At 36.3% G+C, this 143,808-nt stretch overlaps 4 protein-coding genes across 12 annotated transcripts in view; 1 reads left to right on the top strand and 3 right to left on the bottom strand.

Moving 5' to 3' along the window:
- The window catches only part of LOC134839372 (trimethylamine monooxygenase-like), a gene marked incomplete in the record, with an annotated part of 48,380 nt that extends 32,327 nt beyond the window's left edge, over positions 1 to 16,053 (bottom strand). Inside the window, 3 exon segments of the mRNA XM_063854900.1 lie at positions 1 to 193; positions 1,421 to 1,642; positions 15,975 to 16,053. Of these exon segments, the coding sequence (XP_063710970.1) occupies positions 1 to 193; positions 1,421 to 1,617 (390 nt within the window).
- Positions 16,054 to 32,423: 16,370 nt separating this feature from the next.
- LOC134839235 (uncharacterized) lies at positions 32,424 to 35,887 on the bottom strand. Its single transcript, XM_063854719.1, has 2 exons — positions 34,102 to 35,887; positions 32,424 to 33,243 (listed from the first exon to the last, which is right to left on the bottom strand). The coding sequence occupies exons 1-2, from the start codon at positions 35,639 to 35,641 to the stop codon at positions 32,621 to 32,623; spliced, it is 2,163 nt and encodes a 720-aa protein (XP_063710789.1). The 5' UTR covers positions 35,642 to 35,887; the 3' UTR covers positions 32,424 to 32,620.
- A 19,362-nt stretch (positions 35,888 to 55,249) lies between these two features.
- Positions 55,250 to 93,358, bottom strand: LOC134840545 (uncharacterized). Of its 9 annotated transcripts, none has more exons than XM_063856431.1 (21): positions 93,124 to 93,358; positions 86,990 to 88,126; positions 78,580 to 78,603; positions 76,703 to 76,763; positions 76,131 to 76,353; positions 75,267 to 75,579; positions 74,623 to 75,087; positions 74,396 to 74,446; positions 71,626 to 71,721; positions 68,838 to 69,119; positions 68,364 to 68,546; positions 67,907 to 67,957; positions 65,974 to 66,125; positions 65,641 to 65,652; positions 65,110 to 65,133; positions 62,834 to 63,036; positions 62,173 to 62,373; positions 61,130 to 61,159; positions 57,331 to 57,565; positions 56,792 to 56,912; positions 55,250 to 56,385 (listed from the first exon to the last, which is right to left on the bottom strand). In XM_063856431.1, the coding sequence occupies exons 2-21, from the start codon at positions 87,087 to 87,089 to the stop codon at positions 56,057 to 56,059; spliced, it is 3,156 nt and encodes a 1,051-aa protein (XP_063712501.1). In that variant the 5' UTR covers positions 87,090 to 88,126; positions 93,124 to 93,358; the 3' UTR covers positions 55,250 to 56,056. The 9 variants fall into 9 exon arrangements, with proteins under 9 accessions (XP_063712501.1, XP_063712500.1, XP_063712505.1 ...); XM_063856430.1 differs by lacking the exon at positions 93,124 to 93,358 and adding an exon at positions 88,321 to 88,550; XM_063856435.1 differs by lacking the exons at positions 65,110 to 65,133; positions 93,124 to 93,358 and adding an exon at positions 88,321 to 88,550.
- A 26,053-nt stretch (positions 93,359 to 119,411) lies between these two features.
- Positions 119,412 to 128,065, top strand: LOC134839978 (uncharacterized). Its single transcript, XM_063855607.1, has 7 exons — positions 119,412 to 119,475; positions 119,667 to 119,872; positions 124,552 to 124,753; positions 125,731 to 125,885; positions 127,377 to 127,575; positions 127,826 to 127,971; positions 128,039 to 128,065. Exons 1-7 carry the CDS (start codon positions 119,412 to 119,414, stop codon positions 128,063 to 128,065), a joined length of 999 nt encoding a protein of 332 aa, XP_063711677.1.
- Positions 128,066 to 143,808: the final 15,743 nt, after the last annotated feature.

The raw sequence follows: 143,808 nt of genomic DNA, 5'->3' as shown, positions 1-143,808 counted from the left end.
GTCTCGTAGACCGAAGTGATTTGTGAATTTGTTCAGATAAGCTAAGTTGTTTTGCCATGTAGGGTAATCTTCGACTCTTTCTTCGAAGGGGAATTCGGGACACTCTTCAAGCCACTTGGACGAGTTCACTTTTAATTCATGGTAAGCAGCAGAATGAGGTTCCATGCCATCTTCATCAAGTCCTTCGACCGCCCTAAAGAAATATCGGATCAAGCTAACATCCCCCCCCCCCCCCCCCCCCCCCCCTAATAGACCAAGTTAAGATCCTCCACCCCGGCGCTTATTTTAAATTAAATTTGCTAAGCGCTGCGTGCAAAATGCTTTGATCTGATTGGCTGAAAAATTGAGCTAAGAACCAAGTTAACATCCTCCCCCCTAAAGGCATTTGGGGGGGGGGGGGGGGGCGATGTTAACTTGGTCCGAAATATCATTTCAGAAAGTAAAATACTACTGACTAACTTGAACAACCAGTGATGATTAAACTAATGGGTCAAAATAACCGAAACTCATTATAACTGGAATCTTTATCACCCATGATTTTTTAGACCAGCAAGAAACAAAGTTCGAATAATCAGTAAAAAATATTCAAGTTTTTTGCTGAAAATAAGTTATTCTTTGACTTTGACACAAAAAGCTGATTAAGTCGCACAAAAAATGATAACGTCTTCAGCTAAAACTTCATTTTACTCAATTGCAAGCTTTCTTTGCTCTTGAAGTTCTGGCTCGGATCTTTAAACCCCCAAAATTTAATGAAAAAAATTTAAAAGTGTTGCAATTAATTTTGCAAATGTTAGAGATTATAATCCATTATAGTCATTTCAAACGGATTTTAAATGGATTATAACGGAGTTCACTGGATTGTGTTTTTACGGAAATAATTAATTATTATGACACTAAAATTGATTTTATGCTCTAACTTTGCAACAATAGTGGATTGATTATATTGACAACATTTTTCCATTATAATCAGTTTTTGTTCATGAATATTCGGTGCGTGTTTCTATTGAAACTTTCAAGTGTCTCTAGTTTTTCGATTGCAAGTAAAACTGCAGGTACGAAATGTTACATTGGTCACAAACACTCCGCGAGATTTTACTCAATCGATCGGTTTAAAGTGTTTTAAATCAATCAAACATTAATTGCCCTACCGGGTCGCTCAACTAGTTTTCTGACTTTCAAAGTCACATCAATGTTAGTGCCGCGACCAAAAACTCAGTCTGGAAGGGCTAGTTTGGATTCAGATGCTTCGATCTTAGTTATTAGTCTTTGGCCGTGCCGATCGCTTTTTTTTGTTTGCGGAGGTTTATTTCGGTCTCTTAGATCTGCAACTTCTGAAAAAAATGTTGGTCGCGGCGATCTGCAAATATCCAATTTAAATTTTTAAAATTTTTAAATTGTAAAAATTAATTATTTGTCTAACCGGAAGTTCCATATGCCTCCAATTTCCGAATGCCTTTCATAACAGATGATTTCAAACTTGTTCACATCTAGACTCTGCAATGCTCTCAAGGTCATCAGCCCTGAAGGACCTGCTCCAATAACACATATGCGAACTTTTCCGACCCCTTTTGACGCCTCTGGATTTCCGTTGAGTTGCTGCACTTTTTCAGTGGCCATTTGAAGAGAGTTTTGTTGGCTTGAGCTAATAATAATATTATGATCAAAGAATAAAATTAAACTCAAGCTTTGCGTTTTGTATTCAAAAGAACGTTTCTGATAGTAAAGGTACGCAAATAAAATCTTCAGATCACAAAGTATTTTCAAAGTGAGTTTGCTCAAGTATTTGCAAAAACTAGATTTGATCAGCAATGACGTGAAACAAAATGAGCCTTCATATTTTTCTACCATTGATTTAAATTCACGGCTCTCTAGGTTTTAAGCCCTCCCCCTCTCACAATTAAATTGCAAAAATATCTTTCGATTAGCGCAAACGAAACTGCGTGGGTCAAAATTTTAAAATCTGAAATAAGTTAAAGAGAACAAGACGGCTCGTACCATGGCAAAACCCTGAACGTTCCGACTTTCTTTTGAATCTGTGGAATAGTTTTAAAATCTGTTGAAATTAAAAAAAAAACAATGAATAAACAATTTTTTTTTCGAAAAGCATCAACCCACACGCAATGTAAGTAGACAAAAAATAAGCAGTAACTCAATTTGGATCAATTCTTATGACCGATTAAATTTCGGCTGACGATTTAATAGAACAAAATGTATCACGCGTTGTTTATCCAAAATTGGCCAAATTGGCGAAGTCTAAACACCCATAGCTTTACAAAAAAAGATCACAGAAAAAATAAGTTTCAAATTTGAGCTCAGGGCAATAATATTTTTCAGCTGATTTTTACAAAACTCCGTCAAAAATGGCTAGTTAAAAATGTCGAAAATTGTCGGGAGAAAAAATATACTGAGCACAATTATTATGCCACTCCTTTCGAAATTCAGAAAAATTAACCAAGATCGGCGCAACCGAAAAAAAAATCATCTTTTGAGACTGAATTTTTAATTTTAGTAGCGACACTAACAGCACCCAAATTCAAGCGTTAATAATTGATGTTGATATGATTTTAGCAGCAGTTTTACTAAAATTGAGAAAAAAAAACGATTTTAATCAATTAATAATCGATTTAAAAAAATTTTAAAACCGTAATTTGGGGAGGTAGTTTGGGGGTCTGAGGTTGTCTGATTAGGGCTAGAGTTCGAGTGAGCCAAGAGTTTATCTGAAAATGGTGAAAATTTTGCAATAAAAGACAGAAAATATAATCTATTTATGCATTATAAACTATTATATTGTAGTTTAAATGGTTTATTATCCATTTTTTTATTTTAATCGATTTTAAAGGATTATCTTTTATTTGGAAATAATCGATTATAATGAAAGTATAATCAATTTTTTGGTTTTTAATTTAAAACGAAATTTTTTTTCATTATAAACAATTTTTATCCGTGGGATGCAGCGCGGGTTTAGTTTTAGCTAATTTTTTTTTGACGAAAAACATGACCAACTGATCTTTCTTAAAAATATAGTTAGTTTTTTGCTACTCAAATTTAGAACGCGCGAAGTTTCTTCTCACGTTTTTGTTTACAAAACTGAATCATAGGCAGTTTTTTTATTCAATAAATTAAAATTTCCAAGAAAAAATACATAAAAATAATTCCACTAAAAATTTAGTCTTTGTATATAATTTAATAAAGATAAGAAAGTTGTATAAGCATACAATTATAGCTAAACTTAAATGACGAAAAAAGGATGTTTTAGCTTTTTCTTTTTGTTTTCCACGCAAAATCAGGTACTACAAATAATCATCGGGCTGGGTTGAGTGATAAAATCATACTAAATCCCTTTCAGTCTAGTTATTATAAGTCAAAATTTATAGTTTTTCGTCCTAATTCGAGCGATAGAAGCGAGCGAGCAGACTTACAGCAGCTGAATATTATGCTCAATCTAAGACCTATCAGTCAAAATTTATAGTTTTTCGTCCTAATTCGAGCGATAGAAGCGAGCGCGCAGACTTACAGCAGCTGAATATTATGCTCAATCTAAGACCTTAAAACTTAATTTTAAGAAAGTAAACACTCATCAGACCTTTTTATTACTCCAGCAATCAGAACCTTATTATTTACGACAGTACCGTGAAGAAAACATATTTTCTGCAGATAAAATGTGCTACTTTTAAACTCGAAAAGTTTCATCATTTCAAATGAACAGCTTTTTTCCAATAGGGATCAGGAAGTTGCTATAATTCTTTTTAACTTTTGTGAATTGTACAACCAGTTCATCAAAAAATATGGAAGGGTGGTTACAAAACCGCCCTGCATCAAAATGATTGTACCAAGATTCCGTTAAAAACCATTTAAGGAAAAGTAACATTTTTCCCACAAAAACAAGTTTGAGTGTTTGGAAAGAGTAAAAAATTTTTCGGATGTCAATTTCGAACCTAGAGCTCAAATATTTGAGAAATTTGACCTATACTATTTGGTGGTTGTTCGTTTATCTAAACGATTTTGGTTCTTTTAACATTTTTTTGGGAATTTCTAGGCCATTTTTGAAAAAAAAGTTGATGCTTTTAGATAAAAAAAACTTAAAAGAATATTTAATCTACACTCGTTTTGCTTAAGATATGCGGAACAGAAAGATTGAATTAGGCTTATTTTCCAAGTACTTTTAGAGTAGGTGACAAAATATTTATCAGAAGTCACTCCAGTTTCAACTGATGTGACTAACTGCTCTATTAACTCCGATTTTAGGCGCGTTAACCTCCTTACAAGAAAAATGGCTATCATACAATTACCTACACAGAGTAAATGAAAAGACTGTTTATGTTACTTTTTTCATAGAATAACAATGTATAACAAGCTGTTTTTCAATCAAAAGTTTTTTTTCGAGGGTTTTTTTTTAAGTTTTAGTTACTTGTGAGCAACTTTGGCTTCCATAAATTTTTTTTCAAGCAAAAAAAAATGCATATCACACAATTTCATTTATGAAATTTGTGCGAGATTCATTCTTCCATAGAAAAAAAAATTGAGGTAAAAACTCATTTATCTACTTTTTGGTTGCAAACTTGCTTCTGTGCTTGAAAATACTTTTAACGAAAAAAAGTTTGAATGCCAAATTTGAATTAACTTGTCTATAACGTAGTCTAAGTTGAGTTTTTAACCCCCAAAAATCAGAAAATCACAAACCACTGTTTTTTGTTAACAAATTTTTTTCGTTTTCATATTTTGGGACAAACCTAAACTTAGCCTCTTTTCCCAATCACCGATTTTTGTTAGTGAAATTTGTTTTAGCCATATACTAAAATTATGTTTTTGGAACATAAATATGTGGGAAGATGTTAATATCAACTTAAATGACTAATATCCTAAACGAACTTTATCTGCGTGGTTACTGCCAGTTACACTCTGGGTTTTCTTATGACAGAAAAATTTTTTTTTAGTGTGTTTGGTATGAAAACAAAATTTTGAAACAAAAATTTTTGTATTTTTACTTATGGTAAAAATGGTTATCTGAGATTTTCATAGTATGAGGAAGAAGGTTGCCAAAAAATCTCCTAGTATAAAAGTATGCTTTTGCAACTTTTATTAAGTTTTTCTGATAAAAAGTATGCAAAGAAGCTTGTTATTCAATTCCAAAACTTGGAAAAATTGCTTTCATATAAAGTTTCATGTTATCAAAAAAATCTTATCATACTATTTTCATAATTTTTTTTCGTCTCTGGATAAATTGAAATAGCACGGCTTTTTTTCATATTGTGAAAGTGTTTGATAGGCATGTTTCGTCAACTCGGGTATACAATTTAAGTGCTAATTATAATGTGTGGCGCCAAAAATTTTGCATCAGCAGTTGCTTTAAAAAACTTAAAGTGTTATATGCGTTTTTTTTTAAAAACGTTTCTTCGAATTTCGTTATTGAAGATCTGCTCTCTCGCTCTCTCTTAGTCAAGATCGCAAATCGTTGATTTATAATAACATATTCATTTTTGATTGCATAAATTACGTTTAATTTTGACCTGTACTCACTGGAGACACAAGTGGTACCAAGCAAGCAGTTGCTCAATTACTCAGTGGCTCAATTGCTCAGTTGCTCAGTTGCTCAGTTGCTGCTGTAGTTGAACAGCTCATTTATTGGTTGGCACTTCTTTTGATAAATTAGTTTTAGTTAAGAATAAAAAAAGCCGTGAAAAAGAAAACGCAAAGGTTCACAAATCATTATCATAGATTTCCATAGTATGGGGAAGAAGTTTGTCAAAAAGTCTCCTAGTACAAAAGTATGCTTTTGCCACTTTTATAAAGTTTTTCTGATAAAAGTATGCAAAGAAGCTTGTTATTTAATTCCAAAACGTGGAAAATTGCTTTCATATAAAGTTTCATATTATCAAAAAAGCTTATCATAATTTTTTTGGTCTCTGAAATAAGTTGAAATATGGCTCGGAAATTAGTTCAAACTAATTAATTCTAACAAGCAGATGCAAAAAATTGAATCAAATTGTTTACAACTTTTGTTAAAACAAATCTTTTGGAGAATGACGCTTTGCAATACAAAAACTATTTGTTTTGGGTGATAAAATTCAATATTCTTCTTTCTTTTCGAAATTTTTTTCTTCATAATTCTACTTTATTGACAACCTTTTACTCAGAACTTCAAACGTTTTTTGACGAGAACCAGTCTCATTGTATAATTGATTGATTTTTCTCGCAAACTCAACACTACCCGAGTGTCTTTAAATAAGTCAGGCAACAATTTTTTTAAATTCAGAAATTTTCCAAATTTAGCTTTGACAAAATAAAAAAAAGTTGCAGTTTTCAACTAAAAATGTAACTTTCATATCAATCGTGTTTTGAAATCAATAGCTTCATTTAGTCTCTAAAACTTGAAAAAGCTAGGCTTCGATAAACTTAGCAATTTTTTGCACAAATATGAAAATAAAAATAGCAAAAAGTAGATAATCAATTTTTTAAACACTTTGAAGGTGTAGATAAAAAATTTTTAAAACACTTTTAAGCTGCTTTAAAATAAATACAAACGGAGAAAAAAATGATTTCCATTTTCACAGGTACCAATTTGACATTTTCTTTGATTGTATTTCAATTTTTTTTTGGGTTGCGAGAGCAGCAAACAATCTGCTCAATTTACAACTGCTCCCAAATTTCAATCACTGTCTTGATCAGAGTTTCATATTTTCTTTGTCAAAAGACACGTACTGCAAAAACTGACTAGTTATTAACGACTATTAAAAATCGAGGAGCAGTCGAGCAATTAAAAAATTATATTCCTCGGACCAGTGCAAAGCCTTAATACTTAGTTTTACTGTGTGTGAAGTAACTTTTGAGTGGGAAAAAGTTTTTGAAAAAATTCTCCCAAACAGAAGTTCAAACGCAGAAAAATGCATTTTGCCACTTAAAGCCTCCTAATTAGAAAAAAATTTTGTTGGAAAAAAATTGAACCTTTGACCTCAATGGAATACATTTTCACAATTTAAGGGCAATTTTGACTTTTGAGTTTTTTCTATGCTGAATTGGCGCACAATGCGTGCAGGTCACTTGAATCCAGAGAAAAATTTTTAAACATGTTGTTTTTTCAGAACAATCAAAAGAAACACGAGATTACAGTAAGATTCAATAGAGCAGTTTTTTTCAGAACCCGCCCATTTTTCACGAAGTAAAAGCTTTGGCCTCGTAATGTTTTACACCATCTACAATCAGAAAATTACTGATGCCCTGAGCCCCAGAACGAAACAATACTTCACCTGCGACATTTTTTCGTGAGTTTTTAGGGGTCTTCTTATTACTGTTTTGCCAGTTTCAGCCCAAACACCTCTCTAAAAACTATGAAAAGAGCTTGATTTTTGTGATTTTTGCCTTGAAATACGATAATATTATTCTTGCGTTATTCGGAATTCATATTCCATTATTGTTTTTGAAAGTCGGATCAGAAAGCCAACGTTTGCAAATGATCAGATGACTTTACCATCACTAAAGAAAAAACGCAGTGCATTATCAAAACTTAAGTTCAGCAAGTCCGTTTTTGAGAGATCAGCTGAAATATATGATTGAGACGACTTTTGTATGTTAAAGAGTGCAAACATTTGCACTCAAAATAACAAATGTTTCTACTGCTAACATGATTTTATTGCTAACTTATTTTTTAAAAATTATTTAATTTCATTTTGGCCAATATAGAGAACTTATGTTGTTCTCATAGTTTTGCAAATTGATCTATCGCCAAATTGACTTTGGGCAACTACTTGACCTAACAAATGGTATTGTGTTACAAATCTCAAGAGGGGAAAACAAAAACTTTTTGAAAAATATCAAGAATTTTATGGTTTTAAAAAATAGCCTGCTAACACTGTCAATCTGAAACGTTTATGTAAACTTGAACAAAAAGTCACCAAACCCGTTACCTTAATTTGCCTTTTTGCTAGTTCAAGAAAAAGTAATAAAGCATGATGCTATAACATTTTTTTAGAAAAGATATTATCAGGCTTGCAGCAAACCATCAGGCTGATTAAGCTTGTCATTATTTTAGAAGCATGAGAAGAAAAATTTTGATTGCTTGTTGATTTTTGTCTTTTAGATTATCGTAATTTAAAAAACTTGTTGGAAAAAACGAACCTTTGAGCTCAATACGATACAGTACAATAATGGGAAACACGATATCAAAGAGATATAAACACAATATCATGATATAAGAGAGCTTTTTTTGCAGAAACCGCCTACTTTTCATAAAGTAAACGTTTTGACCTCGTAATGTTTTACACATCTGTCAATCAGAAAGTTATTGATGCCATGAGCCCCAAACCAAACGATACTTCACCTGCGACCTTTTTTGTGAGATTTTGAGGGTCTTCTAATTACTGTTTTGCCAATTTGAACCCAAAAACCTCTCTGTTTCTTAGCTAAAAATGGGTAGCACATTCAAAAACAATTTAAAAAATAGCTTGATTTTTGTGACTTTTGCCATGATATACGATAAAATTATTTTTGCTTGATTTTTTAGAAAGAGTATTCCGTAATTGTTTTCAGAAGTCGGACCAAAAAGCCAACGTTAGCAAATGATGAGATTACTTTACTATCACTGAAAAAAAACGCATTGCATCATAAAAACTTCCTTCCCAGTTTTAGTTTTCGCACTTCGATTTTATTTCTGAAACAAACACCCACAATCCAGATTATTGAGCCGCAATCTTCAAAATGAGTTCAGAATGTCCGTTTTTGAGTAATCAGCTGAGCTGAAGTATATGATTTAGGCGATTTTTTTTTGCGTTTAATAGCGCAAACATTTGGATTCAGAATGACAAAAGTTTCAACTGCTAACATGATTTATTAACTTTTAAAAAATATTTATTTTCCATTTGACCATTTTGAGGAACGTAGGTTGTTCTCATAGTTTTGCAAATTGATCCACCTCCAAATAGTGCTTGGGCAACTACTTGATCTAATACTGGCAGTGTGTCGAAAAACCCAGGAGGGAAAACAAAAAACAATTTCGTCATTTCTGAAAAAAATCATGAATTTTATGGTTGTAAAATTTAGCCTACTAACACCGTCAATTTTTTTGAAAACTTGATCAAAATCTCACTAAACCCATTTACGTATTTTGGTTTAATGTTAGTTCAAGGAAAAGTAATAAAGCATGATGAAACAACATTTTTTTGAAAAGATATTATGACGCTTGCAACAAACCAATATGCTGAATAATCTTGTCATTATTTTAGAAGCATGGGAAGAGAAATTTTGATTGCTGATTAATTGATTTTTCTGCAAAACTTAATTAAAATGATAAAACAAAGAAATTGATAAAACAAATTGAAATAATAAAACAAAGAAAACAAACGAAACAGAATAATACTTGATCTATGCCCTATAGACCAAATCACAAAAACAAAGTTAAGAAATTGCTAAAAATGAAACTGAACAAAAATTTCTTCCAACAACACAACTTAAATTTTAAAACCTATGTAAAGCTGATATAACAAGCATTTTCTCTAATAAATATTGAACGTTTCAAACAAAATTGCTTTCAAACACCAGATGTTGTTTCTCGACCAAAATTCCACTTCTTAAGTTACAAGCCTACAGTGGAGCTGAAAATTGATACATACAGGCAAGCATTCGTTTTGATCAAAATGCTAGTCGCACTTTTTTTTCAAAAATCTAAAATGCTAAACATACAATTTTCATGCAATTCTGTAAGATCAGAAAATTACTTGAAAGGTCTATGATTGGTGATTTTTCAAATAAGGAAGTATAACAACTAGAATTTTTCTGTTAATAAAAAAGTCATTTTTTTTTTCAAATTATCTCAGTTTTTATTTTGTTTTTCTAACCGTGGTTACTCATAGCTGGATTCGTCAAAAATCTAAATTCATCGAAACATGAAGACGAGCAAAACTAGCGTTAATAACTTTTGTCCAAATATAGTCTTCTTAGTCCGAAAATGTCGAGCTAAATCTTGCTTGGTCAAATTTATCTGCCTAGGTTAGCACAACTTAAAATGTAATTTAAAAATGAGACAGCTTGCACTATTCAACTTTGCTGAATATTTTGGGTATGGTTTTTAGTTTTGAAAATTAATTTTGAAAAAATCAAGATTGATCATTTGTAAATAAAGAAACAATTGATATTGATTCTGACTTTCCGCCTCTCGCCTCTTATATGATCTTCTGAAAGATAAAATTGCATTTAATTGGACCAAAAACTTAGCCTTCATTCAACTAAGAATAATTTTCTAGTCAGATTAAGACGCTACTGTATAAAAAAGCTGCGAAAACGCTGCGAAAAAAGCTGCGAAAACTGCCAAACTCCTTTGTTCGACTTCGCCTGTTTTATTGGTAAAAACATTCGAGGAGAACTACCGATTTTATATCGATCTAAGGGCATCGCATTGGTTTATTAACTGATTTTATGGCCGTTTGCTTAATGATCATGATATCATAGTTGAATCCCAGATCGTGAGGTGGTTCTTACCACTTCACAAATTGGAAAACAACCATGGTGTTTATCGTGTTTAAATTGTTTTTCCAATGCTAATGTAATTTAAGTAGAAAAAAAACTCTTGGATAATTTTGGTATCTTATTAAAAACTTTTTGCTTGTTTTTCAGATCTCGAAAAAAAATCAAACATTTTCTTCTGCCTTGATCAATTATTCAAATTTTCAAATCAACTTGGTGAAACTGAAGTTGAGTCAAAGTTAGAAATTGCAAGAAAATTGTTGAGAAATGTTGAATTAAAGGTGAGTTTTTCAATTTGTTTTGGATCTGAAACTGAATAAATCAGTTTTTATTGTTAGAAAAAATAAGCGTTAGAACCAGTAATTTTTTGAATCGGAAACTACTAAAAATTATTGTTATGAACAAAAAAAACTGTGAAAATTTATCCTATTTGGTTCTCTGTAGATATGCGACATTTGAACATGGGAGATTGACTTTAATAGTACCGTCTCTCAAAAATTTAACCCAAAAAACTATTTCACCAAAAATAATTTAAAATACATGATCCTAATAATAACTTTTTCTCCAATTTCTGACTCACTTTTTATCCAATCATCTAATTTTGAAAATAACATATCATATCAGCACTAAACAAATTCAATACGATAATTCAGACAGTTTTTCCTTATCTAGTGTTAAACGGTTGAATAATTCAATGTCTGAGAATGAACTCAACAGGATAAGGAGGAACTGAAAAAAAACCGAAGAAGACACGGAGCAAAGTAATCACTTTTTTCGACACTTTTTTAAAAAAGATTTTATAAAAAAAAAAATTTTTCTACGGCAAGATAGAAACGCATAATCTGTCCCAGAGCAATTTCTAATAAAAGCATGTCCTATGAGACGCTGAAGAAGAGAAGCTAAATAAAGAATTGCCTAGTGTCCTTGATTAACTTTTCAATCGAAATGAAAGATTTTCGACTAGAACTTCCGAAACGGAAAGAAGCGGAAAGAAGATGTTTCAACTGCGATAAAAGCAGGTCCACTCCCAAAAAATTGGGTAAGGGTCCGGCAAGGAACCGGACTTTCAATTCCTGCAAGATGACCGGTCACTAAGAGAGTACTTGGCAATGGCGAAAAACTGCAGACAGAGGCCGCTTGGGCCTTTTCCACGGGGATGATATCTCAAGTGATCTTTCACCGGAGCTTAAAGGCATATCGTCCTAAAGTGAAAAAGGCAGAGGGATGGTAAATGATTGCCAGGGAGGATCGCACAGCTGGGATTTAGTTGGCTGAAACAACTATATCCTCATATCGAGTTGTAGGTAGCGGGGGCAAACCCAAGAGTGTAACGATAGTGAGTAGCCGTTTTCGAAGTTTACTATCGGGGAGTTCAACTATATTTTGGAAATGCAGATTCAAAAGCTGACGCCGATTGGTCAGGAGGACGACCAAGTCAGGGTTTATGAAAAAAATCCCCTGAAACTAATGAGGAAGATGAAATTGACACTGTACACAAAAGGATCTACGACAGATGAGGTCATCGACGACATCGGTGGTTGTCAACTATCGATTATCGAACGGGCCTGTGAATCAGGCATCCGTGGGGAAGTGATGAACATTCAAGGTCAACCGATTCAAGAGGAGCAAGAAGCAAGTAGCGGCATGGAGAAGCCTCTGGTTGGCTGACAGGAACACTTTAAAAAAACAATTTCATAATTTTTTTTATTTTACACGTGGAACGAATACGTAACTATAAGGTTCAAGCGGAGATATTTGAGAACCTAACTCCGGTGCAACAAAATATCGGGCAAGCGCCTATCACCATTCTGGACAATGTTGAAATCAAAAATGATGAATTGCTAAAGCAAGGCCTTATCGAGAAATTAGAAGAATGATCGAATAATTTTTTGTATCGCTGTTCTTTTTAACGCTTAGGAAGGACGCCTCGCAAAACCAGCATTGAAATCTGATGACAAAAGTACAGGTTTTACACAAGTACGCAAAGAGTAAAACCAAAATGCGATTTTTTTAAATCAGAAAGTTGAAAATTGATTAAGCTAATCACAAAACTAATGAAAAACTGATTAGTCAAGTACAAAAAAAAACTAAAACCGAATTACGAACTTGTAAGAACTAATGGATTTTGTCGGGCAAACAAATGGCGAACAAAAAGCAGGAGAGAGTCTTTCACTACTATGAATCTTACGTATGAATCCGGACACTAGTAAGCATCGCAATTTCTCTCAAAAAGGGGGAACATCTACAGGTACTCATTTATTGAGAATCGTTTTCTACAGTACGGCTACGCTGCTTTCGGAATTCTAAGGGCTCTTGGATTCTAGAAAAAGCAAAATTCCAGGAGTGCATGCATTTAAACGCGAAATTTTAGCAATGTCATGGAGTAGAGATTTTGAAAATATCGCAATGGTGAAAAAAATACTACAGAAACTCGATCGTGAAAAATGGTTTGAAATTGCAGAAAAACAGTTCCACAAAAAAGGAATCAAATGACTCTCGTTAGAAAAACAGAACCAATAGATAAAACAAATCTGCCGAAATTGCTGTCAAACTGATATCTTCTTGGGCTCAATGCACAGTCTCTATAAAAACCGACCGGCGCTCGCAAAATAGTCGGCGCTCTTTAAAGCTCTGCTTAGCAAGAAAAGCAAACTTTAATGGATAACGGAATGTGAAATAGCGTTCCAAAGCCTCAAAAATCAGGGCGCATTTATAGTCAAATAGAAACATTTTGACGAACACCATTGGCTTGGGGCGGTGATGGAGCAACTTAGCACCCAGGCTTAGACACCAATCCCATTCGCATTCCTGTTTTTTTTGTGAATCAACTAGAAATGTTAGCCGTGGGAGAGAATATTTCAGCCACTGCATAATTCGGAAGATATTTAACGGTTATAACTGATCATAAGGCGCTGGTAACCTGGATGAAAAAACAAAGAGGATAACACAAGGTTTAGCCATTTGACATGGTGGGTGAATTATTCTCATTAAGCAAATACAAGGCAAAACTGCTGTCGCAAGAGGGTAATTTTATAGGCGCTAAAACGTCGACCAGTCAGAAAGCATATCAGCATATCAGCATGCCAGTATCGGTAAGGCAAAAAACAGTTGGTCACTTTATTGAGTGAGTGTTTTAAGTAGTTCAATTTAATCCACAGTCAGCTCAAATTCGGCCATTGTTTTTTAAACTTAAGTATCAAATCAAAAAATCTCTTAGTTATTCTCTCGAAATCCAAATATTAAGAATGGAAGCACCTCATCAATCAAAGTCGTGGACGCAAAACTGGAGGCGATGACGAGTGAGACAGCCAGTGTAAAAAACGCCTGAGTATCGACACCGTCAGTGTTCAAAGGTGAACTCTTTGGGCTGGTGTTCACCAACAACATTGTAGTGACTATCGTCCCGTGAGACAGTGAAACAGTGAAGAAAATCGACTGTTTTTCCGCGAGTTTTAACTCGAAGTTGATCGAAACTAAACCCAAGGCCGGCATACAGCCTGAGACATTCAGGCACATAATCGTGACAAAAGATCAAAAATCTGGAGGAGAAGGTGCAATCTATGTGGGCGTACCTGGGGCAATCACAACATGATGTTTTTCAAGGTTAGAAAAAACAGCCTGCTGATGGATGAGCCGCTGGTGTTTCAAATCTACTGAGGAGCGCGGTAGTTACCAGAGTTCATAGCTTCCTTCATTGGAAAACGAAAACTATTGACGCGGCGGGTGCGGGAAGAATGGCTCCCCAACATCCACAAGAGTTTGGTGGCTATCACATAAGACTATCAGGTATGTAATGCGCTGGATAAAAACTTAAAGTCAATGTGCACCAAATCTAATATTGGAACAGTGCAAGAACCTAGCTAGGGAGCCAAACGAATGTCTAAAACCGAATTTTTGGGACATATTGTTTACTTAAAATAATCCGAAAATTTTTTCCTGGTACCGATAGAAACTTTTTCGCGCTGGTCACTTTGCAACAAAGTCGGAAAAAAGACCCCAAATTTTACAACTCAAACAACGGAGCAGAAAAATTTTATGGACCAAGGTTCCAGTTTCTCATCAAAGGCGGGAAAATCGAACTTAATGGCAAAAGCATTGGAATTGCCACCCATTTTGATACGACAGCCAATTTGATGGAATAAGACTAAAAAAATTGAAAAACCCTGCATCGAAAACGCCAAAAAAATATTCGAAAAAGCGGTAAATTATGTTTCAATGATAAGTTATTTGTGCTATTTTGAGAGAGCTCAGAAACTCAACTGTTTTCTGCCTAAAAACTTCAAATAAAGTTTCGCGAATTGCTCGAAAGTAAAATCTAATTTACTTGTTGTCATTTTCGTGAAAATCAAAGTTCACTGACCACACTGAAATTTCGTCGATAATAATTGAATATAATTTTCTATCACGTTCAATAGCTTCGAATTACAAAATTATTATGGAACAAAATTAACAACAAGTACCAGCTATAGGCTCCTTAAAAGTGATGTCGAAAAAGAATTCAAGTATTGAAGTATTTTTTAAGAACGACGGAAGAAATTTTGAGAAGGAATTGCGAAGGAAACTGGGGACATAGAAGCCTACTACACACGCGGTTAGATTTAGCACCCACGTTACTGCGACGTGGATTGGAGACAACGGAGAAAGCGAAGGAGCCTGGTTATTCAAGCCAAGATTCACAAGACTCAAGCCAATACGAAACGGGATCAAGGAAGAGTTTGCGAAGTTAGAGGGCTCACGATCGAACATTTATCCCGAAGGGAAACGAGGGAGAAACGGGTAAGTATACGGAATGCGAAGAAGGAACTAAAAGCCGCGATATACTCATCAAAAAGTACATCAAACAAAATGCCCAGGGAGAGGGTTGACCAAAGGTCTAAAACTCTAAAAGATTTTAGTTTCAGACAACTTTAGATTATGATTGAGAGTTTATGAGCGGAGCGAAATGTGATGTATAGATAAATTAGTGTCAATTAGTTTGGAGTTTAAGTTTTGTTCATTGTCGGCCTTGGAGCTGTGCGTCACTTCGCCGCCAGTTTTGATTAGTACCTGCCAGTCATCCAGCGAGCAAATTGGAGTGCTAAATCAGTGTTGTTGGTTTCAATTTGGATTAAAGTTGGTGGACAAATTATATTAAGAAATTACCGTATTGAATCCGGCGTTTTTTGTCAATTCCAGCTTGACCCTTGATGAACTTTTGGCCCGTGGTAGTGTACCTTGCGAGGATCACAAATCACAAAAAGATGGCAATCAAGGTCGTGGAGAAAAAAAGTTCGTGGTAATTTTTTTTCATTTTTATAGCGCTTTCAAAACTTCGCTTGCCATTTTTTTTAATCCAGTGGTAAAATTTACGACTGGAGCTCCGGAGAAAGGGGTTTGAATTCCGGTCGGGGACACAAAAACCACTAAGAGCATAAATACTACGTCACAAGTGAAAGATTTGGGCAAAATCTTTTTATAGCTGTGTCAATTGATTATTCTTAGGCTTCAAAAACGAAGCCAATAATCAGAATTCAATTACTCACCAGCTTTTAAGTTCTGGGCAAAATATCAACTGGTTTGTTACATCCTAGAGTTACCTGCTGTCTCACTCGATTCAGGTTCGAGACAAAACATGTTATATTTTTCAGGTGAAAATGTCATTAACTTACGCTCAATTAGGCAAAAACTATTGGGAAAGGGCAGAAAACGCAGGTGATTGGTATTATGAGCAATTGTCAGGGGCATTGGAAGGTGAAATTGGGATTGCTGCTATAATCGAGATTATTGTTGACAAGCAAGAAAATCTGAGGGAAAGAGATCTTCACGTGATGGCATTGTGGATTGTGGTTAGCCTAATTTTCCGATGAAAATAACCTTCTTAGATTTGCAAATTATTTGAGGCAGCAAAAATATCGGGGTGGGGAAGGCCTACTTTATTTTTTTTACTCTTTGACTATCCAGAGGGTCTTACGACATTCATTTTGGTGAACCAAAACTAAAGTTTTTTGAAAGCGTTTTCGAAAAGCGTCAAAGAAATTCCAAAAGAGCATTGAAATCTTTTTCGTTTAAAGTGTAATAATGGTACCATTTTTTTCTTATGGCACTTAAGAGAGCTGGAAAACTTATTTTCGACCTAGCGTGGAACATCATATATGTGCGTTTTCATGAACTTTGCGTGCAGTGTAAAATCAATTAAACTGAGACCAAAAACTGATTGTAATTGGTTATGATGAGCTCAGTACGGAAATATTTGATAAAAAACATTTAAAACCAATTATTTATTTTAACGAACCTTTTAAAAAGCTCAAAGCTCTTTTTTGGGTAGCTTTAATTGGTTCTCCGAGATAGTGTACTGTTTTGGCAAAAACTATTCGAGCAAAGAAACTGCACGAGAATCAAAGAAACTGCTTTTTAAGAGGATTATGATAGCTTCGATCGATGTGCAAAAACTTCATAGTTTTCCAGAAAACTAATCAAATGAAGAAACATTGAACGAAATCAACCTATTTTTTGATAGCGCGGATTGCTTGATTGCTTCGCCGCAAAAAAAAATATAAAATATTCGAGAAAACAATTGTTCCATGAATGAGTTTCAATCTGGAAATATTTGCCAGTTTTTGCCAGTTTTTTTGAATTCTTATTCAAAAAACAATTAATCGTTGTTTCAAAAGATCAAACATTTAATTCAAGCTAGCTGTTTGGAACCAAATGTGGAAGTTTTCCAGCTGATTTTGGTAATTGTAATTGATTCGCAAAGTTTCAGCTAGCTTTTCTGTAATCAAATCGAAATTCATTTTGAAATTATCAGTTTAAATCAAAAATTAAAAACTTTGTACGCTATTTCGGGAATCTGTAATATTTCTGCTCGGGTGGGCTTTTGTTGACAAAATTTTTTATTTCATTCGATGGGTATTGTTGTCATGGGTTTAAGTTTGATAAGATATTTCACCTGTGATCTATTTTCATAAAGTTATGGGGGCTTAAAGATAACTGTATTGGCCAATTTGGGACAATTAATGCGCGATTGCGCGCTATTAACGCTTAAGCGGAGATTTAATACGTCTTAGAAATTGTTCCAAAGCTTATTTGCCATAAATAATTTGTTATTAGGAGAGAAATCTATCACTTCTTACTTCATTTGGCGTGTGGGGGGATGAGTTTCGCAAAAATTTTTAACTGAAAAGATTTTTTTTTTCATTTAATTTTTCATAATATTATTTTTTTAAATTTGTTTTTTCACATTATTACTGCTCCATAGACCTTAAAAGGCACTCGGGACATTCAGGGCCCAAAGTCTTGGTGAAATATATTTTATACAGAAACTGCGACGATTCAAAATCGAATAACTCGGATGTTTTGATTGCTCACAAGCATTTGAAAAAAATCAAATCATCTAATTAAACAATTAAGGATTAATTGAATTCGTATTTTTGGTTACTTTGATACGGTTTCTGAAAGTCTTTTAAGCTAGCATTTTGCAGAATGAAGGATAGACAACTTTCAAATACATTTGATAGCTTCAATGTATTACAATATACTCAAATAATACTGCTCGCATATCAGGGAAAAGCCTTGAATGTTTCGACTGTCTTTTAACTGTTCTCGCGTAGTTTTCAATTGGAATTTTGAAAAACTAATTTTTTTGGACTGCTGATAAAAAGTGTTAAAATTTGATCGAATTAATATGATCAAATATTTTGTGCCAATTTTGGAACAGTTTTGATTGCGATATAACTCAACGTGAATATGCAAAGCGAAAATAAATGAAGCTTGCCAGTAATTATGTTCTTGTGAGCAAATTGAATTAAGTTTTTTTTCAGAGTGTTCAGAATTGTTTAACAGCTTCAAAAACTGTCAATCAGCAAATTCCTCAAATATTGAATTTTTCTCTTCTGAGAGTTTGAAAGCACCTGCAAACTTGACGAAAAATTTATTCGTCCAGTTTATGTCTATTTGTTATGGTTTGTTTCATTGTAGACATAAACTAGTTGACATAAAAAACCGTTACAAATAGAAATAAATTTGATAAATGAAACCTTTCTGTCCAGTTCGGCAGCTACATCAATTTCTCGACAGAACAAAACTCAACCAAGTTATATGAATGGACAGTTTCTGAACCAGGGGCGGATTTAGGGGGGGGGGCGGGGGGGGGGGGCGGATGCCCTCCCCCTCCCTCAGGGATTCGACCCCCTGCCAACCCAAAGGGTCCCCCTTTGATACTTTTTCAGAAATCCATTTCTGGCCAACCGACCCTTAAATTTTTCTAAAGGTGCCTTCGGCGCCAATATATACTAACTTGTAGGGGAGCGCGCGCCAAAAAAAACACGATTTTTTTGTCAAAATTTTTCAAAAAGTGCCCAAAAACGGCTTTTTTGACTGTTTTTTTAAAAATTTGCCTGCGGCGCAGAAAATTAAGCCAAAATAGGGGCAAAACAGTGCTCTGGGAGAGCTCGAAAAATCAATTTAGTCGACCTAAAAAAAAAAAAAAGGTCGTCAAATTTTGGAAAATTTTTTTAAAATCCGACCCCCCCCCCCCCCCCCCCCCCCTCGAGAAAATCCTAGATCCGCCCCTGATCTGAACCTTTTTTTTATTCTAACCGAAAAAATTGTTTAAAAGTCAGACTTTGAATTAATGAAGTTTATAACTTTCCAGCAATTTTTCTAGAGGCGAAAAACTCAAAAATTAGCATAAAATAATGTTCGGGTGCTGGAAAAGGTTTTTTTTTGTAATTTGTAACCGTTCTCAATTAGACACAACTGATTTTAAATTTACATTTTCTAAGAAACCTTTCTGCACATTTTTGCAGCCATAAAACTTTTTATCTATCAAAAAAGTATTTTCACGCTTATTTTCTAGCGGTAAGCTACAAAACAAAAGCCTCAAACGATGTCAGGGATATAAGTTTGAAGCCGGTTTTGATTTTACGGTAATTTAAGACTATCAAACTTTTAAAATCCATCACGGAATCGCATTTTGATCGATCTGTTTCTTTGTGCACGGAGCATAATTTGCCCCTGTGAGATCACATTGTGGGTGGGCCTAATTTTATACATTTTATATCAAACTTAATAGCCAGAAATGTTTTCATTGCCATTAAAGCGCATTTGAAACGTTAAGGGTTGCGAACTGTAAAAGCAGTCTTGTGTTTTTTATTCAAACCTAACAAACTGGCCCCTTGGGACGTTAAACAACTTTTTTCTTTTCTAAAACTGATGAAAAAGACAATCATTTGCATGGAAAGTTCAAGGAAATTATTTTAAAAAGTTATGATTATACACTGAAAGTTTTATCGGTTTGGATTCCCGTTTTCATAATTCAGCTTGGAATCTTTCGGCATGATGACCAACTCCTATGGAAGCTCATTACTACGATTCAAACTTTTAAAACCGAATGATTTGCAAAAACGCGACAGTTTTCAGCTCCATAAAAAAAACGAAAACAATCAAAAGAAAAAAAAACGGTTTTTATGCAAAAAATTAAATTCTAATTAAGAAACAATTGAACTTTTTATGATAGTTTCTCAAACTGCTAAATTGTGTTCTGAATTGAAATCAGAAACACAACTATTAATCTTTTACCATATGTTCTGACTTGAAATCAGAAACATAAATTCTTAAACTTTTACCATATGTTCTGACTTGAAATAATGTGTTTGCTCGGTTGATAAAATATCACCAAAAGCAAACATTACAGCATGTGTTGTTTCTTTCTGATTGGTTTAACCAACAGATGGAATGTTGAAAATATCAAAATCTATGGTATATAAGCCAAGCGAAAATATACCAAATATCACTTCATCACTTTCTCAAAATCTCAAATCTCACAACCACTCTCATACTGAGACCCCCAACCATCCTAATAACCAAAATCTCAAATCTCTATCTCGATAACTATCAATCCATACCCCAATGTCTCTTGAAATAAAATTGATGTGTGTCCTCTATATTTGAAATATTATACCTATTTACGAGTGAACGAAACTTTGTCTGTTGAATAAGAATAGGAAAGTCTTAGCAACATTCAGAAAGACCCCTTGTTCTAACTAGCTGCGATTTGGTCGATCGCATAAGTTAAGTCAATTTAGTTTGGAATAATTGGTGCGCCCAGTGAGGCACACAAGTTTCAAAAATTGACTCAAATTTCAAAATCTCAAAAAACTGAGATTATCAAAATTTCAAAAATTGAAAATTTCAAAAGTTGAAATTATCAAAATTTCAAAAAGTTGAAAAGTTCGAAAATTGAGATTATCAAAATTTCAAAAGGTTGAAAATTTCAAAAGTTTAAAATTATCAAATTTCAAAAAGTTGAAATTATCAAAACTCAAAAATTGAACTTATCAAAATTCCAAAAAATTGAAAATTTCAAAAGTTGAAATTATCAATATTCAAAAAGTTGAAATTATCAAAAACTCAAAAATTGAAATTCTTAAAGTTTCAAAAAGTTGAAAATTTCAAAAACCGAAATTATCAAATTTCAAAAAGGTGAAATTATCAAATTTCAAAAGTTGAAATTATCAAAATGTCAAATTTTTAAACTTTCATTAAGTTGAAATTATCAAAAATTCAAAAATGAAATTATCAAAATTTCAAATTTTTAAACTTTCATAAAGCTGAAATTATCAAATTTCAATTTTTCAGAACCTTAAATTGGATATCTTAACTTGAAAAAAGTAAGATGGCCGATCACCCAATCACCCATCCTAACTTGTCTTTTGTATCATTCTCAGGAAATGATTCAGACCTAAACGCAAAAGCCTTTTGGACTTCAGTTGAAAAAAAAATTGTGTTCTCACTAGGGCAACGACCCACAGACGCTGGCGCTCAGCCTAACTATGATCACAGACAAAAGAGTTTTTTAGGATCTCTATTAACAGAAACAGCTCTTGATTGGTATACTGATGAAGTAACTAATGCTACTACTTGGGCTGAACTGAAAGATTTCTTCCTAAAAAGAATCACTGATGGTCGAGATCGATTCAAGCATCGATTCAAGCATCGTCTTAAATTGCAAATAAGAGCCCCACCAACGGCCGTAGACACGTGCCAGTAAAAACAAATACGGCACAGTATAGTATATCAATTATAACTGAACAGCCGGCTTTGCTAAAACCTGTCTTAAACAAATAAATTTTATCAGAATCTGATCTATATAAACCAGCAAAAATAAGCCCAGAATCATTGTTTCAAAAACTTCTCAACCTCCAAAACCTTCCTCTGATACTTCTCAGCAATTGCAAAAATCAATAAATTTCAAAAATAATGTCTAAGATCAGCGATCTCGAAGAAGGTGAAATAATGGACCTTGATCAATCAACGGACCAAATAATCTATGATTTGCTGAGAGTAAGTATAATTTCTATTTTCCGCCGCCGCCAAAAATTGAAACTTTTCTGGTTAGCTATATACGCTCTTTTAATATTTCCCCAACAAATCTGCGCTTTTAATCCAGAGGACAACCTCTTCGCTAATACAGCAAAAGATCTAAAATTTACGCATTTTGATTGTCAACTAATGACATCGAATAAAATGTTCTCACTTAATAAAGTAGCTCCCTGCAAAATACAACCTGAAAATATCGAAAACACAACTGCCGAGGTTACTCTTTACCAACGGAATTATAGCACAAAAATTAACGCGACAATGTGTCGTATAAAACACCAATCTATCCGATGGTTTTGTGATTCTTTCGATTCAAGCGGAATAGTCGCTCGCCAAAATATAATCACAACTGATATACACAATTCCCCTGATACTTGTAAGCACGCCGCCGAACGGGGACATGTTAACTTAGGATACTCAAAAATATTCCTTTTCGCTTCGACGAAAAAATCGTAACAAAAACAAATAGAGGCAAAGTTGATGGCGAATACCACAACGAATGCAGCGATCGTTTTTGGATCCATTTGGATACTTTCGAATCATACATGCAAAATATTTCCTTAACTGTCAATCTAAAAGATGGCACCGTTAATAACTGGCAAAACATTCCATTACCTTGTCCTGTATATGAAAACGGATGTGAAACAACATCACTCGACCCTTTTGCATATACTTGGAACGAGCCAGAAAACTGCATTTTTTCGGTTCTCAATAAATTCGAAGCAAAAATGATTCGAAATGAAGAAAATTATTATATTGTAAAAGACTCTTTTACTAAAATATCCAACCACCATACTCGAGGTAGAGACACTCAACAATTTATGCTAAAAATTCTAAATAAACCACAATGTTTATGTAGACACCCAAAAATAGTCTACCCAACCCAATACGAATCATTGTTCATAGCATACCAAAACGGTTTTAATATGGATACTAGTTTACAAATAAACCCGAGTGCTGATACAGGAATTATTCATTCGGAGCCAATTTTGACTTACGTAAAATACGCAAAAGATGAAAATTATCCCTTTGCACCGGGACAAATAGACTACGAAGCTCATCTAGGAACAAAACTAGATTATATTCTTTTTTGAAGCTTTTACAAGCTTCGAACTGCCGAATTGGCACTTTTAACGAATCAATGTGAGTTAGAACGCTCCATGATTCTCAATACTTTAATGCTCTCTATCGAAAGCCCGCGTTTAGCCGGCTATATTTTGACCCGAAATAGGTCTATGTTTTTAGAGAACAATAGCAATTATGCCTGGCTCTACCACTGCCCAAAATTTTATTCTCCATTACAAATAATGGATGCATGCTATAATCGGATACCAATTATGTATCGCGAAAAAATTTATTTCGTCGACCCAATCACTCGACAAACTTTTAAATCGGCAGATCAACAAGACTGCTCCGATAAGCATTTAAATCTTTATCAACTAGATGTTGATAACGATAATTCTTGGATCGAACTCACACCCTCTATTACTAGAGTAAAAGGTCCAGATCTTTTTAAGCCGAAAGAAATTAAACGGCAAGTAAAACACTCTCTTGCATCTAGTTATGATGCTTCTATTTACACTTATGCACAAATGCAAAAATTTTGGAGCATGATTACCGATCACTCTGAAATGAAGGGTATTTTACAAAAAGTATCCCAAACTTTTCTTAATGCAAGAAAACACTTCTATCCGGACTCAAGTAGTCAATACGGATCTACGTAAAACATATACTTAGACTATCTCATCTCGCCTGATTTTTGGAAGAACGAGTACACTCGTGTTTTTGTGGCAAAACAGTACTATTTAGAAAGATGCGGAATAATATTCGCCTCTTTCCTTTTCGTCAAGTTTATACTCGACGCTCTTGTATTTGTAATAAAAGTTTTACACATACACAAACAAACTTCGGAAAAATTATGTTAGCCGCCTTTTACAATATACCTTTCACTTCTATCGTGACTTCAATATTTGCTCAAAATGAAAACGATCAAAATATTGAGCTTGATCATAAGCCTCAGGCACCTCAACAAGAGGATTCTGATAACGAAAATCAGGATAAAATTTATCCTAGACTCCAACTAGTCGATTACAATAATCGACCCGCAGTACCAGTCTAATTTATTTTATGTTTTAGGATATGCCCACTGATCTTCTTCACACTCCACTTGAAGAAGACTTGTTCGATTTCGAAAACCTTCTGTCTCTAAATGACCCTATGGAAATGCCATCCAAAATAATCAACCCGATTAATCAACCAAAATTGAATACCATTTTTAAAATTCCAAAAGTGAAAAATTCTAACTGCATTCAAAAGAGAAAAGCAATTGTCCGACCTTTCAAAATTCTCCCCTCTTCTTCAACTAGGCAAAACCTAGATTCTGACACTGTAATATTTCACCAATCCACAAACTCTCTAGAACTTGAATCAAAAATTGCGATTCAAGTCAAAAAGGAACAAAACCTCAACCCCAGGAAACCACCAAATTTTGACACTAGCTTAAATTATGCACTCTCTCCCTTTATTAACAGATTTAAGATAGACACCTATCACCCTTACCAAAACGGTAAAGGTGCATACCGTCTGGTTAATCCACAACTCCCCCATCAACATATTTGTGTTCCTGCAGCCTTTATAACTGCCCAAATGCAGACTCCAATCCTTGACTCCTACACGGATCAAGTGCAAAAAAATTACATAAACGACCTAAATCACATCAACCAAATGCAGAAAACCATAACAGTGCTCCGGGAAAAAAAATAAGGATCTCAGCAATAAATATCTGAGCCTAAAAACCCAGGTGGAAGGAAACTATTAGTTTCAAGATTCACTATTAACCTCTGTCTTTTTATTTTTTAACTCCAACTGTGATTTGGCCGCCGCCACTTTACAAAGTATGTATGCTTCTACAATTATAGTCCAGTATTACCGATAAGTAGATTCGCTCAATCAAATTTGAAAAACTGTAATTTAAGCTATATTTCTCAAATGTATCCAGCTGTGATTTGGCCGCCGCCACACTTCTCGCAGCTTTTCTTCAAGCAGCTTTTCTTCAACCGACTACAAGCAGCTTTTCTTCAACCGACTACAAGCAGCTTTTCTTCAACCGACTACAAGCAGCTTTTCTTCAACCGACTACAAGCAGCCATTCATCAACCGACTACACTACAAGCCACCACTTTACGAACAAACTATCAAAATCAGAAATAAAAACTTTACGCAAACTCTATTAAAATTTTTTTGATGCTTTGTAAATTATATTATGCTTTTAGATTTGTTGTCAATGGGTATCACCGTTTAACAATCACCCTATAAGATGGTTGGATGTTCTGAATTGAAATCAGAAACACAATTATTAATCTTTTACCATATGTTCTGACTTGAAGTCAGAAACATAAATTCTTAAACTTTTACCATATGTTCTAACTTGAAATAATGTGTTTGCTCGGTTGATAAAATATCGCCAAAAGCAAACATTACAGCATGTGTTGTTTCTTTCTGATTGGTTTAACCAACAGATGGAATGTTGAAAATATCAAAATCTATGGTGTATAAGCCAAGCGAAAATATACCAAATATCACTTCATCACTTTCTCAAAATCTCAAATCTCACAACCACTCTCATACTGAGACCCCCAACCATCCTAATAACCAAAATCTCAAATCTCTATCTCGATAACTATCAATCCATACCCCAATGTCTCTTGAAATAAAATTGATGTGTGTCCTCTATATTTGAAATAATATACCTATTTACGAGTGAACGAAACTTTGTCTGTTGAATAAGAGTAGGAAAGTCTTAGCAACATTCAGAAAGACCCCTTGTTCTAACTAGCTGCGATTTGGTCGATCGCATAAGTTAAGTCGAGTTAGTTTGGAATAATTGTATCTAAAGTTAAATTTTCCTTGAATTGAATTCTCAGATTTAGAAATTTTACAGATGACGACAGCTTTCGTTTCGAGCATTCTGAGTGTGTATCTATTTTTCGTCTTCATTTTCTCCTCAGAAGTGAGATCGCAGCAGAACTTCCCAATATTCCTAACAAATTTTGTGGATTTGGTAGCCGTAGGACCCGGTTTGCTCGGAAGCTTTCTGGTAACCCAGACTATTCAGCAGCACGACCCCCATAGACAGGAAGCTTTTACGGGCAACTCATTTTCGAGGTATACACAATTGCGCAACAAAGTACGAAAAATATTATGGGAGCAAATAGTATACAAAGTTAACTTTTTCTGGTGGCGTTGTTTGCCTCCATGTCTGAAAATGAGAGTGAACGAATACGGTCTCGGTATATGCGCTCTCATCATTGCTTACGAACGATACGTGAATGTATGTCAACCAACTAAAACCGGTGATCTTCTTTCTTATCGGAACCGACTTTTGAGAAACGCGCTGGCCGTTGGAGTTATATTTCTGCTAACTTTTGTGGACGCTTTTCACAGATATAACCAAGGTGACTGGAAATGCGACAAGGCCCCGGTTTTTGGCTCGGTGCAAGATAACTGGCAAAGACTCGCAAATAGTTGCATTACAGGCATTATTTTCTCTTGCATTCCGACAATTTGGTCAATGTACTACTATGCAAAAATTATCAAAGTTCTCATTGAACGTCCCAAGCGAATCGGTCGAAATCTCAACTTGATAATGGCGTTCGGAGTTTCTTCTTTGATCTTTGGGCTGTCATTTCTGGTGAAGTTTGGACACGTCGTTTTTTCCTTGTATTTCGAAAACTACGTGTCTGTTCGCAATCACGGTAATTACCCTCTTCACGCAAACCAATTCAGCAAAGAATTTTTGGGCGCTGTACCCACTGTCGTTTCAATCACTAATCCGTTTATTTTTCTGCTTGTGGTGAAAAGCTATCGTAAGCCCTTCATGAAAGCCTTCAGCAAAAAGACGAACAAAAATGAGGCTTGAGCAATCGAATCCTGGAGTAGTATACTGGTTTCCCTTTTCCTGCAGTTTGCACTATACACTTTTTGGAACTAAAACATCATTATGACGCCAACCTCGGTTTTTATAACTAAGTACATATTTGTCCCGGGTTACCTGTCCATGGTTTGCAGGGATTGCCCTGGACTTCGTGGAGAAATCTAAAATTCCAGGCCTGAGCTTCCATGTTTTTTGGTTGAATATTCAAATTTTTCAAATTTGCAATTATTTTAGATTCTACCCGAAAACAAAGCAAACCTAAGAATACTATCAATATGAAAACCCATAAGTTATTTGGCAGTATTTCGTAGTAGCTGCTTTAGTAGATTCACGTTTGATGCAAAGTTTGAAATTTTAACAGATTTATCAAAACAAAATATTTTATGTGGCTAGATGGCTTCTACCTCGAAAAAAAACGGTCTTTGAAACATTTTCTAAGATGCTTTTGAAAACAACAAATAATATAATCATGGCTTCACTCAAAATATTTATTTTTATTTTTGTTTCTTTTGTGTGAAAAATTGAGGTTGGATCACGCCATACACCAAAAATTTTAGGTTCTGAAAAAATTGTGAACCTAAAAGTGGCTTTGCGTTGACTAAGAAGTTAACGAAAATTTTTGTAGAAAAAAAGATTTCCTGAATTTCTTAGACGAGTGCCTGGCAAGTGTTCAGGTCTGTTTTTCAAAGATTTTTTTTTCGTACATCTCTTGGCAGGGTTCCTGGATGGCCCGGGGTTCAGGTCTTTAAATTCCTCGCAAGAAGTTCAAGGTTTTCCCCTGCTTATGTAACCTGGCGTGCTTTGACGCGTCTGGATTACACGGATACATCTTTTGCGTGTTTAGGGAAGTATGTGAGTGAACTCCACAATCAATTGATCCCTTTACAAAATGCCAACAAGTTATTTCTTTTCGTGGATTCCGGAGAAAAACGTGTTTCAGCCGTTGAAGTGGGTTCCGTTAAATGTCGCTAGATTCTAAAACTTGTGATAAGATTCTGAGGTCAATTTATTCTTTTTACTACTGGATTTCCCTGATTGTCAGCAGTGAGTTTGCAGCCAGTTTCAGTTTTTTTGTCGCTGGATTCCACATGCACAATTTTAAATGTTTGAACATGTATCGGACCTTTTTTTCAACTTATCCCCTCCAAATTTAAATGCAGTTAATTTAAAATGTATAAAACAAATGATATCAGCAAATGAGACAGTTAAACCGCTCAATTTATTTTAGCAAAACAGACATAAGTTTTCAATTTTTACTCCTTTTTGTCAAATTTTGGACTCAAATTAATTGTTTCAAGTTTGGCCGTTCCATCAAGTCCAGATTAGCGGATGAGTTTTCGGGACATTCGCCAGGTACTCTTTGCATTCTACAGATGACACAATTTCGTTATTGGATATCCCGGAATCATATTAAATTTTTCATTGCAATCCAAATAATTATGTTTTTGACTGGATGTATTTTTGCTCGATTATTTCATTGGGCGAGACAAATCCGAGAATGTTACACCCCTTCCGCAGCATTTACGGCAATTGTCGTAAATACTGAGGGGGTTCAAAAAAGGGGTTTGTCTCATTCGACGAATAGGTAGGGTATTGAGGGAGAGAGGTTATTAAAATGATGAGATAAGAGTCATATGCGGAAAAGTTTGGAAGTTGATATGTCTCAAAAGCTGATATAAATTGTCATATAAAAAAGAATATAGCATTTATTGAAACTGGAAGGGATACATTCACTGCATACTCTACAAAAAAGTGATCAAAAAATGGGTCCAATAATTGTTCAAACTATCAAAACTTTATTTGTGGAATTGAGTGCGGAATCACCTTAGAAATTGTGGAATCCAGCGACAAAAAAAGACGAAAGACGAATAGATTGCGGAATCCAATAACACTTTGCTTCAATTTTTTCCTAATACAAAATTACATTTGTCTGCGGAGTCAAAAATAAGCATTTCTTAGCATTTTTCTTCGAAATCCGCGTTGTCGCTGGTTTCCAATTTTTTGCTCGTTAGCTAATTTTTAGTAGTTCTACGTAGTACATAAACAATTGTCTTTCAATTCCATCAGATTTCCGACTTCAAAGTTTTTTTTTGAAATGATTCGGTATCCAACGCACTTTATGCAGTTTCCAAACCACTACTAAACTATCCGAGCTTTGCACCTGAATGATGTATAATCATGATTCGAATGTTTCAAACTTTCTTGAATAAAAACTCTTGTCAGTAATTTTTACCTGAAAACTTTAACGGAGATTTCTTCAAAGCAAACCAAGCTGTTCACCAGAGCAGGAAACCGATTGAAGAAAATAAAAAAATCAATTTGAAAAAAAACGAAAATATTACACTTTAGACTTTTAACTTTTTCCTGCATCGAAACCCTACAACATATCAAGTTGCGAAATGATTCATGCCAGGACCAATTATTGTTCCGACTTTCGATACGAAAGTAACGGAATATTTGTGCTCGGGGTGGGTTTTTTTTTCTTCAGACAAATTTCGACTTTTTAACTAGCCATTTTCGACGGATTTTTTTTACATCATTCAAAAGGTATTGTTGTTCTGAGCTTAAAATCGAAAAGATATTTCACCTGTGATTATTTTTCGTAAAGTTATGAGGGTTTAAAGATTGCCATTTTGGCCATTTTGACCAATTTGGGACAATTAACGCGCGATATATAATTCACGCTATTAACGCGTAAGCGGAGATTTAATCCGTCTTATAAATCGTTCCAAATTGGTTGAACGAAGCTTATTTGCCATAATTGATTTGTTACAAGGAACGAATTCTATCTTTTGTACTTTATATGGCGTGTGGGGGGATGATTTTCATAAAAAATTTCAAACTTTAGAAAAGAAAATTTTCATTTTATTTTATTTCATTTCATTTTTTTATGAACGGAGAACCTTAAAAGGTAGTCGGAACATTCAGGGCTTCGCCCTGATACGAGCAGTCTTGTTTTAAATTATCTCCAATTGAAACACTCATTTTTTTAGATGGGAAAAAATGAATATGATGTGATATCTACTCATGAAAAATTTCATTTTCATGGATTAAAAATATGCAAATTTTCAGTCGAATATCATTTATTTCAAATGCAATAGAATTGATCATTTTTATTCAATTTAAATTTACTGCAATTAAAAAAAAGCTACAATTTATTACTCATACTCGCGGCTTTTTTGATTTCAATTGTTTCAATTAAAGCAAAACACTCCTCTTTGTGATTTATATTTCGTGTAGCGGACTATTTAAAAAAAAATCTTGATCAAATTTTCGAAGAAAACTAATTGCAAAATACTTTGAAGACATTCAAAGCATTCAGAATTTCACCCATTAGATTCCGTTTTGCTTGCTTATCTATTTTTTTTTGTTCAAAGTCAGAGCTTTTTGTCTAAATTTTAAATTTTGCGGTAACATTTTGTGTTTAAGTGAACCAAAACGCACATACTACACATTTAGTAGTTTGAGTTTTTTCTGGTTTCAATAAACAAACTTGTTTTAATGTTCAAAAAACATATGGATATTTTAAAGCTGACCGGCTTATATTTTGACCCCGGTTGACTGATGTATTAAACAATTGAAAATGACACCAATTCAATGAGACTCACGCGTATTAGATTTTCTGAGCACATCGATTGTTTTCAACAAGGTAACCTCAGTTATTGCTCCTCAAAATAATTTTGATTTCCGTTTGAAAAAACTTTTATCATATAGTTTTCATATATGAAAATTATATGATATGCATGTTCATCAGCATAAACATAAATTGAGACAAAGAAATTTTAATCCCGTTTTTGGTTGCAAACTTGCTTTTGTGCTCAAATATATTTTTACGAAAAAAAAGTTTTGCATGAAAAATTTGACTTTTTGTGTTTATAACGTAGTCCAGGATGAGCTTTTCACCCAAAAACTCCAAAAATAAAAAAAGCGTTTTTTGTTAACACTATTTTGATTTTTTGTTTCATTTGCTAAGATAAAAATAAATTTGTAAAAAAAACAGGCGTTTTTTTCTCAACTACCAAAATTTTCAAACTGAAAATTATCTAGGCTGATACAAAAAGTTACATTTTTCCTATATAGTTCCATGAGAAAATGTTGAAATTAACTTTCATGGCTAAAATCACCAAATGCAGATTATCTACGCGGTAACTGCCAGTTACACTCTGGGTTTTTTTAGGACAAGAAATCCTTGGTTAGTGTTTCGGATGAAACACAAGATTTCAGAACGAATTTTTTTTTGTATTTTCAATCATGGGAAAAATGCTCATCATAGAAATTCATAGTTTGTAAATAATGCTTATCATGCTATTTTCATACAATTTTGGGGATAGACAGATTGATGAGAAAGCTCAAATTTTAATTCCAGAGTATGAAAAAATTGATTGTTATAAAATTTCATACTATGGAAAAAATTCTGATTTTGCTATTTTTATACTTTTACTTTTATGAAATTGTATGAAAAAGTATGATAAGTAATTTTTTCATATATGAAAATTGTATGATAAGCATTTTTGTGTCAACCCGGGGTTTAAAGATTGCAATTTTGGCCATATTGGGACAATTAACGGCCGAGATATTTCGCGGAGATTTCATCCGTCTTAGAAATTGTTCCAAATTAGTTGAGGGAAGCTTATTTACCATAATTAGTTTGTTACTAGAAGCGAAATCTATCACTTTGTACTTTATATGGTGTGTGGGGTGATGATTTTCACAAAAAATCCCAATTAAAAAAAATTCGTATATTTTATTACATTTAACTTTTGCATGTTTTTACCTGCTCCAATGAACCTAAACGGCAGTCGGAACATTCAAGGCCTCGCCCTGATACGAGCAGTCTTGTTTGATTTGTTGTTATCATGTGTACTACTTTGGTGAAATAAATTCTTTCTTTCTTTCTTTGCTGTTGCACCATGTAAAACTTTTAATATTTAATATCGGTTTAACCTTCATTTCAAGTTAGTTTCGAAATCATTCCAATTTTGCAGGAAATAGTTTTATCAGCTGCACAAAAGTTTTCAGGCTAATTTTCTCATCAAACGTTATGTTGTAACTGTTTTGTTGACTAATTTTTTTTAAATAAGCTTATTAACTTTTTCAACTCATTCACATACTTATTTAGTAATTTTTATTTTTGGAGTCATAATCAAATTATCTGTTCTCAAGATCTTTGATTCTATCATCGACGTCGAAACTGCTACTAACAGTATAAATACTTCAGCACCACTTATTTCTCAAAAAACACATTACACGTCGATCATCGGAACATCTCCTAAACGAGGCAAACTGGCAAAAAGCTTATAATCGAAACGTCGACCGGGGAAGCAAGTGCTTATTTGCTGATAATTCAAATCAAGCCTTTAATCGATATCACCTTTAGGTTTGACCCTGAATTGAGCAACGATCGCTGTTGAGAAGACTGTCTGTGGTCAAGTGGGTTAGGCACATCTCTCTTAACACGAGGGTCATGCGTTCGAATCCCGCTTCGGTCACGGCTGGAGGGGTCCCAGTGTCATCCGCCTCCTCAAGGTGGGACCGGCTGCGGCAAAATGGATGACATCTCCCCCTCCCCCACGGTTGGTCATGCACTGAGCAGGCCGGGGGCAAATAAAAAAAAATAAAAGACTGTCTGTTAAAATTTTCAAGAGTTTAACTTCTAAATTTATAACCTTTGCTTCTAACTTTCGCTCCTTTTCCTTTTCGCCCTCCTCACACAAGCAGCAACTTTTATGGTTCAACGAGTGGCTCTACAAGGTTGAGTATGAATAACAAATATATTTGAAATAGCTTAATAAGTCTGCATGTCAATTTTTACAACAATCGAACAAAGTGAACAATTTGAAACAATTTTGTTTTTGCGGGTGGGGAAGGAAAAGAGTCCTAATTTATTCCCTGGTCGATACTGGGGTTTACCCCACAGCTATGGGCCTCTCTCAAGTGACGTATCGCTGTTCGTTTAGTTTTAGAAGCATACAAGCAGAATTGGCATTTGAAAGGTCTTGCATTTGCGTGGAAATGTGCTTTGTGGATTCTTAGAGCCGCTGCACTTGTAGAAAGAGAGCCACATATTTCACAAGCTTTTTGTTCCGGAGTCATCTTAGATTTTTTCAACGTGTTTGAGCTCCAAGTTTTGCTATTTCTCTGAACAGATTTTGAACAAGTTGAAAGTTTTGTGAAATGTTTTCTAGCACCGAAAGCGTTTTGGCTAGAATCTTCATAAGTTGACTTGGCAGTAGAACTTGGTAGTTGATAAGACGAGGCTGCAAAATTTTCATTGCAAGGCGTAAAAGGTACTGGTTGATATGTCAGAGTCATAAGTGACGATGAAGGGTGACTCATTTTTATTAGAGGCGGCGGGGGTCCCGGGAGAGGCACGAAGGCAGGTCGGATGGATGAGACGTTCGATTGGGACATGAATGAAAAGGTTTGAACTGCTTGCAGTAACGAAGGAAGTTTCTTTGGTTGGATCCTCGCATACCCTGTTGTCGATAATGAGTTGCCAGCTGAAACATGTTTTTTTTTCAAATATATCGTTACAGCAGGATTGCCTCTGATCAAAGTCTGCACAATTGTTTTTTTCTGTGCTGGAACTTCGAAATGAATTTTAAAGTTTCGATGGCCTTTATTTCGTCAACTCTAATTATTTCTCAAGTTACCCTAAAATTTAAAAAAAAAACGCACTTCACAAATTTTTATTTGAGCCACCGCAAACTTTTTTCCAGACTTTTTTGAGCGTTGGTCGACTAAAAACTGATGTCATAATACAGTACTAAAGGAGGAATATTTTGGGCAGTCAGTTGTGGACTGCCCAAACAAAGGTTGAATGTTTCAGCAGACCACAACCCTCACCCATAATCCTTCAAATAGCCCCTCAACTCCCACCCATACACCCGCTCTTGTTTCTTTCATTTTTTGATCACTTGAAATTAAGCATGGATTAAATCATATCGCTAAAAACTTGCGGTTTCATAAAAGCTCATTTAACAGTTAAGGCAAAATCTTAAAAAGGCGGTGCCCTCAAACAAGTCGATAATTTTTATTGAACTACCGAAAAACTTTTCCCTTAGAGTCCTCAAAGTCTCCCTAAAATTGCTGCATACAAACCGATTGCCCTCGTGCAATTTTGAGGACGATTAAAGCCCCGAAAGTGATCTAGTTTTGGACGTTTTTGTCGATTAGAAAGTACCTAAATTTGATGAAATCTCCTCTTTCATTTTTACTCTTTTTGGAAAATTGGTACTAATTAGTTTTATTATTCTTCCAACTAAAATTCGACACCAAAATGTTGCAAATAAGACAATGAGCCAGCCAAAAATGTTTCGAGTAAAATTTGAAATTTTGATGTCTTATAATGAATTTACCCGAAATAGTGTAGGCAGCCGGTTTTTTGGTAAGCTCCATACTTAACAAGGATCTGCTGGCCGCGCCATTGAACTTTGGTCTAATCATGCTTTTCTTATTGACACCACGCCTATCAACGTAAGTTTCGGTAATTTGAGTCGGATTATTTTGATTAACTCGAAGAATTGTCGAACGTTTTCCAGGAATTGTCCCCGGAAACGTTTTCGTTCTAGAAAGGTCACGAGGCTTTTGAGATTGAATACGGGAACCACTTGAGATGAAATCATTGCTACTTTTGTTAGCGGCGCTACTTTCTTGATGATTTGTGTTCTGGTTGATATCTTGAGTCGTTTTCTTTTTGAGAAGCGAAGAGCAAGCGTCGAGCGCGATTCTGTAATTATCAATCGGATCCTGATCTGATGGCACGACTGTAAAGTTCGCACCGAGCTCCATATCAATATGACCTTGACCTATAACTCTTGCGCTGGTTGGATTTGAAAAGCGGAGGTGATTATTCAAGGCTGTTTCGCTTTGTAAACTAAATGTTTGTCCTTGAGTGTGAGTTTCTGCGGCTTCATAAATGTTATCGCTACTATTCGATTTTGTTTCCAATAATCGACAAATTTCAGAATTTTGGTTGTCGTTTGCGGAACTTTGAGATAGAACTGCAGCGCTGCACTGATTTCTGCCATTTTCAAACTGGGATCTTCGGTTGCGTGCAAATTCGTTTACACGGGATGAAACCATATCGCCGTTTCGTAAAACGTTAGAATTATCTCCAATTTCTGTTTGCGATTCTTTTGAAAAACTCATCTGTGAATCGCTAGTTTTTATCGCGTCCAAAATGTTATTATTTTCTATATTATGTTCAATTTCTGGTGCTTTTTCAATAGAGTCCCCCGGTATAGTCAAAAAGTTTGAGATGAAATCTTTCAAACAGTCATCTACTGGAAACAACTTACTTAGTTCTGTGGCTAACTTCGACATGTTCTGTTGAGTATAAGTTTCACTTGCATTCTTGCAAACTTCCTCGTTCGAAATGGAGTTTGGCCGAACCAATAAGTCGGCGTCGAAATGATTTCGGCCACTGAAATTATCTGACAAAGAAGTTTCAAAGACATTTTCATAATGAGACAACTCCGTTCCGATTATGTTCTTTTGAGTTTCGGCGTTTTGAGCATCTTTGCAATAGATGCTGCTCGTATCCATAACCCCAAAGTCAATCACTTTAGCTGAATTGCTAGTGTTTTCGATTTCTGCCGTTTCCAACAATTTATCTCCATTTTTTTCGCCAAACCACGATTTGTCGCCGAAGTTGTTGGTTTTTGCTTGGAAGTTTTTTTCAAGGGTCTCCTTAATGTTCAAAGATAACGTCACTGTTCCAAAGCACTTGTCGGCCTCTTTATTAACCAGCAAAATTGTGAAGTTGTCACTATCCGAAAAAATATCGCTGCGAGCTTTTGCGGGGTTCGCTAGAGATGCAAAAAAATTTCGGTCAAGTGATATTGATATATTCAAATACTCGTTTGAATCTTGAGCCGAAGAGTTCATTTGTATCATGTAGTTGGCGATGAAAACATAGTTTTGAATAAAGTTTTCAAGTTTCTGAAAATGGCTTTGTCGTATACGTTTTCTGGCAGAACCACATCATTGATAGGCATTGACAGCAGCGATTTGCTTAATAAGCTGCTAAAGTTCACTTTTAATTGGTAGTTTTATGCTAAATATGGTACTAACAAAAATGCGCAAAGCAAAAGAGTTTTTCAAAACTCATTTATTTTCACCAGTGCGCGACAACATATCAGAATGAAGCATCGCTCGCTACAAACAGTCCACTTAAAAATCAAGTTGGACTTTATTGCTGATGATTCAATAGTTTTTGTGACAATTACTTTAGCTCACCAAGAAAAAAAAACACGCGTAATGAACATCTAACGACGTGCATATAAATTGTTCTTTTTTGGTAGCAGATTCGATTACATATTGGATGTTTCGATTGAAGATGCTCAAAATCGATTGAAGATGCCATCTTGTTTTGTATAGATGTTCCTTGTGCAACAAATTGATTTATGTTTTTAGCGTCTAATATATTATATTGCGCGTTATGTTTAGTTCGGATTCAGCGAAAATCGAAAAGGTAGCAGCCTATCTCTTATGGTAACTCCACGAGCAAAATCTAATGGCTTACTTGAATAAAGTACAGTCAGTCATACGGACAGACTTTCACAAAAGGGAAGCAAGTTAACTACGCCAGTTAAAATCTTCGTTTGATGTGATAGACCGAAGTAATGGTTAATACTAAAGGTCAGACAAGACCTGTTCAAAATAATTAATTTTTTAGATCACAGCAGTCCTGATGACCGGAGTTTTATTAAAAGAAAGTCCAGATTTACAATTAGCCTTTATGTCATCTCGTGTTAAGTTAAAGTTCATAATGTTTCAGAGAGAAGATTAAAATTTTACGATCACTTGCGCCAATAAAATAGTTTAGAAACAGTGGTTTCAACTGAGCAATTGAAAAAAAAACATGTTATAAAATAATGCATAACTGAATGACATGAAAACAAGTTGGTATGAAAAACAAGTTCGAAAAACAAGCAGTGATTTGTTCCTCCAATGGGTGTTTCTGGTAGTTATAATTGCCGGGAAACAGTTCCCGGAGACAGTTCCAGGCTTTCTAGTATTTTCTGTGGTTATGAGAGTTGATTAATCAGGATGGTCCACCACAATTGGGTTATTGATTGTGACACGTTGTGAAGTTTTCTAAGCGTCTAATAGATCTATGAAAAAAAAACATTTGCTAAACAAATTAGGAAAATCCTGTGGATTTCCAACAAACCACAATATCTACAGACCGCCATATTTTGCAGCCGAAATTACGTCATGTTGAAGTTTCTCTCTTGAGGTAAAACAACTATTTACGAATTGGTTAATTTGTCACAATAGTCTCTTAACATTTATCCTATTTCAGATAAGCTATGTGAGGCCACAGACGTCTTAACATAATGACCTTGTGCACTGAAGATCATTCTATCAGCCACAATACATATCTCCTATTCCCCCCATGTACAAACATACGTAACCAATGTAATCCACTGTTTCAACAATATAACTTAAACTAACACATCGTTAAGCAATAATATGTATCACCAGTAACTTAGGGCATCTTGTAAAGATATTGCTTTTAGTTTCAGTCAAAATTTGTACAGTTTTAATGTCTATTGTTTTTAATCATAGTTTCGATTTTTAGATTGCCATGCTTTCTTTCTCTCCTTGCAAAAGCTCCTCTCTTTCTCTCCCTTTCATGTCACATGTATTCGGTGCCTGGTTGTTCCGAGGACCATTGCTCTTGCTCGCTCGGAGGTAAATCGCCATAATCATAGTTTTCGTCTAACTCCTTATCCAAATATGCCACTTGTGCATATACGCTCACTGCCTTGATCGAGTAGTCCGATGTTAGATCTATCTTCCTCAGCATCCAATCCTCCATTACTCCAGGTAAGTCCTTTTCACTCATAGCCTTCGCTAGGCGGTCTGCTATCATCATCTAGGTGGGCACGAAATGAAATTTTATCCTTCAAATTGTATGAATGAACGTACCATCGCAATATCTTTTCGCGGCAATTTTATGTCTTTGTTGAACTTTGGTGCATCTACAGTGACTTTAATTGACTTGCTGTCCGTAAGCACGGTAAATTTTTCGAGTCGATATGGTGGGCCCACTTCTACAACTATCGTTTTCCAGAAGAGACATTCCTCGCTAGTGAGTCTCGTCGCGTATGCCTCTGCTTCAAAGATAATGTTGTGAAGTTTTCCGATCGTCTTTGGATGCCAGTGAATTGTTGCCACCTTTTCCGTGTCCTTCTCTCGTATAATCCCCACTTGGCCAAATGTTGATAAATGTTTTTGACTTGCATCTCCGTAGAATTCCATCTGCAGAATTCCCGATAATTTTTTAAGTTTCATTGACTGAATCGGCCGCCTTTTGTATAGTCGAACCACGTTGTTCAATGCTACGATCATCCCCAAGTAGGTTTCGTATTCAACAGACTAAGAGCTTCATTTAGCTTTTTTTGGAAAAATCTGGTCTGATAAAAGTAGTCATCCATTGCAGCTTACCGATTAATGATCTCGTCATTGCGACCATTCTATCTCTTATGGCCATTTCCTTTTCCGCAGCCGGCATATTGCCAAAGTCCTGGATGGAAATCACATCGCGCAATACGGGTTTAGTTTCTATGTGGTCACTATACGTCGCGACACTAAGTGCGAGGAAGTCAAAGTTCTGTCTTGTGATTAAGTCAAGATTCAACCCTTTCAATGTTCGTTGTACTCGATTCTCAAGTTCTGTCTTTCGTTCAAACAGTATGTCATCCACATGAACAATTAGCAGCCCCATACACTGTTCGTTGTCTGTTTTTGAGTAAAATAGGCAAAGTTGTGTATTACATTCGTAGATTTGTTGCATGTAGTATAGTCGATTCATCAGAGTTTGATACCATTCATACGCGGCATCAATCAACCCATATGTGGCGTCGAGCAGTTTCCAACAATGAGTTTTCGGTATTTGCGCCTCTACTTGTGAAAGCACCGCGTTTCATTCTTCGCGATTAGAGAAAGGCTTTTTTATGTCAATCGTCACTGGTTCCGAGTCATGTGATTTTATGAAACATGGTACGAAATTACATGCCGCTTTTTAAGCAGTTGGGGCAACCTTCTCTTAAAACAAGCTCTTCTCCACTTGGTCTCACCGCACAGCTTAACTTGATTTCGGCTTCTTCGTACCGTCAGTCGCCACTTTCCACGTGTCCACCCATCTCGTCCTCAGTATTCGTTTGCCCAGACCTCCAGCCACATGGTTGCTCACCAATTCGACCACTTTGAACATGTTCCATCCCTCCAGCTCCTCTCTTCGTGACCTTATGAAAATGTCGTGATTTTCTTTCCATTCTGGGACTCCGACAATTTCCGTATGCTGTATCAAGTTTGGCAGCGATGAAGGTTTAGGGTTCCCAAATTTAGTCATTATTTGTTTCGTCTTTTCTGGTCTTTCATTATTTGTTACTGTTACTGGCGTGTCGTTGATAAATTCGGCGTCATTATTCAGTGATTCATTGGAGGTTCATTCACCGAAAATGTTCCATGCCAGTTGTCTGGCTGCTTGTGACTGAGCCTCAAAATTGGTAAGTTTTAGTTGTGTTGATGATGTTTAGCTCGCGTGCCAGTCCTTTTCTACATTCCTTTCTTGGTTGCCCCTTTGTTCAATTGGCTCCTCCTTGTCCTCTTTTTCCGCGATCATTGTTTTGTCGTACTTACGTCTGCTGCACCTCTCCCACTTCCTTCTCCTTCCGTAGTCTCCGTCCCTTCATTCCCCATCTCCCATCTATTCGTCTCTCGTTCCTCCGTATCATCCTCTTCAGTTTCAATTCTCATATCTTCTTCTCGAAATCGTACTTCTTTTGGTTCGCTTAGGATCCGTTCTGACTCTGTTTGTGCGTACTTTCGCTTTTTTTGAGCCTCCTTCCTGGCATCTTTCTTCCTCTCTTTCTTTCTTCGTCTGAGCTCTCCTGCTTTCTTTTTTCGTCTGAGCTCTCCTGCTTTTCAACTTTTGCTCCTCGGTGTATCGCTCACTTCAAATTGTCTTTGATCAGTGTTCCTGCTTTGTCCAGCTCGTTTCTCCTCTGGATTTTCCGAATGGCCTCCATGGTGCCATTTGTCCGAATGACACTTTCCCATCTTTCCAGTTCTCCTTCTGTCTTATGTTGGTTGCCCCTTCGTTCAATTGGCTCCTCCTTGTCCTCTTCTTCCGCGATCATTGTTTTGTCGTACTTACTTCTGCTGCACCTCTCCCACTTCCTTCTCCATCCGTAGTCTCCGTCCCTTCATTCCCCATCTCCCATCTATTCGTCTCTCGTTCCTCCGTATCATCCTCTTCAGTTTCACTTCTTATATCTTCTTCTCGAAATCGTACTTCTTTTGGTTCGCTTAGGATCCGTTCTGACTCTGTTTGTGCGCACTTTTGGTTTTTTTGAGCCTCCTTCCTGGCATCTTTCTTCCTCTCTTTCTTTCTTCGTCTGAGCTCTCCTGCTTTCTTTCTTCGTCTGAGCTCTCCTGCTTTTCAACTTTTGCTCCTCGGTGTATCGCTCACTTCAAATTGTCTTTGATCAGTGTTCCTGCTTTGTCCAGCTCGTTCCTCCTCTGGATTTTCCGAATGGCCTCCATGGTGCCATTTGTCCGAATGACACTTTCCCATCTTTCCAGTTCTCCTTCTGTCTTATGTTCGTTCTCCTGTGGTATCTGCTTTGCCGCGTCTTTCAGTACTGGTCTCAACTCCTATCCGTTTTCACCTTGACTATGTCAAATCACCCAAAATCCCATTGTACGATTCATGATCTTAAGCGATTCCGCAGTCTCTTCATTGAGCGGTGTTTTTGTTACCGTAAACACATAACTGCTCCTGGCCATTCCTTTCTATTCTCCGTCCGTCCCTACTTTCTCTTCGATTCTGCCTTTCACTCTCTCCTTTATTCCGTTTTCGATCTCCTTTTCACTCACTGTCACCTCGCGTGATAAATCACTGAAAATTCTCTAAATCCCTAACATTAATAATCTGCGCAATTGTAACTCATAAACTTTAATTCTTTGATAACCATTCGCAACAAAATTACTTTTTTCAAATTTAATTTCACCCAATTTTCAACGGACTTTGTTTCTTTTCAAAACCTCTCACACTGGTTAAATTTCAAATATGATTTGATCGATATTCAAATATTTGTGACTCACCACATTTTGTGCTTTTTTCAGTTTGAGATAGTAAATTCGGCCTTGAGTTTTGTTTATTTTTACTTTGCAACCGAATGAACTTCGTTTTCATTCCAGTTGAGCTCATTTTCTCATCATTCCACCAATTAGCCGCAGTTTTTGTTAGCCGAATGATCCCCCTTCCTGCCTACGTATTCTTCAAAACATTTCCCACATATAACTCTGTCCTCAGTTATCTTTACTCCTCTGTCGTTATTGTTTTCTGTTCTTTGATCAATTTTACCAATTTCACTCCAACTTTCTATTTCTGTGTCCCACTCATTATCCCAAACCCTTGCTGGTTATACTCGCTATATTCGCGAATAGTAAACATGAATTAAACGTTTCCCGTGATGGCAAATGAAAACCCCTTTATTCATCGCAATGACCTTCTTTGGCCCCATCCATTGATTTTTTCTTTAGAATTTTTTTTATTACATCTCATTAAATCTCCAACCCGATAAATAAGCCGAATGATCCTTCCCTTTTTGGACTTCAATTTTGTATCATTTTCTTTTTTCACAAAGTTTTCCCGAGCTTTCTGCGCTCCCATCAAATGTCCTTTTAGGACTTTACTATCAGCCTCACTGGCATTGTCAATTCTTGGTGGTATATCTTCTGACACCCCACTTTTTTAGTTTGATCCGTAAATTATCTGGTAAAAAGAAAGTCAATTTACGTCTAACAATGAATTTTCCGCAAATGAAGCATGTGCGATGGTTGCTTCTAATGAGAACTCCCAAAAGTTTTCATTTCTCAATTTTGTCAGCTTTCCTTTTATGATCCCTTTGTGTTTCTCGACTACTCCATTGAAGAAGGGCGCATAATCGGCTGTGGTTGTAACACGGCACCCAAAGAGTGATATTAGTAATAAGATCAGATCATTGTTGAACTCCCCTCTTATATCATGTAGAATACTTACGGGTGTGCAAAACCGCATGAACCAACCAATTCCAATGTTTTTTATGATTATAACTGTTTTTTTATTCTACCACAGTGAAAACTGAGTGGCGCGAAAACTCAACTATCATAAATGACAGCAGCATTTTTTGAATTGTTTTAGGTTTGACACTGCTATGTCGTTTGCCACCGAATCGTTAAACTCTTTACTCCTAGGAGTCAATAAATTTCTGATATTAGCTACCTTTCCAGTCTCGTTATAGGCAGTGCAGTTAGCAATTACATTCTCGATTACTTCATCTATATCTTCAATTTGTAAATTGTTATTCAACCCAGACTGTTCCAAAAGAATTTTAGTTTTTTTTACTTGCATGGCCGAATCTCAGATGAATATCTTTGATTCTTTTTCTATCAATCTCCTCATTACAAATTTTTTCCGTCCAATATATATTCGCTTCTTTTCTAATTCGCTTTTTCATTTGTAACCTGTGTCTATCCACTTTTACTCTCCATATTCGATGTCCCACAGCCGATCTGGTTAGTTTTAATTTTTTTCTGGGTCCACATTAGATTTTTTGGGAATTCTAGGGACACTTTTAGTTCTTCAATCGCTTCTATTCCAAGTAATAATGGGATGCAATCATCAATAACATTCAATTTTAAGGTGATAAATCTTCCCGCTGCCCTAATTGGTAACAACTCAACAAATTGAGCTGTGATTATTTCTCCTCTACCAACTTTAAATTCTTTCCTGACTCGTTTTCCTTTTTTTTTTGGTTGTTTCAATTTTTTCCACCGTAACTCTCTGCCCTCAATCTCTCTTCATTGTTTCAATGACATCGTTGATCTTGCCGCTCCTGAGTCTAAAATTGTGTTGAGTTGAACTTCATCATCCCTTTATTTTTTCTGCTCTCCGCTATCTCCCCTTGGTCCGCGAAATAACAGGATGACGTCTCAATGGACTCATCAGTCTACGCAAATTTCGATTGATGCACTTGATCTTCCCCATCACCTTTCTCCCCCATGTCCATACTACTTCAAGTTGTTTGATAATTCTGATGAAATCTCCAACTAAGCGCTGAGTTTCCTCGGTATGTTCGTTCACCTCTTCTTCCATTTCCCATCATCGTTCCATAATTTGTTTTACATTCTCGCATCCAATGATCTAATGACCCACATCAAAAACATCCACGTTGCTGAACAAATCTTCCTTCCGCCGATCTGTAACTCCCTCTTCCTCTCTGGTTTTGGCCCCTGTTTCCCATATGGTATCCTCTACTGTGGTTTTGGTTGAACAGAATATTAGAGGTTTGGTTCTCATTTACCGTTAACCTCATTTACCGCAGTGTCTGCGTACCTCATTTACCACTGAGTCCAATTTTACTTCTGTTCCCCGTGTCCTTTGTTTCGGGCTATAATTTCGATATTAATTTTTGTTGCTTTGTCTAAGGTTGGATCCTTCTAGGAGCGCTTTGCAAAATGCTCTGTCTTCAATTGTCATTCAGCTTCGTTCATGTCCCTCCTATATGGCTTCATTCTCTTTATGTACTCATCCTAACTTATCTCTAGACCTTTTTGACATCCTTTTGATTGTCTGTAAGTTTGGTTCAACTCTAGAAACGGATTTAATGTCAAGTACTCATCCAGCATGTCAATTATTTTGGTTATCCCAGATTCGGTTGGTGCTTCGTCTCGATCCATCGTAATAACGACTTCGTTCAATTCTGCATTTGTCAACCCATTAATAATGACATGTGTTGCCTGCATATCCAATGGCATTTGCGTGCATTCACTCCACCAACAATTTTTCTTCCGCCTCCGATAATCTTCCACTTCTTTTGACTTTAAAATTGATACATTTACATCTTTCACCCTGGCTCTCGATATGTCTCTTCTATTCTGTTCTCTTCCGTCCACTGCTTCTCTCTCTCTCTATTCCAAAGCTTGTAACCTTCGTTTTAACTTTTCCAATTCTACTCCCGCATCTTTTAAATTACTGTTGCTTGTGCCCACCTCGGCACTCCCCACAGACTTCTGTGGAATCCATTTGAATTGCGTTGTTCTGTCCCCTATCGGTGTTCCTTCGTCGTCTTCATTCATTTGCAATGTTTTAGTCTTTTTCATTGTACTTATCTTTTTTTCGTTCCACAAGCCTTTGCGTGTCATTCGTCCTGCTATTTTAATGTCAAAGTTAACCTCCGGCTACCATTGTGAAGTTTCTCTCTTGAGGTGAAACAATTGGATACAAATTGGTTAATTTGTCACAATGGTCTCTCAACATTTATCCTATTTCAGATAAGCTATGTGACGTCTCAGACGTCTTAACACAATGACCTTGTGCACTGGAGATCATTCTATCAGCCACAATACATATCTCACACTTCAAACTTACGTAAATTACACCAAAATTGCTAGGTGTTTTTATTAGACCTTTGGAAAAACAAACTCTGATTTTCTAATGATTTTTCTCTCAGTTAGTTCAACAGCCAGTTTCAAAGAATTTACGAAATGTTTATTAAGGTCGCTGATAGCTCAAGTGGAAATTTTCTAAAGATTTAACCTTCGGTTGATGAGTTTATCTACGGCTTTTGTTGGAGACCTTTTATCCGTATGATTTTGGTTCTTTTGTGTCACAAGCTCGTCGGTGTATCAGTATAGACGCGGTCATTGGCTCCCCAATTGCTTAGAGATGATTGATTTCTCAGAATTTAAAAAATATTACAGGGTTAGTTATAGCTAGAGATTTCCATAAGGAGTTAGGTTTTCGAATAAATTGCATCTCAAAAACTGAAATTTTAATTGTACATTGCATAGATGAAGGAAGTTTCCAAATAAGCTCTATACTGTCTTTAAAGAAGGTCCAGGTGAGCCAAAAGATATCGCTATGAAACTAATTGTTGTGGTAGTTTCAAGTTTTTTCACTAATCATTTGGAACGATGGACACAGACTCATTAACAGTTAATTTTGACTTTTTTGAATTAAAAAAAACTGAAATTTTGACGAGGAAGGCAAAACGTTCTTCTTATTGATTTGTTGATTATGTGAAGGTATGTATTTTTTTGAATAATTATGACAAAAATGTCCTTAGCAAGAATTCAAGTAACTTTATCCGATACATTTTTTTGCAGCGATCTTAGCCAAAATTAAAATTAAAAAAAATAGAAAAAGATTATCGAACAAAATTCAAAAACAAACGAATAAAACAGATAACTAGTCTATCCGAAGGATTGGTTAACACTAAGGGTCAGACAAACCAGAGACTTTTATAACGTGAAAAACTTCTTTAGGTCAAACCCATAACTTTCCTAAGACAACAAATTAATTTGTATTTTCTTCTACGAGGGAAGAAGAAAAATTTTTGATAGCAAAATCGTAACTTCAAACTATTCGGTGGTGTTGAACTAGAAAAAATTAGTGGATGTAAAATTTTCCAACTGAAAACTTAGAAGATAAGCACCAAAGAATGATAATTGGAGGATTCTGTCTAAGTAATTGGGTATACCTCTCTGATAAATTTATATAAAACTGAATGTATTGAGAACATATATTTTTTCGTTTTTCTTTGGCGAAACTTTGAATTACCGTTTGACTTACCTTTCGACTTACCGTTTGACTTTGGCACTTCTGTGGCAAAAACTCATCGGTGAATTTTGTTCCCGTGAAGTTTTTTCCCACCCTTCTTTTAGAAACAGCAAGATGCGGCCCTGAGTGGGATTACTAGAACTAATGCTGTTGAAGGATGACATTTCGGCATCCAAGGCTTTTTTAGCGGAGCCCACGCAAACATGTGGAAAGTAGTGGGAAGCCTGCAAAAAGACGCCTCTGTACAAATACTTCAATTTTTGATGCATCGAGTGGCCATAAGTTAACAGAAAAGAAAACGTACTGTGTATTAAATGAAAGAGTACAAAACATAATGAAGACAAAAATGATTTGTACTTTTTCAGAGCTTTACCTAGTTTGCGTTAATCCAGTGTAACTTTTGTCGCATTTTTGTTTATTCTTTAGTTTTATTAAAATTCAAATTTTAATCCTACTGAAGTTTTTGTCAGTTTTTTTTTAAAGACATTTCTTTGCAGATTCCTGGAAACATAACTAAACGTAAGAACTTGACTCGTGTATAAAAAAATTAACCCCAGGACAATCACCTTTGTTTTTGAGTTGCTAGTGACTTAATAACTTTGACTGGTGAATTGCCAAGATAAAAAGGTAAATTTAGCAGATGGAACTTTTCAAATAAATTTCCGAAATGATTGAAAACACTTAAAGTTTGTGAATTAAATACAAAATGAAAAGATCAAAAAAGAATTCATTAATCTATCCAAAAGAGTGGTTAACAGTAAAGGTTAGACGAGACTAGTTAATTATAATAAAAAAAATTTATTACACAGTAAGATCACAACATTGGTCTAAACCGGAAAAACTCCATTTAGGTCAGTTCCATTGAAAATGTAAGACAGTAAAACACCTTGCCTCTGCGAGAAGAAAAAATTATTCCAATGTCATAACCTCAGACTATTTAGTGGTGTTAAGTTAGTACGACTAGGAGCAAAAAGTTAGCACTGAATGATCACTTGGGCTAAAAAAACGATAGCGAATGTACAGGATGCCAAATGAATCATTAAAAGATAAGCATCAGGGAATAATAAGGAAAAGATTTTGACTGGGTATTTGGGTAAACTTGTGTTATAAAGCGCCTACAATTGAATGTAATCAAAAAAAAGTTTTGAGGTCTGGTTTTTTTTAATCCTAAAAATAGTCATCGAGTCGGAAGAAATCCTGCCTATCATTCTTTAAAGCGGGTAGAAAGTCAGCAATTCCTTTTCTTAAGATTCACCCTTCAGTAAATTGGACAAACCGTTGACGTCATTATCGAAAACGGCAGTTGGTAAATTTCTGCTGGAGTTGTGTATAGGGAATTAGAGGCTCCGCAGTTTTTGGGATGGCAATATGTTTCTCCGGTGGCGTATCTGTTTTTCTTCCGTGTCAATAAATTGGTCCAGGAGTTACTTTTTTATGTTTTAGTCAATAAGAAGAGCTGAACCGGCAAGAGGATTCACGACTATCGAATCATCAAACGTTTTGAAGTTTTCTGAAGGTCTTCGACAGCTATAAAATACCGTTTGCCAAAAAACTTGGAGGACCCGCGTTCGTGCTGGCCAAGTAAAAGGAGAGACTAGAGGTCATGATAGACTGAAGGTCTCACAGGAAGTCTGGGCACTGCAGCAGAAGTTGTTCCCTCCGATGTTTTTGCCTTCTAAAGGAGATGTCGGAATTATTTGTACCGAATCTGATAGTAGAATTCGGGAAAGCAGGTACAAAAACATTTCCACAAAAATGCTGGGCTTTTCAAAAACCTTCGGAAAAATGATATCTGAATTTCAGGTCCCCGTAAGGGGTTAAATTTAAAAATATTTACTTTTTGATACATGGGTTAACCAAAGGAAACCGTCGTGTATCCTCATCTACTTGATTTCTGTTCTTCTGAGGTAAAAACTTGTCGTTGTATCCCTCGAAATCTTGTTCATTGGATCCCCTGTCGTCAGCTCTCTCTTTAAAACTGATCAATACTCTTCGGTTTTCGATTGAAATTCAGTTCAAAAAGTAAGTTTCTTTTAACTGAGATAGGGACCAGTTTTGAGTTTATGTAAGTGCTATCAATTCTTCTAGATAGACACCAGTTTGAGTTTATGTAAGTGCTATCAATTCTTCTTTCTGTCTGGGGACCTGCTGTCTTGACCTTGCGATCTCTAATGTCCGATGGGATCTGAAATAAAAGAGTGCAGTAAGATTTTGATTTGATGCCTAACAGTTTGCCTACAATAAAACTTATTAACAAACTTTTTGAATTTCCAAGCTTACGACTTTAACATAACTGCAGAGATGAACAAAAGTTCCAAATAATGCGTGCTAGTACATCATTTAATGAAGGTCTGGGAGAGACATAAAACATAGCTAAGAATTGCAGGCTTACAACTTTTATGTTGTTCTTGTCTAAGTTTTTCGAATAATCCGTTGGGACGATGTTCACCGATTTCACAAAATATTAATTTGATTTTAATGGAATTAATAAATACTTTGAAATCTTGAGTTGACAGGAAAAGATCTGGATCATTTCAAAACTTTAGGAATCATTTCAATTACATTTAGTTTTCGATAGATACAATGACTGTATTCGTTGTTACAAAGAAAGCTATAAGCTTATGATTTTGCCTCCACGGTAATTCCAATGGACCGGCAAAATAAATAGATCATTTTGTTCTTCTTATTTCAAGACTGCTAAATAACTAAAAATTTCGTAGGGATCAAAGTTTTCAAAAATCTACCAGTTATTGTAGAAAGTGACCGGTTTACCCCATATTCCAAATTGGTGCAACAAAATGTTTTCAGCCAAAACTTTCATTTTGAACCAGCGTGGGTAGTTATCGTTTCGTATGCGATGAATAACTTTCCGTCCGCCTACAGCAATCCGTCGAATTCTTGAAAATCTTCATAATGATGATCTTTATGTTTTCAGTTCAACCAATGTGTCTCTCGTAGTTTACTTATGATCTTCTGACTGATATTCTGGCCAAGTACTTCCAAAGTTCTTGGAAAGATATTTTGAGATTTTTACTTTGGTGTTATTTTGACGAAGACTGCGCTTGCGTTCCGTTCCGAAGGAAAAGTAAAGCATTGATCGCAGTTTCTTGTCTGCATCTTCAATTCTACTTCCACTGATTTACGCGTTTTCTCCATCATCGAAGCGGCCTTAGTTTCTGAAATTTCTTGCTAAATGCGCGTATCTTAGAGTATCGGATTCACTTTCCTCTACAAAATAGTGTTTTGTGAGCTTTGAGCCGTTGGAATCAGCAGAAGTTCGATGTCAATGTCTTCTTTGGCGCGACTCTCAATTGAAAAGATCACTTCATACTTTCTATGGAACAGAAACACCGATTGCATGATTGAAGTTTTCACCTCAAATTGAGTTCATTATCTGTTGAATGCGCTATTATGAAACGTTTCTTTGTTGCGACCAAATTACCTGAAAAATGCAGAAAGAAAACGGATTAAAATCGTTTATCAATTTTTTGAAGTTGACACCTACCTATAAGAAATGAGGAACAAAGCACTCCAAAATTGTCGTTAGTACTGAAGGTCAGACGAGACTGTTAAATTTTTTGCATAAAATGGCAAGTCATTTTTCGACAAAAATGGAAAAAATTCAAAAATAACTGAACTTTAAAAAAAGTTGGTGCAAAAGCAGGGACGGATTTAAGATTTTTTCAAGGGCGGGGGGGGGGGGGGGGGCGTTATTTCAAAAAATTTTCGAAAATTTTGCCGACCTTTTTTTTAAGTCGACCAAATTGATTTTCCGAGCTCTACCAAATCACTAAAAAAGACCCCCTGTTTCGGTCAAAATTTGTGCGCCGCAGGCAAAACTTTGAAAAACCGGCCAAAAAAGCGTTTTTAGGCTTTTTCTGGAAAACTTTGACCAAAAAATCGCGTTTTTTTTGGCGCGCTCTCCCCTCTCAAAATTAGTATATATGGGCACCAATTGCGCCTTTAGAAAATTGTTAGGGTCCGTCGCCAAAAATAGATATTTCAAAATAAAACAAAGGGGGGCACCCTTTGGGTTGGTAGGAGGTCGACAATTTTTCTCAGTTTAATCAAAGTTTTTGTAAGATTTTAAAGTGAGGGAGAAGGCTGCTGGAGCTCAAAAACACCCAGATACTGCCTAAATTTGATAATAAAAATCATAGTCTGACCAACTTGATTTTGGTGACAATTGAACAAGGTTACTAACTTTAAAACGCCGCGTTTTTTGACACCATTTCATAACTCCAGAGCTAATTGACCCTTTTTAACAGCAATTAAACAAAAAATGTGACATTTAGAAAAAAATTCGAAATCTTAACGTCGTTAAAAATTGGAGCATTAATGAAAACATAGGCGAAAAAAATGATAACAAACACGCAGCTAGATGCGTTTTGAACATTTTGTCGATTGTGATTTTTTCGATTGTCTAGAACTTGAGATGAACTTGAAAAATTATCTAACTGGCAAACTTCAAACTCATAACAGAAACCAAACTTGAATCCATAAGATTTACCAAATTTGAATCAAAACTTGTGAATAATAGACTAATTGACTGAACTTATAATGAAATATAAAATAGAATCTTATTGTGATCAAAAATTAATCTAATCTAAGAAAAATCTTCCGGAAAAAGAGCTTTTGTTTTTTTTAATCTTCTGAAAAAGCACAAAACCGCAATTTTTCAAGATTTTGCCACCCCCTACTTCCAACTTAGAATTCTGTCATAGTAAAAAACAATCCCTAATTTGACCGCTAGAAATCTCAATTTCAAAGCGAGTGAAACGAGTTTTTATACGTTTCCAGGAGACCGCAAGGAGATCGCATTTTTTTGAATGCCACTGCAAACACAAACTTTGTTCCGAGATCCCCAAATATTCTCAATTTTGAAAAATTAACTGTTATTCAGACAACTTGGATTGTGAGAAATTTTGAAAAAATGCTTTATATGTGGCCTGCTCAAAATCAAGCAATCATTTGTTGAGAACGTACATATGCACGGAGGGCTACCAAAAATCCAAAAATTACATGAACTTATTGGGCTAAATTTTGGTTTTCCTGCATACCTAAATATTCACAGTCGCCGAAAAAAAACACTCTCTTGTGATCATTTTGTCCAGAGCTGTATATTGAAATTTTTTTTGAATAGTTTGCGTATTTTGAAACTTCTCGTTGCGGGAACACTGGTTATTTTTGTTCTCGTTGCAAGTGCATGCGTTCTGCACTTGCAACTATGTTTTCTTCAGCAGTTAGCGCCACTTCTTTGTCAAGGTCGCCTGTATTAGTTCAACTTGTAGTGGCGACTTCGACTCTTGATGCAACACTTTTTCTCATATCGTTGACTTTTTGAACACCAGTCGTCCTTTGGGTTTTTCCCTAGAAATTCTATGGTTGTTAACTCCATAATTTCAACAGATTTATCGCTTTTTCTGTTAGCTTTCGCTCGACAATATTTGATTGACAGTTTGACCAAATCAGTTTGTAGTCATTTTGGTTCTCTCATTTTAGATAGGGCTTGTGACCAGTAACGTACCCCTAACATTTGTTTGTCTTTGAAAACCAGGTAAAATAAACAAGCGCTTCATGGTAATAACTGACAAAATGGTGCAACAAGAATTCAAATATACGCCCCTTTTTATTTCAAACGAAACGGTGAAAAATCGTTTGTTGCCTTCACTTAGCACCATATAGGATTTTATTGTTTCAGACGCGCGAAGGATAAAATATTTCTGTGTTAGATTAAAAGGTAAACAAATTATCGGTAATAAAAAAGGGGGTGAAGTTTTAGTGGGAATATTTTGCTGCGGGGTGATAAAATTGGGGATGTAAAAGAAGGGGCACAATATTAGGAGACCAGCTATCAATTGATGCTCAGGAGAAGAAATAATTGTTCCAAAAACAAGTTCTTTGGGTAGTTTTTGAGACATCGACAAGGGGTAGACAACGATAGAGTAATATGACGTCACTAGGTGGTTTAGATACAATCAAACTTTTTTTAGGCCGAGTAAGCAAAAGAGTCAAATCTAAGAGAATCGAAAAAAAAATATTCCGGACAGAACTTGGTAACTTTCAAACCTACATAAAAAACAATGAAGAGAGCGGGTGTTTAAAATGCTGAAGTGACAGCAAATTTCTAGTGGTTTACGAAAGATAGACGAAAGTGCTGAAAATTTAACACTGAGCCAAAATACATTTCATCGAACAAAAATTCAATTGGTTTGAAGAAAAATGATTTGGCGAAAAAAATTATTACAAACAAACGAAACACAAAACAATCAAACAAATTTTGAATTGCCAAAAAATGTCTATTGTTGACCAAAAAAACAGATTTGAGCAAACTATATACTGATTTTGTTGGACACACCTACAAACTTTGATTAGTAATTTCCGTTTACACTGTCCTATTGTTACAAAAATTAGCATGCGGACTAATCAAGTTATGACAAGCATATTTATTCTTCATATCTAACCTTGTAAAACCCTCGTTACACCATAAAATTGATGCTTACGTGAGTTGGGGAAATTGAAAAAGAGCCAGCCTATGTTCGAAATAATAAGGCTTGGTAATAGCAAGCAAGCACTATCATCACATCTGTAATGAATCCGTGCACATTAATGGATCAGTCCAAAAAAGCTGAAAATTAAAAAAAAAAACAGGTAGCGATCGGATGCCAACCACAAACATTTGTCTTCTGACGCAGCTGTGTTACCTCTACGCGGCAAAAAATGAACCAAAATACCAGTCACCGAATGAAAATCATTAAACTTTTGAAAACTTATTTGGCATTTTTTTACGAATCAATTGCATTACTAAAAACAAAATAACTGTTAAATTACCGTCATGCTTAAAATTAGTATATGACCAATTTCTGCCTTTTTTTTAGGCAAAAAGTTCATGGGAAAAACTTAGATTCTATTACTCCCAGGGTAACTTAGATTCTAAGCTAATTTTTTAATTTTCTTTGGTTTTTTAGCAAGCTGCTATGGGCTGAACAATCGACTACAGCATACTTAACTACTGTACTTTTGCAGGACTTAAGCTAATATATCCGCCGGATTTACTATCGGAACCACAAAAACTATCCGAGAAAAGCAGCAGCTTTAGTAAAATTGTTCAGTTTATTTACGAACAAAACTTATCGATACAAAACAAAAAGAGGCTGATACATATTGAAGAGATTTACTTCAAATGATGATAAACAATCTAAAATTGTCAGAAAATCAAAAAATATATCAAAAAAACAACATGAATTAAAAAACCATAACATTGAGAAAAAACATGAGTTGAAACTTGTAAAATTAACTGTTCGAATTCAAGCTATTTCTTCTTCTGGGAAACACACTTGGAGAATGTGTGTTTAGCGTCGTCTTTAAAACCTCACCAAATTTTGTTGTCTTCTAGTCAGCTGACGTTCTATGTTCTATTTGACTCCCAAAATTTTATTGTAAGTAAGTTTTTTTTACACAGAGACGAAGCGAAAGTTCGCACCATTTGTGGTGCTACACAAACGTGGCAGAACAATTTACCACTAAGAATTAAGACGAAAGCCGCTAAGTCGAAAATGTTCTTAAACATGTCGAGAACAGTTGGATTTAAAAAATTATTATGACAACGAAAATAGTTTTTCAAAACTGAAATTCGAAGTTTGAGGAAAAACTGAAAAAACACTTTTGCAAAATTTTGTCTTGAAAAAAATCATTAGAAAAAAATTTGATAAAAACATATTGAAAACGGTTAAACTTATTCAAAATTTAACATTTACCAAATACAAAACAGCTTTCAATTATACTATAAACTGTTTAAATCTAAATAAAAACCATTTTTTTAGAATTAAAGCTGCTAAAAAGCACTGAATATTAAAAGGCATTTGGAAATAAGGACGAAAAATGCGAATCCGAAAAAAGTTTTCACAAAATTTATTTGAAATTTTTTTTTAATCTACAATGAAATAAAAAGTAGTTTCATTTGAATTTTCTAGACACTGAGCTTGTTAAAGCGGCCTGCACTCAGAAGTAAGTGCAATAGTATTTCTTACGCATTTGCAAGAAAAGTTGTTTGTGGGAAAGAAGCCTAGTTCTCGATTACAAGTACAATTGCACTCGCAAGTAATAAAGGCAATTGATCCATGAAAGTTCATTTACGAGAGCTTTGCTCGTCAAACTACATTGATTTATTATTTAAATTAGTATTTGTAGAATTCAAATGTGTACGCGACACGCAAATGTGGTGTTCTGATTTATTGAAATTTCAACTAGTTTGTCTATCATTTTTTCATAACTGTTTTTGAGAAAAACTTTGCAATTTTCAAATTCAATTATCAGTTTGGTTGTTTTATTCTGTGCTACATTGGGCAGCACCCGAATATTTTTTTCAAGAATCAGTTAAGTGAAAATATCATTTCTTAGCCCTAGTCTAACAACATTAATCCAGTAGCACCAGACTGTCCACATGGGGAGAGTAAAAAGTGACCATCACAATTTTGTAATAAGTGACCAAAACAACATAAAAAAGTGACCAAGAGTGACCTTTGCTCTCCAACACTCAAAGAAATAAACATTCAAGGCGGTCAAAAAACTTAATTTAGCTGTAATTAAACTAAAAAAGTTGTTCGATGAAAAAGGTAACGAGAAGTTTTCTTGCCGAAAACAACATAGGATATCCAGAATTCAATGCAAATTTTCCCATTATAAGTTGTCTCGTCTAGATGCAGGATATAGCGTTTCATAAAAAGCTGATTTCTGAGTTGCTTCCGTAGGTTAACATTTTAGAAAGGTGACTTTGAGACAAAGAGCGACCAAAATGTAACCAAAAGTGACTGGTCACTGATGAGTGACCAAAGTGGTCAGTATGAGAAGCACGCTTGCGATTGACGCTCTTATTGATTGATTCCATATGATGAAAATTTAGCAGGTTACTGGGCAAATAGCACAATGATCCGACCATTCTTAAGACAATGCTTTTTTTCCAAATAATCGTCGTTGTTTTTCTGTGTGGTGTGATAAAAAAATCAGAACGAAAAAATAGTATTTAGTCATATTCGAGAGAAATAGTCGAATAAGCGAGTTGGAGAACAGTTTTTGTAGAAAAAGACTTTAAAAAATGAAAAAAAAATCGTGAAACTTTTTTTGAAATTCCCAAAATTTTGCCGAACTTCCTGAAAAATAATCGGTTTTTTGGAATATTGCTCATCAATAGCCTAAATTTGTCTTTTCCTCCAGAATTTTTTTAAACTGCGCTTTCTTTTTAAATTTTTCACGTCCCTTAACGCATTACTTAGATCATATAACTTATCTGATATGATTTTTGGGTCAGCTTTAAGTCGGATTAATTTTTCTGCTACACGTTAAAAGAACGAAGTTCATTGCGCGTAAAATCTATCACTTTGGCAGTTTTCAAAATCCCTTAATTTGCAAAAAAATGCATTTAACTTATCTTTTGATATTTGACTCCAGAGAATCGATATCTTTCAAAGCACTTTTAGAAATCAAACAAAATCTCAGGTTAAAAAGCCGAAATTTACCTGAACAAAAGAAGGCTATGGCGCACAAATTTGACGTCACTTTCTTAATAATTTAGTTTCTGTGAATCGCAGATAATTTGGTTTCTGTGAATTGCAGTTGACGTTCTTAGAAGTCTGTTTCCTATTATTTTTCCACATTTTAGACGGCGTTAATTCTTCGATCAAATCTCTTTTTCTGCTACTCGTGGTCTTTTTATAGAACTTTCTCGTGATTCCACTATTAAGCGGAGAGATCGATTATGCTGTGACAGAGAGCCCAGCTGTGCCTCACACTAATATTGCCACGGCTGCGGACCGAATACGCAATCTGTCAACCTCAAACCAGACGCCTAACTACCAGCACTTGCTTTCACTCTTTTTTGAAAACAATTATGATAAAAATTATATTTCAAACATTAATACTTATACTAACTTTCTATATACAATAAAAAGTACAAACTTGACGCAGATTGAAATTGGATAGCAAAAAAGCGGAATGTGATTTCCCTCAAAAACATCATAGGCTCAGTCCATTAAGTTCTGTTAGATTGGAGAGTACATTAAAAGTCGAACAATTCGGGATAAAATATCAAAAATATTTAATCTTAATTAATTAATCAATGCTCACTCAAGTAGTTTATGATAATTTTAAGTCTCTACTATTTTTCTTTCCTCGAAGATCTCGACATACTTTCGGGTCGATGTTTTCAGCTTTTAGCTCAAAGTTGTTTAGCGTCTAAAAATCAGATACAATTGAAACCTTTCTTCATACGACCGGACATTTCTTGGATTGTCGCGCGTAGAATAATAAATTCTTTTCGTTAGCACCTGTGAATTGTAGTTTGTGTATTACCTCGCGACACTATTTAATTGCGTTAGTTCCGCTCTTTTCCATCTAGTGAGCTTCTTTTCCTCCACCCGGAGAGCAGCATATCTGAGATGTTTACTTTCTAAATTGAGAACCCGAGGAGAGACATAGCGATACGATAGAAAAGCGAAGTCGAATAATGAATTTTGTAATCTAATTGCAGGAGAGGATAAAGGGAGTGGGGTCTTTATTCTGTATTGTCTCTACTTCTGGGCTCATTCCATAGTTGATAGAAGTAGTATTTGCTATTTTAGGGGCCCATTTCAGGCCGGGACACCAAAGGTGCAGCTGTTTCAGAATCTTCTGGGGGTTCGTGTTTTGGTTCTAAACTATGAGGAGGCGGACACTGGGGCGACACTTGGGGTCATGGAGGTAGTTGCAGGTGTGAACATGCCTTGACTTGCGGCGTGAAGAGCTGCGGCTGGGAAAGTGGCCGATGTTGAGGGTGCTATTTGGGCGTTGTGAGGGGGTCCTCCTGGGACTGAAGAGGGGGAGTAGTCGAGGGTGTTCAGTTTGGTAAGTTGGGTGTGAAGTTCTTTGAAATTGGGTCTAAGATCGGGTGATGGATGCCAGCACTTGTTCATCAAGTCAAACACTTCGCTCGGACAATTGTTCGGCTGGGGCAGCGTTTCACTCTCTTTCTTCTCCCAGATATTGGCTGAAACACAAAATCACACCATATTAGACACTAAATGAACATTCTCAATTTGTTTTTTTTTGTTATTACAATTTGATAAAATTAGACTAATAGAGCTCATACTAGAACCGATGCAACCGATGCGAGTACATAATTCATCCTTGCCATGTGCTTTTAATATGTTATTTTTTTAAAATAAAAATTAACTCTCAACTTGAAATAAAGATTTCACAAATGTTTCGACTTAACGACATCCGTTCCTTCACTTCACAATGTCACTTCAATTTCCAACTGAAAACTGAACTAAATTTGTTTGTTAAAACATTGCCTCTAAGTAACAGCATTAATTGAAGGTGACAGCATTAATGTTACCAAGATAGAGGGGGGGGGGGGGGGGAATTAATGAAAGGGAATGAGGGCGCCTTACTGAGGTTCTCGATGACTTGTTCGTCGGTCCTGTTTGAGAATGGCTGGCACTTGGCCAGAGTAAACAACTCCCACAACATCACTCCGAAACTCCAGACGTCGCTCTTGTTGCTGAATTTGCCCTGCAACACAAACAAATTTAACTCAAATGATGGCATAAATTACTTTGCTTAATTCAATGTTGTTCACTACTTTGCTTAATTCTCGTCTGTTTTTTTTAGTCATGAAGATTTTTAAAATTCTGAACATCAAAAAGATATTAAAAGAGTTCAAAAGTGTTAAAAAAAATGAAAGAGGTAAAAATCACCCAAGTTATATGGTCAACAAATTAAAGCTTTACCACGAGATCAGGATGCAAAAAACTGTACGAGTTGCAGGTGTACACTCAATTCAATCAACGCAACTCATTTAGAATTAAATAAATTTTTAGCTGCCGAACATGATCCTTGTGTGGGACCCGATATTACACAGGAGAACATCGATACCCAATTTTTCTGGTTTGGAAAAAATCTCAGGTCAAAATTAGGAACAGCAACTGACCATGACAATGGACTCCCAGGCCATCCACCTGATGGGGAGAACAGCCTTGCCCTCGATCTTGTAGTAGTCATTCGAGTACAACTCCCTCGACATGCCGAAGTCTCCTATCTTCACAGTGTAGGACAGTCCGACCAGACAGTTCCTCGAAGCCAAGTCGCGGTGGATGAAGTTGACACTCTCTACGTGGGACATGCCAGCTGCTATTTGCCTCGCCATGTACACAAGAGTTCCCGCACTGCAACACAACAAACGATATTATCTTGGTTCTCATTCATTTTACCCTACAAATTTTTAACCCTCAAATTTTCACCCTATTTTTTTCATTAATTTTCACGATGGCGTTTTTGATATCAAACTCAGAGCGTATTCAAAATATAACACTGTTTGCAGTAACTACCTTTATACGGAAAAAATATAAATAAATTTACTTAATTGAGCTAAGGGATTGATCAGAACTTGACATTTTGAAACACCTCAGCATGATTAAATGGTACACCTTAACTTTTAACCACACATTTTCATTAAAAGCCTTAAAGAAATCAAGATAAGAAAGCTGTTTAATAAATGTTAGCTTTACAATTTTATACAAAAACAAAAACTATGAGCTGGGAATAGAAAACAACGCTAGATCTACTTAATAGGGAGTCGACATGTAAACAAAAGGTGCAATTTATGCTTTTTGGAATACTGTTTTAAAAATGTGTATCTACAATCTACTTGTCAACAGATAGAAGGGCACAAATTAGAGAAGATAAAATACAACTTTGAGAGTTGAAATAACTGATCAAATTGGCCATTGACTTTAGAAGCTCTACTCAAAACCTAATATTCGGCTAACTGCAGCTTTTAGTAGCTGAATATTAACTCAACAGAAAATAATTCTAATGTGCTCAAATCAGCTTATAGAGCCAAGATCAACCTACTTATGACTTCATCAAAACTACTTCAAATTGATATTTAAGAAAAATCTTGTCTCATAAAAAATCGTGAGAATCGAAACAGGTAATGATTTTTAACAAAAATCAGCTCATCTGCCTATTTATTAAACCACTATTCAAAAACAGTATCAACCCCGTCCCTAATCATCTTATAACCTGACAAATGAATATAAAAAAGAGGGCCGATCTAATAAAACGAAGCTGATGATGCGTCACCATTAAGTAGTTCATCCAATATTCAATTTGACACCGGGTTTAATTCACTCTGTTTGACTTAATCGACCTGGAAGCAACTCTAATTCGCTGTTCCGGTTCGGCGAAATAGCAATATCAATTCCAGAGCAATTATGGCACAACGGGTAATATTCCCGACGGTTTAATCTCTCCGTAATTACTCGTCCGGTTTTTCCTAGGCCCTTTCCCTCAAATTGTCTTCACACATGATATGCATCATCTCAGGGGGTAAATTAGATATAAAAAAAACAACCAAGCCTCATTTTCTGCCTCTATTTTGAAGCAATTTTGACTAAAAACAAAACGAAATAAGAAATCATCTGATCCGATCAAAGATTTTTTTTTTCACACTTTTCTTTTGGACCTTTCTCATTTTTTTTTGTGGATTTGCAGATTTAAGTTGATTTTTTCATTTGTATTATAATTTTCTTTTCAAACATTTCTCATTTTCCTTATTTGTTCAAGCTGGAATTCCAATTTTTCAGCAAACAGCAAATACGCAATTTTAGTTCCTGAGCAGGTGATTTATGTATGATTTCTTGCGCATCAGAGGAAAAAAACACTGCTCTCAGGTGACAAAGCTCGTTGGGTGAATTATTGATGAACTATCGTAAAACAGATCGCACACCTTTTACAGGGCAACCATCTTCCCAGCAAGATTGGCAGTTTAATTACGGTAAATTTAAGCACTCAAAAGAGCTGCATAGCAAAAAAAATCAACCGACAGTCAACTAGAAAAATATCAGAACTCAAAAAACTGTAGTAAATGGACTGATGATTTCTGAAGCAGTTTCAAAGAAAGAACAGAGCCCACAATAAGTTGCAAAAATGTCAATGAATAAGGTAACCGACCAAAAAGTGATGGAATTTCAAAGTTAAGCTTTTCGACTTTCAAAAATCGTTTATAATTTGTACTTTTTTCGAAAAACTAAACCGAATAGAGATAATCTGGATCAATAGGTATTTTCTTTACTCCGCTGGAAATCAAAAAATTATATCCGCTTTCGAACCTAGAAACCCTTTAAGTTTTTAGCACCATTTGCACTTTCGTAATTGGAGAGCGTAATTCGTCTTTATTTGAGCAAATGAACTTGAATAGAACATTAAAAAAAGGAAACTGCAAAAACTCATAATAGAGCGTGAACAAACTTTCAAACTTACTCTAAAAAAATGCAGTTAGCTTCTCGCATCGTATTAAAAAACCAAATTGCTTGCCTCAATGCAATTTGGAATGATTTAAATTACTGCTAGTGCGTATTATAAAAAAGTACCTTATCGCGCGTGAGTAATTCCAGATTGGCCAAACTAGCAATTTTCAAACTCGACAACTTTACAAAAATGATAACAGGTTCAAAATATTTTCAAGTTTGAGCTCAGCACAACGATATCTTTTAGATGACAAAATTGATTGTCAAAAACCCCTTAGTTGAAAAGCCGAAACTTGACTGATGAACAAACGCCAAGCATAAACAATTGGTCACTTTCTTCGGAAGTTGGAACAAAAACATCGTTTGCCTGATATTCACAAATAATACAAATCAAAAAAAGTTTTAAAAAAATAGCCAACAGAGTCAATGAACGCAAGTAAACAGAAAAAAAATACAGACTTGTTCTTTGGAACAATCTCGCTGAAAAAATCTTTAGAATTTCAAAGAAAAAAATAAATGCCCTTAAAGCTCTTTGATGTTCTCTAGAACAATTTATGATTGACACTTTTTTTGATAAAACTAACCCAATTTGAGAAAACTTGATCAATAAAAGTAAAAAAAAGTAAAATTTATTTTCGTACCTTTACACTTCTACTGTTCGAGAAGCGAATTTGCCTTCAGCTTAACAACGGAAATTAACTGAACTTTAAAAGATCAGAAGTCAAACAGCGAAAAAAAAGACCCTTACAGAAATACGAAAAAAAATCATTGAGACATATATAAGAGTCGGAACTATGTTCATCGAATCTAAATAAATGTCTTCAAATCGTTCATTGCCACTTCAAAAATTTTTAAAAATCCTAAATTGAACTTGGAAAACTGTAGAAACGAAACATGTCTATTGATTTAACGATGATTTGAATAAAGATAGAGAACAAACAGAATAGTCAAAGTAGGGTTAGAAAATGATTTTCTCAATTGAAGTTTGAACTTTCTGGTTTTGATATTAAATTTCGTCAACTTATAGAAGGCCAGGTTGGAAACACGCTAAAAATGTGTGAACTTTCGATAATGATACCAATATAAATTTGGTGAGGTTAAATCAGGGCATACATTTTTTCCATATACCAGTTATATTACATACACATAAAATCATTTAAGTAAATTGATGAAACGTTCCAAATTAAAAAAAAAATGAAAAATTGTATACTCTGCTGTAATGACACCACATGTATTTTTAAAACTAAAACAGTAGGATTGGGTCTAATTAAGAGGTCAACAGGAGAAGTTCAGCTCGAAGTGAACTACTTCTACAACACAGGTACACAGTACAGTACAGTACAGTACAGTAGAGGTCACTTTGCATTTTGATGAGTGTGGTAAGGGTAATATTTTTATTCTTTGGGTGAGTAACCAATTAGCCAATTAGGTAATGGGTAGTTTATTGGATTTAATTGGATTGAATTGAGCTGTACTGACCCAAGGGTACGGCAGATTCCTCCGAGACCGCTGCAGAAAGAGCATTATTAGACTTGCAGAAAAATAAGAAGTCAGATAGCCTACATCTAACACTAGCTTTTTCAATGCTAAATGTGCATTCAATTCATTATTCATACCAAACGCAATTCAGAAATTGAACTCAATTATTCTCTTCAAACTATTTGTATAAGAAATCTTTATATGATTCTGTTTTTTTTTTCGGATTGCATTATATTTTTTTTGCAACGGAAGTCATTTTCAAGATTCAGATGGTTAAATTTTGGGAGTCAGAAGCGTGGTTTAGAGGCAAACGACGTCCAGTTTTTCCTATTGATACGTTTCATTTCACATGAAGCTCTTGACCCCCGCATTTCACTGATGTTTCCACTTACTGGTGTAACCAGGAACAATTATTATTAAAACAGAAAGGAAAAGAAAATCTACTGAGCCACTTTAAAGTAAAAATTGGAAACATTCAAATAAAAATTGGAGAAATCATGAAATCGAAAAAATAATCAGACTTTTAAAAATTGATTGTTTGTTTCCATGACTGAATAATAAGCAAAATCAATGAAGTTAAATTGGTCAACTAAAAAGGTGTGTGATTTGTCAACTCAAGAGTTCGTTTTCTGCTAACGCCTGTCTAACTTCATGTGAACGCAATTTTATATTCTTTATCTTCAATCAAAGACCAACTTATCTTTCAAGGGCTAAATTGAATTAAGCACTTCATTGGCAATGCTTAAAAAGCCAGCAGTCTTTCAACTTGCTATGCATTAGACATGCAATAAAAAAGTCCATTGAAGTTTTTTTTTACCTCTCAAATAACACATCACAAATTTTCATTGCCCGCATACTTTTGAAACATTTCCTAATAAACTAAGTGAAATCAAGTTTTCGCATTACAAAAAACTAGCAAAACCTCAAGTCAACATTATGTTTTTGGCAAGCTTTAACTACTGTCATCATATAACTACAATCTGTAAAAAAAAGACCGTGAAAACACTATTTACTCACAATTAATTCACGCATGTCATTCTCACCTAAGTGTTTGTATATTTGAAGATGAAGCGTATGTTCCCACTTCCGGTTCGTGTCTCCTCAGAAACTGGTACAGATCTCCGTTCTCCATAAACTCCAATATCATCATCGGGGGACCACTTCGCGTGCACACGCCATAGAGCATGATGATGTTCGGGTGACGCAAATCCGACAAAACTTTCACTTCTTTCTTGAACGCCTCTCTAGAATCAAAATGTCAATCTAGTATGACATGGTGATTTTGCATACGAAAATAGACCATGCAATGTTAATGTTTATGATTAAGATGCCGATGCGGCTACTCAAACCGAAGCAATGTTTTCACCAGATAAATCTTTAAAAGGAAATGTTTCACTTTGTAGCGCATCCTTGACATTGTTCTGCTCATGTACTAACTTGATCACTGCGTTCATGAAGCTGTGAAACATACTCAAGATAACTTCTAATTACAAAAAAATGCTTTTCTCAAAACATGAGTTCAAGAAACATTAGAAGACGATTCTATGAAAAAGTTTCAGCAATATGTATCGATGAATGAAATTTTCAGCCGACATTATTGCCTTCGTTATGTTCCGCTCTACTTCATTCCCTCATCTATAAACCTTTATTTCTTTCAGTAATCTAAATGTACTTATAGCACACTAGGTTGTGGGTCGAACCAACCTCTGTTCGTACAATGCATCTTGGTGTAGGAACTTCACGGCCACTTTCACAGGTGTGTCTGGATTTGAGTCTCTGATTCCAGGAGCCAGACATAGATGTACAGTAGCAAACTGGCCTTTTCCCAATTCTTTTAGGAAAACTAGGTTCTGTTTGGGGTATTCCAACACGTTGCTCATCTCAAAAGTGCCTCCGAAGATTCCGCTCTGAAATGACCCACAGATTACTCATGAATCCTCCTTACTAAGTAAGTTCAAATTGGGATAAAGCGAACATCAAGTTCATTCTTTGAGAGTGGAAAAAAACAGCTGAAGTATAAACGAGCCTTAAATAAGCATAAAATAAATTAGTTAACGTTACATAATTTGCGTTTAAATCTTCACAGGGCGCGGCTATAGCATTTTCTCGAGGGGTCCCTTATTCGCCAAATTTTCCGAGGTGAATTAAAAAAATAGCCTATAGAGAAGTTTGGGAAATTTTTTGGACATAATCACCAAAAAATTGACCCCCCCCCCTCCTTGAAATTTTGTATGAATTGGCATCCAAGGCCGATAAAAAATGTCGTAAAAAATGGTCTCATTGAATGCCCAGAAGGTCAAATCACTGAAAGTGGGAGAGGTGAAAACCGCATGCCCTTTTCCTAAATCCGCTAAGGAGTCTGCATATGTGTTGCATGCCAGTTGCGGAACTGTCTGAAATTATTGCCTGTCTTTTACTTCAGCTGGTTTTTGTACCACTAATTTTTCCATGTGCGGCAAACTCAAATCAAACGAAGGATAGAGTAGAGGAAAGGAAACTGCAGTTTCCTATTCAAAAAGCGTATGCAACATACCATGCAACGAAAAACACCAGTCTCAAATCTTTCGACTATGTGAAACAAAAACCTAGGCTACTTTGACTGCGAGTTCATCTTTTACAGAATTAGACTGCTTTTAGTTAATTATTCACGATTCATTAGATGAAGCAGGTCATGCGTTCGAGACTCGGTGATCCTAGTGAAAAAGACAAATTTGGAAATCAATCGCTGATTTTCGGGTCAATTTTTTTTTTTGAAGTTTTGTTTTATATTTATTTTCAGTTAATTGTCTTTAATTACATTTAATTGTTTAATACATTTAATACGTTTAATTGTCTTTAAAACATCTTTGGCAACATGATAGTTCAGTCCAATGAACGTTATAGGGGGAAGCGAAGCGATGTTAAACATCAGGTAGCTCTTACTTTGAATTGTCAACCAAACTTCAATTTGAACTTTTAGTTAAAAACAAATACGTCATCAAACAGTCGAATGGCTTGATATCACTTTTTGAAATCCCAGTATATATTTTTCGGGTATACTTCTGTATCAGATACGTAAAAACAGGAATTTCCGCTGATTTGAATATGATCACAAGCGCAAAAGTAGCTATAAGTAGTAATTCGGAAGATAAGCTTATAACGTTTATTTGCATAATAATACCAACAATTCTCACAAAACACAACAAAGGTGTAAATCTCATCAGACTAAGCAACACTGACTAAAGCATCAAAAAGGGATTTTGTTTTCACAGACACGGAAAGCTTTGCACTTGATTCCATATTGATACACACCACAAAAGAGCACATGTACGCAAATTTTCACTTCAAAAACATAGGATCTGGCCTCAAATGGGCATCGGTCAAACATCAAAGACACCACACCGACAAAGTTGACTCTATTTGCATAATTCACAAAGGGTCCCACGACTGTTATTTTCAAAAGGATTAAACTAATTTGGCATAGATGGGGGATAAAAAAGCCCCATTTCCCAGCAATGAAAAAAAAACAATTTTACGGTTGAAGAACGCCAATAAATTGGTTGGCGTATATTTTAATATTACATCATAAAACAAAGCCAGAACTCACTCAAATCATTTCAGCTGCCATGCATTTTAAATTTTGTGCCTACGTTCAAACCGCTTTAAATTCAATGCACCAATTTTTGATTAAATAATTCGTAAAATGATAAGCTTGCTCGCGATGATTTTTTAAAAAAAAATTACAGTTGATTAATAAAAATTTCAAGTTTGTTTGCAATGTTTTACTTCTGCAAAACAAAACGCTCAAAATACACATGGCAATTCTCAGTAACTAATCTACAAGCGATACAGTGCTCTTCCGTAATGATGGTATATGACTTCAGTGCATATCTAACTTATCTGCATATTCATACCAACAACACAGCCAACAGTGAACTTTGGAGCACTAAGGGTAGGGGTCGTCACGTCATATCGAATACTTAATACAATACTTAACGTACGTCAATGGCATCCTCCGCCGCTTCCTTGAAAAAGAAAGATAAACTCGTTTGGTTGATGTAAGTTGGTCACTTAGTAGCATTGCCATTACATTTGAACAAGCTGTTAAGTAACTATTTTTCCAGTCCCCTTCAACATTTTTGTAAACAATAAATGAAAACAATATTTTTCCTCATTTTCAATCAGTAAACAACTTCCACATTCATAATAGTTCAGAAAGTTTCCTTTTCAGAGACTAAGCAACAAATTGGACACATAATATGTCAATCAAATACAGAACAAAATATCTTTGCTATCGTCAACGAAAATTTAAGAAAGGGGCTGGAAAAAGGCCAGCAGACACATTCCATTGTCTGGTAATTCGTGGCCAAATGAGTCATGAAAGCAACAACTGTTTACTCTGTTAATTCCACCACAAATTTGCTTAATGTACATCAGATGCGAAAAGGATGTCAAAAAAGCTTCAAAACATATAAGCGACAAATGCATTCCCTTATGAATTCGCATGTCATTATGTACTAAAAAATACCCACCAGTAATTCGTTCTAAACACAAAGCCAAAACCAGTGAAAATATCAGCTCCAAAATAAGCCCATCCATTATACTCACTTTTATGATTTTAATACAAGATTTTTTCCTTTAAAACTACGGGCTGAGCAACTTGATAGGCGTAATAATGAAACGCAAAAAGAGCATCAAGAACGTGATAATTAGTTTGATCGTGAAACTCATTCGCGATGTAATTAAAATGTAATAATTTTAACTAAAATGACTATTTCTATCGAAATAAGCGGATGATGATCTTCGCAAACTTAACATCACATTTTTCGATCCAGACCCGTGTTGAAGAGTCATTAATTGTTTACCTGTATCTGGGTAATGTCCGTTTCGGCGTAAGCTCTAGCCACATTTCTGGCTAATGAGTCGCTACCTCCTGCGCCTCTGGTTAGCGTGGTCTGGTCTCGAATTTGGGATACCAGATCTGGCTCTGTGTATATTCTAGACGATGCCAAGGACCCTAAACACGAAAGAAATTAAAACTAAGTTAAATTTATGAAAATATATGTCACCACTTTATGGCTGATGTTAATATAAATTCAATGTTTTGTTTCGAAATTATCAAATTATTGATAGATTTTTGAATTTTGATACATGAATTATTGAAAAATTATGTTAATGATGATTATTAAACTTCATTATTCAGACAAAATTTATGATACGATGCTTCAGGGTCAATAACATTGATCAAATCCATAAAAGCTCTTCTAATAATGATATATGAGACCCAAATTTAACTGATCAATTATTCTTTGCAGCCGTTTGAACCCAATTTAATTGCGCTTAACTTGACTGGAGAGCAATAAGTTGGTAATAAAATTGGAATTGCAAAGCCAGGTCAAAGAAGAAATACATGTATAGAAGTCTGTTTTAGTGAAGGCCAATTTGATTGAATATCAGAACAGGATGTAAGGATGGAACTAAAAACATGTAAGACATGAGCACACTTGTTAATATGAAGACACTAGTTAAGAAAAAGGATCTACTTAACAACTTCCCGCCCCTCCCCTTTCATAAAATTGGGGGGGGGGGGGGAATTGTTTAGTAGATTTTGTCGAATTTTGACCGCTCAGAATGTAGAAAATTAGAATTCTCAATTGGTGCTCTAGTGCTATTTACTGTTTCGATGCCGACTTTAAAAGATACCATAGGGACAGATTGCTACGTAGATCCGAGAAAAAAATTAGAAAGCTACACAATCAGATCTTTTTGTGGTTCGTCTAATGATAATAACTGCATTTCTGATCTCATAAAATAGTTCTATAAATTAAGCAACCCTAGCGTTAAAACCCAGCTGACATCAAGATAATGATCGATTTTGAGGACAACTTCTGTGATGTTGTCAAATTGGGAACAGAGCTCTTCGGTTCGGTTGACTTCTATGGATCCTTTCTTCAACAAAAACTGCGCATGAGGATGAACCTGATTTTGATGCTGAGTCAAATTTGATTTTGATTGCCATTCTATTGATATATTTTCCATCCATGTTCGACTCACAGTAAAATGGTTCGGTTTTTGAATCTCGTGCTTTTCCAATTTTTTCACGGCGAATTGATGGTCGTTTCGGCAAACTAGAGTTACGTTTCAATTCATTACGCGGCGTTGCGCCTACACTGAAGCGTTTTGCCAGCGCATCCCGTTGTTTCCGCATTCTTGCAATTCGCGGTGAATTTTTCCCTTGCAGAGATGCAGATCTTCTCGGCGATTCCGAGGAAACTAAGCCTCGAGGCAAGCGTTTTCTTCGCCTTCTTGTACCTGATTCAGTCATGTTGTCATGTTAAAACTACTTTCAGCCTCACGTTTAAAAAAAGCATTTCTCCCATGTCAAACAAACCCATCTTTCTTATAATATTAATAAGAGACAAATCAAATTTTAAAGTAAAGTAATTAGGCAGCATTTGACAGAGAACCTGAAACCTGACAAAACAAATTAGGAGGATAAAACAGTGCTTCGTGAAACTTTTAAAACTACAGCTAAAAAGTAGTATTTGACCATTTTCTGACTTTTACATCTACTTTACACATTTGCCAATTTTCTACTACGAATGGGCTTTTGAGTTGACGTGATGATAAAACAAAATAAGGTTAATAAAACTGGTGATTGGTATAACTGGTAAGAGCCAATCTAGTTTAGAGGAAGCGACAGAAATAAAAAAGAGAGAAGAACGCAGTAGCAACAATAGGAAACCTGAGAAAGGACAGGACAAATTAGGAAAAGTTCTTCAGTAGTAGTGTACAAACTTTGCGACAGTCGAATTACGCTGACTGCCTTGTAGTTCTTTCCCAAGTCACCTTCGAAGAAAAAGCGCAAGTTAAAATGCGAAGCCTAAAAATCTACGTACATCTGAAAATTTCAAATGCAATTCCTGCGTAGAATTTGAATTTCCATCTTTGAAAGGGTGCTAAAAGATTTCAGGATAGACTTTCAATCAAACAATCTGTTTTGATTTGATGAAGTTTCAGAGAATTAGTCACTTTTCCCGGACAGTTGTTTTCAAAATCATACGCTTTAGCGCTTCATTAGCAAGAAATTATGTCACCATATTTCAATTATCGTAATTTTCTTGTCTTGTGTTGGTCAATATTTAACTTCTTTAGAACATTTCACTTCTTTCATAAATACTGTTAACGTTCGAAAGATAAACTAAAATGGCTGAATTGCATTATCAGAAAAAAGTATTATTTTTGATGATCTTACCATCATGGGGTGGGTATCCAGGGTGGTGTGGGGGTATGTCTGGCAGTTGGCGTCCGTTGGATGCCAGATCTAGGGTTGTGTTCATGTGATATCTGGGGGTCTCATATTGGTCCAGTTGGGACAGTGCCTGGTAGGGGTGCTCACTCGGGGGTCCCGCACCGAAGAACTCTCCCTTCGAGTAGGCTGAAACAAAACCCATTTTTGATGGAAGCTTAATTTAAACAAACTACTAAAATCTGCAAACTTAAGCTATAGTGTGCCCAAAATCATAAACACAACGGGTCAATTGTAATTTTGTTTGTCAAACTGATTCTAGATAGATGAAATCACCAAAAAAACATGAAGAAACATTTTTTAAGCAAAAATACAACATTTCTTTGAGATTAATCCGTTCGTTAAAAATTGGACGTAAATGCTAGCCATGTTTAAAAAACTCAAGACCGTTATAGGGGAAAGCAATATTTGAATATAAACCTGATTCGTATTTCTTCTTCAATTTCAGCTTCTTTTTCCTATACCACATCCAGCCGACTCCCAGTCCAATAATGGTCAAAATCACACCACACAAAATAGCCAACACTATGATGAACATCGTCAGGTACTTCATGTTGTCGCCTGCGATCCCAAACGGAGGCGGATTCGTCGGCCTATTTGCATTGTCCGAATCATCAGGCTTCGTCGGCTTCTTTCCACCGCCGCCCGAGATCGATCCCCCACCACCCCCGCCAGAGACTGCGCTGCTATCGCCGGAGTCTCCTAAAAGCATAATTTGTAGACAGTTACATCACACAGAGCATGATATCATCTTCGAAAGAGGAACATTTTCATGTTTAAACGATCGGTCAATAGTTAAGAAAAGAAAAGCATATAAAGTTCTCAAACAGTGGATTAGCCATTCATAATAAATTTGTTATTCTTTCTTTCGTTTCGTCATACCTCAAATTTTTCTTACGCAGCTACAATTACACAATATGGTACCATACGTTTTTAGAGCAGGTAAAACACGAGCGTAATTTTTTACGCACGGTTTGAGCACTTTTCAAGATTCTTGACAGTAATCAACAAATTTGCACGTTACATATTATAAACTCGGTTAGAAGTAAGTTAATTAGAAACGTTCAGACTGTTAAACGTACTTCTGGACCATTTTTTAACTTCTATTTTTAATTGATTTCTTCACAAATTAGCTGAAATTATTGCCGTACATAATCAGAGCACAAATCATTTAATAGTTATAGACGATTTTGCATGTAAATGTTTTTCTGCAATCACTTACAAACCGCAGATTAGTTTTGAAGGTTTTTGGTTATAGACTCGTTGATACCCTTTCGATTGATTAGTTCTCACACTTTTATGAGCACTATTCATAAGGATTTCCATACCATAATTGGTGTGTAAAAACTTCAGGCAAATCAACTATTTAACGATTAACAGCACAATGGTTCTTAACTATGGTCAAAAGTAATCAACTGATTTTTGAGGATGAGATCTTAAGAATGGTTGAGATCAATAAAGTCGAGTAACCAAAATCATTTAAAAACTGGTTGACGATATCAATACAGCGACTAACAATATTGAAATCAATTTCAATTTCAGCAGCAAAATTAAAAACAACTGATAAATTAACGGATTATTGCGACATAGCTAACAGAAGTTGGAAAAAATCCAGAAATTTTTTTTCAAATTTCGAATTTAAAAAATACGTCGCATTAAAGCTCTTCAAATTTCAAGAACCTGCTATCGCACTTTTCTGTAAGCCTAATTCAATTAAAGAAAAACTTGGCCAATAAGAATAAAGAAATCAAAGACAAGCTTAATAACAAGGATAGTCGGTTACTGTGCAAATAGCACAGAGTTCCGACCACAGTCTAATCAAACACACAAAAAAGTTTCTTCTTTGATATTAATGTCGTTTTTTTCTATGTGGTGTAATAAAAGTATCTGAACGAAAAACTGGAACTTAGAAATATTCGATAGTCATAGTAAAATTGGCAAAAATTGTAGAAAAATGACTGAAAACAAAATATCAAAAAATCTTAATATTAAAAAAAAAAATTTTGCAATGTTTTTTTATTCTTGAAATTTTACAATTTCAAATGGCGCCAACAAAACTCCAAAAACAACTTTTCCTAAGCAAAAATATGCTATTGTAAGCCTGCTCGCTCGCATTATTCGCTCAAATTTAGACTAAAAGTCAAAAAATTTAAGCCTGTCTTTCTCGATACTGGGACAACTTTTTGGATTTTTTGGTCGTTCGAATTCCGACTGAAAGCTCTTTATTATGAAATGTCATTCGACCTATTCCCATAATTATTTGTGGTTCTTGATTTTGCGTGGTAAATTAAAAGAAACAAGGATAGCCGGTTATTGGGGAAGTAGCACAGAATGTTCCGACCATAGTCTTTACAAAATACAACAACGATTTTTCAATCAAGTGTCGTCTTTGTTCAGCGTGTTGTGATAAGAGCAAAACAAAAAACTGAGGATTTGGTAATTCGACAGCCTTAGTAAAAAGAGCAAACTGAAAAACAAAGTTTGAAGAAAAATTACTAGAAAAAACAAAAAAAAATCAACATAAAATTTCGAAAAATTTTCTCAAGTTTTTTTTGCAGTTTTTTGAAAAATTTGATTTCAAAAAGGCGCTAAAATACTCAAAATTAACTAACGTTAGTCAAGTAAAACTAAGTTTTTAGGTAAGCTATTGTAAGCTTTTAAGCAACTAAAATAAGACTGCTCGCTCGCTTTATTCGCTCGAAATAAGACTAAATGTTAAAAAATTCAAACCGGTTGTTCTCGGCACCAAATTTTTTTTTGAATTTTCTAATGTGATTCGAATCACGACTCTAAGGGCTTTTATATGATATATCACTCAAGCCGATGATGATTTACGGTACCTGATTTTGCTTGGAAAACAAAAATAACTAAAACACACCCGAATACAAAGTTCCTCCTCATTTTTTCAAGTGGTCGTAATCGATCCGCTTATTTTGTTTGATAAGTTATCTTGAGAACTCAAACAAAATCACTCATTAGTTTATACTGTCCAAATCGAAAATAACATTGAAGTTTTTTTTGACAAAGTTAGAGGAAACCGCGGCAGATATTAGTTCCAAAATAAGTTCAATGATCTTATTATTTAAGCTTTTTTTCATGAAAAGACCACGTGTTATTCGTCAAAATTAGGTCAAACAGAAGTTCAAAGGTCAAATTAAAGGTTAGGTGCTCTCTTGTGAAAACTATGTTGATGTTTGTATGTGCCTACCTCCTTCATCTGGTGAAATGGGAGCGGTCGAGTTAGAGTCCAGGTCGGGATTTAAATCCGACGACCCGTCTCCCTCACCGTCGGGATCAACAATTGCTGAAAATTAAATAACTCAATGTCAAAATTATCTTAAGATGCGAGGAAAAACTTAACAACAGTTGGCTGTTTTTCATTTTCCAGTTCTTTGTCGTCACACCCAATGAGCACGGATTAGAACAGAATCTGAACACTCTAGTTCCTCAACAGAATTCGAACAATTTCATTACTTTGATGCAGCTGAATGATTACCAAAAATTGCCTCTTAGAGTACCTTAACAGCGTTTATTAGTTTTTTAAAATGGTAATTTCAAATAACTTCAAAATATGCTCTTAAAGACGGATGGATTCATTGTGAAATTTTAACTTAGATGCTGACAACAACTTTTGTTATTCATTAAATTATCGCAATAAATTCTTACGTCACTCAGTCAACTTCGAATTGGTAGATTAATTTATCGTCAGCTTCATCCCTATGTCAACAAATTCATCCACCATTACGCATCTGTCACCGCTATTCTACGTACCCATCAATTACAAACATAAAACCCGTCATCTAACACTGGGAGACATAAAAAAAGGATAAATCCACTCCTTAGTTCCTCGCCTTTTCCTTAACTTGCCAAGCAACCCCGTCAAAAATACGCAATGCGTGAAATTATTTCACCTCCAAGTCATGATGAATTCTGCAGTACTCTTCTAATGGTATGCTCTGTGGCATGCTCTGTAGTGGAATTCTCAAGAGGGTGAAATAATGAATTGCTCATCTATAGGCTGGGGGATGGAGTGATATTTACTCAAGGAGGGGATGGTGGGAGGGACTTGAGGCTGTGGGTTAATATCCGAATGCACAACAACGATCTACGGCACAATTCAAGTGCCTTCTGCTGCCCTTTTTCTTTTCTAATGCAAGGCTGTTCCGCTACTTATATATTCTACCAAACAATTCTAATATTTGTATAGCAAACAAATATATTTTTAGGCTGCCAGAAACGGAAAAAACTGGGACTCCAGAACTCCACATTACACCAATGTTGATTAAAATCGCCTCGATATTTTACTCAGGCCAGAAAAGCTGCATGTAAATCTTAACCAGGGGCACAGCGGTGGTTCTCCGTAAAAAGCTGAATAACTGGTCTAATTTTCAAATCTAGACATCAGAATTTGAGTTTCCAAAGCTCTTAGATTTTTGTTCAAAAAAGTTACAGACGTCCAGTGGACATTAAAAACGCATTCTTACATTTTTGATATTTCAAAGAATTCGGAAGAAGTTCTTTTCGATTGACATTTGCCAATTGCATGTTCTTTTATATCACTGTAACATTATCTCAACGCTGATTCATATTTTTTCATCGTTCACAGAATACCAACCATTAATGTAACAATCCGCACAGCATAAGCCAGCATGAAATGCAATATGTTTACCGACAATCTTGAGAACTCTTAATCTGCAGCTAAGTTCATAATACCTTCCAGTCTGTTTCAATAAACTTTACAACACCCAGTCATAAACTTCAGAGCTTTAACTTAAGAGCCAACTTTTATCCGCCATGAACATGCGAAGTTTTTCCAAATCTTGCGATCAATTGAAACTGGACAAAACTTGGGAAGGATTGGCCACTCTGTGTAAATTTCCTACGGGTAGATATGCATACGGGCTCAAATTGTTTATTCCTATGAATTGACAATTAAATTGTACCAACGTGCTTTAGACTTGGGCTTAAACTTGGACATGTAGACTTCAAGCGTGACTGAATTGTTCAATTTTCCCTCAAAACTGTTCAAACGTTGACCGAAACAGGACATGACCGTGTTAAGGCAGGAAACACAGTGGTGGTCGAAACGCTCACTTATCAAGAAATTGTATATTTAGTAATTTCAACACCATTTTCAAACCAAATACCCTACAGTTTTATACTAGATTTCTATAATATTACCTAAATATCATTCGGCTAAGCGCGTTTTCTTGTATAAAATCGGCTTCCGAGTTGTTCAAAACACTCCTCTGGTTTAAGCTCTAAATTTGACTTCAAAAGCTCAGAGCTCCATAAATTTCACGAAACTGAACCGCTCTTAATCTTAAAAACTCTTCCATATATTGTCTTTAATTCCAACAGCGATTTGAATTTCGGGATAAAACTTAACGGATTAAAACACGGTATTTGGTATAAAGTTTCAGTCAACATTTACAATATTACGTTTGCTCAAACTCTCAGATACAGATAGTAATTCAATAACCAGTCATTGCAAATGATACCATTTTACACATATTTGAACATTTGAAGCCAGAAAACTGGATTCACAAAACCGCTATCCACGGCATTTGATGCAGTGTTTATAGTGCCTAAGACGTTTCAACAAACAAACTGATGAATTTAGTACTGCTTAGAATCTAGTTTTGTGACACACATAAATGGTATAAGGTTGTTTCTAAAGAGGATTTGGGTTTAAAGCTTCGGGAATTCAGTTAGAAAGGCATTTGTCGATGCCAATTGTTTCAGGTTTTATTTTCGGTTGGAACGTAAATATTATCTTAATCTAGTTCTATTGATTGATACAATCAGCCTGAACTCGATATTATCTTTGAATAAAAGAGATTTACTAAAAGCAAAACGAACAGACTACCTTGCATTACTTGAATCAAGTACCTTTGAAGATCGGAAAATTCATCGGTCATAAAAGTACATCTAAAGCTAATACATCGAAATGAAGATGATATTTCAAAGTTGCTTACTTTTGTCTTTTTCAGGATCAGCGGCAGCAATTTCAGCAGGTGTCGCATCTTCTAAAACATAGAAAAAAATATTAGTTAACAGTTCTAATACCATCCCGTCCCATCCGCATCCTTACTACAGCTCATACATTTAATGCACTGTTTATGCAATCGTGTGCTCATTGATTTTCAGTTTAGAATTAATTTATTCTTAGCGGAAAAAAGACAAAAAGACTACAAATACGAACTTGTTTCGAACTGAACTAAATGTAGCCGGATAGATGCATCTGAGCTTGGCCTGTATATCATTTCGCATCTCACACTATGCGCCACAAAATTCAACTTCATGTTGATTGAAGCAGCTTGCGGATCATCGACAGTCGCAGTTCTTTCTTCACTTTTTGAGGTGTCTGAGTCTCGGTAGAAAGATCCGTAACACTTGATCATAAGTGGACTATAAACTAAGTCGAACATTGGCTTGTCGAAGTCGAATTTAACAGAAGTAACATTCTGTTTGTTTCTGAACGCGAATGCCATTTGAACCTTGTCGAAGTTGGATGTCCTCTTTACCCACTCGACGTACTTGTCGTCTGAGGTTCCTCCGAGGATTAGGGATCCGAGGCCTCGCGTGAGGTACCCGTTGACAAGTGTTCCATCATACCCTATATCTGGATGCTCCTCTGAGGGTTCTGTGATTGTGTAGGATTCCATGTCTGTAAAAAAATCATAATTTTGACAAATTATGTTGATTTAAACCAATTTACTCTTTTTCAACATCAAACAACTTTCGATATCACGAAAGTAAAAAATGAACAACCCAAGTTTGACTAGCAATAAAAAATCTCACCTTACAAATTAAAAATTTCACCTTAAAATCTATCATAAAACTAACCGTTAAATATGCATGCTCCATGTTCCAATGTGATTGAAAACTCTTTGTGAGAGCTGGTCGAGTTATCAAAATGATTTCCCATCAGATTTATTCTCATCTCATTTAAGACCATGGATGGATCCATTGTGCTCTGCAGATACCACTTCGAACTGTCAAAGTATTGGTTGAACTTCAGTCTTGACATTCCGTTCGCGTTTCTGTACGTGCGACCCAATGGAGTCCCATCGCCTGGTCTCGAGTACTGGAAACTGAGCTCAATTTCTCCGCTCTTCAATTTGAACGATTTCACTTCGTAAACTGAATCGAACTTTACCTAAAGCCAAAATTTGAACCTCAGCCTGGTTATCTTCACTTACAACCAAAATTTTCATTCAAAAAATCTCTATTAAATGTTTTTTCTTTACAAAATTAATGACTAATTCACAAATCTTTAACAAAAACCAAAAAAGTGGCAGCGATGATCAGAATAATTAACTGAGCTTTTGAGCTTAAAAAAAAACCTTTTTTATCAGCTTATCCGGAAAAATTTATTGTTTTGCAACCCAGCCTCGTTAGCATTTATGTGATTCTGGCCATAAGGCCCAAACTAATCAATAACTTATAAAGCGGACCGCCTCCACTTTAGGATGTTATCAAACCGAAATCGGACATTGCCTCATTAGCTGCTGATCAAAACCGATACTGGACTAAATACCTGGCAATAAACAGCTTAAGAATTGAAATTGCTCGTTCTTTCTCCTTACATTGTGGCCATAAAAAATATCGATATACTAAACTAACAATTGAACTTTACGACTGGAAAGTTAAATAAACAGTTCCTTCCGTAATGACTACAACGGTCGGGTAAGCTGATGAAAAACTAACGTGAAAGTATTGATTAGACAGCGGATCGGGTAATTTCGACTCCCGCTTTGATATGGAGCTGGACCCTCCCCCTCCATTACTGCCAGAGGATGATGCGGCGTCATTTGAGGTCGAATCAGCGCCAGATTGGCCGTCCGCACTATTAGCACCGGGTGAAACTTTGTTGCTGTTGGCTCCGGGAGGCTTCAAGTAGGGGTTCGAAACTCGAATTGAGTCTTTACTCCTGCAAAAAAAAACTCTGCACGAAAATTTTGAATAAACAAACCAATAAAACTGGAATATCGAAAATTACATTAGCAATGCTCCTATCCTAATAGCCGTTCAAAGAGAAAATCTTCGGATATACAAAACTCGCTTGTGTCATATGTAAAGAGCTCATAATACGGTTGATCTCTAAAAACTGCTAACTATACATTATTTGTAATCAAGGCCACTCATCGAATCTATTCATTGATATGCCTTTGTTTATTAAAATCTGAAGTTTATTCCAAATATTCTAGGATAGAACTGGGTAGCTTCTAAGAAATCAATCTTTTTGTTTTCCGTCTCCTTTTTTGAAGGAGAAAACTTACGTCAGTTCGACGGACAACATTGGAGAGTCCACTTGTATGATCTTTAGAGTATCCTCACAACCTAAAACAAAGCAGGCTAGCTTAACTCAATTGTAAATTATTTCACATTTTGATCAGATTTAAAGTTGAACTTTATGAACCAAACAGTTTTGGTCAGCCGTAGACAACGACAACATTCAATGAACCATAACCAGTTATATTCAATCTCTAAGTGCTAGGGTATCCCAAATGAACCCTTAAAGACCCTTCTCTTAGATTTCCTGGTTTTATGGTGCTGTATAAATAATCCTAAAATATCCAAAAGCTCTGGTCTAATTTGGCGCTAGGGAAAAATCGGTCAGAAAAATTGCATTTTTTGAAGTCCGAGATTGTTATTATCCTCAGGGGATCAATTTCTCTGGTTGGGCAAACTTGGGCAAGCATATTCCATCCTTAGTGCCATAAACAGGGATGAAATTAGACGATTTTTATGGTAAAATTAACGGTTAACAAAGGGAAACGGAAATTGGGAAACGCCCTTTGCTAAGAAAAAAACTGAAAACTGTTAATTCAAACGCACAATTTACTGTTTAAATCAACGCTTGTTTTTCATTGCTGTGAGCCATTTATTTGAAGTTGCGAAAATTAATTTTCTGGGGCAATAAAATTTTTCAAATTGCGTCAGTTGAGCACAAGTGACCCTTGAAACATTTTCATTACTTTTTCTCTTCACCGCCTAAGCTTGCAATAAAATCAAGAGGAGCTAACGCAAAAACGACATTAAAAATGAATAACTATTTTTACCGAATTTGGTTCAATTTTTTAAGCTATATCAAAAAACATTCAGACTGATAAGGATGAATAATTTAAGAGATGAATCTAAATTCATAAATGTCTGCCTAATTTTTTTCAACTTGAATTAGTCATTTTATTGGCAAGCCTGTCTTTACTTATTGATTAACCCTAAAATTCTCAAATCTGGAAGACTTCGTTTGTTCAGGCTCATCAGACATATTTCTTTGCTTCTGTTTCGATAACAATTTCAACTTCCTCTAAATCTCAAAATTGTCGCATATCTTAGATTTTTATTGCTTCTTTTTCAGACTACTGAAAATCACAAGCTTGAATTTGCAAATCCCAACGAAAGCTGTTTTATGACTTAAAATTTGTCAGCAAGAAATTATGTTTATAATTTCTCGCAAACAAATGTGTTAATGGTCAACATCCCGACCACTGAAATTGGGGAGGAAATTTGCCTTCGGGATCGAAATGGGTAGAGGATATATCATATTAAATGCTTTTCAGTCGGTTTGAAAATTTTGAATTGTAGTCTAATTTCGAACGGGTCTCTTCAAATTATTCAGGAAAACTAGAAACTAGTTTTTGAAGCTTATTCAGCGCTTTTTTGGCATTATAAAGTTTTCTTTAAAAATTTCTTCAGCAAAATGAAAAACATTTAAATTTTTCTGAAATTTTTTTAATTTTTTTTTGTCATTCAGTTTTCAAATACAACTGCTCTCGATTATAACTATTTCACTCAAGTTCTACGCGTTCATATAGTTTTCTCATCACACCACGCGCGCACAAAAACCTTGGTTTGAAAAAAATTTCGAACATTTTTTTTATTATTGCGTCGGTCGGTCGGAACATTCTAAGCTACTTGCACAGCAACCAGCTATTCTTGTTTTGCTTGCAATTATCGTTGAATAAGCCTTGAAGATAGAAAATATTCATTAATTGACAAAAACTAATGTCTTGGGCATAAAAATTTGTAGCGGTATAATAGTGCTTGAACTTCAGATACTTAAATGTTCCAATAGCTTCATTCCCATGATTCAATCAGATTTCAAATAAACACAGTCATGGAACAAAAAAATATTCAAATTTTCCAAGCTCACTTTTGTCATTAAGCTCTGCATTCCCTGAAACAAAACATGCACTTAAATTAGAGTATCCCGTTCTTATTTTGATATTTAAAAGTATCGGCGGCAATTTACTTTAGAACAATTCATAATCATTTTTGGATTAAAGTGTCAAGGGGGATTCTTAACAGCTTCTTTTTAATTTACTCAAATCTGGAAACAATGGAGCGTGTTAAATCAAATTAAGCATTCAAAAAATATTGTTCCGCTTACGCAATCTAATTGTTATCCCTGAGAATAGTTACATAATCCTTGGGGACGTAGACTGTAATTTCATATATATTGCATAATAATAACTTCACTGTCTTTCACTTCCATGGAAATTGCATAATTTCAGGATTGAACAACTATAGCTTAACGTGTAACCTTTTTGACACTACCTCCATTAGTAATCAATGTTGATGGTTAATAGGAAGTAATACGTGTAAAATAAGACGTTATTAAAAATCTGGGCAATGGCAAAGCCTGGGAGCGAATGAAGTAAATTATTTTGGGTTCCTTTTGTAATTTCCGGCTCATTTTTCATTGACAACTCACTGGTATCAGATAGTCTTTTGTCTGAACAAGAGTTGTGAGAACATAAATATATCAATCGGGTTCATTGACTCAAAAAAAGACAGGTAAACTGACATTTATGCAACGAAGTGCCATGAAAAATGGTCCTTCAGTGTCTATACTTCACTGCAACTGATCTAATAACTTTATCAAAAAATCTTCTGATTTTTCTGGGCTTCCAAAAAAACATATGAAAGCAAAAAAAAACTGAACAAAAAGGTAATTCATTTCTTACCAGAAAAAAAGTAATTTATTAAAAATCCCTTGAAATTCAACAGATTATATTCTACGTTTCAGTTGTTTCCGCGCAATGAATTCGAACAAAACACTGAAAAAAGTGTCGGTCATTCTTTTTCGAAGTTGCGACGCCTGATGTGAACAAAACAAAAGTGGCGATATTAAAAAGTAGTTCAGTCTCAATTGACCTGCTAAGCAATTTTATAATGGTAGGTTGATTAGCTCAGCCTACGGCGCCTCAGATACGATGGTATGAAAAAGGAACCTCCGCGTAGAACAGAAAACAAATGAAGCATTTATGACATGGATGACATCCCAACCACAGCAAAAAGACGGGAAACTAGAAAAAAGTGAATGGAAAAATTCTTTTCCACGAGAGGAAGCCCTTCCGTTTTATCAATGGCTTCAATTTTTTGATAATCAGCAAAAATAAAACAACAAAGTTGTCTTCTTGAAACATTTCAGTTCGATTTTAAATGTCAACACTCAACACTTTGAGCACCAATTGGAGCAAAAGGACATACAAAAGATGTCACTCGAAAGAGAAACTTGAACGATAACGGAGACTCGCTATCTCTTTTTGTAGTCAAATTTCAAAAAAGAATGGAAATTTCGTTATCTAATTTCTCCTTCTAGGATCTTCAGCTAGAGTTCAAAATTTCCAAGATTTAAAAATACAGACTAAATTTCATCCTTAAAGACCAACTGGCAGAGACATTTCTTCGTAAGGGCACATAAATTGACGATAATCAAAAGCATTCATATTCTGAAGATGGTCTTAATGTACTTTCGATTAACCCCCAGGGAACTTAATGGGCGAGAGTGGAAATAAAAATAAAAGGCAACGAAGGTGCAGATGAAACATTCAAAACAACCAAATTGGGAGGCTGAGAAAGAATTTATTATCTTGTCTAAACTAATTTAAACTCATCATTTTTTTATCAACCAAAAAATACCGACAAACACTCCGTTGCTCATTCATTCATTAGCAATTCTTTTTCTTACCCAGCTTTAAATTTTTTGCTCATCGGTTAACTTAACTGCCAAACCGATAAATTTTTCAGCACTTAACAAAATAAAAACTGCTTGCTAATGCACTCAACTTAACGACAAAAATATGAATTATATTTTCACGTAACGTGAAATTACGTACACAAAAATCTTAGGAAAAACTAACGACACAAGGTAAATAACCCCCATTAACTAGCTGAAATATTTTTTATTTACAAAATCAATTTATGAACAGGAAGACTTCTTCTAATTTTTCCTAATGACATGTGCATTATAAAGGTCGCTTAATAGGAAAAAGACTTCATTTTATCAGGAAATGACTAAAGAAAGCAAAGTGGTTTGTGGTAACCGCCATCAATCTTTGTCCTCCCCGCTGCGCTTACCAACGGAAGACGCCGTTTCAATAAACCTGCCCGCTACCTACTCTAATTTAGTAATGGTAAATGGTATTGTATGATTTGACATGTAAATGGTTAGATCACTACAATTTCCCTGAGCGTCTGTAGTTTTATGGCCCCTGCGCGATAATGCTGGCGATATAAAACATAATGAGCTGCTGTCAAACAGGAGCCCGTGTTTTGAGTCACTTATTAGGAAGAAAAGACACACATGTCACCACATCGGCAATAAAGAAGGTTCATCTTCCTTTCAATTTCATATAAAAGTACAAACCGAAGCAGCAATCATTGATGAGACGAATTCAATCCAGGCATTTCATTTAATAATGTCTGATAAGATGCGCAGACAAAAAGTCTGAGATACACAGTTCGAGGTCATGAAAATTTAGGACAAAAATCGATTTAAAACTGAACTTTTTAGGTTTTATAAGTTTCTGCGTTCTATAAACAGTTTTGTATAGGCATGATAAAACAAGAATAGCCCATTGCTGTGCAAGTAGCACATAAAATTCCGATCACATTCATTTAAAAAACTACAGGTTTTTTCTTAACAGAAAACGGTTACCGTAATTGCAAAATTTTGAGTACTTATGGGCTCAAAAATTACGCCAATTGGACTTTCGGACATTTCCAAAATAGCGTTTTTACTCGAGCATTGATTCTTAAAAGAAACACATAGCCAATAGGCAGTTGGAAAAGTGTCAATGAGCGCAAGAAAACAAACACAACACGGGCTTAAAATCAATTTTCGAATTTCAAATGAAAAATCTGGCCTTAAACAAATCTGAGATACACAGTTCGAGGTCGTGAAAATTTAGGACAAAAATCGATTTAAAACTGAACTTTTTAGGTTTTATAAGTTTCTGCGTTCTATAAACAGTTTTGTATAGGCATGATAAAACAAGAATAGCCCATTGCTGTGCAAGTAGCACATAAAATTCCGATCACATTCATTTAAAAAACTACAGGTTTTTTCTTAACAGAAAACGGTTACCGTAATTGCAAAATTTTGAGTACTTATGGGCTCAAAAATTACGCCAATTGGACCTTCGGACATTTCCAAAATAGCGTTTTTACTCGAGCATTGATTCTTAAAAGAAACACATAGCCAATAGGCAGTTGGAAAAGTGTCAATGAGCGCAAGAAAACAAACACAACACGGGCTTAAAATCAATTTTCGAATTTCAAATGAAAAATCTGGCCTTAAACATTTTAGAATTTCAAGAACAAATTATGACTGACATTTCGTGATAAAAACTAAATCAATTTACAAAAATTGGATTATAGGCAAACTCTTCATTCCCGTGGGAAATTTCAGATAATCCACTTCCGAAACTAGAAGCCGTTCATTTTTGGTGCTATTTCCACATTTTCAGTTGGAAAGCGTAACGGCCCTCTTTTCAGTAAATGAACTGAAATGAACTTTTAAAAAATCTAGCTCAAACTCAAAAAAACTGCAAAAAAATCATATTTGGCGAGAACAAATTTCAGGATGTTTTCTTAAAACATAAACTAATAGAAACAAGGATAGCTGGTTACTGTACAAGTAGCACACAATTTTCCGACCAGTCTTAAAAAATTACAACAAAAATATTTTTTGAAATTAGTGTCGCTTTTTCAGCGTGGTGTGATAAAGGAACCGGAGTGAAAAAAGAGCTTAGGCAATTTCGTCAATCATCGTAACATATGCAAATTGGAAAACAATTTTTGACGACAAATAACAAGAAAAACTTTTGAATTTTTTAAATGTTGTTCGAATCACGACTGAAGGGGATTTAATATGATACATCATTCAACCTAGTCCAAAGATTATTGGTGGTAGCTGATTTTGCATGGAAAACAAAAAGACAAAAAATCTAAAACACCCGAATAAAGTTTCTCCCTATTTTCAATGGTCGGAACCAAAAATTACCTCGCCCTAAATAAGCTTCTTCACTACGTCCATTAAAACTCAATTTTGCCACAAGACAGTTTTATAATTCAAATTATTGTTTGATATATGAAGTGGTATGATAAATTATCCAAGGTTGATTTTAGCGCGCGCTTTCAGTCCCATCAAAGATGACTCATAATGTTAACGAGTCCACAAAACCTGAACAGCTCGTATTTGCTGATAAAAAGTAATTTTATGACTTTCACAGGGCAATTGATAGCAATTTTTTAAAAAAAATGATATCTTATACTGAGTTTCTGTTGCTTTAACATTATTAAGGCTCTTGGTACCTCATTCTCGAAGTTTCGTTTCTATACATTCAATAGCAAAACAAATGACAAAAACCTGAATATTTTTCGTTTTTTCTTCTTCAATTATGATTGCAGAAGAAAATTGTTGTGCTACTTCCAAGTCAGCTGACTGACTTCTTTCTTTAAAAAAAAGAACCAGAGGAACATATGAACAACGACTTAGAAACATTAATTAGATTCGAAATTTGTTCGTAAAAATTACATCGTCATTCAAAACGTTATTTTAAAATTTAAAGTTATGCAGAGCTTCTTGCAGGAACTCTATGGTGGGAAAAAATCGCCGTAATGACGTAATTAATTAAGAAAACTATATTTTTTTTAGTTTTCAATTTTTTAAGAATAACCTATAGCACATGAAAACTAAAAAAAAAAACAGAAATTGATCTAAGTGCTCCTTTTTTACTGATCTTAATCCAGCTGATCTAAGTGATGCAGAATCCAAGAAAACTCAAAAACTAGCAGTATGTCAATTAACTCAAGACTCATAATTTCATATTTTCAGTGGGGCATCAGACTGATATTCAATTTTTTTGACACGCATACCTAATTTTTCCCTCGACATTGGAAATTTCAAAGAGTTTTCTTACAGTAGAAAAAAAGGGTTGAAAATTTTGCTGTATAGTGTAATTTCGAGCAAGCGAGTAGGTGTAGCAATAGGAAAGGAGCTTTAATTCAAAAACTGGAAAACTAATTTTTTAACCGTCATTTAGTGCTTTCTAGGCAATGAAAATCTATTAAAAATCAGCAGAAACTTTGAAACTTGTTTTGATCCTTTTGTTTCTCATTTTTTTCTAAGACACGTCTAGTAAATAATTTCTTACTCACTAACCTTTTCAGCTTTCATCCTTTTGTCCTCATCGCACAATGCAAAAAAAACGACACAAACTTGAAAAAATATATATAAGAAGGTGGCCGGACCACTCAGAGCTACTTATTAAAATTTGGAACAGTTGAACTAAAATAAAGCTATTTTTACCTTATTATAGTTCAATTTAAAAGCACTTCTGCAGACAATGAAAACTAATGGAAACTTCGTGGAAAAAAACATAACTTAAGAAAAAAGCTTCACAGGAACCAGCTCGACTAGTCTATTAAACTCACTGAATCCAAATTTAAGACTCTCTGAAAAAAACCGGACTAGCTAATCCGATTATTAAGTATACTGATGAAACATCACTTCTTGAATATCTTCTACTACTAAAACAACTGTTTTTTCATTAGCTGGACACAGATGAGTTTTGAGAAGCTTCTATTCGAGCATATTTATTCTTTTATTATTCATAACTGGCAGCTTTTTCATTCAAAAGGGGCGGTTTAAAATAAATCAGCGTTGATGAAACAGCCGCTGCAAACAAAAGCTATTCTGCAATTTAATACAAAAGAAGGAGTGCACTTAATAATTCAGAAACTAGCAACCTGCTTCATATTAAGATTAAGCTCAGCTGCGAGTTATGTCGAAAGCAAAAGAAACCTTATAGAAATCTGAAAAATTAATAACTAAGTCTTCTGCATATATTGCAATGATTCGCATTGTTGCGCATAACGTTTTCTTAAATTGCACAAAACATCTGCTAGCTTAAAAAGAGCCTGATTTGATCACTTAAAATCTTAAAACTCGTTGGTTACATAAGCAAACAATCTTTTTTAGTCGTATGGATTTTCGGGTCTCTTTAACTATTCGCCCAGTAGTAAGAATTGCTACCCCTATAATTGCTTAATTCAATGTTTAAGCATATGCGAACTTTGTATCAAGTAACGCACTTCACCCTATTGCAAAAGGGTAGGGGGTACTTAGAGATCCCGATTCATGGCGACATTCAAATAAACCTAGAAAAACGTGAGCATTAGTATTATCATAGATTTTCTTTATCATATTTACAGTCTAGACTAAGACTGAACTCCTTAATCCTTGTATTCAAAAAGACACAATTCAAAGATTCAAAATAAGTGTAAACTCTCAGTGCAAGGTTCTAAATCAGGTCGGAACGCTTTCCTCCTTTGTTTACGTTGTTATCTTGGACGAGTTACCCATTTCCAAAGAAACTGCACTTTTCTTTCAGTTAACAAGTCAATATACAAATCAAACCAATCCTTCGCGAACCCTTTTGAAAGACCTGTCACGGCTTCAGGTTACAAAACTTAGAACCAAATCCTATACTATAGCTACATAATTTGGTGTTGCTTCCTAAATTCACCGTACGATTATTGAACAAAATGAAATTACTTTTTTTTCTGTCCATACTTTGAGTAGCAAACGTGCTTGTGAGCTGAAGGCACTAATGAAATAATTTGGTATCCCTGTATGCTTGCGATTGAAAGGTACTGGAAGCACGGGTTTGAATGAATGAGGGTAATTCCTGGGGGGTGCTAACTCAATTTGGTGTTCGCAATAAAATAATTTAAGCAAGGAGTCTTTCACCTCTTCTTTTTTATCCAAACTGCCATTTTTTAGATCCCTTCTGACAAAAACTGACTTCAAGGGATTTTCAAACATGTAAGAAAAATTGAATGAATTGAAAAAATAATTACAATGTAGTTCCAACAATCAGCAATGCAACCTCAACTCAATACATATGCTAAGTAAACTCCATAATTTACCCTGAACGTCAGCTTAAACTGTGAGACCATGTGGATCGATAAAATATTGATTTACTATACAAAAATTTGTATAGCCTTTATATACCAAAAATTAACTATGCCCTTCGTTTTCATTTTTTAATTTGGAAATTTTTCACGCCTAATAAATTATCAGTAATCTAATCTAATCTACCAATATCTCAATCAGTAATCTATACCATTTGCAGCAATGATTCATGTTTTCACTGACTGTAAAATAAAATCTAAACGAAGTGTATTTTTGCGTGTCAGTTTGACGAATTTAGAGCCAACATCATTTACCATATATGAAAACCATAATTTTAATGAGCATATTCACATTCAAACGTCTCTTAATTTTCTTTGATTTTGCATCAAATTAGCTTTTTCAAACTCCGCCTTTTTAATTCACATATTCATGAATACATTTTTGGTCTTCTTGATATTTGAAAAGTTGAATGATCTGACAAGTGCTCGAGCAGCCTACAAATTAAGGTGTCTTAGTTTTTATTTGCATTTGAACTTTTTTTGTCATAGGTGATATCATATATCAATATTTCGCTGAAAAAATCGATGTTCTAATACTGCTGGTATCATCATTCAATTTGAAACTCAGGGCAGGATAAACAGTAATTATTTGCAACAAACTATCCACGCTTTCTATATTTTTTTGCAAAAAAATAATAGAAAAATCCACCACATTAGGAAACATTTCTCAGTGCTTTCAAATCTGCGAAAAAAATTACAAAATTAAATTAATGGAGGAGGCAGGGAAATGATCCATTTTTTTCATTGTTCACTAATTGACAAATATGAAAAAATAATTACAGTTTTTTGACCGCTGCCCTACCAATAAAAACCAAACATCAAAGTCATAGTGGCTCCGCTTCAATTTCCTCAGCGGCGACAAACGTACGCTTTTAACCGTTTCTTGTGCGCAACAAATTTGGACCGTGAAAAAGAGGCGGATATTTGCAGATGAAAAGTCGCACTTTAAGTGGGAGAGAGTGGGAGGGTTGAGAAATGATTAGCTTGTCAATGGGAGGCTGAAAATGGAAAGTTGAATGGGTTTGATGAACTTAAAAGCGGCAGGTGCAACAAAATCACGACATACAAACTAATCATTACTTCGCCTGTGGGTACCTTTAAATACATGGGAAATGACAGTCGTTTGAACAGGAAATCGTTGATCGACGAAGCAATTAAATTTTTCAATTCCTTTTCATTACCCAAAAATTCTCTTATCAGTAAATTCATGAAGACAAAAAATAACTGGTTAACTTTAATTATCAAGCCGCCAAAATATAAGCGTTATTATAATTCAAATAAAATTTTATCAATTTTACCTTGCAGTAGTGAAGGAACCATGATGATTAAAACTGCTAGCTGCGATGCCAAAAGCCTCGTTGAAAGCTGTAGGCGTCCAGTTCTCGTAACAATCTTCATTTTATCGTAATTCTATTTTTTTTTGCAATGTTTCTGAATTCAAATTGCGATAAATAGTCGCTAAAGTAAAACCCGAATTTTGAATTCAGACAGTGAAAATTGATTTAATCTAATTGAGAAACAAATTTGCACCTAAATTGAAAATTTCGTGCGTTCTAGGCAGAAAAATTGAACATCTGGTAATAAAATCAACTCGAATAAATTGGATAATTAGTATCGAATTATGTTTTAATAGTGCCACTAATTCGTTAATGGAAATTGAGACTCCAATGAATGACATACAAGATGCATTAGACAACCTAAGCAATGGTTTTTGAGCATCTTTGTTGAGACGAGTTAACAAAACCACATTCAATATACAACTGGTTGTAAAAGTGACATCGAAAACGGTATGACAAGACTAAACAGATAGATGGCGTTCCCGTTGTAGATGATTCTTATCTATGTTGATTGATAAGATAATTACACTTGATAAGTACAAAAAGGTAAGCTAGTGCTGCTAATTAATGGTGCAGTTTAATTTTGGGATTCTGAAATTTGATCTCAAAAAAAAACATCAATTGTGAATGAAATGTTTTCACGTTTTACTTCCGGAAATTATGAATAAAACTGAAATTTGTTCTGATTTGCCGAAAAATTAGAAGAAATAAAGCAAGGCGAATTAAAGCGATGAATAATTATTTTATATAAAAAAGGCAGGCTAAATTTGTTCGATAGAGGTGTAATCCCGCTAATGGTCAAATAATTGATAATTTTTGATTTCGGTTCCGGTGCAATAGGTATTTCCGATGGTTGTTTGTTTGTTGTATTTCTATCAATGAAAATCACAGGCGTTTGGCGCCGATCTTCTTTGAAGTTGGTGGAAAATTGTAAGATAAGAGAGTTGGTTCCTTCTTTGTTACAGATAATCGGGTAACTAAAAAGACCAAACGTCTTAACTTGGTCGATTGAAAATAACGGCAGATTGTTCTTCAATCATCGGAAATTTGTCTGCTGTATTAATAAGCTGCCTCTTTCGCCTTTTTCATATAACAAAACTGAAATAAAAGAAAAATGATTAATCAAAATCACCTGTTTAAAATACTTGGCAATATTCTGACACGAAATTAGCCTCACTCTAAACAATTCAAAGCCAGTTTATATCCTTCTTGAAAATCTTTTAAACAGCCCGATTATGCAATGAGCATAATGAGATTGAAAGAGAATTGCAATATTTTTTCAGTTCAGTTACCTGGTTAACAAAATTGGAATAAGAAGTCCAAAGCAGTAATTCTGGCTGTCAACGTGTTGTAATCATAGCCTTACAAAAAAGCGTACTGTGCTTGAAAAAACAATTTTGCCGGCGAAAAACTTACATACACAGCAATTTTTTTAAATAAGAAAATACGCAGCTCTCAATTTTTGACAGTGTATTTTCAAAAATCAGCCTCTCCAGCTTAGTAATGCATTATTTAATTTTTAGTCAACTCTCATTGGACCAGAATTTTAAAAAAATCGCAATATCTTAATGAACACAAATGCAATTGAACACATTCAAAGGCTGACTAAAATAGAAATGCGGTGGAAAAAAGAAGCACAATTTGCGCTACACTTAGTCCTAACGAGTTAAAACATGCTCGAGGTATTCAGGGAAAAGCAAATCTGATTTATAGATGCCAACTGGTGCCCGGCAAATAAGACGACAGTTGTTAAGACGACAAACGTTTTTGATGGGACTTGGAGACAACGCTACACGCAAATTCTCCAATTGTATTTCTGAAAAATTTAATTAGCTCAAATTCGAACAGTTCAATTTACATGTTTACATCTCCTTTGTCGTCTTAATGTCATGTCGTCTTTCTCACCCGTCGTCTTATTTACCTTGGACACCTAAGCTAGGCAAAAATTATGTATAAATTAGGCAAAAAAGCTAGAAAAATTATAGTTTTATGATGCTCCTAAAACTCTGTCTGAGCATCAAAAAATTATTTTTTTTCTCCAAAATTTGCGGCGAATGACAAGGAACGCAATAAAAAAGAACAGTCGGCATGGTGCTAGGCTAATGTTTTTTTTACCAATAAGTTATAAATAAATTTTCCTAGCTTAGGATACCAGGGTATTTGAAAGAAAGTAAACAAAAAAAACAGTCTTTCGGACCCAACTAACAAATAACATCAATCTACGCTTACCATTCTGCAGTAAATCAAAAAACTCCTTTAACATGCTTGGCATAATTTTTTGGCACCAATACTCTGAAAATTGAAGATATTAAGCTATTAAATGCTCTTACACACAGTTTTTGAATTTTCTTTTGAGAAAAAAAAACTACTTCGAAACGCAAATCAGTCGGTAACACGGAAATGTTCAGACAACTATTATCGGGATATTTTCTTACAGTCTAATCACAAAAGAAACAGACCTTCTCATGATTCGAAGCCCGATTCGCAATCGAAGTCATATTACCCGAAGTTCGCTCCAATCGAATGAACGAAGAACAATAATGGAAGAACAAGAAAAAAATTTTGAAAGACAATTAAAAAAAACTTTTGAAAAAAGGGAAAGCTTATCTCTGAACTAAAAACTCACCGAAATAGAAGAAAGAACAATAATCCCTTTAATGAACCTTAAAGCAAATTCCATTTGCATAAGATATTAACTGCAATAGAGTATAACAATTACCACCAAGAGATGAAAATTCAGAAGCAAAAATGGCGAGAACATCCAAATTCGTATTAAAAGATTCTAGCGTTTTTTTGGAATTCTCATTACTGCTAGAAAAAGAACAACAAAGTCTGGTAGAAAAATCGAAAAACTAATTAATGAAAAACTTGTATCGCGCATTATAACCCCAAACTGGTTAAATAAAGTTAAAAAATTTCGCCTGGAAGGTATTGAAAAGTATTGTCACACAAAACTATAGTAGAAAATTGAAATCAACAAAATTTAATTGCCTTTATAACATGAAAATTGTAAAATGTTGCCGTTACACCGTGTGCTTGCTTTTCTTGTAGAAGAACGTATGAGAAGGATCAGAAGGTACATACAATTGCATTGATTAATTAGTTCAGTCACGTATATAAATTCGGATCTGTCAGCTTCATCACCCCTCGTGTACTTAGTAACGAATATCCTCCCTATAAAGAAATAAATCAACGCTTAAGCAATCCAGAGTTTTATACCTAGTAACGAATATCCCACTTTTGCAAAAGGGGGGATAGGGTCAAAGAGATCCATAAATTCTTTACAAAATCAAAATAACCTATCCTAAACTTACACTTCGAAAAATGATGAAATTCCAATTGATGCTTAATTGCAAAGATAACTGGCTAATGAACAAATTTCACTATCACAGGCAAAAAAAAACGAAAAACAGACAGTTGAAACTAGAATGAAAACAAAATAATTAAACCCCGTTGTGTAACATAATATCGGAAGCCAAGACTCTGTACGTCTTTTTCAGCTCGGAAATGCACCAACTACATACTACATTCACAGTGAAAGATCTGCGGATGAATCGTTTAATTAGCTCAAACCTCGAAAAAAAATCCAAAAATCTATCATTTTCAAGCTTGCGTTTCACTGAATATGAAAATCCTAAACCGGAATCATCAGACAAGCCGCAGTAATGGAAACGGGTAGCCTCATCGAGTCTAACGGTACACCGAGGACTCCAGAGCCTCTAACTGTACACCGAGGACCTCACCTTGGACGAACTCTGGTAGCAAACTCAAAAACAATTATTGAAAAAACTTTAATGTATCGCGCATTATAAACTACGAACTGGTTAAATAAAGTTGAAAAAATTTCGCCGGAAAGTTATTGAAAAGTATTGTCACACAAAATTACAGAGTAAAAAACAAATCAACTAAAATTAATTGCCTCATAATAAGAAGATTGACGAATCGTGACGGCACACCGTGTGCTTGCTTTTCTTGCGCTATGTGTTAAGAACGCATAATGAGGAAATTCTCACACAAGCCGAGTTATATTTCTATATCACAAGCAAAACGAAAAGCTGACAGTTGAAACACTATTGAAAATAAAATCACCTTGTGTAACATCGGACCCCAAGACTCCGGGCGTCTTTTTCACCTCGGTAAAGAACCAAATTCACTACACTCACCGTACAGATCTGCAGATGAACCGTTTAATTAGCTTAAACCTAAAAAAACACCCACAACAGGGGCGGATTTATGGGTACGGTGTGGCGTACGCCCTCCCCTCAGGGATTCGACCCCCTGCCGACCCAAATTTTCCAAAAAGTGCTTAAAAACGCCTTTTTGGTGAAGTTTTTCAAAATTTTGCCTGCGGCACAAAAAATTAGGCCAAAACAGGGACTATTTAGTGCTTTGGGAGAGCTCGAAAAATCAATTTGGTCGAACTAAAAAAGGTCGACAAAACTTTCGAACAATCCAACATTTTCGAACTTTGAGTACTGTTACCCAGCCGAAACAAATCAAATCAACCTCGGCTATACGGAAAATTTAAGAAACCAGACACAGGAAACCCCAAAACCGAAACGACGAAATTCCTACAGCAACAAGAACATTTTAAAATTAAAAGAAACCAAAAAAATTTAAAGATTTTTATGCAACCTTTTCAATTTTCGAAGTTGACAGTAAAACTAGGATCATTTTAAAGAATTTATTCTTATTTATGATCTACATTTTCCTGATAAAACCACAATTTTAGGAAGCTCGTTCAGTAGTTTATTTATTATGCAGATGGCAAAACTCAAAAATTACATCCGCTTTTACAAAAATCTTCTTCCATTTGGCGCAAGTCAAAAATTTATATAGCAGAAAGCAAAATTACTTCAATTTCTTAAAGTAATTACAATATAAAATTGAAAAAATCGAAAACCACGTTGCTCAAAATTTTCACCCCCCTCTTTAGATCTTCAGAACAAACAAAATTGAGGCTTGAAACTGGATAGATCAACGGTAATGGCCTGCTTTTAAGCAAACGAATTTAAATTGAACTTCAGAAGAACTCAAAAGTCAAGCCGCAAAAGCTGAGGAGTCAGTGGAAAAATCAACACAACCTAAATTAGTGTCTTCACTTCGTTCATTGACACTTAATCACGAGTTTTAGATCCGATTGGTTATGCAAAAAGCAAAACGATTAAAAACACAAAAGTTTAAGATATAACGCATGATTAGCATTACAAGGTACTGAATCAAAAAGAGACGGAAATAACTTGGTCAAAAAACATTGAGCAATATTTTTAAATAGAAATTAAAAATTTAATTTCACAAAATTTCAAAAACACAACCACTAGAAGAAAAAAGTTGTAGTGATTAGCGAGCTGCCACTAAGCCGAGATTATTGATTAACGCCCATTGAGCCGAAAACAAAAAAACTGCTCTAAGAACATCTAAGACATTAATTTTTTACACCACAATCGATCTGAAATGTTTTGTCTTCAAATAGTTATGAACATTTGCTCTTAAAACACCACAAAATAAGGCGATGACGCCGGTAAACCATAAGCTGAAACCATTTTAACCGAAAAAAAAACAAACAAAAAAACTTGTTCAAAATCCGAGTCGGTAAATTGACAAAATAACACGAATGTCAATTAAAGTAAGAATTATTTAAAATTAAAAAAATTAATACTTTCAAAATTTGGCCCAAAAAAATAAGCAGACAATTGAAAGGCGACAATTCAACTTTTCCCAAAAAACAAAACTTTCAATTTCATACATACAGAAAAAAACAAGGTCCACCGACCGTGACTAGATCCGCAGACCTTAGAGTGCAGTTGCAACGGCGTCACCTTTAGACCGAGTAGAAAAGAACCTAGACATTGCTAAGGCTCAATAATAAATCAAGTTCAATTTCTTCCAGATTTCGGGACAAAGTCTAGTTCCCGATAACAAAACTTGGTGCCGCTAGTATAATTTTGATGCATGGGCAATTTTGATGCATGGGCTGCAAAATATTCGCTGAAGTTTCTTCCAAACTAAGAAAATGTGAACAAAAATTTAAAAATAACTGTTTTGAGTATTCTTCTACCAAGAACTCCCCAACAGCTTAAAAATTTTATTCAAACCCTGGCGATGCCGACTAGGTCGTTTCAGCTTCCTCCAAATCCGGCGCATTTATTTGGAATCAAACAAATAACCCGCTGACACCGGTCGATATTGTTAGCGATATAAATCAAACTGTATTTAATATATATCTCAGTTCCAGTCAAACTGCTAAGGAATAAAATTAGAGTTGTGAAGCACGCTTCACTTTCGATGATCAAACGCAGCAATAATACCAACGGTTATAATCAAAGATGGTAACAGTGGTTATATTCATAAAATATCTAACAAAGTTTTACGACTATATAAACTGAAGCGTACAGAATTCATTATTGTGAGAGTTGTTCAGCTTAAACAACACCCATAGATACGAATATCACATAATGTGCCGACCAAACATATGCATATCAGTGAATCAAGCGACTGTTGGTAATACTTGTTATAATCTGCAGTCAATTTTGATGCATGGGCTGCATAATATTCGCTGAAGTTTCTTCCAAACTAAGAAAATGTGAACAAAAATTTAAAAATTACAAATTAGGTAAACTGCTTTTTCATTTCTTATAAGGAAAATCTTGCAATAAAACTGATCAATTAGAATTAATATGGACCATGCGACCTCAGCTTTTTGCCCGAATGAGTAATTATTACATCATTTATGAAAAAAATGGATCAAACAAATCTTCAGTGCGCGATCAAAACTATAAAATAGCTTGTTCCATTTCCATTTTTGATAGATTTTCTGCCAAAATAAACTCGCTGATTCAATTTGACCAAAATTCGAGTTCAAAAAGAAACTAAGCAAAGTAACTGAGCCAAAAACAACAACAAACTAGTCCAAATAGAGAACTGAAGGCAAAAGGCAAAACAAGCTTATCAGAAAGAAAAACATGATAGGCAAGAACATCAAATACCCAATGAACGAATAAATAATAGAACTAGCATCTATCATTCAGTAGTTTTGGTGTTATTATAGTTTGAAGGTTTCTAGAAAGTTAGATTCAAAGCTGAGCATCGTACACAGGTTTACCAACTGGTCGCCGAAAAAGTAGTGACTTAATCAAAATATACCAAAATCATCTCAAAATGAACAAAAAATAAGTTCCCAAAGAAGTAAAAAGACCCTGGTTTCGCCCAATTTTCAGCGCTGCAGGCAAAATTTTGAAAAAAGCAGGCCAAAAAAGCGTTTTTTCTGGCGTGCGCTCTCCCCTCAAAACTAGTATAAATTGGCGCCAAATACGCCTTAAGAAAAATTTTGGGGTTCGTCAGCCAAAAATGGATATCTAAAAATAGTTCAAAGGGGGGACCTCAGGAGTTTTGATGTACTGCTGACTATAAACAAAAATAGTGACCAGTTAAAAAGTAGAGAGTTTGTAGAGACTAATAGTGACCGGTCACTATAATACAGACCAGTTGGTAACCCTGATCGTACAGTTTTTAAGAGCGGAGAAAATAACTTCAATTTTTTGGACTCGTTATCACATCAATCGACATCTTAAACTCTCAAAATTTTCATCCAATTAGTCAGAAAAATACGTTTCACGCTTTTTTGGAACATACTGTATATCTACGAAAAAGAACAATCAAAAATACCTTTCTCGCTTTTTTGGAACATACTGTATATCTACAAAAAAGAAGAATCAATAAAAGCAGATTTTCATTAGCGAAAAAACTTGATAAAGATATTCCGCATTCACCTATTCTACCTTATACTACGAGAAAAAAATACAATACGCCTGAAATACAAAACGATGATTTCAATGAAAATCAGATATCACAAATATGTCAATACAAATAAAAGATAATAATGGAAAGGGCGCAGACCTCGCAAAAAAATAAAATTGGAAGGCCGCTTCGATGCACCTGATTTGAAATATAATCTCAATAATACTCATCCTACTCAGAAGGGGAAAGACCTTCCTTCTATATCAGTTAGCAGCCGGCAATTCTATAATGAAGAATAAACAAAAAGTCACCAACTTAACTGGCGTTGTTTAACAGCTCTGCTGTATAGTGAATTCGCTTTAAGACGACCGGACTGGGCTATAACTCCTTGCGAGGTAAAACCGCAGGTAATAAGCACTGGGTATTTTGGCGGTGCGTTTTCCCATTTACAGTTGGCCTAAGCGCTTCAGATCTGGGGAAATGTGTGGAATAATAGCGGGATTTATAGCCAAAGTAGACATTAAAGGGGAACTAACTGGAACTCAGAAATTCACTCTCAGCTCTTGGGCACATTTGCCTGAGACATAGAAAGAACTACTAGTTACTTGCCTTTCTTTATAACCAACCCGCTGTTTATTATGTCACCAATAACAAGGAATCTGCAACAGTAGTAGTTACCAGTTACCACTTTTTCTTTCCCTTTTCAAGGAGCACTAGAGCCATAACTCATGCTGAGTATGTTAAGGGGAAGTGGAGCATTAATATTATGCGCTACTGTGAATATTCCTCACTTGGGAATATTCGGCGAGGCCTCTTTGTCGTTTATCCGCAGGTGTGCGCCACTGAGCCTTCCAAGCTGAAATGAAATCAACAACTCAGTTGTCGTGCCGTCCATGCTTTGTTTGTTTGTTTGCCATGTAATCTTCATCGCTCCGCCATCGGAGAGAGAATTTTTAATTAATTTTGAAGAGAAGGGCTTGTTTGAAGTGTATCAGGACAACCAAAAACACTGATGGTTACTTAGCATGCAACAAAAAAGAGCGCAGACCATATTATTGACTGAGTTTTTCGCAGTACTGGCTTACCAACAGAAAGGCTTTTTCACAGTAAGGCTTACCAACATCGTACTTTAATTTTGTGCCCTGTCTTTTATTGCTCCCGCAGAAATTTTTTTAAAAAATTTTAATTAAAAACAACTCTCAACTCTAATTAAAAACAACATTTTTTTTCTGAAAACTAATCAATGTTAGTAGGTAATTATACGGAAAAATACGGAAGCAAGTGATCAGAAAATAAAATGAATACAAATTTAGAAAAACAGCCGGAAAACAATCACTAGCAATAAAGAAACAACCTTTCAAAATTTTCCGAGCGGTCACTTAGCCGACAAACAAGTGGGTAGACGCCCAGTACGCCCAAAACAAAAAAGGGCGTATAAAATTGTTGCCAAAATTGTTTTTAGAACAATATAACTCTGGAATCTGGCAACAAGCCCTACCTGAACTTTTGCCTGAACTTTTGCACCACAAAAGAAGGTAACCAAGTCGATAAAACATAAGACAAAGCCATTTAGACCGATGTGAAAAAAAAAACTAAAAGGAAAAACCAAGGAAAATAGACAACGTCAGGGCTATTAATTTTACAAATTAAACAATTAAATTCAAAACTCTTGCATATACGTTACAAATTGCTGACAGCTCAAGTCAAAATCCCCACGTGGCAACTAGCTCGACAAATCGTAGGCAGCGAAACGAAACTCCGCGATATTTCTATTTTCCCGGAATTTTTTTCCGTTTCATACATAATGAACTGAAAACTAAGCCCGACGCGGGCCCAAGCCAAGGAACTTAGGGTACAAAGGCAACCGTGTTACCTCTAGGCCAAGTTGGAAGGAGGGTCGAAAATGCTTAAGTTCATTTATGAAGCAACTTCACAAACTATTTCTTACAGATTTACAAGAACAGTAGCTCTCGCAAGTGTAACCTAGAGGAAAAGCTGAGCTTCGCCCCACTTGCGATACAAAAATGAATAATCTAAGTAAAAACTTGCGATAGTAAAAACAAATCATTTTTTGTTCCAATCAAAAATTGGAACAAAAACAACCTTCAAAAACAATTTTAAATTGCAAAAAACTTGTTGAACAAAAACACCTGCACCCTTAGAAAAATTAGAAAATGCTTTTAAAACGCTAACAAGGATAGTCGGTTACTGTTCAAGTAGCACATAACGTTCCGATCATGGTCTTCAAAAAATACAAAAGAAAAAATTGAAACTAGAGCTGTTTTCTGCGTGGTGAGATGAAAATGCCTGAACGAAAAACTGAAACAGGCATTTCGACAGCCATAGTAAACATTAGTTTTTGGAAAAATGACTGCAAATTAAAAACAAACTTTACTAGCTTTACTAGAGTACTAACTTTACTAGAGTAAAAAATAAGACATAAACAAACTTTGAAATCGGCCTATATTGAGCATAAATAAACCTGCGTTCTCGCTCGAAATTAGACAAAAAATGAAAATTTTCAAACATGTTTCTTTCGACACTGGGACACTTTTTTTGAAAAATTTTAGAACAGATCTAAACAAAAAATAAAACTTGGACATATTCGACAGTTATAGTAAAATGTGCAAACTGGAAAACAGTTTTCAAGGAAAAATTACAAGAAAAACTGAAAAAAAAATCGTAAGTAAATTTTTTGAAACAAGTTTTTTTTTCAGAAATTTTTTCAAATTTTTGATTTCAAAGATGGCGCTAAAAATTCCAACAACTAACTTTTCAGGACTTGTCGTTCAAATCACGGCTTACATGTCTTTTATATGATATATCACTCGACCCAGTACGCTAATTCTTTATGCCACCTGATTTTGCGTGAAAAAAAATGAAAAAACTAAAAAACACGAATCCAAAGCTCCTCCCAATATTAAAAAAAACTACCAAAGGTTTTTAATGAACAAAATAAAAAAATCAAATAGCAACAAAAATCGGCCAAAACTTCTGGAACTCAAAACCTGTACACAATGAATTAATTTTTAATTTAGATTTAAATGGCATATTTTTAGGCAAATTTAGTGCTGCTTGGTGAAAGTCTAAAAATTAATCAACCAAAACAAAACATCGCAATTAAAACTTAAATTATGCGAAAATGATTTGAACTTTTACAGACTTAGCCTAAATTTCTGGGCTGATTTGAACTTATTGTGTTTACAATTTCGATTTGATGCTAATAGTGAAAATAATTTCAAAAAATTCTGTTAGCCAAATTTTTCGATTCTGGAATTTGTGACATTTGAACAGAATGGAATGAAAGGCATGGCAGCAACGAATTTTAATTGGTAGCAGTTGAGTGAGAAAATTGGTTGCAAAGAATCAATTTGCGGTGACGAAGTAATTTTTGAAATTTCGTTCGAAAATAAAGACACCTCTTGACCTTGAAATTTTGCAACTACTAAAATCTTATTCATTTTCAGGATATGAGAAGCTAGGATTTCAGGGAAAGGGTTGATCCGTCTCCGATTCTAGAGTGAACTGCAAATTTGGATGAAGAGAATTGGCGGCATCGAGAAGACAACTCGGCTCCCCTCTGACTGTTCTAACAATGTCATCCACATACCTGAGGAACAATTTCACCTGGGGAGTATCCTTCTCCTTGTTCTTAGCTCGGCAGCAGCTTTCACAGTACCAGACTATCTCGGTTATTGATGCGTATACGTCATCGGATATTTTTCCGCATTTTAGATGATACCAGTTTCGGCAACTCTCGCATTCAACCCCCTTTGATCTATATGTGACATTCCTGCTGCAACATGGGCACAAGCCGTTTTTGTCATTAATTTGCTGTACCCCCGTTCCCACCGGTATTTGTTGTCGTAGAGCAAATTCGTATTCTTTCAGCCATAAGTTTGCCAGAATTACAGCGAGGGACGCTCCCATTGCTAAACCATCAACTTGTACATACCATGAATCATTACACTTGAAATATACTTTGCTGACCGCCATATTCAAAAGCCTTTTCATGGCTGCTCTTTGAATTTCAGGAGGAGACTCCTGGCTGTACAGCCTCTGTAAAGCAATTTCAATTGCCTCCTTCAGGGGAACGTTGGTGTACAAACTTTTCACATCAAGAGATATTATGGTTTCATCCGGATGTAGAGCAATGTTTTCTATTTTTTCTCTAGCCTCTTTAGTATTGGTTTCTATATTTGCTCCATCGATGTTGTCAAAAAACTTCGCAAGCATTTTGTTAAGATTCTCATACGAGCTGCCGGGAAGTGATAGTACAGGTCGTAGGGGTGTCTCATCCTTGTGTACCTTAGCTAAACCGTACAAACGGGCGGGTTGCCCCCCTGTTGATCGTATCTTAGAATATAACTGATCACTTATCTCGTCTCTTTTGTTCATGGCTAGTAACTCTTTGTTAAGTTCTTTCTCAATTTTCAGTATCACCTCATCAGTGGTTGCATCTTTTTTCACAAACTGAGCAGATTGCAACAAGGATTCCAGCTTTGATTCATATGTTTGTTTCCTCATTATGCAAAAACCAACCCCCTTATCAAAAGGCACAGCCAGCAACCCATTATCTTTGGAGGTATAAAAACACAAGAGATAGTGTCCCTGACTCTTAAACCAATGTTTATAGGGCCTATTTTTCTTTAACCTCAAATGTGACTTAAGTAGGCGACTGGTACATAGTGTTTTTATGGCGCTCCTGGATGGGCCATAAAAACGCTATAAATATTCATCCACGGGGACGTCGATAAAGGTTTTTGTCCGGGGAGTGGGGGTAGGACTTACCCACACCAAAAATTTGATGATAAAGAAGCTCAGGTAAATAAGAGAGACTATGGGGTTGGAACTGGATAAGAGGAAGCTGAGCCTATCATAGGAAGCAATTTCAGGAAATCTATCGCCAAAAACAAACACCAGTTGATTAGCTTCTTACGTTTCGCAAACTACTACAGGGAGTTCATCAAGGGCTACGCAGACAAAATATATGCAACAACTCATGAGGTGCAAGGGTAAGAAATTCACGTGGAATAACGCAGCAGAGGAATCATTTCAAAGAATAAAAACGGAGTTGTTCGAAGCACCAGTGTTGGGATGCCCACAGAAAAGAGAATGTACGTGCTGGGCACGGATGCATCGGTGGTTGCGATCTCTGGAATAATTCACCAAGAACAGGAATGGAACGGAAAGTTCCCACATGAAACGGCGGAAAGCTCGGAATTTAACGCGGTCGTGCAGATAGACCATCAGAAGATCTGCATGACGGACTCGGGATACAATCAGATACTGGTAAGTATAGACCACTTCACGAAACTGACAGAAGCGGTACCATGTCAGACGGCCTCAGCGGAAGAGACTTGTGATCATTTGATAACGCACTGGATATCGCGATATGGTTGTCCGATGACATTCCAGTCGGACAATGGGAAAGCCCTTGTGGGGGACTTGACAAAAGAACTGATGAGGAGATCGCATATTGCTCAAGCGCATTCAACAACCTACCATCCTCAAACGAACGGATTAGTGCAGAGGCAGAACAGAACTCTGGTGAACATGCTCAGGGTATATTGCTCGAGTTACATGACAGATTGGGACAAATATCTGTCAAAAGTGGTAGGGGCGTATAACAGCACGCAGCACTCAACAACAGGGATCATTCCTTCCATGATGTTGACTGGCAGGGAGAGAGCCTTGCCCTTGACATTCTTCTTACGGAATACGAAGGGAAGAAGACGTCGCCGCAGGCGTACGTGAATTAAGCGGTCAGGAGACAACAAGAATTGAACGAGCTCTGTAGAAGGAACACGGCGCACAGATAGGAAAGATAAGAAGATACAACCAGATGATATAAGCGAGGCAGATCATCAACGACAGCGAGCATTGCTTACAGGAAGGCTACTCAGTACCGGAACGAGAAGTAGACTTGGAACAAAGCGAGATAGAAAGAAGGGAAAATACAGACCTGGAAGGGTTGCATAATCTTGAGACTGACGAAAACATCCAACAAGTCGACGTGTCATCAATGAAACATGTGAAGACAGGAAATCCACTATTTGGTTGGACAGCCACAGAACGGCCGCTAGAAACATCACCGCATAACTTGAACCCAGCACCATCGACGGGGACGTCGATAAACATTTTTGTCCGGGGAGTGGGGGGATAGGACTTACCCACACCAAAAATTTGATGGTAAAGAAGTTCAGGGAAATAAGAGACTAACGGGTTGGAACTGGATCAAAAGGAAGCTGAGCCTACCATGGGAAGATATTTCAAGACAAAATTCAAAATACTGAATGAATCTTCAGAGAACATCCTGATCACAGACAGCGACTTAATTTTGTCAGATAAGACGAGTACAATCTGCATGACAGCGGACATGAGCTTCAACACGAAACTGGAAGCAGACTTTAAAAGAGAATATCAGAACGTGGAGTTTCTATTCAGGCAGAGGCCAGGGTTGAGAGGACTGGCTGCGCTTCCTCCTTCAGTTTCACAAGTTCCTGGATAATATCTGTGTTTCTCACCGAGATTACCCGAAGGCACGATACGCTTGATACTAGGGGATAGTCTCGTCTGAGTCCTGACAAGGCTCCAAGCCCATTGGCGAGTGGGAATCTTGATTTTCTCGGCCGCAGCGATGCCCCAGATGTTGGCGTCCCTGCAGATGCTCGAGATGGGAAGACATACACGGTTACGTTGATGATGGGAACCAACGACGTGTGCATGGGCGAGGCAAGAAAAATGATGAGGCTACGGGACAAAGTGAGCTGCATTCTTGAGGAGCTAAGAATTTACCTGGATCCAGCAATCCTCACCATCTGCACCGTTCCCTATAACATGATGGCGGACCAAAATGCGAGGGAAATGAACGAGAGGATGCGAAACATCAACGAGATAATCAGCAAAATCCAGCAGAGGAGTGTGCTGCCCATGAGAGTGATTGATGTGGCGAGAATGATGGAAGATTCCCCGCCGGAGGATGCATCCTCGGATGGTATTCACTTCGACAGGCCAATGGGCACAGAGTGACTGAATGGCGTCTTCCAGAGGCATACAAATTTCCTTGAGTCGGATCTACTGGAGAGGGGGCAATGCACCTTTGGTCCATCCCCGATAACTCCCTTCTTCCGAGCCCGGTCGGTAACTGATCGATTGGGGGGAAGGGTCAACTCGAGAGGAAGCTCAACTAGTAGCAGAAGCAGACAGTTGAGATCTACACCCATGGAAGGAGACGAGGAGGAACCTTCTACACCCCAGAGCTCTCTTGTGTCGTCAGTGGTGGTGGTAGACAGCAAGAAGAAGGTGGAAGGTCCGGGGGAAACAAGCAGAACCCGGTACCTGGAGCGAGTGAAGGATCTGGATCTTGAGGATCTAGCCTGCCGACAAGAGTTGACAGAGGCCTTGGGTATCAGAAGGTTGTCACATGAGGACTTGAGCCATCACAATTGTGTGGACTGGCTTAAGGACCATGAGGCGCATTTCTCTCGAGTCAAGATACTGGAGATGGCGGACTTGACGGGAATTCCCAGAGATCAATAATGGGGCCAATCAATTACAGACCTCTCAAGGAGCTGGGAAGTCCAGGCCTCATAGTGGAGCCACCCAAGCATCGGACTAGTGTGGCCAGGATCAGAGTGGTGATACCCGCGCGGCTTAGTGCGGTGGACAAGCTTCTTGAGCCAAGGAGTATGGGACTTCCTGATATAGCCTATATGGGTGCGAAACTTGCGGAAGACCCAAGGTACGAAAGATCCTGTTGAACTTCACGGCTGGCCAAGATGTTAGCGAGTTATTATCGGTCTGATCCTGGAGCGGCGAGAGCAATTATTGTAGCGGGGTCGGATTTTGAGGGGACGTCACCGAAGTTGTTTTGGCCAGAAATCTTGGTGTACCTACTACCAGGGGCGGAGTTGAATCAAATGTTGACTCTGATCGTAGCGATAAAGTCAGAAACACCGTGTGAACCGGAGCATTTGTTGTTCGCGGGAATGAATGATCACCTGCACGCGGCGGAACTGCTTGAGCCTCTGAGAAGCGGGGAGCCTACAGCAAAGAATATCTGGGAGGCGATTCAGTTGCTGTTTGCAGCAATGAATGAAGTGCAGGAACTGGTGGCAACCCGTTTGGGATCGAATACAAGAGTGGTACTCGCGTCATCGCCGGGTTACGCGAGTATGCCACCTGCTTTACAATTCGTTTATGCCTTGTTAGTCCTGATTGCAGAGGGAAACGGATGGCGGATACTGATGGCGTCCCAAATCGTGAGCTAGAACTGTTGAACTTGAGACTCTTGAAGTCGGAAGTGGCGGCGGCGTAGGCTGATTTGTCCCACGCTCTAAGGGGTTTTTACGAGCTTGCGGACATCCTCATCGTCTTGGACGAAACCCTTTGTCTTGAGGTGTCGAACCTTGCCCGACAACTTAAGTCCAACCCGGAAGTGGGGGATGACCATCCAGTGATAACTCATCTGACAACCAGCCTGTGGTTCCGGAGTATGGAGCCGACGATCACTAGCAAGACGAGTTCCTTTAGCAAGACGAGGGGGCCAAGCAACGAGAGAAAGAATATGGCGGCAACGGAAAAACCAGCGGAATCGATGGTATACCGTCCAACACAAGAGAGAGGAAGATGGCCATTCCTGACCCCGAGGCTGGAGAGTGTGACGGACAAGACGAGAGAGAGTGCTCCACTCTCTCTCGTCTTGTCCGTCACACTCTCCAGCCTCGGGGTCAGGAATGGCCATCTTCCTCTCTCTTGTGTTAGACGGTATACCATCGATTCCGCTGGTTTTTCCGTTGCCGCCATATTCTTTCTCTCGTTGTTTGACCCCCTCGTCTTGCTAAAGGAACTCGTCTTGCTAGTGATCGTCGGCTCCACTCTGGCAGAGAGTGCTCCACTCTGGGAGTTTCTGGAGGAACAGCTAGGAGTGGCAGAAGAGAGAGATGACGGTGGGGAGATTCGGCACGGCTGCAACCGAAGTTACTATTGGAGGCTTCTACAGAGAGCATGCGAAGGGCGAACTGAGGACCTGGAGGTCACATGAGATCTTGAGATTCTTGAGTCCAAGGTGTTCTGCGCGGGGAACGCGATCTTTGTGGCGTTTGTGCAGGACGCTTGAGCATGTCAATCAACCTCCTACTGGCCTTGTACTTGGTATACTCAAGGTACCTGTTCAATATTGGCCCAGCAAATATCTTCAGCAGAGGTGTGGAGACGCTCCGAATTACGGATACTTGACTCTATTACTCCTGAAGCATGGGGAGCTGACTATATTTCATCGACTGATGAAATATGGGGAACCCGTGTCGGCGAGGAAGGCCCACCTTAGTCCAGATACGTATTCCTACAAGTGTGTTGCTGGACTGAAAACGATGCTTGCTAGTGGAATATCTCCTTATGCAGAACAGGCATTTGACAGGCAAAGAGAGAAGCGCGAAGACGAGAGAAGAAATGAGGGAGGCGAAAGGAGGAATACCTCTCCTGACCGACTTGTGCTTGGCAATGAGATCCGATCCCGTGGGGGATGATCAGGGGACTGGGAGCGGTGGTGACCTGTGTTTATGGGCCAACCGTAACGTACGCCTTCCCGGATCCGCTTGTGGCAGCGTACCGACCTTCGGTGGTGCACGTCAGCCTGATCAGCGTTCTGGAAGGGACGGCACTGAACTGGTGCCGAAAAGAAGACTTGAGAGCGCGAAGGAGTGAGACAGTACTCTTCGGGAAGATAAAGGACGCAGAGCTAATAGTGCTCAACTTCAGGGGCCAAGTGCAATGCAGGATGGGGGGGGGGGAAGCGAGAAGGTCCAATCGAAGTCTACCCAAAAATCTGGAATCTAAACCCAATAGCAAAAGACACGAAGGAAGTCTTTTTTCAGGACCCCAGCCTGGACGAAGTATTTCGAGGTTACGAAGAGGGAGCTGGAGACAATACTGGAGGGAGACATGTTGCCCGCCGCAATTTCTGAGTTCCCGATGGTGAGGCGGATGACACTGGGGTTGAATAGCCCCATGGTAGTCCCTTCCCTACACGCGAGAGCGACAGTGGAGCAGCAGCAAAAGAAATTCACGGAAAGCTGGGACCCCTTGTCCATTGGGTATTTGGCAGCGGTGTACTTCCATAACTGTGAAACCAGGATAAATTCGTGGACCACGCAAGCAAAGAAGATGCGGGGTTTGATGCCTCCAAAGTACGAGGTTCGGGAGGTGCTGAAAACTCTTGAGAAGGCAGGGCTCGAAAGCAAGCTGCCCATCTATGATGACGGGAGGATGATCGTAGAGGAAGGACAAATAGCCCTGAAGGACGAAAAAAAATTTAGCACGAGAAAATATCGGGCACCTTATGGATTACAAGAAGTGGAGCTGCAACAAGAGGGACGGAAGCTTGATGTGACAGGACCCCTGTTTGTAGACCCACCGACGCCTTCACCCCTTTCTGTGGGAACCCCAGGAGACAGAAGGAACCTTCCAGTGGAGAACAGATTCACTGCCGCGCTAGAGAGGAACCAGCCAGAGTCAGGAGAGGGGGAGAGTATGGACGAAACTCTCAGCGAAGCTGGAGAGGAAATGGAGGTGGGAAATACGCCAGATGGAGGGGCAACGAACAGGGAGTTTAGCCCCGACACCACACGTGAGCTCCTACAAGAACTGAGTGGGGACGACTGGGCAAACACGGCCACCCCTACTTTGGAATCTCCCCGGAAGAATCTTGTGCTGCCACTAACGAGTGAACCATTCAACATGGGTATGGTGCTCCTAACCGACGAAGCAAGAGAGGAGAACACCTTTCAAGGCAACAAAGACATGTGGTTGATTACGTTGGACGATGAGGCGTGGCGAAGCCTCCTGGATGAATTCAACGAGAGGGTGGAGAACAAAGTTGGAGTAGATGACTTCAAGAAAGAGCTGTGGAACAAAGTAGTGAAGTTTGGAGAGCCAGTCCTGATTGCCACTGGGTTGGATGAGAAAGGTAGGAAGGGACTGCTCGAGAAGATCATTCGCCTAAGCAAGCAGAAGCAGGACGCCGGGGCAAACCCATAAAAAGATAGCTCCACTCTAAACATAAAAATGGATGAGAAAGCAAGACTAGTAATTTGATTAAAAATACTATATTCTTAAGGCTAGAGAAGGGGGAGACAAGGGTCGGAAAAGAGGGACATGGAAAAAGAAGTGGAGTCGTTGATGGTGGTGACAACGCCCCCGAGTAGGGTAATAAGGTCTAGGAAGAGGAAACGGGAGACAGAGGAAACGAGTCCTTTGGCGGATGCGGTTTCAGAGAAGAATCTAAAAGAGACGGCTCTCATGATTCTACGCGAGGGAAAACAGCGGCCTACAAGAGCAGCTCAGCACCCAGGAGGCTAGCCGAGTTTCTGCGGGAAATGGAAGCCTCGACGACTCCGAAAACGGAGGATGACTTCAAACCCCAGAAGTCAATTGTGAGGAGGGGTTCGACTAGTGGACAGACGTGGGGAAGTGGACATCCGCAAGGAGTGGCTTTCGACGCAACATCAAGACATTGGGAAGCAAGTGACATTTGATCCTCTCGAGAGAAATGCGGCCAGGAATACCGCTCGGCCTTGGTGGATAGCTCTGGAGACAACGAAAGAACTAGAAAGATGCCTGAAGGAGCTTGATCGCGGGGTGTCCGGCAAGCAGCGGCACTGGGCTACCCAACAGAAGGCCGAATTTAACAAGCTAGAGTTAGGAAACCAATTGGGGCGATCTTGAGAGAACCTGCAGCTTGAGTATTTTGAAGATGCGATGAGAACACCATCATCAGCGTTGCCATTGATGGCGAATCCTTTTGTCCGCACGGCAGGACAGTTGATGTTCACGTGGAGTTTTGCGGGAGGTGCATTGGAGGCGTTGACCTTGCACGATAAACTTAAGCTAGGCGGAAATAGTCTTCAAGTGTACCAAACGCTGATGCAGCATATTGCTCGAGACAACTCAGGATTAAGTCTAGCGAGAAGAAAAGATGCCACTTGTTTCTTTTCTTGAGGTAGATATTGCCAGTGATAACCGACACTACTGTACAAGTGTGCCATCAAAAACCGAAGGGAATAAAACCATGGAAAAGAGAATCTCCACTGTTATCCTGAACGTATACCCGAGTAATCGAATCGAAAAAGAAGAGAGCTCAAGGCAGTCTGTAGAGAAAGGGAAAGGGAAAATCCAAGCCTGGATCTGTTTATTGAGAAGATGCAAGAGGTGATCAGCGTGCCGCGCTCGAAAAAGAGGGTGGAACTAAAGATGGGAAATGGAAACGACATGTTGGTCACGAATTTGGGGGCTGTTTGAAAGATGCTGAGACCATCTTGGTGCCCTCATCACCACGCGAGTCTGATTGAAGAAATCACGGAGCGAGTGAGACTGTCACCAGGGAAGGGTGAAGATTTGGGAACCTTAATGTGGTGCACAAACGAATCTTACCTCATCGAAAAGAATCGAAGGAAACGACGAGCGAGCGAGCAAGAAAAACTTGTGAAGAAGATGGAACTGGGTAGTTGTCTGGACCTGGTGTTTGAAGGGGGAGAAGATTCCTGTGATGGACGATCCTGCGTCAGAATATAATCGTTTCAGAAAAAAGAACTAGCCACGTGGTTTATTGACATCACGAAGAAGGAGAAACATGAGGTGCAGATAGTGGCTGAATGCTATACGAGCACCACGGTGAACATAGCGAAGGTATTGGGATTTTTCTCGAGGATGTGCAGCTTGCAATCACTGGATATGCTAGAATCCGAACACCAATTGATGACGGCGTTGAGCGTAGAGTCATGGCGTGGAGTGTTGCAGATGGTCCAAAAGCACATCCATCAGAGGATGGAAGATTGGTCTTGACGCGGAGATGGGGTTTCGTGTGAGTGAAGCCTACAGTTTGCCAACGAATGCGAAATCTCTAGTGGGATCGGTAATGACCAATCTGTGTTGAAGCCACTACCCATTACATATGGCGATGGTGCGGCATCCAGTCAGAGGGTGTTGATTGACAAAGCCTTCTCGATACCCAAGTAAGTACACCTGGCTAAAATGTCGCAGCACTCACACAGACTATTGAGGAAAATCCAAGGAGCTGTGCCGGAGGACCAAAGAGAGAATTTGAGTCAGGTCTGGGGGAGGAACTCTTGAGCTTAGAAAGCGAAAACACGAGTGATTTTGAGAGACAAAACACGATCGGGAAAGCGATGAATTGTGCCCCAGCGACGGAAGAAAATGACGTAATATACGAGAAGATGATAGAGTTTGGATCTCTGCTAGAAGCTTCGGGAGAACGAAACCTCCGGAGTATCAACCTGACACATGGCGAACGCCCATGCCACTGCCTTCGAACCTAGAAGCTTTCGAACCTCTGCTTTATATGGGACTTGGAAGAAATTCGGACAGTCGGATCAACCGAAAGTCACCCTTTTTGTGGTGCGCTCGTTGCTCGCGTTGCGAAGGATCGAAGAAAATTTGACGAAAAATTGAGAGTCGAGGGCACTTACGAAGGAATCAATACATGCCATTAACTACAACCTGAGGCTTGAGTTGTTTGAGACTGCGTGCAAAGTATTCTCTATACCTACGAAGGTGAGGCACGTGTGGAGTCGTATAAGATTCTTCCCATGGTTTCGAGCGACGTTGACGTCTTGGTTATACACAGTGACGAAGGATCACATGAAGAAACATCAGAAGGAGTATCGACATTTCCTGGCCGAAATACGACCGGAAGCTTTCAAGAAGCCCTTGCAATCCCATTGTAATGCGATAACCACGGGTTGGAAAAGAATTGACAGAGTGTCTCGAGACAGCACCAAAGCGAGGGAACCGATATTGGAGGACTTGGCGAAGAACGCCAAGCAAAAATTGCAAAAATGGGCAATCTAAAGTGAAGGGTCTGCCGAATCAGGCGAAAAGACTACAAGAGCAGAGGGAGTGGATGCGGGCCTACGAACAGCTGAAGGCATGGGAAGAGATCGTAATCAGTTCCCATGACGAAGAAGAACTGACAAGGCAGATTACGATGTCGAATGTGTCAGAACCCAGTGACTCGAAGACAAGGAGAACGAGCTGAAGAGGGTGTTCAGGGATTGGTTCTTGAATCGTGAGTTGTACAAAGGAAAAAGTGCTTGAGTGTGAATTTAGATGAAATCTGAGGGCACGGAAAAGAAATTTTAATAAAAAACTATTGTTACTAGTATATTATACCTACCATTTAAATCAAAATGCTGCTTGACAATCTTCTGAATGGGTCAGACAAAAGAAATTATTTTAATCGTTAGCTTACAAAGCGGAAATTCAGGGTTCAGGTGTATGCAGATTTTGATTGCTGTTTGGTGATAATGTGACAACTTTGCATGGTTGTAAATTTTGAGGTGTAGATAAAGTAAAATCTGCCGCAAACTTCATAAAATGACCACTGGCACTTTATCTTGAGACGCACTCAACATTTTGGGGGCTCACTGACAGACAAAGACACGCGATGAGGACAACGATCTTGAGTCCGTGGAGTATGTGCCAGTCGGTCATATTTGGAAGTTTGTCCTTGAGTCTTGATTTTGGGTGAAATGCAATTTTTCAAAATTTCAAATTGAGCATAACATGCTCAAGTATCTCGCGACAACTGAAAATATCAGAGAAATAAGATCGAGCGATTCGAACTACAATTGCGGGAACGTAGTCAAAAATAGCAGCAGGAAATTTCTATTCGCAATTTCCAACACATTATTCGAACAAGAGTAGAGATGTCTTATTCTTGGCAGGAGGCAGAAAGTAATCACGAGTGAAGGGAGAGTAAATTCGAGTGGACCAGAGTGAACCTTCGGTGGAAAGGTGGACAACCGAAGTCTCCCAATGGTCCAGACCCAAAACCTAGTTCTTGAGCTAAAACTAATCCATTACAAACTTCTCGAGTTGAACTTGATTACCCATCAATTCTAGAGTGGCTTTATAGTTTAGTTATTCAATTCTAGAGGTCGTGTCGGTATGTGAGTACCAAATTTAACTTTCTTGAGTGTGTTTTATACTGTTATGTTGAGTTAGGGAGAGTTTTTAGATTGATCCATCTCAAATGGATCAAAAGTCCACTGTCTAATAAAAAGAAACTATACATAAGGTTCCGACCCTATTTTTAACGGCGGTCGTGTATTTTAGGTATTTCGAGACCTAATTATGGAGGCGTTCTTATTTTCTAGAGTGGGGGGGATTGGTAGTGGCCTCTAAGCCGTAACAAGGGTTTTAGTCTCATGTCGCAAGTGAACCGAATTGGCTCCGACCGCTTGAGGTAGAAAAACACAAGAGATAGTGTCCCTGCTCTTGAGCCAATCGTTATAGGGCCTATTTTTCTTTAACCTCATATGTGATTTAAGTAGGCGACTGTTACAACTATAATGACTTTGTCGACCAGATTTTAATGAACCACATCTTGAACTGGTTTTGGTTGAGACGGTCAAAAATATGTGAAGCTGTGTTTAGACCTAGTTTTGTTTTCCGTCGGTATGTACTTCCGAGCGAGTGCTACATAAATGTTTTCAAGGTATTCTTTAACATCATGATCGGCAGACCCATTAACGAAGCACTCCGCGCCGAGCGGATGTTATAAGCAAGGCCGTTAGACAAGGACGGACCGGATGGGTGGTTCGGAACATGGAAGCCTTCCGGATTCCCCGACTTACCTTTTCAACCTAGTTAAGAACGAAATTCACGTATCGTGAAGGGTGGGGTATCGGCCGTCCTGTCGTTCCCAGAACAAAAACTTCTATAACCAAAAACATCTAAAGATATACAAGAAACCAAACAAATTGTAGTAAAATACCAAAAAGCCAAAAATCGTAAACCAAAAACCGAAAAAACCAAAACCGAAAAAACCAAAAACAATAGAAATCATGCCCCCAGACGAGATGTGATCCGACCTTCTTGTTTGTTGTTGTTAGATATATTGTTATTGAAGGCATTTATATCAAACAGGATCGTTACGTGCCCCTAGTGAGTCACAGGATTAGAGCGTAAGACTGATCCAGCAAGCGGGGTGCAAGGAGCAGCAAGAAGGGTCCCAAGGACAACAAAAAATTTTTTTTTGGGTATCGTTAACAAGTTTTGTATCCCCTTTGGTACAGAAAGTACGATGTCAATCTGTGGGGGGCGTGACATTGACTGCTTTGTATTGACCCCCTTCGAGATGCGAAATTCCGAGTTAAGTACCTTAATTCGGATGTTGAACGGACCTCGAGGGGTATAATACTACTAGTACTACTATTTATACAACTCGTATTGAAATTTCTATCCCGTTTTTCAGTTAATTCAACAGTAAAAAGGCGTGTTTTTAGGGTCAAAATAGTGACAAATTGATCTCAGCACAAATCGCGATTTTCGAGATTTTGACATTTTTGAAACGGAAAAAAGCGCTAATTAAGTGAATTAATTTTTATTGTCACTAATATAATCAAAACAACCGGTTGAAGTTAGTTCGGACCTGGTTGGAACTAACTGGGTACCAAAAATCCGACTTTTTGTGATTTTTTGAAAAAACGAAACGCCGCAAAATTGAAGCTTTTTCGTAATTTTTGAGTTTGTGCAATAAAAATTATTGTTCGGACAACATCCACTAGTGAACCGATAAGTTTTAAAACGCGTTTGTCAACAATTTTCCTGGTCTTAGTGGAATCGAACTTAACGAGTTTGATTTAATGGATTCATCAATCCGGAGAGGTCCAAGCAGCATAGTTTTTGACAAATGTTTTTCAGCTAAAACATTTATGTCGGACTTTTTTTTTGCATTGAATCAGAAGATCCTACGCCTTTTGAGCTCATATTGATAAGTTTTAGGTCAATAAGACAACAATTGTGGGAAGAGTTACGCGGAACCTATAAGTTTGAAAATTTTTTGAGTTCTCATAAAATACGTTTTGCTTTATAACTCTGGAACAACTGGACAAGCCCGGTTCATCTTAGTACTGCTCGAACAGGAATAGTTTAGGCTTAATCAAAAGCTAACTGTTTTTCTTGAACAAAGTAAGCATATAAGATTTTTGAGATTGTTTCTAGCAAAACCACTTGTTATTGAAAAGAGTTCCTTCATGGTTTGTAATTATTTTGAAAAGCCCTTATACTCCTACCAAGAAGTAGCGACGGTTTAGTAAGGCACATCAAGGAGGAGTTAGGTAACCTAAAAACTGACAGTCAAGTCGGAAATAGGCTTGTTAAAAAACCCCTCATAGCTAACGGAATTTGTCAAATAAGCAGCTTAGCTTCCTATTTGAGGGATCTGAAGCCAGAACGAACCCTTCCTACTTAAAAAGTTTTGCATAATAGGCTCTGGGAACGTATCCGAAAGGGTCCCGGTTTACCCTTTTGACAAATCGGAAGGGTTATATTTTGCTAATCCGGAGGGGTCCCAAATCCGGAGTGGTGCTGTTCTGCCAATTCGCGATGGTCCCTGAACGCCGATCAGGAGGGTTATAAGAAAAATTGTTTTTCTGCTACACTACCTTAAGAGACGTTGAGACATTTAGTGAATAGTGTTAAGATTTAAGGACAAATCGGCAGACAAAAAAGTCAGAAAACAAGTGACTGCATTGGTATTTTGCCGTTAAATAAAAACTTAAAGACTATAGTTAAACCAAAACAGGCCTAAGCTCGGAGATTCTAGGTCTCTAGGTCTAACTAAAAACAAAATTCGACACTGATTTACTTGGATTAGAATCCAAAATTGTTTTTTGGAAGAGTGGTTGCCTTGAGAGTTTTAGTAGGTCTAGCTCGGGCAATCCACAGACAGATAGGTAAAAATTTCGGTGGGTGCAATAGTCGCCCAGTTGAGAGAAAAAAACGGCCTTCAGGTTTCGTCTGCTCAGTGCGGCACTAAACAGGGAAATATTTTCTTTGAAAACCAGTTCGACTGTTAAATTGCGACAGACCAATCGCAATACACCAACTTTTTTTCAATTCTTTTTTATTCAAGTTGAGTAAACTTTTTTTTTAAACCTTAAAAGTGTTTTTGATTGGGTAATGACTGCACTAACTTGTAAAGCTATTGACATCACCAGACTGTGCTAACTATTTACTCAATAACCAATTAACAATTTCTGGTCACAAATCAGTTATAGGGCGTACTGTGATAATTTAAAAAGATTACTCGTTACTTTAAATTTTTGGAGTTTATCGTGTTGTGTTAATATCAATTTTCAGACATCAAATACTGTATCAAATGAATCAAGTGAGTGAACAGTAAAAAGAAATAGATTAAGATGAGTCTCGACAAGTTGAGGGTACCTAAACTAAGTGATAGCTGTAGGAAAATTGTACCGAAGAAACAAAGGAAATCAAGGAATGATCCTTTTGTGGAAAGGACCAAGAAGACTCGGAACAAGAGGGAAAGGAAAGTTACAGGCGGAAGGGTTGAAACAAGGAGTTAAAATGCCTCCCAAGACTAAAAGGCAATATGGTAGAAGAGGTTCATCCGAACCCCGCTCAAGATGAGACTCGGGCGGGACGTGGAACGGAAGGAAATGGGAACAGCAGATTAAGGAACGAACCTACTCCCGTAGAACAAGGCCGCGAACTGGGACTCTTGATCGAGAGGAAATGTCGGAACTGTCCGACCTTTCGATTGAAAAACCGGCAGTAGGAGGCTCACCTACTGACAATACCAAGACGCGTGGGGTGACCGAGAAAACGGCAACGTCGTCTTCGTTTTCGGGGCGAGGCAAAAAAAAGTTTTGAGAAATTTTTCCCGTTTACAATGGGAATAGGAACTGGCGATGAAGTCGACACTGAACAAGAGAATAAAGATAAAGGGAAATTGATGATTCTGAAACTCAGGTGTGTTTGAACAGTTCGACTCATGAAATTGAAGCACCGGCAAACACGAAAAAAGGCTATTCGAGCAATTTGGTGCGGTCAGAACCATAATGAAGACTTTTGATGGAATACAACAGTCAAGAGAGTTCATGACAATGACCAAGTCGGACATGCAATCAGCAACAACTAGGGTTACCGTGTCAGGGACCACACTAAGGGAACTAGAGGCGTAATATGAAGGAACTTCGAGGTAGAGATGAAGAGCGCGAATTACAGCCAGTACTGACCTGCCTGGCACGAACAAGTTGTTTCCACCACTAGTGACTCCATTGGTGGACAACGGAGCATCAGTTGAAAATTCCTTGACCAGGATTGGGGATAACATGGTTGAGCAGAGTGAAGAGATGTCAATAAGAATGAGTGAACTAGAAGGAGCAACCTGCGAATGAACTAGATGTTGAGAGAGGAAGCCTGCGGGAAGAAATAAATGGCAATAGACAGGAAATTAGTTTGGCGAAAAATGCTTATAAGAGGGCAGATGAACACTTGGCCAGAAACTTGTCGCGAACGACGCAAGAAGCTGAAGAAAGAGATAAATGAATGAGGGCTGATCTGGCTGGAGCAAGTGCGAAGTCAACAAGAGCAGAAACTTGGAACTCTCAATATCAGGATAGGCTCGATGATGGAAAGACGCACTCAGTCCATAATGGACAGATTGAATGGCCTCCTGGTAAACAGCAGCGAATCTAGAAACAAAGGAGCACACTCGAGAGAGGCTATTAGAGAGCCAACTTCTACGAGCATTCAAACAGAGGAAGAACTCATAGGTTCACGAGAGGAAGGGGTAACGAATACGGCAGCGCCACTGGACGTCATTGGTCTAGAAATCCCAAGAAGATCAGAGGAAGCTCTACTGGCGGTAGGCCAATCTCAAACGAAAGACCTGCGCGAGAAGCATGGGCGAGTGGAAGAGGTGATTCCGCAAACTGGAATCACTCGAATCAGAGAAGAGCTCAGCCAAGCGACTCGGACAGGAGGGTAGTTCCGGAGCCTCAAACAACAGATATGAATGATAAAACGGGACATTCACGAGATGCAACAACAATGGCCACAGTGTTCGAACACCTGAACAGGTCCCTGGATACTTTTGTCACAAGTCACAATGAGCGCAGTGAGAAATCTAACAGGTTGTTCAAGAAACCGAGATGTTATAAGGACGAGTCTGACGTTGTGTAGATACCTGGATAGAAGTTATGAAGATTTCGAGGAAATAACTTGACAGAAAGACAAGAAGGCAGTGCGGTCACCAGCAACTTGGAAGGGACAGCCCTGAATTGCGTGTTGGTCAAAAAGCAATACCAGCGGGACACTTCTGAGAAAACTTCGAAATCCTGTTGAATCGCTTTGTCTCGGGAGTGCAAGGACGCCAAGCGATGATGCTCTTCGAGAAAAAAAGGCAACACGAAGATGCAACCATAGGAAAACTTCGACTTAGAAATGCTTAGAAGGCGTAGTCAAACAGCAGGATGAACTTGGTAGAAGCTTCACAGTTCATTGAGGGTGTGAAGAACGATGAACACAGAACAATGTTAGCGACTTACTATACACCTCATTCAATTAATGCTCCTCTACCGGAAAAGCTACCACTGAATTCCAATGAATATCTGTTGCTAAAGCCTCCAATTTGAGCAGGTTATTACAAAAAAGTTATAGCAATTTTAACAATGGGCCTGCAAACCAACGTAATTACTGGTACTAGCCCAGAAATGACACGGACAAGAGACGCTCTTGTGCAAACTGTTGTTCCACAGAACCTCATGTATCAGCATGTCCACTCTGTAAACGCGACATGAAGGCGATCGGTGTTAGCCTCGAAGACGAGGACGCGTCGGACATCGATAATGAGGATTTTATATGAGGCTTGATTGCAGTGTTCGGACCCAAGTGTTTCTTTTGCAACCTGGAGGGTCATTTTAAATCAGATTATCCACAATATTTGGATGATGTGGCGGAAATGAAGCACCCAAGGCATGAAGAGGCTTTTTCAGGCATTAAAGACAGCAAGGCATGCCCAATGAGCGAGGCAGAAGCACGGAGGAAAGAGAAACCGCAAGAGATAGCTACGTAGAAAGTGCAAGTCGTTCTAGAAGAGACGAGTGGAAGAGAGCCCGAAACCGCAGCTAACGACTTTAAATTGGTATAGAGCAGCGGCAAGAGATGCCCTAGATAGAGTTCAACAGGAGTTGGCGACAAGAAAAATCGAACAAATGGTCAAGTTCGAACTGGAGAACGAGAAAACTCAGGATCAACTCAATGCCTTTGAAGCATCTGAAGTGGAAGAATCGAAGGCACCGAGCAGTTTGAGCATGAAGTTGAATGTGATCTACGGACAGACATTTGGGATGGTGCCACAAGGCTGCAGGATACAGTCGATTATCTCGGTGGCAGGGCATCAGGTAAACAGGAATCTGAGTGAACATTCGGAGTTCACCATGATGCATCTGGACCTTTCTTCAGATTATCTGAGACTAGCTGAGCCACGCACTGAATCGAGGCTGTGCGAGCCTTGTTAACGACGGGTGGCAGTCGAGCATTGAAATTCCACAGGCATTACGTGGAAATCTACGGACAATATCACGTCTTGCTAAACGTGGATGGGATTAGTATTTATACCAAGACCTATGTCACGACAGACAATGACTAAATAGGCAGACTTATTTGGGTCGAGAGGAGCTGAAGCTCCGTATAATTGGTCATGATGCCAGGATGGAACAAAATGCGGTACACGTTGGATATGAAGCCTAAGTGACTGCACATCTGCTAGACACCGTAGGAAAGAAGATCGGAGCGACAGGACTCCTAGACACAGGAGCATTAGTCAGTGTAATGCCAATAAAGACATGGGAAAAGATGGGTTTCAACAGGGAGGACCTGATAAACAAGAACCTAAGATTTGCAGCCGCCGATCGAGGAGCCATCTACGCAGCCGGGTAACCCCAATAACAGTCCTCAAAATGGGAGAACGGAAAGTCTGGATCTGCTTTCTCGTGGTGGAGAACCTGGTGGATGATTGGGATCGGTTCAACCTGGGGCGTGACTTCGCCATGAATTTGGATGTGATGATCGACCTCAATAATGGACTGATAAGTATTAGGAACATAGACAGGAAGTAAGTGAAGCAACTAGTAAATAGAATAATAACTAATGAAAAAAGAAACCAATTTTTTTAGAACGAAAAGTAAAATTACTGCACAAGCAGGCAGTATTAGCGATTTTCAGGATGAGAAACTTAAAAAAGTTGAGTGATTTTTACCCAACCCAAACAGTCAAAATTCAGAGGATTTAGGCTGGAGTTTTCCGTCACACGAAACGGGCTGTGTGCGAAAAATATGTTGAACACACTACACATAACGATTTCTCAAGCGTGGAAAGAAACTTGGCTACGCTTTGCCAGTGAGGACGGACTATGAAAAAACCCCAATACCTGAAGCATCGATTAAAAAACTAACCAGCTCATGCAAAAAAAAGAATTGGTTTTAAGAAGGATTAATGAATTGAATTCGTTGAAAAAAAATAGTTCCAATTAGATCTGAATCAGATGACGGCTTATTGAGCTGCTCGAATGTTTTGGAAGGCCGCTCGTCATATAAATTAGAATCTAAAAACCGTTTTTGATGGAAATAGAGGTAAGATAGTGGGAGGAAGAGTTTAGGTTGACAAGGGCTTTTTTAAATCGGAACACAGACGTTTTATCTAAACATAAAACGGATATTGGTTGTTGTAATTTTGTCGAGCACGAGATCGAATTAGAAGAAGGCACCGTTCCCCACAGTAAGGGAGCGAGGCGCATGACACCTCATAAATCGGAGGCGTGCCGAGCGGAAATAGAAAGTCTGCTCACATACGACATGATAGAACATTCGAAGTCACCTTGGTCTTGTTGGGTTGTCTTGACCAAAAACAAAGGAAGACAGATAATCTTCTGCTGCGACTTTCGCTAACTGAATGCGGTGACCTTAAAACCTTAAAAGACGCTTATCCAATCCAATAGCACGCATGGACGGGAGCCATTCTAAACTTGGCGATACCAAGTTTTTCTTCACACTGGACATGGGAAGAATGATGTATAAGCGTAGCATGGAGTGAGGCCGGATCCGGATGCCGTGTTAACATGAAAGGCCTCCAAAACAGACACGCAGCTGATGCGCTTCCTAGAATTCGCGAAATATTATCGAGAGTTTATAGGAGGACATGCAGACAAATTCTACCCGATGCAGCAACTGATGCGCAACAAAGGGAAGAAATTTGAATGGAATGAAAGAACTCAGGAGGCCTTCGAGAATACCATGCAGGAGCTGTTTCAAGCGCCAATGCTAGAAATGCGCACGGAGAAAGGCATGTACGTTCTTGACACAGATGCCGCAGTGGGAGTCTTTTCCGGACTACTGCAACAGGAGCAAAAATCGAATGGAAGAACAGTTCTCCGTCCCATTGCATACGACAGTCAGGTATTGAGCGACACTGAGATGAATTACGGTGCACCAATTTCAGAACCGTTTGCGGTAGTCACGTTCGTGGATAATTATTGCGTCTACTGGGGGAGCGCTTCCTTTAAGTTGCGTGTGTCTAACCGAGCCTTATCCTAGTAGGAAACTCACACGATGGACCAGAGTTACATTGGTCGTTGAATAGTCAGGTTGGATGGCTAGCACATGATAATCGAGCACAGCATGAGTGACACGCACCAGAAAGCTGAAAGGGTCAGTAAGAAAACTGAATTTTATGAAAGATTGGAACAGAAGCAAACTAATCAGGCGGAGATCACTGAAGGGTTCTGGTTTTTAGACAAAAAGACTTACAAAGCACTTCCCTTAATGAAATGGCTGGATAAGTCAGTACATCCTATACCAGATCATCCTGAAATACATGATGAGAAAGCGACAGAGATTAAGGTCTTATACAAGAAGGAACCAGTGCCCTTGGATCTGCTGCTACTTTCAAACCTGGTTCAAAAAGCTGTCTCTCGTTAGAATATAAACAACCTCTAATTGCTAGATAAAATGGTGCAAGTCCCACCAGGAAAGATGCGGATGCTGGGTGGATTGTTGGAGAGAGAACTGACTAGAGATGATCCTGAATGGGCAGCAGCCAGGGCATCGCTGACGGACAGTGGAAAAGTGTGAATAAAACATTCAAGACGCCAGTACAAAGAAAATGAAAGAGATTGTAGGGCAGTAGATCAGCAAAGACTTTCCTCAACTACTCAAAGCGTTTTAATGAGAACATCGTTCAAGACGAGGGAACTGGATATCGGGACTCAGAAGAAGACAGTCACTTTCGAGGCGCCCGATCAAGGACTGATAGAAGTCGAGGAAAAAAAACTCGGAGCAAGAAAACTTGTCTGGGAGTCGCACAGTGAATGAAATGGATTAGAAGATGGACATGACCAGATGGACAAAGTTTGGTCCGGGGAGTTTAGATGGATGAGTAGATCATGCACATCAGAATCTGCCGTGGAGACATGCTCCGCGGTAAACTCATCTGTCGAAGACACCTCGAGGATATCGGAGGTTGATACGTACTCGGACAGGAACTCGAGCACTGGAAATGAATTATCAGAGTTGGCTTTCCATACATTACTAGTGGAGACTCGAGAAAGAGACTGGGACAGGGAGAAGCATCAAGACCCCGATAGTGATCGTTACCTGTTCCCATATGAAAAGTCTTCGACAACGCGTCAGATGACTTCGAGCTGATAGCGTTGTCAAAAAGTTCGATGAGTCTATTACAGCAGAAGGAAGCCGTCAGCGTTGACCTAGGACCATTTAAACAGGAGACAAAGCCATTGGCAAGAATTTAGTGTGTTAAGATGGAAGATGACGCACATCAGCCCGATAAGCTGAACACGGCAGGGTCAAGACGACATTTTGAAGGTGAGATAGAAACTCTCGGACTTACTAAGAGCGCGGTCCGCATGACAAGTAGCTTGTAAAGTTTGATCAAAAATTATGGCACCAGACAAAGGAGATCTGGAAGAAGATAGTTACCGGATCTTGAGACAGTACTATATGCAGAAAGAGGGACGGTTATATCTGAATAAGGATGGGTTCGTTGCTTGTAAAAGGAAAGAAGAGGGACAAGATCCTGTACAAACATAATGCGATAGTGTTGCCGCAACTCTACCAAACGGAATTTTTTTTCAGGTCACATGATCAGATGGGCCATCAGGGAATCAAAAAAGTATACCAGAGGATCTTGAAACGCTTTGAATGGCCTGGAATGAAAAAGGCATGCGGGAAGTGGGTGACAGCATGTCTGTCAAGTCAACAGGTGAAAAATCCTGTAAACTGTGATCCCCATTACAGTCAATCGAATCATCCGAGTTTAATGAAGTAGTGCAGATAGATAACCAGAAGATATGCATGACAAACAGTCGGACAGTGAGGAGAGAAGGTAATCGAGATAATGATTGCTTCGAAGCACACAAGTTTTTTTGAAGAATTGCAGGGGCTCTTCATGATGATATAGGTGGACTAAGAGGACGGTCTCACAAGCTTTTTGCAGGTCGAGCGGCTTTTTTGAGAAAATCAAAAGAATTAACAAATCAAAAGGTTGATTCCTTCTGGAGCTCGTCGAGAATGTCGATTGTCCGATAACGGATCCCGATTGTAAGGCCAGCGGAAGAGGCAGGTGGGGCAAGACCGATGGAAAAGATTACCCTGAAGAAGCCATTGAAGAAGAAATTGTTATTATGCTATAATATTCTACTCTTGTCAATAACTTTTTTATACCTGGTTTTGCGGGAAAAAAAACGAAAACATAACAACATCGGAAGAAAAAGTTCCTCCCCAATTTTAGTGTTCGGAACAAAACTTTCTTCGGTGTTCGTGCATTCGTTTGTTCAACCTATTTTGACAAACCGGCCTTTTTCAGCTACCAGTTTTTTGGTTTTATGTGCGACTTTTTTGTCTAAGACACTACAAATTGTGCTTAAAAATTCTCTTTGATCTAGTTTTTAAGACTTTTGATGATAGTTTTAGCAAAAAAAATCGTTTTCACTGCATAGTGGCCTACAAGTAGCAACTTATATGTTTAAACTATGAGGTTCAACACGTGTTGCCAATATTAGCTGAATCTCTTGCTGAGAACTGATTCAAAAATAACTGAAAACGTCAAATTCCTTTCTTTCATTTACTTAGGATTATTTTTAGTCACATTGAACAGTGAGCTCAACAACTGTTTGCGGAGCAAAAAAAGAATATTTTCGAAAAAGAAATGAGCGCTAACGGTTTTATTTTGCCTCTTTCACTTGTACTCCTTGGATTACTAGTAATTCTGTTAAATTTATTTTGGATACTTCGGCTGATGTTTATGAAACGCCGTGATGCCCATTTTTTCTCGATACAAACTTTGATAATTATTACAAACTTAGTTTTACTTCTTCTAATTTCTTTTTTATCCTCTGTTGTTTTAATCCGGTCAATCGACCATTTAAATTCGTGGCGATGGTTTTTGCTGTTTTTGCAAAGTGTATTTATGATTTTTCCAGGAATTCAAGCTTTATTTTTGCAGTGGATTTTACTGAAAATAATAAATAATAATGAGCCAAATTCATTATTTCAAACTGCCAAAAATTCTTCAGTTAATTTTAATATAACATCTAAGATGAAATTATTTATAGTTTCGAGTCTTTTATTTTTCATTGAAATACTTTTATTTGGAATTTTTGCTACAATTAATTACAAAAAAGATGAATGCTCTGATTTACATATTGCAATGGACAAACAAATATGCTCATCATTTTTATTGCTTATGGTAATTTCAGCCACAATTAGTCAAGTTATTCTAATACTTATTGAGATATCCCTAAAATGGAACAGTTTGGTTGCATGCAGTTTTCAATTTGTTGGTCTTACCATTAGTTCAATTCTAATATTTATTTCTCAGGTGAGATATTTTTTGTACAATGTATACAACAGGTCTGAAGAAAACCTCATTTATGGTTTTTCTCTTTTTAGCAGTATGTTCTGGTAAAATATAGGTCTCAATGTAGCTTAAAAAACTTGAAGATCAAGTTAACATCCAATCACACTAAACCGACCACCTTCCCCTAACTAACTATTCAATTAACTTCATCCAAGTTTGCACTTGGTTAGGGGGGAGGATGTTTACTTGGTCCGAACATAACAGTTGGTGAGGTCCCATTTGTACTAAGGTTCATTTGTACCAAAAACAAAAATTGGTCACATGTGTACCATGTGTAACCAAATTTTTCAAAGCAGAAGAAAACTAAACAGAAGAATAGTGACCGCCGCAGTCGCGCCAACGTGTTGAGAACTTGCCAACAGAGCCCGAAAAAAAAGAGCCCGATATCGCCGCAAAGTGGCCACGCGCGCGTAGCGCACCCACCGGCGACCTTAAGCCATGAGCCTAAAGTGGCAGGCTCAGTAGTCTTTGGTCTTTTGAATATTTTTGATACTAACGCGATTGATTTTTTTTATTTTGATACAAATTGGACTGATTTATAATTTTGGCCCTTGTGAATGCCCCCTAACAGCTCAACTATTTTACCGTATTATCAAACGCTTAACAAAAACCCATGCTCGATATTTCAAAGCGTTCAGCACCTTTGAAGCTACTGCTCAGCCTCAAAAAAAGTCTAATGGTAATTTATTAAACTTTAAAAACGACAAAATCGTTGTAAAAAAATTCCGCTTAACACATTAAAAAAACTTCAGTTTTTTTTCAATGACATCTGGCGTCAGATAACAGACAGTGCCTTTGGTAATTTCATTTTTGTACATTTTCTGAAAGCAAAAAAACTAAAAGAAGAAAAACGGATAAATATTAATTTATGCTGGCTAATCGATTAAAACAATTTTTAGAAATTTCAAAACTTCAAAAGAAATTAATAAAATATGCAATACGTCAGAAGTTTCATCGTAAGTTTTTTTTATTTAAAAGAAATTGTGCTCAAATTACTCAATTATGTATAATCTTTTGGTTTCTTTGGTATTATTGATATTTATATTACTTGTTTTACCGATTAGCAAAAAAAAGTTTCTGTTTTTCTGAGTTTGGATTTTTTCTGCTTTTGTATCATTCTCCATATTGCTCTGCTTCTTTCTAGTGGAAGCCAAATTGGAAGTTTTAAAGAGCAATTTGCAAGCCTCGCAAATTTTGTCGTAGCTAATAGGCTAAATTGGTTAAAACATTTTTTTTGGAATCAATTTAACAATCTCCCCCTTTCAAGAAAGGGGGGGGGGGTTGTTAAGTAGATCAAAATGGTCGATTTTTGCACTAATCAGAATGCAAGCAAAAATTAAAATTTTCAATGCAAGCTCTAGTTGTAGTGCTAATTTACTGTACTTATTTATAGGGGCTGGAGATACCATAGGGGGGGGGGGGGGGGCAGATATTGTTAAGTAGGCTTTTTTGTTTTAGGCTGCAGAAAATGCTGTCTTCAAACAAAACTAAGAGATTCTGACGGCTAAAATTAAAAGAAGGGCGATAAAAATTAAGCTGCAGAAAATGTTCTTATTGGTTAATAAAATGTTGTTTTTGCTAATGGCTAAAAATAAAAGAAGAATAAGCAGCCTGCTGTAGTGTTAAAACTGCAGAATATTGATTTTCACTTTGATCTTATGAGGGAAGGGGGTTAAAAATCCTATGAATTTTTCTTCAGGTTGGAATTTAAAACGAAATTGTCGTAATTTTAAACGTTTTTGCAAATGAAGGCGTCTATTGTTTTATTGGTAAGGATTTTGAGTTTAACAAAACTAATTGCAACAATCGTTGAAAGAAACTGGATGAAAGAGCTAGTGTACGTTTTTTTCAATAAGGTTGTAAATCGGAAAAAATTCAGAAATTAGTTTTGTTCTCCAGACTTCAGAAAAAGCTCAGAAAAAATTTTCGAAAATAATTGTTTTCAGGTGTTTTTTTTTTACCTCAGCACTAGAAAAAAAATTCTCCAGCTTTTCTAGGTTTCAGTTCTCACTGGTTTATAGGGTACCTCGCCCAATTGTATCACTTGTCAGTTTTTAGATATTTTCGCAAAAGTTGAAATTTTTGCCACTATTACTGATGACAGGATAAAAAAATGAACTATGGATTCTTTCATTTTCACATAAATTAAAAACTATCACAAATGTCTTTTTTACTCTGATCACTCTGGATAGAATGGGTGAAAATCATCGCTTCGGATAGTTTGTTTTTCATTCAAAATAAAAGAAACGTAAATGTATTTGAACAGCTTGCATTTACTATCATATAAAAACGCTTCCAATCATATGAGTTAAAATAAAAAAAACTGTTTTTTTTAAGTTCCGTTTTCCCGACTGATTTTCTGAGGGAAGTTGATGGACGTATTTTGAGATTGTTGCTACCATCATCAAGTATTTTTTATGCAGTTTACAGCTGATTCACTAATTACTCGTATCCAGAAAATTATTTCGTAGTTTTTACAGAAAAGTAAATAATACGAAAGAAAAGATTACAAAAAAGTATTACAAAAATAATCAATCAAAAAATTTGAAAAATCAATGTTTTTTACAGAAAGCGATCTTTTTTACTAAATCTAAAGTCAACGCGAATCATCCGATCCAGTAGCGGATATACGGGACAGCGGACGAAAGCCCTTCCCCCTCGGTGATTCGATCCCCTGCTGACCCAAAGGGTTCCTCTTGGTACTATTTTGAAATATCCTTTTTTGGCTGTTAGAACTCAAAAACTTTCAGAAGGCGCCTTACGCGCCAAAATACACTAATTTCGAGGTGGAGAGGGCGCCGAACAAAATCAATTTAGGTTAATTTTTTTTCCTTCTTGGGCTTTTCAGAAATTTGCCGGCGACGCAGAAAGTTAGTTCAAAATAGAGCCTTGATAGAAATTTTGGAGAGCTGAGAGAATAAATTTGGTCGACCTGAAAAAAGTTTAGAGCCAAGTTTTAGGTAAGAAAGTTTTCTTGTTTAGGTCCACATTTTAAACAATGTTCATCGAATGGTGTTTTTCAGGGAGTTTTTCTCGTACAACTTAACCTGTCTGGAGGCCAATCTACAACCATGTTCTTTGCCAGGTTGTTTTGTTACATTATACATGCTGCTGTTATGCCATCTTCACTTATGGTCCAAGAAACGAAAGCTCCGACAGCCCAATTTAGCGAGTGGACTTCGCATCGAAGAAACTTTCATGAGTCCTCTGATCCTTTGCCACCAGGTTTTTAAAAACTCTCCTAAAGTTTTATAGTTTTTAAAAAAAATTTTAAACATCTTCGATCTCCTGAAAAAACCGGATATATTTAGGATTTATTGCATGAGATTCGGCTCTGTCATATTATTGAGAAATGACCTCTTAGAAAGGAAGACTTCATAAGTTTTTCTATTTGTTTTCTGATGAAAAGTCAATATAGATGAAAATGTCTCAAAAGCGAACTGAAGTTTGAGATAAAGATGTTTTCTTTGTAGGGGCCGGCCTATTGGCATGTGTGCTTATTAGCATGACCACGTATAAAAATGCAATTGATTCGCTTGCTCTTTCTTGTTTATTGAAATTCGCTCACTTAAAAAGTACGCATGTTTGAATAGGTAAGTTTCCTGTTGACATTGGCCCCACTTTTGGTTTTCATTTTTGATGAACTACTTTAACATTGTCACAATGCATGGTTAACAAACTAACAACTGTAGACAGATTTGGGCTCTTTTTCCTTCCCCCCCCACCTGCAAGTTTTACAAGTAAAATTACTGTTCCCACCAACCGATTAACAAGAAAATTGGCATGCGGACTAATCGGGCCATGACAAACATATTTGGTCTTCATAATTAACCTTGTAAAACCACTCATTACATCATAAAATTTATGCTCATACGAGGTGGGGGGGGGGGGGTAAGGAAAAAGAGCCCAGATTTGGTCCTCAAACCTTAAATCGATGCTCTACGCGTTTAACCATAATCACACATAACACAACTAAAAAAAACTTGAAACTCCAAAAGTGGGGAGATTGTAGAAAATCCGCGTTCTGCCTGCATATTGCGATGCTGGGCTTGATCACAGACGGATACGAGACAATGCCACAAAAAGTCAGTTGACTTAGGAGAATGTTGCTAGTAGAAATTTGAATGTGATGAATGAGTCATTTTTTATCACACAAAGAGCGACTTTTGAAAAGTAAACAAACATCAGAGCGGTTTTTTCAGATTCTTCAATCCGAATAGCTGATTTAAACAGAATTGCAAAGGTTACTAACAGTGGAAACTCGAAGGCACAAAATGGCATCACAGAGGCGGAAATTGAAGTTGATTTCAACCAAGATGCCACTCATAAGTTCCCAAATAAGTGCATAACCAACATGGTAAGTTAAAATAGCAAGAAACACTGGTTAAATAAAAAAATAAAAAAACTCAAAATTTAACGTTGTAGTTAGCGATCAGAACATTTGATGTTTTTTGCGGACACTCATAAGAAAATGGGGATAATTGCAATCAGTAGTGAAAAACTTTTGAGTTCAAACCTCTATACCATCCTAAAAAATCCACTTGCATTCATATTTCAGCTCACTTCAAGACATGAAAGGAAATATGAAGGAGAGAAAGACAAAATTTTTGTGCTCGGGATGATTTTCTTCAAGCAAATTAAATTTTTCTAACTAGTAATTCTTGACGAGATTTTTTTTTCTATTTCAGTCAAAATTAGTTGCTGCCTTTAGCTCAAAAGTGAGAACGTATTTTATGTATTATCTTTTTTTGTAAAGTTATGACGGTTTAAAGATTGCCAATATGACCAATTTGGGATAAGTTTTATTTTACGCGCAATATATTTTTTGCTATTCACGCTATTTAATTTCTCATAGAATCTGTTACAAGTTAAATTGAGGCGTGAGATTTGGTCCGTTTCATATTTTGCTTTATGATATCAGTTTCTGTTTTACATAGTAATTGGGGGTATGGTTTTCAAAATTTTAAACAGAATTTCTTTCTATGTTTAAAAATTTCCATTTTTTATATGGTGAACTCTACTCTATTGACCTTAAAACTCAGTCGGAAACTTTAGGGCTTCGCCTTGACTCAGCAGTCTTTTGTTCCAACTTTCCAAGAAAGTTGCGGAATATTGTGCTCCGATCGGTTGTTTTTTTTCGAACTTTTTTGAATTGTTTACTAGCAATTTTAGACGGAATTTGAAAATATTTCACCTGTAATCATTTTCCTAAAGTTACAGGTTTTTAAACTGCCAATTTGACCAATTTGGGACAATTAGCGCGCAATTTAAATCATCATAGAAATCGTTGCAAATTATAATGAGGCGTGCTGTAAGCAAGTTATATTATTTTCAATTTAAGATAGTGTGACGGATGGATTCTAAAATAAAACCTGAATATATAAGTGTTTTTTTAAAAATATTTTTCTTGGAAAATTCCATTGACTTTTCTAAAACGATAACTACTTCATATACCTTGAAAACCAACACTCAAGGATTTTCTTTGATACAAGCAATCTTGCCTTGCTTTTGCTTTGAACATTTGTTGTTCAATCAGTGAGGTCGGAAAATGGACCAAGTGAACAATCCCCCCCCCCCTCAATCACGGGGGAGATTGTTCACTTGGTTAAAAGTAATGTTTTCAGCCAATCAAATTTAGGCGTAGTACGGCTTCAACTTGCAATAAAATTATAGGGGGCAGATTGTTAATTTGGTCCATTAGGGGGGAGATTGTTCACCTGGCCGGAAAGTTCTGTGCTGTTTGCACAACAGTTCGCTATCTTTAAAAATTGGACCATTTAAAAAAATTTAAAACGGTCCTGATTTGTTGTATCTGCTGATTTCAACATCGGTCCATTACCCTTTCTAGCACCCAGCCAGCAATGGTAACTCCACAACTACTGCATCCAGCATATCCTCTAATATGTTCTTCGATGACCGACTGTCCCAAATGCAGAACAACTCTCACGGAGACTCAAACGATGCGCATGAAAGCGTCAGTGAAGATGGTTATCGTTTGGAGTACATCGCCGAAGTTTTGGACTCTAACGATTTTGTTGATGTATCGGGTAAGAGAGCATCTTTTTGACTTCATACGAATCTATCTACAAATTTTATTACGAAACTTCGTTGTACAGAAACGCTGTTCCTTTAAATAATTCGAAAAATAGAAATTTGAAACAACCTTATACAACTTATCATTTTTAAGAATCAATAATAACATTTTGCACACCGAACTTGCGTGTTTTTGATTTGTTTTGTAGTATTTTTTTTTTACATTTCTATGACTCAAATTGTCGAAAGAATCAATCATTTTAGACAACATCATCCCAATGGCGTCCTTGTTCCGTTGCGATTCTTTCTCCTGCAGAAGTGAACCGGGCGAAAGAGCCATCGAATTTCTCAGCATAGCGGAAAGTTCCGATTACGCAACACGAATGTCACCAGGAGAAAGATTTCAAAGAGTTAAACTTGTAGTCGCGAGGTCTAACACGACCGCTATCACCACAAGAAGCGTAAATTCAAAAACAGACCGGGACTTTCCTAAAAATCGGGTAGAGGATGACGAAGAAGTAATAGCAACTAATTCTGTTGGGGTTTATCCCGGTTCAATTCCTTCTGGCTCGAAACTTCCGGGTTCCAGTCGCAAATACTTACGAGTTCTAAGCTTCAGAGTACTCAACAGAGATGGCGAAAGGTAATGCTTTAGGATCTTTGTACATTTAATTTTTCGTGGACGTGGACTTAAAAGTTTTCGGATATAAAAACAGTCCTTGTTACGACAATTAAAAATTGGGAAGGAACCTTGTATTCGGATGTGTTTCAGTTTTTGTTATCCATGCAAAATCAGGTACTACAATTATTGATCGGAATGGATCGTATTCATTGAAATGATTTGAACAATATGAAAGAACTTTCAATAAAAAATTTTCGGTGATGAGAAAAACGGTGATGGTCTGAAATTTTTGAGTTTTAGTTCAAACTCAAGCGAGTAAAGCGATCGAGTAATAAAAGTAACGTACGTTGTACGAAATTCTAACTTTAATGTAGGCTTGAAGGCTGAGAAAACATTTACCAAAAATCTTAAGAAAACTTTACTAGAAAAAAATTCGTTTTGTAAATTTTATTTCCTGCTTCCCTTTCAACAAAGGTTTTCTTAGGTTTTGTGCGAAAAATTAGACAAAATTTGAAGAAAAAGTTTATCAATTTTTGTTATTCATTTTTTGATGACAAATGTTATCCATTAAGCTTAATTCACAAGCTTTCTATATGTTTTCTTTTCACACCACGCACTAAAAACGACACTAAACTAAAAAAAAACAAAGAAAATACTTGCATTACAACCGACTATCCGTGTTTAAGTTAGCGTATAGTTAGCTTTTGATTTTCGCTGAAGCCAAAACTATAATGACGGATATCCTCTAGTTTTTGTCAATAAATTTTCAATAAGAGTAGTTTTGTCTAGATTTGAAACTTCAAAAATGAAACCTTCAAAAACCCTCAAAATTTCTTTCAATGGTATTCTATTTGATTTAGTGCTATTGACTCACTTCAGAACAACCAAAAAAGTAAACCGGCGTTGCGCCGAAACACGACTTGGCATACCCGGAACTCGGCTTACATTCCGGACGAACTAGACGACGAGAGAGAGGATTCGGCAGCATCCGAACCGAAAATCGAAAACTTGCATGTTGCCGAACACATGAGCGAAGAAAACGAACACTTCTCGTCCGTAGCAGGGAGAACAAACCAACATCGACGAGTAATTCCTGTGAACACTTTTCTCAGAGACATAACTTAACAATCAAAGCGGAGTATTGTTGCACAAAAGTTATAATTTAAAATCAAGTTGTTTAATTTTTTTTCACTTGGAGCGCCTTTGCCTTCATTCACTCTAACCCGGACAACAAGACTAGTTGCAAACAGTTTGGACAGACAGAATTAACAGAAAATACCCTAAATTTGCCAGTTTTGGAAACGTTTTGTGTGCAAAGAAGAATCTTCTGGCGAACACATTTAAGCAGTAGTTTCGAATTAGTTTTCCTTAATACCGGCATCACATTGATAGACTTTTTGGCGGATTGAGACTCTAATGTGTCTCTACATAAAATTTCTGACTGTTTTTTGTATGCTCTTGAAAACGTTGGAACCTTGATTTAAGTTAGTCAAAAATTTAGGTTCTTTTGCAGCATCATTTCTTCTGGTGTTCAACGGGTATCCAACTAACTTGCGCCAAATTCAAATAAACTTTTAGATGTTCCAACTTTATAAGAAGAGGACAAAATATTTATTTATGCCTGGGTGGATTTTTATTGAGTCAATCTTCGACTTTGATTTTTTGAAAGAGCGTTTTTCAGCAAAATTTTTTAATACTATCTAAAACTACCGTACTACTGAGCTCAAATTCAGAAAAAATCTTCTTTCATCTCATTTTGGAAGACCAGGGCCAATATGAAAAATTATGACGTGTATCTTAGACTCTTACAGCACGCATAAGCGACGAATTGTATCGTTCAAAATTTTAGCAATTCGGTCTGTATAACACAAAACAAGATGCTAATTACGTCCTTTTTTCTTTTACCTCGTGTTTAGAGGGATAAAGAGAAGACAAAATTTATCAACTTTCGTTTAATTGTTCTTTTCTCGACTTTTTCGTCAAGGCTCATGATGCAAAAAAATCTTCGACATTTACAACTCTGACAACATTTTTATTTCACTGACTAATTTTGAATTTGATCAAAAACAAAATATTCAAAACATTACCCTGATAGAAGCAGTTGTCTTTAAATTTTTCGGAATTTGAAGACATAGCCAACAGACAGTTTGAAGAGAGACAATGAACGCAAGTAAATAAAAAAACCTACTCGTTTTTTTTTGAAAAAAAAGTCAACTTTTGAAATTGAAAACAACTATTTCCTAGATGATTTTTTTGTTCGGCTGGTAAAACGAAAAACAAAATTTCACCTTTACTCTTTTGCTGTTTGATAGTGGATTTGCCTTCCTGTTATCACAAAAAATGAGCAGAGCTTAGAGAGAAATCAAAAAATAAACCGCTAAAAGCAGGTTTGAGCGGGAGCAATTTTTAAGACTATTCCTTAAGAAAAAAAAAACTAAAATTATCAGTAGGAATGGGGTGTTTTATCCAGACCAGTTTGACGGCGAATGGAACAATCCTAAAAATTCTGGATTATCAATTGGGTGCACTTGCACTTCAGTAAGTGTGGATGGAGACTGCTTGTTTGTTACTTTATAATTTTAAATGCAAAATATTCATGCGTGGTAATTTGGCGTATTAGCTCTGTATACAACGTAATTTCTAGTTCTTGATTTGATATATTGACATTCCAAAAATAAAAATATTTTAATTAAGCAGTCAGTAGCGAGCGAGTGAGAGGGGGATGGCAACCGTTTCGCCCCTCAATTCTGGTTGCCAAAATTTTCCAAAGGGATCCCTATAGCATTTTTGTACGACACCCATTTTTGTTTGACCAAGCTCAAAATTTTTCTAAAGTGCGCTTCTAAACCAATATAATTTAACTTGATGGTGGATTGCGCGCACTCAAATTGTCACTTTTTGTCCTTTTTCTTGAGTTTTCTCTGCGGCGCAAAACTAAGTGTATACAGCAATTTAGGGTCTTTTTAGGTTTTTACGGGAATTTGGAACATCAAAGTATTTAATCTTACAAAAGTTCCGTGTGCATGTGCAGGCCACTGTTAGTCATTCTATTAAATTTTTAATTAGTGAGACAGTTAAAATTATGCTTTAGCTCTCAGTAAACTCCTTTGGATCCTAATTTTCCTTAATTTATTGTAAAACAAATTCATTTTTTCGTTTGCAGCCCAATGGTTCGAAAAACTTCTCGTGCCTGTTCGTGAATTGCGTTTGCATTGAAAATGAACGAGAAGAGTTCGAACGATTGTTTTTTCTGCACCATCTTGTAACGCTTTCGTTGAAGATTCGAAACTCCTGAAGTTGCTCACGAAAGTTTGCTGCCAATTCTATATCCTTTTGCACTCCAATTATTTTTGACTCCATACGAGTATTTGCGTTCATTTGTTCTAACATACACAATATCTGACCAATGGCAGCACATCTTATTTTTCATCACTACTAGACTTTCGTCATATCTTTCGGCCACTATGAAAACAGTGAAGTTTTTCATTAACTCGTCAATATACTGTTCAGCTTCAGTTTGTGATTTCAGCGCGTCTCCGCCGTAGTCAAACATCATTGTGTTTCGTACATTATTGATGTGACCTTGCTAAAACATTATTTTATGGTAATTTTTGAGAAGATTCGAGACTGCAAAAGAGACTGATTTCTCGATCGAAGTTCTTGTCCAAATTATCGGAGATACAGGCTGGTTTAACAGGAAAGATTTTCAAATATCAAAGACAAAATTATATCAATTTAAAGCTCTACGAGCTTTAAGAACAACTTAGGGTTGAGACTTTAAGAATAAAATGAACGTAAATTGCGAAACTTGGATCAACGAGTAAAATTTTTATTCCGCTGTGAAATCAAAATTTAAAATCCTCTTTCAAAACTAAAAATCGTTCACGTTTTTAGCGTCATTTTCTTGCCTAATTTTTTAGCAGAACTAATATGGTGTAATTTGTTTTGCGAAATTCAGGCCAAAATTTTTACCAAAATTGGGTCGTTTTGGCTTTTCTTAGTTAATCGATAATTACGCCAAAAAAACCCAGTCGATCACAGACATATTTATATCAAAGTGAGCCCCTTACATAGTCCAACAAACTTTAGGAAGGGTTTATTCTGCAAAAAAAATTGCAAACCGTTTAAAATTGTTTCTAAATAAAAAGTTGGTATTTTCTATCAAACAAAAATAAATTAACTTATACAATGTTTGGAGAATATACCCTTCTTAAAGATTGTTGGACTACGTAAGGGGCTCACTTTGAAATAATCATGTCTGTTATCGACTGTGTATTTTTGGCGTAATTTTTGATTAACTAAGAAAAACCAAAACGACTCATTTTTGGGGTAAAAATTTTTAGCCTGAATTTCGCAAAACAAACTACACCATACTAATTCTGCTAAAACTCTAGGCAAGTTTTGTCTTCATAAGTTTTCACCTAAACTCAAACCAATTTGAGAAAAAGGCGTTTTACATTTCAAGTTTAACGAGTTTTGTCCGGTTAATTTAAATCAGCACTGTAGAACAAGTAACAGTGGCCTGCACATGCACACGCATTTTTATAAGTTACTTGACTTTCCAAATTCCCGTAAAAACCCTAAAATGGAGACCCTAATTTGCTTTATAAACTTATTATTGGGCCGCAGAGAAAATTCAAGAAAAAGGACAGAAGTGACAATTTGAGTGCAAGTTCACGTTTTTTTCTGCGCTCAATCCACCATCAAGTTAAATTACATTGGTTAAGAAGCGCTTTTTAGAAAAATTTTGAGCTTGGTCAAGCAAAAATGGGTGTCGTACAAAAATACTAAAGGGATCTTTTTGGAAAATTTTGACAACCAGAATTGAGGGGCAAAACGGTTGCCACCCCCCCTCCCTCGCTCGTTACTGACTGCTTAATTAAAATGTTTTTGTTTTTGGAAAGTCAATATATCAAATCAAGAGCTAAACATTACGTTGTATACAGAGATAATACCCCAAACTACGCGCATGAATATTTAAAACAATGAAGTAACAAACGAGCAGTCTCTATCCACACTTACTGTAGTGCAAGTGCACCCAAATGATAATCCAGAATTTTTAGGATTGTTCCAATCGCCGTCAAACTGGTCTGGATAAAACACCCCATTCCTCATTTGTTAGGAGTCGATGGACATAATGAAGACTCTTCTACTGGTATTGATGGTTTTTGGTTTTTTTCTTAAGGAATTGTCTTAAAAATGGCTCACGCACAAACCTGGTTTTAGTGGTTTATTTTTTGATTTCTATTTAGAGCTCTGTTCGTTTTTTGCGATATCTGACTTTTAACACATGAATTTGAATTTGCCTTCCAAAAATTTAAGCAGAGTAAACATTTTAAGTAAAAAAGAACGAACGTAGCGAACAAGAGTCGCAGAAGAGTCAATGAACGCAAGGAGACAGAAAAAAAACTGACCTACTACTTGAAAAAATTTCAACTTTCCAATTTTGAAGAAAACCTTATAGATTCTTAAAGCTCTTTGTTTTTAGTAACATTTTATAGATAAAACTAACCCAACTAACCGCTGAGAAATCTAAAATTCAAGTTCCACTTTTGAAACTAGAAGTCGATCACATTGCTACATAGTGAAATTTTTAATCCTTTAAACATAAAAATAGAACTAAAAAATCAAAATTCAAATTTCGAGAAATAAATTTCGAGCTAATTAAAAGATTTTTTTTGTGAAAAAAACTTGAAAAAAATCATCACAGTCTATATAAGAGTAGTCACAATTTCTGCCCTCAAAATCTGTCTATTCCCTCTAATACTCAATAGTCTGTCCCAAAAACCTGACTTTTCTTCTCATTCTGACCAACCGAAGAGCGTTCCCGCCAAAACGCTTACGGGGGTAGTTTCTCAAATTTATGACAGGCACTTTTTCCATAAAATTGACCCAATTTGAGAAAACTGGATCAATATTAGGTTTTTTTTGCTGCAAAATCTGAAAAATAATTTCCACCTTAAAAACTAGAAGTCACATAGTTTTTGACACAAAGGCTATTCGATAGTGTATTTTATCTTCCTTTTAACAAAGGAAATGAATGAACCTATAAAGTCATTATCGACAAACAAAGTCATTGCGACCCTTATAAGAGTCTGAAATAAGTTCAGCGACTCTCAAAAAAACTGTTCAACTTTTGCCTTTCAGCGAATTTTATAGAAATTTTGATTCAATTTTTTTTATTGTTATCACTTAGAAGTTTTTTTTTTTGGCAAAACGATCAATTTCAATCCAGATACTCCAGTGCTGATTTAAATTATCCGGACAAAACGAACAAAACTTGAATTTTCAAACTCGTTTTTCTCAAATTGGGTTAAGATTAGATAAAAAGTGAAGAGAACAAAAGTTGCTTAGAATTTCACCAGAATTAATCTAGTGCCATTTTTCCTCCGAAATTCTCACCAAAAAAACTTACCCCAAAAATGGGTCATTTTGGCTTTTTTCAATGGCTTCCTGTAATAAAATTTTCTTATCAATTAACAAAGTAGTTTCAGCGTAATTCTTGATTAATTGAAAAAAGCCAAAATGACCCATTTTTGGGGTAAGATTTTTGGTGAGAATTTCGGGGAAAAATGGCGCCATATTAATTCTGGTGAAATTCTAAGCAACTTTTGTTCTCTTGACTTTTTGTCTAATCTTAACCCAATTTGAGAAAAACGCGTTTGAAAGTTCAAGTTTTGTTCGTTTTGTCGGATAATTTAAATCAGCACTGTACTCATGATAGTTTAACCTTGTTCAAGATTGGTAACTATTACTTTATCTCTGAATGCCTGAAACTGAAAGCATTTGAATTCAGTCTCTTGACCATTACGAGGCCAAGCTGTCCTCATACATCACCACTTTTGGCCAAACATCTTAGGGATTTTAAAGAATTTTAACCGATTGTTCTTAAAATTCAAAAAACCATTATAACTCATTACAACTGAAGTTAATCGTTATTTGATTTCAGAATAATCAATTGTTTTGTACATAAAATCCATGAAAATCATAAAAATTGAAATTTAGTTGCAAAATTGAAAAATTTACTTCTAGTTTTTGCAGCGTTCTGCAAAACTGAAACCCATAAAACAACATTTTTTTAATCCACGTCTACACCCCTCCACTCAGTGGCGGATTTCGGAGAGGCGAAGGAGGCAGAATCCAGTTTTGGCCGACCGACCCTGAAGTTTTTCTAAAGGCGCCTTTGGCGCCAATAGATATAAACTTTGAGGGGGAGCGCGCGCCAAAAAAAACGCAGGATAAAACGCAATTTTTTGAGCTGGATAATTGAAATAATGAGCGGATAAATTTTTACTGGTTTCGACTGTTTCGTACTTTTTCACGCGGATTGAAAAATTTTGTGCAGATTAGGAACCCTGGCCATTTCAGTTCTTGATTACATTGAAAAAGACTTACCGATATTATAATCCAGGTCTGAAAAAGCAAGGTTTCCTCATCTGCACTAATTTTTTCAATTTGCGTGAAAAAATACGAAACAGTCGAAACCAGTAAAAATTTATCCGCTCATTATTTCAATTATCCTGCTCAAAAAATTTCAAGTCACATAAACCAACTTTAAACCCATTTACTCAAGAAAGAGTCCAATCATAGGCGGTAGCTTTTATTTTTTGCTCTTAGTCTATATAAAAACTTGTTCGAATTCCCAGTAAAATTTGTCAAAAACTATATTTGAAAACATACATTCAGTGAACTGATGTTTTTGTTTATTACATTTTAGAGAAATTTAGAGTTAAAATAAAAGTTCACAATTTTTCTCTTTGTTTTTATCTTTGTTTTTATCCTCCACTTGAAGTCCTTGACGGGAAATTCCCACAACGAATTCTTTGGAAAAAGTATCAAATATAAATAGTTTTTAGAAGTGGAGGAAGAAGGGGGTCTGAAGGAGGCGGAAGGGTGTGTTTGTGTGGGTTAGGGGGTGGAAGAGGTTGTAAAAGTTAGGGGAGACAGGAGTGGATCTAGGATTTTTTCGTTTCTCGAGGGGGGGGGGGGGGCGGATTTTTTTAGGTCGACCAAATTGATTTTCCGTTTTTGGGCACTTTTTGGAATATTTTGACAAATAGAGTCGCGTTTTTTTTGGCGCGCGCTCCCCCTCAAAGTTAATATCTATTGGCGCCAAAGGCGCCTTTAGAAAAACTTCAGGGTCGGTCGGCCAAAACTGGATTCTGCCTCCTTCGCCTCTCCGAAATCCGCCACTGAGTGGAGGGGTGTAGATGTGGATTAAAAAAATGTTGTTTTATGGGTTTCAGTTTTGCAGAACGCTGTAAAAACTAGAAGTAAATTTTTCAATTTTGCAACTAAATTTCAATTTTTATGATTTTCATGGATTTTATGTACAAAACAATTGATTATTCTGAAATCAATAGAGTTAATTATTTCAATTTTCTTGCTCAGAATGATTCACGTCGGATGAACATGGAGCTAAACTATAGTGGAGATTTAATTTCCAAATTACTCTGGTAAGTCTTTGAAACCAATTATTAATAGTTTCATAATTGGTAGCTCTGGCTATTTGTTTTTGGTCTATAAAAATTTTTGCTGAAAATTGCAGTAACTGTTGTACAAACCGGACAATAAAAATAGGCATTCTAGAGAGTAAAAAAATCAATTTGCACAGTGTAGAAACCGTTCACGTTTGTTTTGCGCCCTTTATGCTTTTGTAACTGGAGAGCGCAATATTCTTAGCTTTTAGCAGATGAACTTCAGTTGAGCTCAAAATGTGTATATAAACTTAAGTGCACTCATAAAAGCTTTAAACTATATGAATATACTTGTGTAATTATCAAAGCAGTTTATGATTTTTTCCGGAACAAAACTAAAAAAAAAAACCAATGTTTATAAAAAACATTCACAACGCTTGACTTTTGAAAACTACTTTTCAGGCATCTAAACGGAAAAATCCATTTTGATGTTTTTCAATTTCTTTTAAAATAAAACAAATCTGTTAACAGAGCTCTTAAAAGGAAATTTCAATTCCAAATAATTTCGAAACTATCAAATTTTGGAGAAATTGTTATTTAAAAGCAAATTTTAGATAAGGAACTAAAATATTGATGTGATAACTCTATAAAAAACTTGGAAAAGTCCACAGTTTCTTGTCTGTAGTGAAATACCTAATGCTTAAGATATTCGTTTTCAGCATATAAGTTTCGGTCAAACAATCTGTCCAGCGCTTAGTTTTTTTTAAGCAGCATGAAAATTTGATGCATTAAAATTTCGAAACAATTAAATTGTCATAAGAGTATTTGGTCGTGTTACTTATTTAATATGTTTCTGTTTTTCGTAAAATTAGTTGGTCAAAATTTTTTTGTTGATCACACAAAACAAACAACTCCAGCTTTTGCTCCGACATTATCAAGATATAGTTAAAAATATGTGGTAGAATGGTTGTTGTCACTCATTTAGGTGCATCAAGGATGCCACGTAGGTATTCAAGCTACCTATCAAACTAGCTCAATACCAAGAGCAAATTTATTTCACTGAGTTTATGACCCTCAAAACAAACTTTTAAATATCCAAACAGAAAAAAAAACTCCGTTAACAGAGCTGTAAAATGAAAATTTCAATATCAAACTTACGAAAAATTGATATTAAAAGCAAAATTTAGACAAGTAAAAAAGTATTGAAGCAATTAAAATAAAAAATTTGGAAAAGTCCAAAGTTGTTTATCTGGAGTCAAATATTTCAGGCTCAAGAGTTTGGATTTCAGCAACTATTTTTCTGTCAAATAGTTTTCATTCTGTCTAATTTTTTGTTTTGACATTGGCAGCCTGAAAATTTTCCGATGCAATTAGGTTCATTAAAAGAAGGAATCTTTTTAAAAGTAATTTGTTGCATTTGTATCTTTATATGATTTTCTGTGTTGTGAGAATGTTCTTGTCCTTTTTTAATGATTAACCGAAATAAACAACTACGGCTTTTGCTCCGACATCATCAAGATATTTTTTCAAAAAATTTATGTTACAATGGTTTTTGTCACTCAATTAGGTACCTCACAGGTGCCTCGTATATATTCAACCGATTTATTAAACTAACTTAATATCAAGAGTACCTTTATATCCAAAAACAATCAAAAGTTGATAAGATTGCAAAATGGTTTTCCCGATGTCGAGAAAAATTGATTTAAGCTTAAAACTTTTTGTCTAAATTAAACAAAATTGAATAACCTACTAATCTATCAACTCAATTAAAGCAAAATAAGGCACTTAATACTTTTTTATCATGAATGATCGATTTGTTTGATTCACCCGTCTAGAAAAAATTAACAGAAGTATCGAAATTAATTTTTTACATAGTTTTTTTTCGTAAGCTTTGATATTTTTGAAAACTTTCACGCCAGTGGACAAAACTACTTACAAGTACAGGTAATTCGTTTTTAAATTGCGTAACTTCATGTACCATTGTTGTTCATATTTGCAATTATAATAATTTCTCACAAATGGTAAAAATTGGCTTTTTCAGACCAGGAAAAAACTAAAATGAGCTTCAAATCAAAAGTTGAGGTTTTCAGACACTGTAGTTCAGTTGATTTGTTGTCGGTTTTTTTTTGTTTTTTAAAAAGTAGTTTTCTGTTATTTTTAATCGAAAAGTGTCGTTAAAACTAGGTATTTAAGAGAACAGAAGCGTAAATTTGCGTTTATTTTTGTTCATTCTGTACTGCCTCTTTTTCATGGAGTGTTGTCGCCATTGTTGCTTGCACGTAATTGCATCACAAGCGGTAATTGCGGTATTGCATCACAAGCTATTCTTGTTTGTTCAAAAAATAAAGTAAACGTAAGTTATCCCCCAAGGAAATTTTAGGGGTTTTAGTATATACTGGGGACATTGAAAACGCATCATCAAAATGTTTGCTGATTTTTTCAAAAAAGGCCTGGTTGAAAAAACTGTGAAATCTTACAATCTAAAGCTTTTGAAGTATTTTTGATCTCATCTCAGCACCGTTCATTCTTTTCTCTTCTCTGTTCGAGCCTATGGGAGTGAAATTTAGCCTGATTGCAACTAGGAAAACCCAGTTTGATCCACTAAAAAAGGTATGTATATGGTTTATCCTTCAAATTTATACAATTTTTTTTATCTTAAAAGGCAAGGATTTTACAGAAATTTAAAATTGTCAGAGTAATTAATTTAGTTCCATAAAAATAATTCGGTATAACTGATTCCATTTTTTTTACTTTTTTTTCTTGTCTTAAGTTTTTTCTTAAGTTAATTTCCAGGTTATTCATCAAATTCTGTTGCTATCTATCAGAGCAGGAAAATGAAATTAGCTTGCCCACAAAAATTACCTCGAAACATTTTTTGGCTCATCGAAATTATGATGTTACTTTTTCAATGTCGCGCAGTGTAACTTTAGTAGCTCCATCGAAACCAGGCTTATTCAATCTGAGCATTTACTGATCACTTTCACGAATCAAGATTTTTAAAATTTCTTGTGAAGCACTCTTTCAAGTTGCGTTCAGTTAATACAGTACGAGGGCAAAGTTTTTTTTGAGAGCTTGTACTATCAACTCAATGTCTTTTAAGAAAATGTTTGAATTATTTTGGAAGTGAAATCAATGATATAGAATTGTGTAACTTGGTAACAAATAAAAAATATGAGTTTGTACACGCTTTGTTTTTGTATAATTTTCCTTTCTAACCTTGATCCCAATTCCACAAGCGTGCACTGTTTAGAGAGAAGTAGTCCCTTTTTCAGTTATTTTTTTTTCTGGTGATGCTGTTTTCAAAATTTATTTCGCAAGTAATTTTCTGGCTTTCAGAAAATGACATAACAATTGTACTGGAGTTGGTTTTTTTCTGCAGACATATTTCCACTGGTCGTTTTTGAAAGCCTTTTTTGCAAGGTATGAATTATCGAAAAAAAACTTTTCCATTGGCGTTAAATGGCAGCCCAAAATTTCAGAGCGTCGCCATGAAACGAACGATGTTGTTTTGTGGGCCTTGTAAAAAATTACTCACAACGTTTGTAACTTCAGAGGAGTTGACGATCGTACCCAATTTGCTAGAAAAGGCTGCCAAACTTTAAAAAAAATTTGGCCGAGTAGAGCTGGTTTATGCTCCAACTTTAGTTCAATTCTTTCCAGGCGAACTATAAAAACGGCTCTACTGTTAAAAATAAGTAAAAAAATGGTCATCGGAAACAATTGGACATTTGATTAGCAAATACAAATCAAGAATTAAATCGGCTGTATACTGGAGAAAAAAAATTACGCAACCAAACAAATTTCAAATTGCAAAACAATTCTTTCTGAAACTTTGTGATCATGACATCGTTTCAATCCTTGTGTGGAAAAAAAATATTTGAAACCTATTTTGCCTGACTCATGAGTTGAAAAATGAAAAATTGATACACAGTATGCCACTTACACCAAAGGAACAAAGTTCAAAGATTTTGATCCGGAAAAAAACATTACCCACGTAAAAATTTTTCTTTTCATTCTTTGTGAGATGCAAGTTCACTTCACGTTTTTTCGCTCAGCTTAAGAAATTTTGCAAAACGCTCATAGTTTTTTTTAATTTTGTAAAATAAGCATAAGTTAGTTTTTTTTTAATTTTTTCAATTTTTTTGCGATTTTTTTTGTAGATATCACTATCTAGGGGCATAAATTAACATAGCAGTAACCAATTCATTTTGTCCTTTCAAATTTTTTTAAATCATATTTGTTCTTAATTTATCTAGTTGTGTTACTTTCTTTCTCGAGAAAAAGTTTTGGTTATATATCTGAGTGCCATTAACGTAGAAGAAAAAGTCTTTTTTTCTGTTAAGAACAGGTTTAAAAAGATGCAAAAAACTCAATTTATTTTTTTTTCTCAATTTTAACCGCCCCACGCGTTACGTAAAGTACACAAACAGTCATAAATTTTGTTTTTGCTAACGCATTTACTTGTCTCAATTGAACTCCAAATGATTTAGTGGTTGCTTAAGCTTAAAAATGATGAAATTTATTTTGAATTAATTATCCTAATATGAGTAAAAAGTACAGGGTAGCTTCAAACTCAGTCCACCAAAAATCAAATTGAATTTTTCAAGTTCGTCTTGAGAAAAAAAAGACCCCGAGCTCATATTTGATCTTCCTTTTTTTGAAACTCGGAACAACAATATATCAAGACGACAGCGTCTTTAATTTCAAATGCAGACACAACGGTTTCCGTGAACAAAATTTTGTTGTGACAGTTTACCCAGAATTTCTGTCATTTTTCGGGTATACTTTTTGAAAGCTTAACATGAAGTTTATTCTATTTTAAAAATTCTTTTATCGCCATTTCGTTTTTTTTTTTGGATTCGATATTTTGGTCCACTCATATCTAAATTTGGTTTATCTTAGATTTTATTTGGAGTTACAGGTTAACCGAAAAATCAATCACTTTTTTCTTCATTTCACTATTTTTTCCACAATTTCTATATGTCGATTTATTAATTTTATATATTGATGATTTTAGTGATGCTCCAGCTCAAAATTGATATTTGGGACTAATTGAGCCATCTATTATCCCCCTCCCCGGGGGGATGGGGTGAGTTGGGAATTTGAGAGAAAGCTCAATTAGTACTCGACTTATGTTTGTAACTACTTGAAAGTAGTTTGAATGATTTGAAATCTTGAGTCAAACTCTTCAACAAATGCGGAACACAAACTCACAATAAATGAAAACTCAACTCAAAAAAACAACAGAACGAAAATAATTACTAAAACTGATGCATTTTCTGTCTTTTGTGAAAAAGTGTTTTTGCGTAGAATATCGAGAGAGAAGCTTCCGGTAGTCAGATGCAAATGTGAAGCACCAACCCTGGTAACTTGCTTCCCCCCGAGGCATGAGGCGCCCAAAAAAAAAGCTTTCAACAATTATGATTGTTTCTTTTGAAAATTTTTTTGCCGATTTTCAGGTAAAATAAACTTGAGTCAGTCATTTTATTCGTGCAATGAACACAAAATTGGCTTGCGTTTGATAACTTTAGTTTGGGGAAAGATAGTTCAATGGGTTATTATTAAAAATATTGATGAATTAGTTCAATTTTTCATCTTTGAGAACGTTACCATGGCAGTGGTAAGGTAAGAGGACGAGCTCTCGTCTGACATCTAGCTTCAGGTCGATCATAACCTGATCGAATTCGACTGCAAAAGTGGCTTTTGATAGATCTTCTGCTAATCGCAGCCACCATAATTATTACGACATTCATTAATTCGTAAATCAGTTATGGGTTTGCCAATTGTCCTTTTGGATCATTATTTTGTGAATTGTCGGCCAAGTTTTTTGACGAGCACAATAAGCAGCCAATTAAACAGATCATTTTTATTTTAAAATGTCTATAATAACTTTATGCGATAAAATTATACCTTTACTCCGAGTAGAGGTATATTTTTCTATCTCTGTAGGTCAAGAGCGATTCCTTAGAGAGTCTAAAAACATCTATAGCTATAAAAAATTATACACCGTTATTCGCAGTAACGGTTTCAAATTTATCTCATAATTTTTAAATTATAAAAACTATTCAAAGACTTCACGAGGACTAGGTGAATAGGTTCCAAATTTGATGTCTTTAGGCCAGTGGAAGGATTTGGTGTCTGTAGGCCAGTGGAAAGATTTGGTGTCTGTAGGTCAAGAGCGAATCCTTACAGAGCGTATAAAAACATCTACAGACATAATTTTTGAACAGAATTTCAAATTTTGTCATGTGTTTTGTTTTACGTGGCTAATAACAGACCGCACTTTCTAGAGACCACAACCTCTATCCCAACGGAACTCGAATAATCAATTGGAGTTGAATGGGCAAGATGAGCGGCCGGTACGAAAATTTCATGCCTGCTGCAATTCCGACCCATAATTTGCTTTGTTGAATACCAGTGAATTATTTTTCCTCTGAAACTAATTGGGAAACCAAAATACTCAGAATTTACCAAGACTTGAACTTTTCAAAAAAACATGAATTTTTTATAATGTTTTTAAATTTCAGATTTGATTGATTGAACTGATTGAAAACGGAAAAAGACAAAATAACGGAAAAAGAAAGTGCTGAAATTGCTGAAAGTGGGTATCTAAAGTCGTAATAGATCTGGAATGATATCAAGTTTTTTCGACTTATGTCTTTGTATGATTGTGTTCTATTGCAAGCTCTGTTTTGCCTCAGTGTGACTATTTGTATTCTCTTGAAGCACCATGAAGTTATTGATAGTTTTAAAATATTTTTATTGCATATTTTTTGGTCAAAATCTGATTTACATTGGTCGTTTTCATCATTTGTTACATATGTTTTTGCCTAAAATTTGATTTGCAATGATGATTTTCTATATTTTTGTTGCATATTTTCGAGCTCAAAAAATGATTTTTAGCGACGTTTTTTTCTATTTGTTACATTGGTTTTTGCTAAATATCTGGTTTACATTGATAGTTTTTTAATATTTTTTTTGCATATTTTTGAGCTCAAAATCTGATTTATATTGACCATTTTCTTTGTTTGTTACATATGTTTTTGCCCAAAATCTGATTTACAATGATGGTTTTCTATATTTTTGTTGCAAATTTTTGCGTCCAAAATCTTGTTTATATTGATGATTTTCATGGTTTGTGTCGTTTGGTTTGAATTCAATTTTTGTTTTGAGTTTTCAAATAGCATGCTTTTAAGAAGAGAAAAATC

The sequence above is a fragment of the Symsagittifera roscoffensis genome, chromosome 2 (genome assembly GCF_963678635.1).
Source record: "Symsagittifera roscoffensis chromosome 2, txSymRosc1.1, whole genome shotgun sequence".
In the NCBI taxonomy this organism is placed as follows: domain Eukaryota; kingdom Metazoa; phylum Xenacoelomorpha; order Acoela; family Convolutidae; genus Symsagittifera; species Symsagittifera roscoffensis.
Note: the sequence above shows the minus strand (reverse complement) of the source record. Positions and strands in the feature narration are given on the sequence as shown.

Excerpts from the sequence above, each read along its gene's own strand:
- LOC134839978 (XM_063855607.1), top strand. The coding sequence starts at position 119,412 with ATGGAAGATGACGCACATCAGCCCGATAAGCTGAACACGGCAGGGTCA. Across the intron at positions 125,886-127,376 it reads ATAAGTGCATAACCAACATG|CACCCAGCCAGCAATGGTAA; the intron begins GTAAGTTAAAAT and ends TACCCTTTCTAG. Across the intron at positions 127,576-127,825 it reads CGATTTTGTTGATGTATCGG|ACAACATCATCCCAATGGCG; the intron begins GTAAGAGAGCAT and ends CAATCATTTTAG.
- LOC134839235 (XM_063854719.1), bottom strand. The coding sequence starts at position 35,641 with ATGATACAAATGAACTCTTCGGCTCAAGATTCAAACGAGTATTTGAAT. Across the intron at positions 33,244-34,101 it reads GGCTGCCTACACTATTTCGG|CTGGCAACTCATTATCGACA; the intron begins GTAAATTCATTA and ends AACATGTTTCAG.
- LOC134840545 (XM_063856431.1), bottom strand. The coding sequence starts at position 87,089 with ATGAAGATTGTTACGAGAACTGGACGCCTACAGCTTTCAACGAGGCTT. Across the intron at positions 66,126-67,906 it reads CGTAATTCGACTGTCGCAAA|GGTCCTTGGCATCGTCTAGA; the intron begins GTTTGTACACTA and ends TTTCGTGTTTAG. Across the intron at positions 63,037-65,109 it reads CGGCGGAGGATGCCATTGAC|AGCGGAATCTTCGGAGGCAC; the intron begins GTACGTTAAGTA and ends GGGTCATTTCAG.